General features: G+C 36.6%; 2 protein-coding genes across 5 annotated transcripts; one reads left to right on the forward strand and one right to left on the reverse strand.

Moving 5' to 3' along the window:
- Window positions 1-7531: 7531 nt before the first annotated feature.
- LOC145663975 (uncharacterized) lies at window positions 7532-74636 on the reverse strand. 4 transcript variants are annotated; one of them, XM_081730232.1, is made up of 7 exons: window positions 74164-74281; window positions 66887-67249; window positions 64225-64574; window positions 57404-57534; window positions 51963-52097; window positions 40934-41118; window positions 7532-11126 (listed from the first exon to the last, which is right to left on the reverse strand). In XM_081730232.1, the coding sequence occupies exons 2-7, from the start codon at window positions 67228-67230 to the stop codon at window positions 9542-9544; spliced, it is 2730 nt and encodes a 909-aa protein (XP_081586358.1). In that variant the 5' UTR covers window positions 67231-67249; window positions 74164-74281; the 3' UTR covers window positions 7532-9541. The 4 variants fall into 4 exon arrangements, with proteins under 4 accessions (XP_081586358.1, XP_081586357.1, XP_081586355.1 ...); XM_081730231.1 differs by lacking the exons at window positions 7532-11126; window positions 74164-74281 and adding exons at window positions 30774-32911; window positions 74304-74636; XM_081730229.1 differs by lacking the exon at window positions 7532-11126 and adding an exon at window positions 30774-32911.
- An 11073-nt stretch (window positions 74637-85709) lies between these two features.
- LOC145663976 (uncharacterized) lies at window positions 85710-122945 on the forward strand. Its single transcript, XM_081730233.1, has 6 exons — window positions 85710-85926; window positions 97681-97782; window positions 100801-100991; window positions 105819-105951; window positions 108580-108703; window positions 116869-122945. Exons 1-6 carry the CDS (start codon window positions 85831-85833, stop codon window positions 118623-118625), a joined length of 2403 nt encoding a protein of 800 aa, XP_081586359.1. The 5' UTR covers window positions 85710-85830; the 3' UTR covers window positions 118626-122945.
- The last annotated feature ends 21234 nt before the right edge of the window (window positions 122946-144179 follow it).

The following is a 144179-nucleotide window of genomic DNA, read 5'->3' on the forward strand; positions in this document are numbered from 1 at the left end:
GATATTTTCTATCTACGAAAATTTTGCGCTGCTCTTACACATGGCTCAACAGTTTCAACTACAGAGGAAAGAGTGGATTTAGCAGACTTTCCCATCGACACTTCAAATAGAGAGGGAGGCATCGGTGCTAATTTATATTTGAGATACTCGAATACATTCTCTCTCGAATGAAACACTGCTGCAATTCTATTGCAGAGCTCCAACAGATTGAAACACATAGTTTGCTCTCGAATTTTGATGCTATTGTTTGTAGCAGATATAGGAATAACTTTTCTCTTCTTTTCCAGTTTTACAGTTCCGAAGCATCCACCTACCATCTTGTTTAATGACGTTTCACCAATCTTCTTTGCTTTGATTGGATCAATCTCCAGTGCTATCCGGTGGATGTTTAATAGTACGAATTTGACGTTTTCGATGTATTGTAACGACGACGAGGAACACGACAATTTGTGGCTCTTTCTTCATGAGGCGTACTTATTCCGATACCCTCATGCAATGGAAAGTTGCTTGACCATATACTGTTCTCGTATTGACGGCAGCGTTATGAAATTTGATTCCCTTGGAACTTTTTAAGAGTTTAAAGGACCGCCATTTTGAACATTTTCATCTGATTATTCTGGCTAACGAACTCATTCAAGATATTTCAACAATTAAAGTTTGTGCCAAGTTTGGTCTCAATCCGCTGAAAATTACGGTGGTTATGGCATTCACAAAAAGCGTTATATATATACAGATAGATAGATAGATAGATAGAGAAAAAAAGTGCCTTGCACCCTTCTCGCACCCACGCTGCGTCATACCTAAACCGGGCCTCTTTGCAAAACGTATTGACCAGCCTAACCTAAACATAAGCCTCCCAGTACTCAACGTAGAAATCATAATCGAAAGGTTTAAGAGATGTATTGATTGTATTTTTAATGACCATGAGTGTGGATTCGAACCCTTCCACTTCCTTTTTTTAACCTTTTTGCAGCTACGTCGGAACCTTCAGTTTTTATTCTTTACTAATTGCAAATGGCGTTTACATTCAAAGTAAGAGGAATTTTGATGCCATTTGTTCGGATATTCTTCTCTTTCGAAATGGAGACAAGAATAAAAGCAATACGCAAAGACAAAAAGTATTATCAGTACTAAACATTAGCAATAATAATTGCTACGAAAGACTAAATACGACCTCTTTTACCATCTCTCATGAGCTGTATGCATTATTAACAAAAAATTTAAAAAAACTCCTTGCAGGGGATTCGAACTGACGTCCTTTGCATTTGTAAGACAGCACCTTAACCACTACACCAAGATCATTCCTTGGTAAACGTTTAGTTGTCGGCGTTTGCTTGTATTTGTATTTTATGTTCCCACTTCGACAATTTTTACTCTTTTTTTATCCGTTTAGCAGCTGTTTCTGGCTTTCTCTTTCGGTGTCGTCCTTTATTTACACTATACACTATTCGTATCCACAGCTTGTGCCCCTCTGCAATATCTTGTTCAGATTAGACTTTTCTTCTTGCCCCTCAGTAAATATCTGATTGATTTAATTCTCATATTCTCCATGGATGGAGCGCAGGAATGCCAGACTCAAAAAAACATGTGTACATTTACTTTCCTGACAGACTGTACATACATTATGTTATTTTTCAACATAGGCTCCATATCGGTTGAGGTACTTATCACATCGTGGAATGAGGTTGAACATTCCGTCCTGGTAAAACTCCTGTCTTTGCGTGTTCCGCCACGTTATCACGAAGTGTTTCACCTTCTCGTCTGAAGAGAAGAGATGGCTTCCTGGTTGCTTCTTCAAGTGTGGGAACAGGTGAAAGTCACTTGGAGCGAGGTTCTCCTGTTGTCCTGAATCAGCTTCTCCACGCGAGCTGGGTTCAAATCTGTTGATGCCGTGATGAGTCGGCCATCGGTGACGTTTTCTCTACCAGCCGCAAACTTTCGACACCATTCTGCGACATGCTGACGAGACATTACAGTCTCTCCGTAAACCTCTACCAGCTGCCGGTGAATTTCAGCCGCGGTTACATGTTTCTCCCACAGAAATCGAATAACTGAGCGGACTTCTTCACGAGACCAGTTTTCCAAACGAGTCTCCATTTGTGTTTAAATGCAACTAAGGCCGTATGTGGGGGTGGCTGAAACTGCATGGTTGCCAACTCCATTTAATAAAACTCCATGTCAACTCCACGCACAAGCCTCATTCCTCTATAACAGATGAAATTCCAGAAATACCGGCCTTGTAACCTTAGTTTCTGATCCTCCCTTGTATTTCCGTCTCCTTGGGAGCACCGTAGCTCAGTGGCAGGGCGTTCATCTTTGGTGTGAGGGATCCCTGGGTTCTCTCGTTTCCTCTCAAATTCTTATTCCACTTATTATTTCATAATAATCGACTTTAATTAATCGTCCGTCTCTTTTGGCCTAGAGAACATAAACGTGGAATGTAAAACTAAAATATTCAATTTTGTCACTTCAATTTTCTATGTTCTTTAGAGAGATAACGAAATTCTATTATATTCGTAATCTTTAAAATATACCAACTGTTCTAAATAGTTAACATACCTTACTACCAAGGTTCGTCGACCCTACTGTTCCTTTCCTCTTTTAAGGTCGCGTCATAACTACCCTTCTTTGAAAACCGAAGATGCAGTAAAATCGTGACGTCACGGCGGAAGCAGAAACAGCTTTCGCCCAAGGTGCTTGTCATTCACCCTTGCTTGTTAGTTTGATTTTTGCAGGGAAGTGAATGATTTTTGTTTTCCTACATTGAGAAAAATTAATTATTGTAGTGTTCTTGTTAGTCTATAAGCATGTCGAATTGTACGAAAAGTACTTGTCGCAATCACAGTAAAAAATACTAAGGGTTCCGAAGTTATTTATCAGGTATTTCCCTCGGATCATTAGCGGAAAGTTTGTCAAAAGAAATTGTCGGAAAGACACTTTTAAAGTTGTAAACGCCACCGTCTATTCCGGTAATTTTATTTCCGAAGCTTATAAACGTGATTCAAAATGTGAGCTTCAGCCTCTAAATATTCCACCCAAGTAAAAGTTGAAACGAGATGTTGTGCCTTCACTGAACTTACCACTGTCATACGGAACCGTGTTCCTGTAAATGATGAAAGAAATAAGCTAGGTGTTTAAAGAAAAGAACAAATCAGACATTGGGGTGAAGACAGATTAAATAATTATTCTGACCGGAAAAAAAAAATAACTCTTTGTTTATATCATCTTCCGTTTGTTCTGTGGAGAATGAGGAGCATAAACTAAAGGAAGGGCTTTCCTTTTCACGTAAAGAGAATGAAAAACTGAAATGAAATCTTTAAGTTTTACGTCCCAGGCTTATGCCGGATAGGCTAAATGAGACGGTGTTGGTGAGAAATTAATAAAAATGGCGGAATGAAGAAAGTGGAAGGAAACGGGAGAACCACTAGAAAACCCACCACATGGTGTTTGTCAACCACAAAGTTCACTGAGCTGCCATGGCCCAACGAAAAACTAAAGTCTGTCAGTATGTACAAAGCCAAAATGATAGATTTACGAACGATATTTTAAAAAATTGGAAAGCAAATGTAATAAAGAATTAATTCCAAAGGCTAGTTATAAAATATAATATTATGGTCGTTTCAATAGAGTGATTAATAATCGGGTGGTGGATATATTATGAAAAAGTTTTACACCGGACCAAGTAAATATGGTAATCAATGGCAAGAGAAAACTAAGATGGACTGATTAAGATACAATTCGTGCAGTAACACAAGCCTCAGTGATAAATTATACAATCATCTGTGGTTACAAGTTTGAGTCCCCGTACCCAATGTGTCAACACTTCGACCTATGCAAAAAAAAAAAAAAAAAAAAAAAAAACTTTTCTCCTGGTAGTCTTAACCCAGTTTTGAAAATTTTGACGGAGCAAGGGCGCTGCTTAAAGAGTGTGCATAAATTTTCAGTGCTTATATTTGATGAAATTAATGTTAATGGGCGTGTGTGCTATGACAAAGATGTTTATTTAATTTTGGAACCACATAGAAATGACCAGGTGGCAATAATTCGAGGCTTGATAGATGTGTAGAAACAGCTAGTGTATTACGATTTTGATAAGACTATGAGTAAAGAGTTACTCTTCGAAATCATATCGAAAGTTGAAGTCTCAGGATTAAAGATAGCTGCAATTCTTTCCAAGTTGAATGGTGGCAATATGAGGCAATGTGGTGGTCTCATTTCACCTTCTTCCGGATGGATGTAAGCAATAGAAAAATAAGAAGTTATATTTTGAACATTTATTTATTTATTTATTTATCTCACTCACTCACTCACTCACTCACTCATTCATTCATTCACTCACTCACTCACTCATTCATTCATTCACTCACTCACTCAGTCGGTCAGTCACTCACTCACTCACTCTCTGTCAGTCACTCTCTCTCTCTCTCTCACTCACTCACTCACTCACTCACCTTCACTCATTCACTCACTCACTCACACACACACACAAACAAACTTTGAATTAAAAAAAAAATGTAATTGGCTGACCATTTGATGTTCTAAGAAAGACATTTCTATGTTGAAACTATTCGACAAGGCTAGGACATTCTTCAGAATTTGGTTTTTGAACAGAAAAACATGGGAACTTCGGAAGAGGAATGTTCTTAAGATAGTGAATGCAAAGAAACAGGTTTGAATAAAATTTCGAAGTAAAATATTTGAGAACAAATAAGCACAAGAGTTAACTAATGGTAGGATCATTCCGAGCTTCAAGCGTCAGGAAACGGTACGATATTATGACGGAAAAGAGCTAAGAAACATGGTTACAAAAGAAATATGAAAAATTATGGTAAGAGAAGTATAAAAACAACGACTATTGAAGAAGAAAAAGAAAATGTACAAAAAGTTGAACAGCGAATTAACAAAAGAAACAGGCTAAACCAGGGAGAAATACAACAGACATAAAGGTGCATAATAGGGTAGAGAAATTTGAATAATATATAAGGATGTAAATTGAATGGAAATAGAAAGGAGGTATGGGAGAACTATATTATGGCAACATACGAACTAAGGATGGAAAGACCGTTAATGAAAAATAATTAGGAAGGCAGTTGGAAAGGATAGTTACGAATTTATATGAATATAACAATCAGTTGTGTAGCTTAGAGTTTGAAGATAAAAACTAAGTAAACAAGAATGTTAAAAGATTTCCTATACTGAGAGAGAGTTTTGGCTAATTTTTCACGAGATGAAAACAGAAATAATTAAAACTTTTAGTGCCAAATGACAAGTGTTGCCATGAGACTCTTTAGGAAAAGTTATAACTCCATTAGCTAAGCAATCGAACATGAAAAGATGTGAGGATTATCGAATCACTAGTCTTATATCGTATGCAGCCAAAATTCAGCTTTCCATAAGAAGACGATTACACACATATAGAAGTTGAAAAAGCATTAGAGATGCAGTTAGCTTGCATCGATTAATAGGTAAAACTATTTTATAAGAAAAGTAAAAATAAATAAATAAATGTTTGTAGTGTTAGTTGTTTAATCGAAGGGTGACTTGGATAATTTTGATGGAAGTACTAAAGGAGCACGGGAGGAAATGAAAAGCTCTAAGAATCACGAAACTTAAATATAAAGCAATCTTTAAGGATTTGAATAGAAGCGGAAATGAGGCACAATAATGCCATTCATACAAATGTTAGACAAAAAATATTGCCTCTCCTAATCATTCAATATCTACCTAGAAGAAGGCGATTAAGAGTTTGAATAGCTATTATGCAATCTGAATCGAAAATTAACGTAATATTAGAGAACTCAGGAAAGCTGTGAAAAGAATTGAGATGAAAATAAATACGAAAAAGACGACTGGAATGATAGAAGCTAAATCAGCTATAGAAATCAGAGGAAATAAAGCAGAGAACATGAATCGATATCTAGATAGTATTATATGGGTCGCTGAATAAAGAACTCAAAAATGACTTATCAAATGTTGAGTATTGTGCTGTACAGATCAAAAACGTGAGGTGACGATACTAGAATTCTCGGAAATTTATATGTTAAAGAAGAGCGGGGGAAATTTGCTGGCTGGAACAAAAAGAAAGGAAAAAATATATAGTTGGAGATAATTTAAAACAGGATAGGGCAATACTACAAAAGACATTTAAGTGACATGATAGGAAATGTGGTGGAAAGAAAACAAGCCAGGGAAGAAAGGCTACAATTAATGGACAATATTAAAGCAGATGCTTCCTATGACAAGAAGAAAAGCTTAGCTGAGAACCACAGTGCATGAAAACTTCTTAATTGGTAGCAAGCATGCTACCAAAGTTGGCAAAAAAAGTATGTTTAACTCTATGGTAGAAGTAGAAACTGGGATCCACAATATCACAATGGAATTTCTTCCATTATCTCACGATTTTGTCGTAAATTTAGTTAAGCTTACGAGCACCCTATGCTCTTGTGATCTCCTCAATTTGAACATGTCAGAGCTGCCTATTTTCGGAAGACTTTTTAAAAAAATGTGTAAAATGTGTAATTCTCATGTATAGTGTTGTATATTTGTAAAATTTGAAAAATTTGAAGCAATTATTATGTAAAACCATGACCTTTTAACATCTGTTCTCACTTAAAAAAAAAGTGTGATAAGATCTTCCGATTATACAGAAATGTAGATATCAAGTGCCTAGTTGGTGGAAATACGGATATATATATATATATATGTTTCGGGTCCCGTGATACTTTATATTTCATCTAATATATCCTCACGTTGGAACCGAGCGTTAAATTCCAAACAAACCAACAACCAGGCATCTGATTCATAAAAGCAAAAAGTCTTGCAATGTGGAATCTACTAAAATGATTACGAGTCATAAAATTACAAAAGTAAAATTATATTACACTTTACATGTAACAATACTAATACTTACAAGTTCCTCTACTATTGTGTTGTAAATTTTATGAATCGCACAACACCATAGGAAGTCTGGATATGTCTCATGAGTCTCCTTTATTAATATTATTAAGTATTGTGCCTGTTGGCAGGTTCTGGGTCTAATGAGTTTTTTTTTTTTTTCCTTAAATTCTAGGTTTGGGTCTGGAAATATTTCTTCCACGTTTCTCCTCTTCAGCTTCCTTTTTTAACTCCCAATAATTTCTTCTATTTTCTAATCATCGATCAGTTGTATTCTTTCCCTTCATATTCCTCACTTTCTTTTCATCTTTCCTTCTATAGCGGTATGAAGAAGACAATTCCAAGGCAAGACATGTCCAATCAAATTGGCTTTCCTTCGAAGAATGCTGGCAAAGAGCGTCTTCTTCTCTCCCATCCGTTTTAAAACATCTCCATTCGTTACTCCCTCTGTCTGTTTTACCTTCTCTATCTTCCTCCAATACATTTCGAAGTTATCTAAATATTTCTTCTCTAACATCCGTAGTGTCCAAGTCTCTGAACATACAGTTCAATACTCCATACTAACTGTTTTACAAAATTTAAATTGAGAGTATAGGTCAAATAATAAACTTTAAAAAACAAAAACGAGAATTTTATTTGTATAACAACCAATATCCATTTGTCTTCTATTATTCTTACACTGACTGACAAAAAAAAAAAAAAAAAAAAAGTTAAGCACCTGGAATAAACTGACGTAATCTTGTATACGTGCATACCATCGGCGGATATGTAAACGATTAGAGTTGCTATGATCTGTGGCGGCTAGAACGGCCACCAGGGGCCTACTTCTCAAATTTACTAGTCTTATAATACTATCTTATAATACTAGTGTGAAACTCTTCAAAATCAAACCTTTTACAATTGCATACAGGTATCAGCATTAATATTTGGAAATGATTTTTACTGTTATTCTATTATTGCTGCTTCATGATATTTTACAACTTCTAGAAAATATATTACAAGACTAATAACTTAAAAAAAAAAAAAGGGCATTAGTGTTGTGAACACGTAACCGTATTATTATGCCTGATAGGATATATGAGCGTGTGCAACGTCAGATGGTTAGTGAGCACTGTGCAAGACCATGGAGAATTCCGCGTCCTCGTACGAGAGAACGTTACCAGTACTTGACCGATTTTGAATTTGCATGTGGTGGGCTAGTCGAATCATCCAATATCCAGTCATGCTATGCACTAAGATGAGACACGAACCGATGTTGGACTGAATGGGAACGTAAGGGAAAATCACTCGCGTCGTCAAGTATCCGGTCGATTAAGTCTCACTACACCAAGGGAGAATCCCTATATTGTGCACCAAGCACATCATAGCCCCGTACTATCCCGCACCATGGGTCGGAGACCCAGAGCAGTATGACTACTGAATCGGCGTAAATGTGGAGACTTCTGTTAACACTACACCATATACTGCAGCGTTTGGAGTGGTGCTGTGCCTGGGAAGTATGGATTGCTAACGAATGGCATCACATCGTTTTCAGTGATGAATCTCGGTTCAGCATTACCTCGGACGACCACCATCTGCGAGTATGATGGGCCCAAAGGGAGAGAACACATTCTGCCACACCACTTGTAGTCATTCAGGTAATTCTGATGGAACAACGGTACGTCATGGACATCCGGCGTCCTCGAGTCTTACATCTCATGAGACAGTGTATGGTGCCATCTTTCAACAGGACAACGTTTGTCCACACACGGCACATGTCTCTATGAACTGCCTGCACGATGAGGTACACTCTTGACCAGCAAGATCACCTGATAGAACAAATGTGGGGAACCAGTCGGACATGAACTCCGTCCCATTGCCAATATTCAGTATATAGAGGGCCAGTTGTAGCAGCTGCTAAGCTGTATGATACTCTTACTAACCGAATCAGCACACGCATCCAAGCCCAAGGGGGTGCTGAAATAAAATCACATAATCACGTGGTGAAAACACTAATGCACTCCGGTGGCCGTTCTAGCATCACAGGTTCAGCTCTGATCATTTGTATACCCGACGATGGTATTCACGTGTACGACATTACTTCGACATTGGACCACTCATTTCAGTTACCTTTTCCCCTGTCAGTAAGTATATTTTAAGGAGGAGCAGGAGTGGGTAAGCTAGTATGCATTAACGTATTTCTCGTTTACATACAACTATTGTTCCATTTAAAAAAAAAAAAAAAAAGAGAGAGAGAGAGAGAGAGAGAAAGAGACCTGAAATATTAAATGAAAAATGTTTATGGCCATATTAAATAAACGTTCTTAATCCTGTTCGCTCTTATTAGTTCACTTCGAATGCAGTCGTAATTGCATCTTTGTAGCAGTACCGTACCATGGAAAATCAGCGTCCTCGCACACATGGGTGAGGTCAACAGACCAGCCACAGAGCGCCACTATGGTTGGCGCGAAGCGCAAGTAAAATTTCAAAAACAAACCCTGCTTTTCCTTGATTTTGAGCGCTTTTAATTACTTTTTCCTTCCATTTTATATATATATCTTTTCTTTTTTCCTCCCGAATTTCGCGCCCCCTTACTTCGGCGCCCGGAGCCATTACCCCGCTCCCCCGGAACGACACTACTTTGTAGCACTATGGATCAACGAAAAGCTTAATGGGAGTTCAGATGATATTTCCACGCACATTTTCTCTCAAAAGTAACTCCACATATCTGACAAATTAAAGGATTCGTATCATTGCCCCGATTCATATGTACAAGCATATCAGCTTTCCGTGCAAACGTTTTCGGACAAGAATCACACGCGAACTGTTTGATCTGCGTATGGGTTAACATATGAGGAGTCAAACACTGCTTTCTCCTAAAACTAGCACCACATATTTGACACAAAAACGGCCTTTCACTGGAATGTGTCACTTTATGGCATCGTAAATTAGCACTGGATGCAAATTTGGCGCCACAGAGAGAGCACTCATAGGGACGTTCGCCTCGATGCATACGTTGGTGTACATTATAGTTTACTCTGTACCGGAAACTTTTTCCACAAATTTCACACTGCAGAGGGTCTTTCAATAGCGCATAGTTCACTTTTACTTTATCGATCGGAGATTCTTTGTGCATCTTTCGGTGATGCAATGTCAACGAAACACTTCTGTAGAAACTACTTGAACAAAGATCACATTGATATGGTTTGACGCCGAAATGAATTCTTCGGTGATCTTCTAGACTCGATTCAGTACTGAGTTTTTTCCCGCATATTTCACACATATTTAGATTTTGGTCCCCATTTAGATGGACTATTAACTTGTGACGTAGCATATAAGCTTTTCTTCCAAATCCTCTGTTACATACGTCACACGTATGTGGCCGAACTTGAGCGTGGGTTGTTTTGTGATACTTGAGTGTGGAATGATGGCCAAACATTTTGTCGCATAAGTTGCATTTATACGGGCGATAACCTTTATGGATCCACTTATGTATTTTCAGATATGTCGATGATTTATACATTTTCCCACACACGTCACACATAAATAAACGAGTACCGCTATGCACTAGTTTATGAGCGTTCAACGCTGTAATAGTTTTGCAAATTTTGCCACAAACATCACAGATCACAGGTTGTTTCTCGTGAAAATATTTATGCGATTTTAAACCTTGAGCGGTAACATAACATTTTCCACAGATTTTGCATTTGTACGGCCTCTTTGGATCATGTGTTTCTACATGAGACTTAAACTCTGTTTCAGCTGAGAATCGTGTATCACAAAAGCGACAATGATACGGGAGATCACAGTCGTGAACTGCTTTGTGATTTTCTAAGCTACGAGCATGTTTGTATATCTTTAAACAAAACTCACACTTGAAACTTTTCTGTTTTTTATGTAATAGCTTATGTTTTTTCAATAAATATCTATCACCAAACGTCTTATCACAAATGAAACAAATAAATTTCTGCTTGGTTTGATTATCGGTATATAATGATTGTTCATCCACTTCTTTTACTAGAAAATTCGATTTCATGCTCCCATTTTGGTGATGTCGCTTCCTGTGTATAGCTAATGCCTTTAACCGTAAAAATATTTTCCCACACAGAAGACAACTATAAATTTTCTGAGATCTTTTCACGGTGTAATTCCCAATAGTCAAACCTTCAGATCTTGGTTCTGCTGAGACGGATTTATCAGCACCAGTTTCCTGTGATTTTACTTCTTTATTCTCCACACTTGATGCTATTGGTCTGTAATAGAGAAATACATTGAAATGAGGTAACTATTCTTTGTAGAAATTGATCTAAATGCAGTAAAAGTGACATTCAGCTATATATAAAAGAACCGTGGTTTATGGTTGTTACAATCTCGAGATATGTTTTTTAGAATGTTGGCAGAAAGTGTTTTGGAGTGATGAACATGTCTTGTGAGGAAGATATACAGTGTTATTGTTCAGTAACTGATTTTAATTAGTTGTTGATTTTAAACATACAAGAGAGAATAACTCATATACAGGGTGGCCACAAAGTCCTGTTATACCTAAAAATAAGGAACATAAACTACTAAATGTACGTAAATAACTACACGGAAAGACCTGAATGACATGAACAACAATGCTTTCGAGAAGTTTTATTGAGATAGGAAATATGAAGTGCCCAAAGGATCAGTCTGTAGACCGTCATTCTCATGACAAGGGATAATATGCCGTCAGGTTCTGTGTGACATTTTGCTGGAGCATTGCAGGTGTAACTTGAGTGAAAGCTTGTTTCACAGCTTCTGTCAGTTCGGCAGTGGTATCGTAACGACTTTGTGCAGCGATGCCCTTTATGAACCCCCATAGCACATTATCACAGATGGTGAGGTCTGGGCTTCGTGGTGGCCAGGCAAGTGATGCGGGCAGATCCGGACTACCATGAAGAATCCAACGTCCAGAAAAGACTTATGTAAGATATTAGCGTACGGCGAGGGCATAATGGGCAGGTGCCCCTCATGCTAAAACCAACATGTCTCATTGATTCCGTGCTCCTTCAAGAGAGGAACAAACCAGTTCTGCAACATGTCCAGGTATCGCTGGTGATTTACAACACCATCGGAAAAGAAAGGCCGAAACACGCGTCTGCTGTCCACGCCTGCCCATATCATCACATGCGGAGGATTCTGTTGTGGATTGTTCTTGGACCAAAAGACCACATTTCGTGCACGAGAACTCCTGTAAATTGCACACTATCAAAGGATAACGGACTTTGTGGCCACCCTGTATGAGGTAATTATCAGAAGGAACACGTAGAAAGATGTAATCCGTATATAATATGAGAGAGCTATGACTTAATATTGAAAATCCTTTTTCAATGAGTAATAAATATGTGGAAGTCTAATTCAGTTGGACTGTGTCTTCAGCTTAACTTCACAATCTTTAATGTTTTACGTCCTGTAGGCTAATGGAGACGGATGATTAATGGAAGTGAATGATTATCAAAAGTACTAATGGAATGGGAATATGAGATGAAACGGGAGAATCCTGCGAAAGCCCACGGATACAATGCTTAACATCAAGTATTAAGTGCATCCGTTACCTGAAACGATTTGGGGACTTTGGCTGAAGCCAGTTTGGCTAGGTATACTAATCCCAGCATTAGTGTTTCAATTACTTTCAATTAGTACCTGATAATTAAATATTAACAACAACCCTAACCATTTCTTTACCAATTATTTCAATGCTATAAATGTGAAAAAAACTAATTTGTTAATATTGATACAAATTGGAAGGGTTCTTGAACGTAGTGAAGTACCTAGGTATACACGTAGTGATGTATGGAAAACAGAAAATAATTACAAAACCGGAAAATCTGAATAGCTCTCTGACAAAAAAACGCATTAGAAAGGCTGTGAACTGTGAACAACAATATTTAGTAGAACTTCTGTAGCCAAATTGAAAAACTCAATAAATATTACAAGAACTTATGCTATATACAGATTGAGATTATTAAGTATTATTAAGTATTCTGCTTATTGGCATGTTCTGAGACTAGTGCCCCCCCCCCCCCGTTTAGGTTTGGGCCTGGAAATGTTTCATCCACGTTTCTCGATCTTCAGCTTCTTCTTTCGACTCCCAATATTTTTTTCTATTTTTCAAATCATCGATTAGTTGTGTTCTTCTTCTTCCTATTCCTCGTTTTCCTTCCATTTTCAGCCTATGGCGGTATCAAGAAGACAATTCTTCGCAAGATATATATCCAATCCAATTGTCTTCCTTACGAAGGATGCTGGCTAATAGCTCCCTCTTCTCTCCTACTCGTTTTAATACATCTTCGTATGTACTTTCGAAGCTCTCTAACGTCCGTAATGCCCAAGTCTATGAAGCATACAGTCTAATGCTCCATAAATGCCATTTCACTAGCTTCTTCCTTAGTTCAATATCAAGTCTACTCGTTAAGAGTGATCTCTTCTTGTTGAATGTCTCTTTGGCTACGGCAATTCTTGATCTTATCTGTTTGGTGCAGTAAGCGTCTCTCGTTAAAATACTTCACAGATATTTGAAATGATCTACCTCTTCAAGTGTATCCTTGTCTGACTCGTCTTTCATTTCCACACTATTGCTTTCTCCTTCATTCAAGTGCAACTTTACTCGTTGTCCTATGTATAGGTTGCGAATGAATCGTCGGTCTCTCCAGACGACCCAGATTTCCTTAAGTGTTTTCAGAAGTTTGGTCCAATTGATCCAATCGAAAGCTTTTTGCCAGTCGATAAAGTTCAAACACAACTCTTCTCTTACATCAAAAATTCGTTCTAATATAACTCTCATCAACCCAATAGCATCTCTAGTGCCTTTTTCTTTCCAAAATCCAAGAACTGATCTAGTTCAGTATAGGAATTAAGACTTACGGCTCTGTGATCACGGCACTTCTTTTCTTTTTTTGGGTAATACAACCATTGTAACATCAAGAAAATCCTCTGGTCATTCTTCATATAGGTAGATCTTGTTAATAAGGAAAGTCAGTAGTTTCACTGCACTGTCGCTTAATTCCTCGAGCAAATCTAATGGTATCTCATCGTCTTCAGCGGCCATCTTCCTTGGCATGTATCTGATGACTTGTCTACTTCACTTTTCAATTTAATGGGTCCGTCATTCACCTCTTCGTCTGCTTCGGTCGCAATATCTTAGGGACGGTTCTTCTGCTCACGCAGATCTTTTATGTATTCCTCCCATATTCAAAGGATTCTTTGATAGTCAGTGACTCCACGACCCTGTTGATCTTCAACTCCAAACGTGCATATACTTTTGTTAGCTTTCCCTCCTAATTCTTGTGCTTTCCGATACAGCAGACCGTATCTGCCGCGCCGCTGAATTTCAGTTATTTCCTCACATATCTGTTCCATGTACTTCTCTTTGGCGTTGTCCGTCTCTCTTCTCAATTCATTATTCAGAGGTTTTCGCCCTTCTGCATTCCTCCATCTTCTTGAGCACTGCATCAGTTGACCATGGTGTTTTCGGTACTCTTTCCACCCTGCCAATGTTGTTGTCGAATGTGTCTAATAGAATCTGTTTAACTTTTCCCAGCTATTTACTACGCTGACTACCATATCACCCATTGCACAGATTTTTCCTTCAACATCTTTCGCATAATTGTCCATACTTCTTAGTCGCTGTAAGTTCCATTTTAATTTTTTCCTCCCATTTTTTTTTATTTACTTTAACCAAGTTTCCACTTTCGCTACTAGGATATTGTGATCTAAATCAATTTCCGCTCCCGGTATCGTCTTCACGTGTCGTACACTATTTTTGAAACGATGCTTGATAAGAATGTTATTGATTTAGTAGTGTTTCTTATCTCCTGAACTTTTCCACATGTACAGGTTTCTTTTACCAAGTCTCCACTATATCATATTGCCTACAGAAGTCGATCGGCATCTGGCCCCGTACGTTTCTCTTTCCTAGTCCCAATAATACCACCACCTTATTCGCAGTTCCTTCTTCTACTAGGCTGTTGAAATCTCCCATACTATAGCGTTGACCATACCTCTTCCCTCCTGATACAATATGTCACCAATCTCGCCATGTATTACTTCTACTTCATTAATATCATAGTCGGTTGTGATAATACAAGTGTATATGCCAACAATATCCACTGGTTTTGTAATCTCAAAATGGCAATGTAACATTAATGGATTATAACAATAAACTTTGAAATTGTTCACAAATAAGAGCGTGACAGACTTTTCAAAAACATCATACCTCCTTACCGGACTCTGTACTATTGCCTGAAGAATTACACCACTGTTGTTTAAGATTTTCTGTATTCATAACTTACGTACTTCCTGCACTGAAGTTACAAAATTACAGAGGAATGTAAATAAAAGACAACTGGAAGTGCGTAAGTTATAGATACAGGAAAATGGTAAATAACAAATAGTTTGCAGACAGGGCCTGTGTTGAGGATGGTAATAACTATTTGCCAAAATGTACGCAAGTGTTTAAATAAAAGGGTGTTTTTAAGCACGCAAAAAACTTTAAATAAAACTTGTCTTTCTTTATGAAGTTTATAGTACGATTATGTGACACAAATTATTACTGCTTGTGTGAAGAAGTAAGTATCCAACCCTTTCACGTAAACAATTCTTTGTAATAGCTTAATATTATTTAACTTTCTTATATCTTTTTGGAAAAAAAAATAGAGATAATAAAGAGCTAGCGAGAGAGAGAGGGAGGGAAGGAAGGTGAGAATAGCTTGTAACGTTGTTTGTTTGTGAGACGGAACTTTAGTTACTAGATAAACATACAACTTGTCTCTTTTCCATTCGTCACAAGCGTTTACTACGTGTTCATGTATTTAAGAATTCAACTTGCACTTGAGAGAAAACTAGTCTCAAAAGAAACACAAATTATGCTTTTTTTACTTTCTTTCTTTTTTGCACAGGGTAGTACTATCTTGCGATTGTTTGATATACGTAAGAAAGGAAAGAAAAAGCTAAGAAAAGTCTACGTACGATATCAGCTACTCTCGCAAACAGAAAGAACGAAATCAATTGTAGTATGATCATGAGGAAAGGTTTTCACTCACTATGTACATGTTCCTTTGTGTCGAACTCGGAAAGAAGGAAGAAAAAATAATGTTTTTCTTTTGTGTAGAAAGAACATAATCCGCTGTAAGCTATCAAAAACCACACTCAAACTGATCCTTTTCTGAGGTCGAATTATTTACCAAAGAACATGTATAGAGGTTTTGTATTGTGGTTAATTGGATTGGATGCCATGTCGCACAGCTTCCATCTCAAGTAGAAGATGGCGATGGAAACTGCCGCCAAACCTGGTTTTCCAAAATATCCACAGGTGCTCAATAATGATGGGACTAGGAAGTGAGCAGGCCAGGAAAGGATTTGAACTTCGTCGCTGTATGTTCTGTAAACCACGCTTGAAGACCAGCGGATATGGATAGAGGCATTGGTATTCTGTACTGTAGCACTCCATCTGAAAGTAACATCTTCACCATTGGGTATACGTGGTTATCTATGATGCTCGATACACTTCTTCCATGACTCGACCGTGTCATGTAAAGGAGACTGCTACACACCATACTAGAACCACCTCTATGCTTGGCAGTCGGGCAAGGATAGTCTAGATCGTATGCTTGACGCAGTGTTCATCACACAAATACGCGTCCAGTGATGAAGAAGAGAGTAAAGGTTACCTTTTCCAACCAAATCATGAGTTTCCAGTCCTCAGTTATGTGTCCTTGCATCACGCATTTCGTCTTTGGGCATTCTGTTATGTTGCTAGTGGCTTGACAATTTGGCAATCAATTACATGAACTTTCAGCCTGAGTGTTTCATTGACACTGAAATGTTTAGGAGATAATTTCCTTCTGCAGTCACTTCTCCTACATCAACACGCAGCGGTTTCTATTCTGAAGGTTAGTTTTTCTGTTACTATTGTACTTAGTAGATTCTATTTAACCCTGCATTGTGTGTATGCTGTCATACTGTTCTGTACCGTATCTCGTGTTACATCGAATTACTCGCTGTTTTGGTCATAGATCCTCCAGATAGATGAGCAATAACATTTAAAAATCTTTGTACTTCAATAAGGTCTAACATACTGCTTTGTCTCTCGAGGCCATTAGTTCACAGTCCCTATTAGTTAGTTATTCTTAAGACATTCGTTAGTTATTACTCTGTACTTTGGCCACCTGTCTATCTTGGAAGTTGGCTGCATTGAAGCAATATTTACCCTATGATGATAATGATAAATCTACCTGCGTATCTTGGCCATGCAAAATACCGTTTCGTTATTTTTCTTAACTTTTTCGTATTCCCATATGACAAGCTGATATTTGGGGGCTTGTCTGGCAAAGAAGCATAGATTCTTACGATTCGTTCTTGGAGGTCAATGGCCGGAACACTACCCTGATAAAAGGGTGATGAAGGAAGATGTGAATAAGAAGCAGCACGTACAGGAATTCAGGAAACAGTTGTACGTATTTGTTTACGTTGTCTGTTTTGGTAAAACCATTAGTTATATCGGCTCCTTTCATCAGTGGGGAGCTTTAGTAAATCCGGAAAATTCTTAAGGTTAAAGATCTCAATTGTCAACTTGGCACCTGACGGCTTCTCGAATGGTAGCGGAGGTTTTGAGATATGAATTCCCTTAAGACTTTCCCATAACATCTTTTCTCCGAGGGAAACACATGTAGTTCATTAACAAGAGGTAAACGATACTATACAGGAACTACAAAATTAGAATGTGCATATATGCCAAAAAGAATAAAAAGAAATACATCTAGAATGAACCACCATAAAATATTTCTCACTGTTTAATCAGTTCAGATGAAAGTTCCTTACTCTACAGACAGTAAAAGAAAGATTTCCGGTTTCTTTGCGTGTGTGTGTGTTACTCTATATACATTATTTAAAAGTATTTGTCGTGCCACTGCTTACTAACATTTTACAAACAAGTAACACTCGAAATCCTACTCTAAAACTACACCAATCACACTTATTTTCTGTAAGTTGGCCACACTTCAATGGAACCGATGGTGGTCAACATAGACAAGTTTCACTGTATTTACTAAACCGTATAACATCTTGTAGAACACATGTAATCAAAGAAAATTTGTAAACAAAACATTTTATGATCACCACATCATTAGATTCTTGGAAATAATCTTTTAGTAATGTATAAATAGCTAGTATATATTATCAAAATATCTTCTATTATAGGCATACCCATTTATTTCTATATACTTACGGAATAATTATGTTTTTACATTTTTCAATAACATTATTTTATATCTTTAGGAGACTGTTTCCAAGAAATTCATGATTTAGCAATCATAAAAAAAAATTCATTTAACATTTTATCTTCTCATTACAAGTCTTTCACAAGATGTGTTATACGCATTTAGAGAAACGTAAATACTGTAGAGGCGTTATTCTGTTAAATTTAATAATAATAATTAAAAAAAAGTTTTCCGAAATATTCAGAAACTAAAATTCACATCACTGGATTATCAGAAACATGGAAGTAATTAAGTTTAATTTAAATAAATATTCTTTTTTTCTTTAATAATTATTTCTATACCGGTACCTTATCTGTTTTTTTGCTATAAAACCAACAAAGCAAGACCATTTTCACGATCTTCTCTTTAACAACCTCGCACTCTAGAGGAAGAACTACTCTGTCCCCCAAGAACGTAATAGGAACATAATCAACATTACTATCACAATCAAATGACGACAAACTAGGGAATTCATTATCAGCAGTCTCATTAACATCAGAATTTTCGATTGTATCACCGGTTTCATGGCTCTGCATATGCTCCTTCCACGGGTATTTTCGGTAAAACTTTTTACCACAAATATTGCACATGAAGGGACAATTTCACGTGTGACGGTGCTTATGAATAACCAAGTCACCTTTTCGAGCAAACTTTTGAAAATATTCCCAAGAGAAGGGTTTCTCACCCGTATGTCTTCGCATGTGTGGAATTAAATGTTTTTTTTTCGAAATTACATCTCCAGAAACTCGACACAAGAATGGTTTGACATCTTTGATCACAAGTGTTACACTGAAATGGACGCTCTCCCCTATGTTTATTATAACGATAATATGTGTATATTACTATGGACAACGGTGCATAACGTATATCATTTTTCTTCGAAGGACAGACCTGCCTATTTATGTTATTTATTTTGGGCCAGACATGAATATCTAGGGTTTTTACAGTTAATTTAGAACATCAAAGGTGCGTCATTGTTAATGTGTGTATATTTGTTTATAAAGAAGATATTTTGTAAAACTTGAAACGTAAATGTTCAAGAACTGTATCTTCGAAAAATTCATAAATTCGAATATATCGATTCCGTGTTATATTATTTTGAACAGTTAGTTAGTGAATTACGTTTAAGTAATTCTTTATTACATCAGAAATGAACTTAGGGCAAATATATAACGAAGTGTGAACTGAAATGAACGAATGATAAATTTAACGTTATAATATGCTGATTAATCACGTAATTTGCTTTATATTTTACCGCACAATGAACATACGAGAGGAATTTTTTAAGCTGTTTACCTTTTCTTCCCTAAAAGGCATCGAGTCATATCCAACGTTAATACAGTTTTCATATGAAATAATCTGTCACACATTTTAGAAGAAAAGGGTGTCTCGCCTATACGCAGTCTCTGATACCCTAGTAAAGCTCTTCTTAACAATTTTCTACTGCACACAATACACTAATGTACTTCCTTCTTATCCTGGTCCATATTGCAGGCAATTATTTCATTATTTTCATTTTATGTATCTTCTGATGATTTTGCATATGAGAAATCCCTTTCAAGCCAGCACCACACTATTTACATAAGAACTATCTAGTTGTAAAATGAATAGTTGTATAAGATCTGAACGATGTAAAATCACGAAACTTTTTTCCACAAATGTAACAAGTGCACGATTTCAGTACCAGAAGTTCCTATTTGTGAACATTGATATACGATTTGGTCTTGCAAGTTAGTCCACATACTTAAAACATATACCCCCATCTCTCAGAATGTACATTTTGATAGTATTTTTAACACGCTTAAGAATTTGAAAATTTTCCTACACATTTCACACACATAAAGTCCTTTTGAAGCTATTGTCCTTGCCTCTCGTAATTCCTTGCTTTGATTACTAATGCCATCACTCCAGGAACTGTTAACATTATTGACATATAAAATGCTGACACCATGGGAAGTTTCATTTAGGGATGGCCAGAACCTGGTTCCTGGTGGAACCGGTTTTCGGGTCTGAACGGATCCGGTTCTAGAAGATCCGTTCCGGAACCGGTTTTTCGGATCCGTCTGGAACCGGTCCCTAAGATCCGGTTCTGGAACCGGTTTTTCGGATCCAGGTCCGGAACCGGTTCTGAAAACCGGATCTCCGAGAACCGGTTCCTCGTTGGGCCGGTTCCGCCGGAATCGGAACTTTGTGGCCATCCCTAGTTTCATTTCGATTCAGATTTCTCAAATTGCTGAAAGTATCCTTAACATTTACAACATTCTGAAAGGGTTCTACAGAAGTCAGCATGCTGCAACACGCTCTCACTAGAAGAAATATTTTCTGATATAGTTCACATAGTGTTTACATGAAGTTTCATTATTAAAACCAAGATTTTTTGACTTACGAATGATCTAGAATCAACATTACATTCGGTAGTTGTATCCAAGTAACGAGACGTCGAATGGTTTTGCAGATGTTAGAAGACAAATGACTCTTCACACGAGTTACACTGGAAGTTTTTTTATCTTTCTAATCCCACACTGAAATCTTAATTCCTATTTTGTATTAAATCTTGTTTCCGAAGGTTTTCCATTCCATCTTTGGCACTATGGATTTTTTTCGTGTGTAAGCAACAACACTTACAGCTAAAATAGATCTTTCGTTTATGATTTAACGACGCGCCACGTATTTCATTTCTTTTCTCATCTAATTCTGCACATTTTGGCACATTTTCCTGAAAACTGTTTATAGTTGAAGGGTTGTGAAAACTTTCAAAATTATCATCACATGAACATATTGGTAGCTTAAATGACTCAGACCTGAAACAAGATTATAATCACACTTAGCTACCAATCCAAATGTAACACAGAAAATACAAAAATTGCGCTACCATTCACTTGAAATACTCTTTACTTGCGTTTATGCAGGGTTCCTACTGATCTGGAGAAATCTATTTCCCTGACCTTTGGGAGGAAATTCCCTGACTTTCATGACAGGTGCTAGATGACGTTGACATATAAATAAGGAATAAATAACAGCGAATATTTATACTTGAGAACATTTATTCTACAGAGACAAATAATAATCAATTGCTCATACGTACATTCCACTTATCTCTCCATAAAAATCTGAGTAACGTCCCCTACTGTGATCATTAATATCTACCTACAAACGTCTGACAATCATTTACTCTGAAGATACGATACTTCTTATACATTCATTTAGCTAATAATGGTTGGCTAAACTGAAATTGGCGTGCAATTAATGTTAGAAAAAATATATTTTATAAAATTTCCCTGACGGTCTCTGATTTCCAGTCTTTTTTCCTGAGTTTTCCCTGACTTCGCTGAGCAGTATAAACCCTGTTATGAACATTATCGAAATAGTTCCTTTCCTTTATGCCTAATATCACTCACTGCAAAATATTTCAGAATTATTAATTTCTAATTAAAGAATTTTTCTCTGCGAACTACCTATTGCATTCAGTAAAATATACGTACTTTATATACTTGCAAATAAAATTACAACGTACGCTTGGTTAGTCCTCTTTACGCCACTTTTATGGCTACAAAAATGTCAAAAAATTATATTGACATAAGTAATACTTTATATTTGGCGGGAAAATTGAATAAGCTTGTGGCGTGAATTTTGAATGGTGTGGTTAACGTTTGCTATGATAGACTGTGCAGGGTGTCTACTAAAATTTCAAAATAAAATTTCGTGACTTTTTCGCGACCTTTTCTTTCCCAAACCATAAAATTTAGTAACATTCTCAAGAGAGAATGAGAATCGCGAATTGGGCCTAATTTTCATGCATGCGATGGAAGCGTACTTTGCTTGCGATTTGGTAGCGTCTGAAGCCGACCATAGACATTTTTGGTGGTGAATTTTGACGTTTTATAGAACAAAATTTTCCAGTCTATACTTATGTTTGTACAGATTTAAAAAATCGTGACCCAAAAGCTAAATTTCGTGACTTTCTTGACTTTCATGACAGTTTTCTGATTTCGTGGCTTTTTCATGACTTTCGTGACTTTTGTGACCGATAGACATCCTGTTGTATCATATGATTATATGCATAAATACAAGGTTCCATTGTCTTTCATTGAATGTGAGTACATGGAGACATTCATCTTAATTTTCGGGAATACATTTGGCCCACCCTTAAATTCTGAAAAAAAAATCGTAAATTTCTCTAGGACTCGGGTAAATTTGGATGGTCTAACTCGTGTCCTTTCATCGATAAAAAAAAATTGCCAAAACTCGAATTTCACGATGCTGACCTAATATATCATCTACACCAGGGTTTCTCAATCTGGGGATCGCGAAGATAAGCGGAGGAGATAAATATAATTAGAATCTAATATCGGAAAATATGTTTAAATATTATTTTGAATTTTGTTCTGATAGGTATATTTTTATTTTTATATATATTGTTAAGAAAAAAAGGTCTACTAAACATTTTCAACAGGTGCAGAGTTGTTTAAAAATCAATTTAGATGACAGAGGTACGTTATGAAACCAATCAGTATTGGATATTGAAATACCAGAAAAATACAAATGCAAAAAAAAAAAAAAAAAAAAAAAAAAAACCCTACATATTGAAATACAATTAAAATTGAAAGCTAATGAGATACCTGAGCATGGAGTGATTTCACTAGTACGGTAATGTCCGGTTCAATCTTCGTGAGACACATTAGCTAGTCATTTAAAATACTCAATAACTTTTTTTTAACAACTGTCCAAGTTTTTCAATCAAAATTAGAAATCACTTTATTTTATGTTATTTTTTTAAATCATATGACCGAAAATTAAGGGATTTATGAAGTTTTAAAATTTTCAAATGGTCCCAATTTTGAAACAGTATGACCGATCGGATTCGATATTTGTAATATGAATGAACTGACCAAATTTGGGTTTAATCCATTCGCTTTTAGGGAAGTTACTGTATCCACTAATATACAAGAAATGGAATTTACTATTATAGAAATAGATGGCTATCATGAGATCTCTGCAGTAGGTTATCAAAAATCCCACACAAGCTTATTACAAACCAGAAATTACGAGGGGATCGCTGGGAAGAGGATGTGATCAAATGAGGGTCGTGATAGGAATTAGCTTGAGATCCACTGATCTACACACTTTGAAACTTAGGGTAGAAACATGCCGAAGAGATTTCGCGATCGAGGTCGAGGTTTAAGTCGCGGTCGCACCCTTAATACTGGCACAAACATATGGATTCAAATGGGTAAGCACATGCCGAAGATGTACGCTACAGCGCGACCTAGAGGTCGACCGCGAGGGTGAATTAGTGGTCGCGATGATAAACAACTGAGTTTGTTTTTACATCGATGTTGAGCGGAAGCATCGCTGTGGCTCGTGTGCTCATTGGTTCTCCCTGAACCGCTGCATGGAATAAAGTCTTCATTTGTCTCGAATTTCGACTGCAGAGGATTGTGTGTGTCTATGCTCGAGAGGTTTTACTGCACTATTAAATTTGATTATGAAAGACATATTAATAGAATTAGTGAGGAATGTTCCAGCAATATGGGATAACAAACACAAACATCATAATAGGCACGTTTTAAATAGAGAATGGAAGAAAATAGCAACTGAAATGGAAACGTCAGATAAGTTATTCATATTTATTTAAGAATTATAATGTAGCTTATTATTATATAAGGCAGTGGCGGTTACAGCGAGGGGACTTTCGGGCTGAAGTCCGTAAATTGTGGAACTTCTAAAGAAAAACAGAAGCTACTGTTAATCATATATAGGCTATGCTTAAAAACTCCACGCTTCCCCCTCCCCCAATTCCGAGATTAATAAAATGGGGTTTCTTCTAAATTCGTTACTGATATAAGGTAAAGAAATATCTATAAAGAAAGGCACGTATCCATAGGGAGAAAACGTCGACGAAACTTCATTTGCTGAAGTTAATACCCCCTCCACCTCGAAACTTGAAGACATACCTTATTTTTTTAAATTTTACTGGGAAATGATTTCTTGCCTGAGTGCTGAAAGAGGGCGTTTCTTTACAGAAAATTTGATTTATTGATAGAAATGGACAAGAGATGAGACCCAAATATTTTTGTGAAACAAGAGACGAGACTTTAGCATTTCTCATGTCTCGTCTCGCGTCCATCCCTATTTATAAACTGTTTAGTTCTTTCAATTTCAAAATGTCATTTTCCAGTGATTTTTATGCAATAATTTCACACGCGTCACAGTAATGTTTCTTCTCAAACTGAGAACCCACAGCGAGGGTGCGACCTCCTCGCTATGTGCACCCTTCATCCATCTAGGCCTAGACATCGAGGTAGCGACCGCGACTTAAACCTCGACCTCAATCGCGAGGTCTCTTCGGTATGTCTTTACCCTTAAGAACAATCTCATAGTCTAATGTCATTGGCGTAAAAATTTCGGGCTTGGAACCTGATTGGTAATTATTGATTTTTATGTTATGAAATAACAATTTAAAACATTGAACTTTAGCTGCATAGTCTTGAGGTCCTTCGTACAAAGTTACTTTTGATAAAAATCTGACTGGTTGATCATTTTTACATACGTACATCTTTGTTCCCAAATATATACTATCGAGGGCTGCAGTAGCTCAGTGGTAGAGCGTTCACCTTTGGTGCATGGGGTCCTTGGTTTGACCCCAGTTCGCGCCAAGTGAGCATTGTGGTGGACAAACACCGTGCGAGTGGGTTTTCTCGGGGTTCTCCCGTTTCCTCCTACTTTCTTAATTCCACTATTTCATTCATTCCTCATCATCACCGTCTCCTTTAGCCTAGCCGGCATAAACGTGGAACGTAAAACTTAGATTTCATTTCATTTTCAATATATACTATTATAAATTTAGGTGGTCCATCACGTTCTCTTTTATGGATATAAAATTGCCAAAAATTCAAAATTTGAAAATTTTTGATCTACTGTACAGTAGAGTCCCGAAAACTCGGCACTCGATAACCCGGCAGTATGGGTAACTCGGCAACACCCTGGCAGGGCCAAAAAAAATCCCGCACGCAGATCCCTTCAAGGTCATTGCCGGGTATTTTTCTGAGGTCTGTCTTAACAGGTAATTTTACGGTAAAGTGTGTATTCATTAACTTTCATTTTCATGTATAGTAAAGGCTCTATGCCTTCATAAATTACGGCTCAGTAGTAAAGCGTTCACCTCTGGTGCTTGGGGTCCCGGATTCGATCCCAGCCCCCGCCAAGTGAACTTTGTGGTGGACAAACACCGTGTGCGTGAGTTTTCCCGTTTCCTCCCACTTTCTTCATTCCACCTTTTCATTCATTACTCATCATCACCGTCTCCTTTAGCCTAACCGGCATAATCGTGGGACGTAAAACTAAGGATTTCATTTATTTCCTTCATAAATTACGTACTTTTCCTTTGTTTAAGAGTAATTGGAGTAGTTTATTCTCTGTTGTATTCTCAAGCAAGTAATACATACAAGTACAGTACCCGTATTTCCTGAAGAACCCCATTCCCGATAACCCGGCATTCTCACAAACTCGGCCACCCTTTGGTTCACATTAGGCCGAGTTTTCGTGACTTTACTGTATCATCTTTGATGAGATTTTAATGTATTATATCCTTGTATAGATGACAGGGGCGTAAATAAGGGCCCCGCAGACCCCTCATTGCGGAGGGCCTCAAGCCATCAGGGGGCCCGAGATCATGAAGTGGGACGTAGAGAAGGGACCCCACTCCACGCTGTTTGCGGGGAAGCCCCCAAGTCTTTAGTTACGCCACTGATAGATGAGTACTGGATTCAATTTTCTTTCATAAGACATGGCTACAAAGATGTTTCCATTAAAAATTTGGGACGGGGTACATACGACCACACATTAATTGTGGGAACTGTAAAAAAATAAATTTGCTAAATGTTCTCTAAGACACGAACATGTAACTCTGTAAATTAGGGTGGTCTGCTTATCCTTTCTATGGGGGGGAAAAATCAAATATTAGTAGTGCCATCTCTTCGTCACGTAATCAGTAATTGAACTAGTTCACCTACACCTAGTTCAAAGTTACAAGGAATTGAAACTTTGACAATCTACTTAATCTAAACAGTTTTTCAAACAGTCTTTATTTTGAAAAACTGTTCAGATTAAGTACCTCATCCAATTGCACAAATAGTTTTCAAAAAGATACAAAGATCGTAATGTCGTTTACAGCAATTTCACATCTCAAACCGTTCTGGAGATAAAAAAAATTCTAAAGTTTGTAACACTGCGTAAAACCATGTAATACCGAGAACCTGTTGGAATTACACTTATTAAACAGTATTGTTGTAATGTTATAGAAACAAAGAATATTAACACTAGTGTTACGGAATGGTTTGAGATATAGAGATACTGTGAACACCATTATGATCTTTAAATGTGTTAAAAAGCATCTACGTAAATGGATATGATACTAAACTCAGAACTTTTTTTCAAAATAAAGTCCTTTGAAAAAAAAAAAAAAAAAAAAAAAGGACAAAATTTCAATTCCTTGTAACTCTGTTTCTATTTGTACGAATTACGTCATATTCGATGAAGACTGCAGTATTCGACGCTACTGTACTTTGGATGTGCATTGCCCCGTCCATCTCACTTGTGTTATTACTGTTGTAGAAGTCTCGAAAATTAGTTTCTCTTTCGATAGATTGTGGTATTATAACGTCCTTGGTTTGCAACAATGAGTAACAAGTATGAACAGCCATACTTTTCGTTTTCGCTTAACATGTGGGTTTGAAATATATAACCACCTGGTGTAGTGCTATTAAAAAAAAAAAAAAAAAAAAAAAAAACCTTTAAACTTCATGTTCTGACTGGCAACACTGTCAATCTGGTTGTATTGTGGAATATGTCAATGTCACCTTTTCGATATTCGCATGGTAGGAACTTTCAGCATTTTGTATGTAATATTTTTTAGTTTCGGTTCTGACTGACTGACTGAGAGAGAGAGAGAGAGAATGAATGAATGAATTCAACACCCCAAGAGTAGGTTCCGCCTATATCCCTAAACTGAAACCGGAAGTGACATATATTACTTTCAATTTCACTATTGGATCCCTATGACTTAGGAGGCGACCATTGTTTCACAACAGGACACGAAACCCACTTATTTTTGTTGCTTTCTTTGATTGTCTTATCTTTGAAATCCGCTCTAAAGCAAACTTGGAAACTAGTTAGAACTTATTTTGTCTACGATACCATAAAAATAAAAATACCAAAAGCTACAAACTTTTACATCAATTCAGCGATAAGAGTGAAATCAAAGAAATAAATTAAAGTATACAATGTAATCTATAATTATAAAATAAATTAAATAAACATATAATAAAGCCCACATCATACGAGTAAACTCAAACTGAAATAATAATAATAATGTGCTGATTGAAACGATATTTATTTTAATTTCTGCAGAGCCTGTAGTACATACAGGGTACCGATGGAATAGATTCTTGAACATACATAAAATTAACAATAACAAAACATGTATTTAATGGCACAATAACAAACAAAATTTCGTTTCAAATTGATTGCGCTATCGTTTCTCCACTCCCATACACATATGTATCATTTATCACAAAAGAACTACATACGCCCGATGAAAACCCATGTTGTTCGGATAAACATTAAATTATTTTATATATATATATAATGAAAGACTGAGATATAAAATTTTAAAAAAGCTGTTCAGTATCAAGTCAAGATGCTGCATTTCTAAATGGGATCACGGTGGCTCAATCGTAGAGCGCTCACCTATGCTGCTAGAGGTCCCTGGTTAGATCCCAGCTCATGTGTTTGTAGTGGACAACTTCGTGTCAGTGGGTTTTCAGGGATACTCCCGGATTTAATGATCATTCACTTTATAATCACACGTCTCGTTTAGCCTAAAGGGCATAACATGAGGCATTAGGTGAAAGATTTCACTTCATTTCACGTTCAATTTCTGAATATGATTTTCAAAGTATATATACTTTTCTTACTTGACTGTGACTATATTTTATGTAGCCTTTGAGCTAGGGAAGAAAATTGAACTCCAAACAAACAAAACTATATAACTGACATTTAAGTAACAAATTCAAAATGAATAATCTCAAAAAACCCATACACGGGACTGTTAAGGTACATGACTGAGAGCCTTGACTGCTTGCTGATAGTGCGAAGTGATCCCTTTAATTCCAGTTCTACTGAAATTTTTCTACCTGCAGCTGATGCACAATGTCTTTACAATCTGAATCTGGAAATGTGTCTGTAAATAAAGTAGCAAACGCCCCACGTATTACTATAAACAATATTTTGCTTTCGTCCTTATGTGTCTTCATATTGAATTCGTTTGAACTCAAAGTCTCGCATGAAATTCAAACATCTGGTGAGCCACTCCAACCCATTTTCTTCCCTTCCTATGGGCATCTTAATGAACCACCCAACCCTTTTTCTAACCTTCATATGGGCATCTTAGTTAACCACCGCAACTCTTTTTCTTCCCTTCGTATGGGCATCTTAATGAATTATCCCAACCCTTTCAAGTCTCTAACTTTAAGGGATTCAGAGATATGAACATTTTGTTATAATAATTATACACCCCACCCCTTGTTATTCTCACCTCTTTTTCTCTTCTAAGGCCAAATATCAAAAAACGATCAAACATATATTTTATTTTAAATAAGAGCTCAAAATACCAAATTACACGTCTCTAACGTTAAGGGATTCCGAGATATTACTAACTTATCATAATAATTGGTGACAATATTTATTCTTTCCTCTTGAAACATTGTATTTAAAAGCATAATTAAAGTTTAGAAACCAATTACAAAATTATTGTAAATCGTACCTACACCTTCATTTTCGATATACCTGAAGTTTCCACATACTTGACATTATATGGATTTTACAGCAGTGATAAAATACTAATAATTTTAACTTTCAAAATCTTAAATTGAACTAATTTACTTTCATGTTCCTGATAGTCTAATGGTTTAAAATTTCAGTTATTGAATATTTCGGAAGTCTCTTTATTTGACAGAACAATGTCTCTACTTTATCTTCTATCGGTAATATTTACATCTTTTTAAATAACATCTTGTGGGACACATCTAATCCAAGAAAATTTAAAAATGAAAGATTTTATGATAATTAAATCACGAGTTCCTAGGAAATAACCTATTAGTAATGCTAACAGTTAGCGTATATTTTTCAAAACATTTTCTATTACAGGCGCACCTATTTAATTTTACGAGGCGCGTTCGGAAAGTAGCCTCCGATTGGTCACTGTGGGTGAAGTAGTGGGGGCAGCGTTATCATCTTTGCCCAGCCGTGCGCGGTAGATCAATCTGCATCCAGCCGTGGTAGAGTAAAGGTTGTCTGATCATTAGTTACACTTTTGTAGCGTCTCAGAATGTGCTACAATAGAAAACCCCGCCAAGTGCGAAGTGTGAGCTGTTATACGTTTTCTTAAGGCAAAACAATGTTCGGCAGCAGCTATTCATCGGGAACTTTGTGCCGTGTATGGACCAAATGTGATGAATGAAGGAGTTGTTCGTAAATGGGTTCGTTTATTTAAAAGTGGACGAACAAACATTCATGACGAAGAGAGGAGTGGCAGACCATCAGAGGTCACTGATGAGCTCGTTCAGAAAATTGATGGAAAATTTCGTGAAAATTAACATTTCACAATCTCTGAGCTTTCCGATGAATTTCCACAAATTTTTAGGACTGTGTTATATGAGGTCGTGAAAGATGCGGTCACAGGCTGGCTCAAGGCACAGGCGGGAGATTTTTAAGCTGATGGAATTTCTAAGTTAGAACAGAGATATGATAAGTGCTTCAATGTTTATGGAAACTATGTTCAAAAATAAATAAGTAGTTTTCAGATGTATATAATAAATTTTTCTTATTTATTTTGGTGTTCTTAGTAATGACATGAAGTGCGAACGTGAAATAAAAGCAAGGATAGGAATGGCGAAAGAAGCCTTTAGGAGGAAGAAAAGTCTGTTTTGTGGGACCTTGAATAAAGAGTTGAGAAAAAGACTCATAAAATGCTTCGTGTGGAGTGTTGTACTGTATGGGGCGGAAACGTGGACATTACGTAAAGGTGACGAAAATCGACTGGAAGCCTTCGAAATGTGGGTGTGGAGAAGAATGGAAAGAATTAGTTGAGTAAAGCTAAAAACGAATGAGAGAGTGTTAGAAATGGTGGGTGAGTAAAGAACACTTTTAGATATTATTAGGAAGAGGAACTGGTTGGGACATTGCCTAAGAAGAGATTGTATCATGAGGGACGTCCTAGAGGGTATGGTGGCGGGAAAGAGAGGGAGGGGGCGAAGGAGACTACAATTAATGGAAGATATTAAAACATAAAGATCATACGCGAAGACGAAAAGGTTAGCGGAGGACCATGGAGCATGGAAGCTTCTCAGCTGCGGCAAGTGACCTGCCAATAAAGGCAGAATACCTATGATGATGATGATGATGACTTTGGTGTTTCTCTTTTACCCAATCGAACGTTATTTTCCGAATGGCCTTCGTATATCACGGAACAATTGTTTTTAAATCTTGCAAGTAACCTTATTTTTTATCTTCAAGAGTTTATTTCAAAAAAAAAAAAAAAAATCATGATTTAGCAATCATAAATACTTTCTTTACTTTTTTTTCTGATTACCTGTCTTCCACAAGATGTTATACACATTTACAGAATTATAAGTATTACCAACACAAAATAATGTAGACACATTCTTCTGTTGAACAAAAGAAAAAGTTAAGTTTTCTGAAATATTCAGAAACTAAAATCCACATCAATGAATTACCAGAAACATGGCAGTACGGAAGGTTAGTTTAAATAAGAACTCTTCATTTTCATTAATAATTATTTCTATACTTTGTCTGTTTTGCTGTAAAATTAACAAAGCAAGGCCATATTCACTATCTTCTCACTGACAACCTCACAGTCTAGAGGAAGAACTACTCTGTCCCCCATGAACGTAATAGGAACATCATCAACATTACTATCACAACCAAAAGACGACAAACTGGGGAATTCATTATCAGCAGTAACACTAGTAACATTCTCATTAGTAACATCAGAATTTTCGATTGTATCACCGGTTTCATGGCTCTGCATATGCTCCTTCCACGGGTATTTTCGGTAAAACTTTTTACCACAAATATTGCACACGAAGGGACAATCTCCCGTATGACGGCGCTTATGAACAGCCAAGTCGCCTTTTCGAGCAAACTTCTGAGAACAATATTCACAAGAGAAGGGTTTCTCACCCGTATGTCTTCGCATGTGCGGAATTAAATGCTGTTTTCGTCGAAATTTATCTCCACAAACTTGACAAGAGAATGGTTTGACATCTTTATGGGTAGCTTCATGGCCTCGCAAATTGCCACGTGATGTAAATCCTTGGCCACAAGTCTTACATTGAAATGGACGTTCTCCACTATGCATACGCTGATGAGTCACGTAGTTTTCCTTATATCGGAATGTTTTACCGCACAATGAGCAAACGATAGGAACTTTTAAAGCTGCATTCCTTTTCTGCCCAAAGTGATAGTGATTCCTGTGTAACGTTAATACATTCTTCGTATGGAATGATCTGTCACACATATCACAAGAAAAGGGTGTCTCGCCTGTATGAAGTCTCTGATGCCCTAGTAAAGCTTTTCTTGTTGACAGTTTTCTACCACACTCAGCACACTGATGCACTTTCTTGGTACCCTGTTTCACATTGCAGGCTACGGTTGCATTATTTTTATGCTTCTTCTGATGCCTTCGCATCTTAGAAATGTGTTTGTAACTAGCACCACACTGTTCACATAAGAACGGTCTCGTCGTAAAATGAGTAGTTTTATGATATTCAAACGATGAAAATTCACCGAACTTTTTTTCACAAATGTAACAAGTGTATGGTTTGAGTCCCAGATGTTTCCGCTTGTGACTACTGAAATATGATCTGGACTTGAAAGTTAGTCCACACACTTCACACATATATGATCTTCTATCAGAATGCACATTTTGATGGGATTTTAACATGCTTATGAATTTAAAAAATTTCCCACATACTTTACACACATAAAGCTCTTTTGGACCTATTGTGTTTTTTTCCCTTAATTCATTGTTTTGATTTTTAATGATGTTACTCGAGGAACTCTTGATATTATCAGTCGATAAAATGCCGACATTATGTGAAGTTTCATGTTTATTCAGATCTCTCAAATCAATGAAAGTTTGCTTACATTTACAGCATTGCGAAAGGGTTCTATATGATTCAACGTGTTGCAACATGCTCTCACTGGAACGAAATACTTTCTGACATACTTCACACACGCACTCACTTAAAATTTCGTTATTTAAACTAAGATTTTCTTGATTTACGGATGATTTAGAATCAACGTTACGTTCGTCAGTTGTATCCAAGTGACAAGTCGTCAAATGACTTTGCAGAAGATATTCGAACAGAAATGATTTTTCACCCAAGTTACACTGAAACTTTTTTACGTTCCTACTCCCACTGCAATCTTGCAGACCTTGTTTCCTACAGTTTTCCATTCCATCTTCAGCACTATGGATGCTTTCCATATGTAAACAACAACATTCACGGCAAAAATACATCTTTTCTTTACGATTTAACGACGCGCCACGTACTTCATTTCTTTTCTCGTCTGATTCTGCAAATTTTGGCACATTTTCCTGAAAATTATTTATGGTTGAAGGGTTGTGAGAACTTTGAAAATTACCATCAGGTGAACTTATTGGTAGCATTGATTCATACCTGAAACAAAATTGTAATTACATTTAGCTACCAATTCGAATGCAACACAAAAAAATGAAAGCAAGTGATACCAGTCACTTGAAATATACTCTTTACTTGCGCTCATGGACACTATCGAAGTTCCTTTCGTTTATCGTTATTAACCACTCACTGGAAAAATATATTAGTATTATTAATTTGTAATTAAACTATTTCTCTCTTCAAACCACATTTTACATTCAGTAAAAAACAAATACATTTTATGTGCTTACGAATAAGGCCACAACACACGCAAATTACTGTAAATCTCTCACACACACATTTTGCAGTAATTGTAACCAAATTTTGTGATGAAATAAAAAGGTTCACAGAATTCACTAATTACATTGAATTCTTTATTTCAAATTAATGAAGTGAAGAAGATAGACCAGAAACTCCCATTTTACGTTAATATGGATTCACCTTCAATCCTCAGTTATCGGATTTTATTTTTATAACCAAAATTATAGCCAGTTAATAAGTAATTAACTAATGCATTATCACAGTGCTTACTAGATAATGTAATTAAATTTCCTGACTTTCCCTGATCCTTTTCCATGACTAAATCATAATTTTCCTGACTTTCTCGCTATTACTTAGTACAATTTACGAAAAACAACGTGTATTTTAAATGTATTGTTAAGTTTTCATCATTGTTTATATGGTTACGCACTATGCTGTAAATATATGAACGAATCAACTTATTTATCTCTAATATAAATGACCTACTACAAAGTCATCAAGAACATTCCCGAATACAAAAGCCCTGAGTAAACATTTTTCCCTAACGCATAATGAAATTTCGTGACATCGCCCTTGACCATACAAATTCCGTGCTTTCTTTGACCGGTAGACATTCTGATCATGGACGTTCGGACTACTAATTAAAAATATTTACACTGCTACTCTGAAGTACTTTAGAAAATAAAATATTGCCTATTTTTCAGTAGTATTTTTTTAGACTTCTAAACTGAACTGTGTATAAATAATGGGAAGTCTTCTACAGCGACTGTGTCTGACTGTCGACAGGTACTAAAGCAAAAATGGTAAGAGGTAATGAGAAATGTTCTCTTAATTGATTAAGCTTCGCAAGAATAGATTTAGTAACATTATACTGAAAACGAAAATTGCAAAATTCTGCCACTTCTGGTCGCAAATTGATCCACAAAGAGGAGAAACAATAAAACATAGCAAGAATTTAATATATATATATATATATATATATATATATATATATATATATATATATATATATATATATATATATATATAGGTTCAGCGTCCCAAGAAGAGGTTCCACCTCCATCAAAACCGAAATTGGAGGATATTTACCAATTTTAGTTTCAATGTTAATTCATATAGAGCAAAAATGATAAGAAACAACGCAGAATGCTTTTTTCTCTCTCCATATATATAGCGCCCCAAGAATAGATTCTATGTCGGCCCTTATCCTACTATTGAGATAAGTATGGAAGGGATCTGCTATTCTGGTTTTTCAATATTGTGTAGCCAGTAGCCACTGTTGAGTGAAAAAGTTGCGTGAGAGCACGGAAACGGTCTGGATTCCCCCCCTTCTTCCCCTCGGGATGTAAGATAGGTACGCGGGCGGGTGGATTCGAAAGTTCGTGGCCTCACTAAGGAAGGGAGCAATTACTTTATATTTGTATACATTAGTTATATAGCTATATCCGTTGGTAGTCACTGTATAAAATTTCATTTCTCTATTCTTGCGGGTAAAGAGTTTATAAGGCGCTAAGTCGACGGAAGTGAAGGAAATTTGTGACATGAAGAAAATCGAGCATGGAGCCGTCGTTAAGTATTTGCATAAAATGGATTTAACAGAACAGGAAATTCATATGGACATGGTAGAGTAGGAATTTATTGGCAGATTTGTGATTATGGACGAGACATGGTATACCATCATACACCTGAATCAAAACAACAATCGAAACAATGGGAACGACCTGGATCTCCTGTCCCAAAGAAAGCCAAACAAGTTTTGAGGCAAACAAGGTTTTGGCATCAACTTTTTGGGATGCTAGGGGCATTATCCTGACTGATTTCATGGAAAAGGTAAAGATTGTCAATTCTGAATACTACTGCACCTTTCTACGACGTTTGCGTGAGGAGATCAGAATTAAAAGGCCACGAATGCTGCAAAGAAAGGTATTGTTTCTCCAGAACAATGTGCGTGTTCACACGTCCCTTGCATAACGAACAGATCTGAGTTCGAACTGTTCGCCCCTTCACCCGCACCCGCCCTATTCGCCTGATCTGACTTGGATTTTCACTTGTTTAGAAACTGAAAGTTTTTTTTTTGGGGGGGGGGGGGAAGCAACTTCCTTCAAATGTACAGGTGAAAAGTGTCATACTAGGATATTTTTCAGGGCTCAAGGAATCATTTTTAAAAAGTGGTACAGAAACGTTACCGGAAAGGTGGCATAAATATATCTAGATCAAGGGGGATACTGTGGAAAAATAAAACATAATTCATCTAAATGTTTTCTAATTTAGCAGGTCAGGACAGCAACTTTCCAACTTACCCTCACATAATTATTCCTAAGTTAGATAATGATAATTGCAATTACAAGTGTTGGGTTTTATATAATTTTAGTAACTTTCTTGTTTGATTAGTTTACTTCAACACAGCACCTGGTAACATTGAAAAGAAAGAAGTAAAAGTGTGAGAGGCTTTGATGGTGCAATGGAAAGCCGGGGTTACGGACTACGGTGGCAACAAGTTGTGATCACATGTAATCAAAGCAGTAGTAAAACTATATTTAACATATAAAGGAACCAAGAAAGTTCTGTCGCTTTTTCACCCACCACCTTCGAACATCGATATGTCACCTAAGACGTACCTAGAAGATCAAAAATAGTCCCCATTAGCATCGACGACCCTCTGTCAACGTTCAGGAAGGTCATGGATTCCAGCGGTAGAACATGGTGGGCCGTAAAAGCGAACAAGGTATCAAGTGTATTTTGCGCCTGTACTAGGGATTTGAACTGGCATCTTCTAAGTAATTGTCCAAGGAATAGAATAGGTGATAATCGGACGGTGCAGTCCGGAGAATATGGCGAATGCAATAGTATTTCCCATCCAAGGCGTAGAATGGTGTCCCAGGTCATTCTAGCCACGTGGAGCTTAGCGTTGTCCTATAACAGGAGGACCCCGATTCAGAAGTGCTAGTTCCAGAGTTTTGAGTTTTTCTTGAACACGGCTCAACGGCTTGAACACGAATTTACAAAACAGTTTTCCTCATATGTACAGAAAATTAAAGATCCGAATATTGACAATGACATTAATACTATTTTATTATTTCTTATAACAGAAAACAGGCAATTTAACATAATCACCTGTTTATGTTAAATGATAATAATTATAAAGGTAACCAAGAAAGTTTTGTCGCTTTTCACCCACCACCTTCGAACATCAATAGGTTACCTAAGACATACCTGGAAGATCAAAAATAGTTCCCATCATCATCGACGACCTTCTGCCAACGTTCTGGAAGGTCATGGATTCCATCGCAATAGAACTTGGTGAGCCGTGAAGCGAAAAAGGTATCAAGTGCATTTTGCCTCTACTAGGGATTTGAACTGACGTCCTCTAAGGTAATTGTCCAAGGAATGGAACAGGTGATAATCGGACGGTGCAATCTCTGGGGAGTATGGCGGATGCAATACCGTTTCCCATCCAAGGCGTAGAATAGTCCTAGCCACGTGCGGCTTAGTATTATCCTGATTATCCTGTAACAAGAGGACCCTTTGGGATTCAGAATTGCTGGCTCTAGAGTTTTGAGGGTTATATATATATATATATATATATATATATATATATATATATATATATATATATATATATATATATATATATATATATAACATGGCTCAACTGCTGACAGTACAGTTGCATTGATGCTTTGACCAGCTGATAGTTCCCGATTGAAGCATAATTGAAAAAAAAAAAAAGGATATGATTCAGTATATAGATGGAAAAATTGATGAGCATTGCTTATACAGATTATAGTGTTGCCAAACTTACGTTGTTTGAACTGACCTATCGAACCTTGTAATTAGACAAGGTAATGTGATGAGTTAACACCTACTGTGATTGTGTGATATAAATTGTTTCTGTTTTGTGTCGTGAAGATGAAACAGTGAAAAATATAAATTAAGTGGTTTGAATAAGGAACCGGGATTAGTTCCTAGTGTGTGATTAGTATTCACTGTTTTCTAACTTTTAACCTTTTTTGTTTTCTTATGTGATTTGGATTGGACATTGTGGTGAGTATTGGTCAACCACTTGGAAATGACCCTGATTCCTACTGTATTTGATGTGATTTGATTTGTAGTATTTGGTTTTGTAATCTAATTCGAATTAACTTATTGATTCTAAATTTGAACTATAAATTTGCTCTAAATTATCAAAGCAATGAGAAATGAAAAATGCTGTGCTTTCACTTTCCGACATTCAAACCGTGAATGAATTGGACAATTTCAAAAAGGAATCGGTTCGTTAGTTATCGTTATATATACATATGTTATGTGTTTAGTTATTTGTTGTAATAAAATTATATATCTGTTTAAACTGATTCCTTCCAATTTACAAATTCAAAAACCCTTTCACCTAAGTCTGACTCCGTAACCACTCGGAAATGCAGTGTACTTGTCGTTCCTTTGACTAAGATTGCTGCATGATGTACGATGTCGCGAACCACCAAACACACAGAAGGACCTTCTAGTGCAGTGCTAGTTTCGGCTGTTTTGGAACCGGCTCATGGGATAATAACCAATGATGACGGCGCCGTGGAGCTTCGTACAGGACCCACTTCTCATCACATGTTAGCATCCTGTCCAGATATGGCTCCTTCCTCAGACGAGACAGCAAAGAAACACAGATGTCTGCTCGCGTTGACTTCTGGCCCGGAGTCAAATCATGTGATACCCATCGACTCAACTTGTAGTGCTTCCCAAGTTGAATGGAGGTGCTGCCGAATAGTTTCTCCACTCACACTGAATTGTAGTCACATTTCCTTACATATCTGGCCACTGTTCGCGTCAATTGCTGCCTGAAGATCTTCATTTTGTACATGTGTTAGTCTTCCGGTACATGGTGCGTCTTCGAGTGTTTTGTCACCGTCCTTAAGCTTGTTAAACCACCGCTGCACTGTCCGCGTGGTCACGATACCTGTACCAAAGGCCTGGCATATCTTCCGCCACGCTGCAGTGGCGTTTGACCCCAGTTTGAACTCGTACAGCATACACGTCCTTATGACGCTTTGTGGAGGTCCCATGTTCACTCTGTCCTTACGCAAGTTCACGGTGTAACTGAACTGCTACAACTAGGTAGTATGTTGGATATACCCACAACAACAACTGGCCTTCATCTTATCTCAATTTACATTCAACTCACGGTGTGAGGGTCAACTGAACACAGACCTCCAAAAAAGGCGACAGAACTTTCTTGGTGATCTTTATAGTTATAATCCATATTTTATATATAATGACTTGTGTCATTAATAACCTAAACCAGAGAGATACAAGCCAAGTAAGAAGTACATAAAAAAAAGAACTGAAAAATCAATATGTACAGAGCATACAAAACTATCGTTTTTTTTTTCCCTAATGTTCTATCATTATCATCTATTTGAACGAAAATGGGAAAATGACAAAGGTCAATTTTATTTCTGAGTTTTACATCCGATGATATCCCTTTAGAATTAATAATAATAATAATAATAATAATAATAATAATAATAATAATAATAATAATAATAATAATAATAATAATAATAATAATAATAATAATAAGACGATGGTAAATGAATGGCATAAAATGGATTGAAAGGGAAAAGAAAACACATGACACCCATGCCCTAAGCGGAAGTCGTATGCGTAACAGGCAGAATTATCAGCAAATTGCTTAGGCTAAGAACATGCTGGAGAATTGAATCTCACCGTTCACCTGAGAATTCACCTTGCGGAGTACGCGCCAGCCGGTCGCACTTCTTTTCACTCTGCCACGTGGTTTTCAATCATTTCGACGCATAATTGACATCGTGATGTTCATGTTATTTTACCTGAGACAAGTTGGAAGAAGATGCCATTCAACTTTCGTAGGTCGTGCTCATCTGTAAGTAGACCAGTTCCTAGTTTTACTACGAGGGTTGATCGAAAAACATTATGTTATTCATTGTAACTTAATGAAAATTTATTTGTAGATTAATAACATGTCTGTGTTGGTTCAGGTTTGAAGACTTCGAATTCTGATCATGTATACTCGAGAAGCGGACATTAAAAATTATCGGAAAATTGGTCGAGAGTAGAAATGAGATCAGTGGTGCGGTTTCTGTAGTCCAAATACACTACACTTGCTGACATTCATTGGCAGATTGTAGAAGTGTACGGGGAGAGCTAAAGTTCAAAGCAACATTTAGGGAAGTGGTATCGTGTCTTTAAAGAAAGATGGACCAATATTGTCAATGACAACTCTGGACACAGCGCTAGACCCAGTACTTCAACCACTGACGTTATGCTTAGAACGACTAGAGCATCCCTTGTACAGGCCTGACCTAGCCCCAGTGACTTTCACCTTTTCCCTGTTCTAAAGCAAAAAATGGCTGCCCACCATTATCTGGCACGTGATTATGTCAAAACCACTGTCTCACGGTGGCTACGAGAACTTGACGCGGATTTCTATGCAAATGGCACAGAAAACTTTATCTGCCGTTGTGATAAGCAGTTGAACAACAACTGTGATTACAACGAGAACTAGTGTTGAGTGTCTTCTATCATGAGGTGTGTTGATCTCTCAGTTGTCTCACACTAGCCATAGTAGGTTTTGTAACCTTATTTTTCGATCATCCCTCGTATATTTTTATTCTAAGATATTGGAAGATACTCAATGAGCCAATCAGAGCTTGAGAGTAGCGAGGTGATTGGTGAAAACAATCAAGCAAATTTGAATGTAGTAAAATTGCAAAGACTGTTGCGAGGTGCTACAGTCTTATATGTTATACCATATACCTATATGTGCTGAAATTATTAAGAATCATCAAAGGTGAATTGAAAAGTGAACGCCAAGGTGAACTGATCTCAGTATGTTTTCAAACTTACAAGGGAAGTATCAATAAACTCATATCAAAACCTACCGTAAAATTTCACTCAGAGGAAGGAAGTCCCACAGAAAGACCACACACAAAAAAAGCAGCTGCGTTTTTGAAGTGGAAATAACCAAAATGGCAGACTGGAATGTCGCGTATCCATGTCGACAATTGCACAATACGTTCAGTACTGCCCCTTGTAAACTGCCTGTTAATAAGGAAAAGTCAATAACAACAATGTGGGTACATACTATACCTAAGGGGAAGTCGTACGGTAAGGTGAACTTTGACGGCAGCCATCTAGAAATCCGCCATCTTGAATGCAGGTCAAGTTTTGTAAATAGGAATAGGGCAATATGATACATGATTTTGGGCTAGAATTTAAGCAGAAAAACAATGGTAGCAATAGTTTTTCGTGTGTGGTCTTTCTGTGGGACCTCCTTCCTCTGAGTGAAATTTTACGGTAGGTTTCGATATGAGCTCATTGATACTTCCCTTGTTAGACCGACCTTGCTAGCCAACAACGAAGTTCAAGAATTATTGACTATTCAGAGCTTGTATTACAGATGGAAGATATTTCAGTATTGTCATTGTACTGTAGAATAACCATGTAATGAAAGTGGAAATAAAATATCGGGGTGAAAATGTCCTAAAAATGTGAAAATCGTCTTATTTACTGTTCGATTTAAAATTTGGTAAGATCGGGTCAAGACAAAAACTAAATAGTACTTTTTCTTTACAAGAGTTAGAATACCAATGAAACAATGATTTCTAATGAACGGATGTTGATTATTTCGATACTACATATTAAGGGTATACTCTCTGAAATATCTCTAAAATAACAGATAACGCACACTCATTCTATTCATCTCTACAAGCTCTAGCATACGAAACTCACCTTTTGTTATTATCCAAGGTATCAGCATTATTCTGACAGATGCTTTCAGCCTCAGCATTAGCATGACCTGAAGTATTTGACAGAACCTCGTGGAAGTATTCTTCTTTCTTAAGAGAATAAGAAGCGCTTTCGTTTTCCAAATTTATCACATCTGTGAGTGCTTTTTCACGTAGCGTTTCTTCATGCTAACAAATAAATAAATACGCAAACGATAGCTTATAGTATGTAAAGATCACAATATACATAAAATAAAATTAAACTCGCCTTGTAATGTTTAATGTTATTGTCTTTAGTTAACAATATCGACAACTATCATAGGATGAAGTTTCTAAAGCTGTTTGCAAGGAGAGAATGAGGAAATAAAGATACAAGTAAAGTAATCCAGATGAGAGATGTTCGCTCAAGACAGCAGATAAAACTTTAAGGAAGACTCACCAAATTTTTGTCTTTATCTTTTAAAAAATATAATAATAATTTGGCGTAACAGCCCAATTGTGGGCCTTAGTCTGCTCTACCGCCATCTATCAACGGCCGGCTGAACTAGGTCCAGCCTAACGACGAACACATGGTAAGCGCACTGCGTCACCCTGTCACTAACCGGCGAACCGGAGGCTTTTCTAGACCGACTCCCCAGTTCACCTCACGACACTGGGTTGACGCCGAAAATTGGGAAGCACCGACCGGGAATCGAATCCGGACCACACTCTAAGACTACGGTGTTCCCTTCTGTCTTCACCTATTAACAGGATAATGGGAACGATAATAGAAACGATTAATTGACACAAGTTGTTCATGTATTGGCACGAAATCAAATCCTGATCTCTCATTAATCAGATGAATTAATGAGATTTCATGCCAGTCATTAGTCGGGAACCTTCTGGAAAATTAGAGAAATTTGGGAATGCCAAATGTTACTGAAAATTCATTTTCTCTATTCGCATCTGAACCTCTTCCCAGAAAACTTGGGTGACGTCAGTGATGAGCAACGAGAGACATTTCAGAACATTCGAGTGATGGCAGAACACTCCCAAGGAAGATGGGATCCAGGGACGATGGAATGCTATTGTTGGCTTTTGCAGAAAGAATACCTTACAACACAGAAATGAAAGAATTAAAACCTCAAGAAGACACTTTGGTAACTTTTCACTGTGTTCCAATTATACTACATATAAACTTATTATATTATATACGTAAACTTTATTATATATTATATATTAAACTTATTGTATTATATACGTATTATTTTATATGTAAACTTCTAAATTTATAATTATACTTAATATTGTGTTGAACTATGTTCGCATATTTTTTTACAACTCTAGATGTAGAAGGCAAAGAAAACAATGTAAAATCATTACTCAACGGTCTTTGTAATAAGTCAAATCTGTATGTAAATTATATGGCAATGAGAAAAAATACAGTTATCATAACAAAAAAAAAAAAAAAAAAACGTGTGTGTGTGTTTTCCTAGTTCAATATCAGAAATCAGAATCTTAAAATTAGTATAAAATAATACTTGCTTTTCATGTTATCGAAAATTGTTTAAAATTTGTTGATCAGTGTTATGAGAAAAATTCCGACAGAAAACAAATATTTTAACATTAGAAAAGCTTGCACATCCGATAGTTTTGAAAAATTCAATAAAATCATGGGTAAAATTTACGAAATTCTAGAATACCAATAAAATTCTAGAAATCATACGGAAAATACCAGAAAGTGAGAAAAAATCTAATAAATTGATAGAAGATACGTATATGGAATAAAAAAATACTTGAAAGGGATCTGAGCTAAAAAGACATATATATCCACATGAGATATAAAAAAGAAAAGAGAGCGTATAGGAAAAGAAACAATGGAATATTTATCAGGACACAGACCATTTAAAATAGTACATATAGAAAATAATGATGTAGGTACCTGTGGGGAACCCCAAGATCCAGAACACACGGTATGGAACTGTGATAATTTTATTTAAAAAAAAAATAAAAATAAAACAAGAAAGAAGCAACCTACGAGAATGAATGACCACAAATGGTATACTTTTCGACAGACCGACATTCGACAGATGTGAAAAAGTAGTAAAGTACATAACAGTATGGGAAAACAAGAAAAAATTATAATGCAATTAACTTTAAATTGCCTACAAACAAATTAAGTAAATCAATGAAATACAAGGAATTCCAAGAGCAAACGGTAATAATTCAGATGTTAATCAAGAGTTAATATATATAGTTTACAACTCAAAAAGCACTTTACAACTTTCAAAACTCATATTGATTACTTAGCTTACAGATATGGTTTTGGTATCATTTGATAGAAAAAATACATCACGTTTTGACTCATGTAGTACACTAATTCAGAAACAAGCTACCGCAAGCGCTTGTAGCAGTTGTAGCAAAGGTGGCTGTCTTTACTAGTCCCGAGCATGCTAGCTGTGTGTTTTAGCATGTAGAATCCAAGTCTGCGACAACTGTGCAACATAATTTTCGTACAGAGTATGGTAAAGATCCTCCAGTACCTACTATTTATCAGTAGCAAACGTGTTTTATTGAAACTGGATGTTCGGTAGGACAACAAATCTGCAGGTCGTCCCCGTACGTCTGAAGACGGTGTAGAGCAAGTGAGCAAAGCTTTGTGAACAGTCCTACAAAATCAAACCAGCGTGCTTCTCGACAGATGGGCGTCCCACACATGACAATTTGACGTGTGTTGAGAAAACGGTTGCATCTCAAACCATACAAATTACAAATGGTAAAGGACGTGCCTGACATGCTGCAGCTGGTTTGGCAAGAAATCGACTTCAGATGGGATGTGTGCCACATCACCAATGGAACCCACATAAACCTCTTTAGGTACAGCGGACTCTTTTTAATTCGAACTTGGTTAATTCGAATTATTGGATAATTCGAAAAAAAGTTTATTCCTGTTAAAGACTGTATTTAAAACAATGGTAAAAAAATCGAGGGTAAATCGAACTTTTGAACCTCCTGTCTTGGATAATTCGAAGTATTTACAGTAGAAAAATTGCAGTGTTCAACATATAGCAAACAGAACAATGCAATTTCAACTGGTGTTTGTTTATCTGTTATCTTATCGAGAAGCGATTGTGGGAAACGGAAGCTTTGTTTGCTGGTACTACCTCCGCTTGACTCCCTTCGGCTGTAGAGAATCCACAGAAGGTGGTGGATTCTCTATCCTTCACCCTGTCCTTCACTAGCAAATGACTTGTACGAGACATTTGTGCAATTCTTTGTAACTGAACTAAAAGCAGTGACAAAAATCTAAGCAGATTCGTTTCTGATGTATTGGCGTGCATTATGCACAATGTCAAATCGCGGCGTGTATTCTAATTCCTTACGAAAATGTTGTCCTTTAAAGGTAAGGTTCATTACATGTTAATTAATTTATCACATACAGTACAGTTATTTTTTCCCCTTGATTTTACTTTAAAATTAGTGTTTTTGGTTAATTCGAATTTTCTTCGTGTCCCCTTGGACTTCGAATTAAAGAGACTTCACTGTATAAGGTAAAAAGCTTGATGTGTTTTGCTATGAAATGACACCAAAACCATGTCTATAAGCTACATAAATAAATCAATGAGTTTCCAAAGTTGTAAAGTCCTTTATGATACACCCTGTAATACGTTAACGAATTTACATATATGGGGTTTTGTTAGTGTGTTCAGTGAAATAACGTTCATGATATTACCAAAATTAGCGTAAGTGTTGTGTGTGTAAATCAATAGTACCTAATGAGTAGTGAAAGTTTAGAGGAAAAAACACAATGTACAAATGAACAAAAGGTGAAAAATCAAAGTGAGATTAAACATAATCCATAATTATAATGATGTGTTAGAAATAGTGAAAATAAATAGGAATATTTGCAAATAAAACCAGAAGAAAAACCAAAGTGTAGTGATTAAGTTGAAATAATTATGAGAAATAAGTTGTGAATAATTCTTTCAAAATCAATAAGTAAAAGAAAGCAGCAAACAATAGGTGAAACCTACGTGAAACAAACAATAAATGACGAAGGTGAGAAATCAAAGTTAGTTAAAAAAAAAAAAAAAAACACGAAGGGAAATTATGAAAACATCAAAAAGGAGAGAAACTAAGCAACAGACAGAAAGCACATATACATAAAAGGAGATATCAAAGGAAGAAGAAAGAAGATAAAGAAAAGAAGAGACTAAATACATAGCACGTCCAGAAAGTAAGTTCCGTTTCAATTTATCTCCGCTGCAGCGCTGCGATCGCAGTTCCACACATGCGCGGTAGACGCTCTGTATCAAGGAGAAGAAACGTGCGCCATTTGGAGATCGCTGTCAGTCACGTACGCTTTGTTGTGCTTGTTTGCAATGTCGGTGTTGATTGAAAATCCCGCCGCTTGTGAAATCAGAGCACTGATTCGTTTTCTGAATGCGAGGAAAGTGAAACCAAGTGAAATTTATCGGCAAATTTGCGATGTTTACGGACAAAATGCGATGAGTGATTCAATGGTGAGAAGATGGGTCCGACAATTCAATGAAGGACGTAGTGACGTGCACGATGAAGAACGAAGTGGGCGTCCATCTTTGGTTACAGAAGAACTGGTTCACGCGATTGATGGCAAGATCCAGGAAAACCGCAGGTTTACAATTAGTGCTCTCGGTATTGAATTTCTCAAAATCTCACGATCAACACTTCAACAATGACGACGAGCTGAAAGAAACTGTTTCCAACTGGTTGAAAACACAGGCGGCAAACTTCTATGAAGAAGGTATACAAAACCTTGTGCCACCTATGACAAATGCCTGCAAAATTTCGGCAGTTATGTGGAAAAGTAGTTTAAGAGTTGTAGAATTTTGTGTAATAAATAATTTTTCTGTATCTGTACACAATTTAATTTTATTACCAAACGGAACTTACTTTCTGGACGTGCCTCGTAATTAAGTGAAAAGTAAGACAATAACAAATAATAAACTTAGACCTAGACAGACTTAAGACAAAAAAAAAACAAAAAAAAAAAAAAAAACATTATGATTTAATGTCTTTTGTTTCTTTTATCACGTGGAGAGTTGTAATAAAAAGTAAATACAAGGCTGATTCAGAAAGTAATGTCTCCAAGCCCATTACTTGGTCAATAGTACTGCAAATATTCTGAACTGTTTACCATTAATGCATTGATGTCTAAGCTATAGAATATCACTTGTTTCACCTTCCTATCTCTTCTCGTTCCAGAGTAATTGAGCAATCCATGGCATTCAGTGGTGACGTCCGGTTGAAACAGAGGGCTGTCATTGAATTTCTGACTGCGGAAGGTTGTGCGCCCAGGAACATTTGTCGCCGGTGACGAGTCATGGATACACCATTACGACCCGGAAACGATGCGTCAGTCGATGGAGTACCACCACACGTCCTCTCCTACGCCAAAAATTCAAAGTTGTCCCATCTACTAACAAAGATTTGTTGACATTCTGCCCCATCTTGCCCATACTCCAGACCTTATGCCCTGTGACTTTGGGCTCTTCCCCAAACTTAAGGATCAATTAAAGAGTCAACGCTACAGTTGTGACGCGGAAGTGGAACCAGCAGTTCGGCAACGGTGTCGCCAGCAGCCGCCACAATTCTTCGCCGACGGCATGAAAAACCTTGTTTTGCATTGGCGCAAGTGTGTTGCCAGTAATGGGGACTACCGTAAAATCCCTCTTGTCCCCCCTCGGCTGGTACATCACTCCGGTTGATCCGACCGTGCTCGAGCCGAACTTATCCCGACTCATCGGTGACTCACGAGGCCCATTGTCGTTTACTGACTCACGAGGCCCATTGTCGTTTACTGCCGTCGCGGCATTATTGTTTACTTGCTGTTACAGCATATTCGCTTTAGTGCTCCGTCATTTCTTGTATCGTTTCTTTCGTTGTGTGTGTTTTCTGTATTGTACCATGCAGTTTTTAGTAATTACTGTTCGTCTGTTTTTACTGTAGAGAACAATACAGTGATTCTTGAGTTAAGAGATTGTTTATTATACCATAAATCCATATTTTTTCTGTATTTTCTGATAATTCGATCTTTTTTGCGTTTCGACCATACCCCAAAGGTGATGGATTAGAGGAGTTCTATTGTATGTTGAAAAATAATGCCGACATTGCTGACATTGCAAGCTTTCCAATGATACCTGTATCGGTATTATCTGTCAAACACAAATAAAGGTATCACCTTGGAGGTATTACTTTCTGAATCACCCTCGTACATAAATAATATAAAAAGGTGAGCACATTTTTAAGTTTAAGGTAACGTACTAAGAAGAAAATTCCCCACCTCAGACAAAAGGGGAATAAATCAAACACGAGAGCAGAATAAATAAATAAATAAATAAATAAATAAATAGTGTGTGAGAGAGAGAACAAATAAGCAGTACGTCTGTTCTATAATAAATCATGAAAATAGAGTCAACATTAGGGGGATGTGGAGGCCTAAGAAATATTTTTTTAAAAAAATCTTAAACTGTAGATTCACGTCTCACTTAGCCTCACTCCTGAAAAGGAACGGTAAACTCCAAACAAACAAGCCCAGTTCAGTAAGAAGAAAAAATAAAACCTCTTACACACGCAATCAACGGAATTAGTATTTCCTCGCACCACTTTTACAAACTACGTGGGTCGTCCAAGGAAAACGTTACCCTATGTTGCCAAAATATTATTTCTTAAGGCACAGACAAAAATCAAGTTGCATCAAAGAGCACGATCCTTTCTCACTTTTCAATGTAATCCCAAGGCGACGGCACAATCATTCGTCTCATTGTTGCACGTGCTTTTGAAATCCATTTGCAAAAAAAATTTCGCAGATGTCTGAACCTCGAAATCATTCTGAAAACGTTGGCCGTGCAGTTGGGACTTCAGTTGAGGAAACAAGAGAAAAATCATTCGGGGCTAACTCAGGGCTATAGGGGATGTGGTAACCTTTCCCATTTCATTTCTCGAAGTTTAGCTTGTATTAGCGCTGCCGAATGGGGACGAGCATTGTCATCTAAAAGAATAATACAAGCAGAAAGGAGTCCAGGACAGGACGTATGCGACGAATTGCGTTTTTCACTTTCTCCAGTGTTTGGCAATAACTTGCAGTTTTGACTGTTTCCTCTCTCTTCAAAAACTATGTAAGCATTAATTCCTTGCAATCCTAAAAGACAGTCACAAAAACCTTACCTGCAGATGATTGAGCCTTGAACTTTTTCCTCGACGTCCGCTTGAATTCTGAAGTGTAGTGATGAACGTAGCTCTCATCCGGAGTCATAATACAACAAAGAAAGTTGTTCCCTTCATTGTAATATCGGGTCAGATAATCCAGGCAACACGCCATGCACATGTTGCGATGCTGTTCAGTGAGTTACCGTAGGATACAACGCGATGAAACCTTCACGTATCCCAGTGTTTCTTAGATAATTTTGTGTGCAGTCCCGACAGAAGTATCAAATCAACAGCCGCTTCACGAACCTTGATTCTTCGGTTGGATAACATCAGTGGATTCATTTAGTCAACCAATGTTGCGTCACTGACTAGAGATGGACCACCGGGCCGATCTTAATTGAATATGCTTTTTCATCCTTTAGAAAACAATTTGTACCACATTTGCACCATTTGTATGGGACATTACAGTCTTCATAAACAACAATCAGCTTTCTGTGAATGTCGATAGGAGCAAAGTCATTTGCTTACTCATACTGGGTCACTGAACGAATCTCTTTACTCCACACCGCCAACACGTTACTCCGCCATGACTCCTGATGGTCAGGGAACATTTTTCACTGCATGACTCATTGCTAATCACTCGCCGCGCATGCGTGGGGTAGCCCGCATGAACATTACATTGTATGGTAAAGGCAGAGAAAAACGAAACAACACACTGCTACTTTCATGTCAATTATTAAGCTCGTACTTTCACCAAAACAAAACAGGGAAACTTCTTCCTTGAACGACCCACATATATCACAACGATAGCATTATAATGGCAGTTCGACTACAGTTTAACGGCAGTTCGAGAGTCTACAGATAAGGGTCCTCATTTCTCATACATCTGTCCCTACGTTGAACTCCGCAAAGAAGAAAACTGGGAAATGGTCGAACCACTTTTGCGTAGAGTCACGAACAGCTTGATCGTAGGTAGAACGCTCTTCCCTCAGGCCTTTTCAATAAAGGAAAACATAACAGTTACAAGGAGAGAGATCTCTGATGTAAGACAGATGATCTATAAGAGATTGCGAAAGCACAGTGTTCGTTATGTTATATTTAAAGCGGGATCTCTGACTGTGTACGACGGAACGTGGGGTTCTCGGTTCGATTCTAGCTCTTGCCAAGTGATCTTTGTGGTGTTAATACATTCTACATGGGCTTACTCGGGGTTCTCCAATTTCCTCTCACTTTCTTCATTCCACTATTACCACCCATGTCATTAACCCTTACAGTATGTCATCGCCGTCTCCCTTAGACTCGAAGCATAATCGTGTGAAGCTAAACCAGGGTTTTCCGAAGTGGGCCCAGCCCGATGAAACCCACTCAGGTTTTTGAGCTTTTGTTAGTATAATATTGGTAGAACTAAGGTGATCACATTGAAAGTGATTTTTATCAGATTTTGGACTTTCCTTGGGCGAATTAGATGCTTTCACGTTAAGGTATACAACAACATTGAAAAGAAGATTTTTACAAAATTCTGGACGCGCTGAATGAGTAAAAGTAACTTACCTTAGCTCGAGATAATTATAGAACAAATTAATGTATGGATTACACTTATAATCTATCTGAAGTAAAATATGGAATTTTATATTTTAGAAAATACTTTCCGTAAAAAGTGTGCTCGGCAACGCCGAGGGACGTTATTCCTCATACGTTTGACGAGTTTAGGGCTATAGGTACCAGTACCGTACTATCAGTAAATATATATATATATATATATATATATATATATATATATATATATATATATATATATATATATATATATATATATATATATATATATATATTAGTAAAACTATTAGTATTATTTCTTAAGTTTGATGATAACACAAGTATTCTTCAGTAAAATTTGGTTTTCGAACAACAATAGTTTAGTTCAGTCATTGTTGCTACTTTTCAAATAAGCATTCTGTAGAATCAACCAGCAATAGATTAAAAATTCTTGTCAAATTTAAGAAGCTTAATGCTGGAGTTCCGAAGACTACGTAACGCTTACTATTTCAAGTGCTTAATTTAAACTCCCGTACTAGTGGAAGTTTCGATGTACTGTAAAGAAAGCTGCATTTTCAGGAAAAATCCGTCGTGAAAGAAGTGCTCGGGAAATTCCCGCAACTGAATGCACAAAGCATCGGAAGTGAATACTTGAACAATAAAACTTTATTTTACGCTGGAAGACATTTAATTTCATTTAAGGCATTTTGAAATATTTACTTTATGAAATATGAATTATATCTTTGTTAATTGTTCTAAATTAATTTTCGAGAAAGAACCGTCTTGCAACAAGTGCTCGGGAAATTCTCGTAATCGAAAGGACGAAGTATCGGAAGTAAACTTCAACAATACAACCATTTATTTTACACTGGAATACATTTATTTGATATAAGTCATTTTGAAACCACTTATTTTAAAAAACATGAATTATATCTTTGTTTTAAATTAATATATTTGCTATTCATATTTGGCGAAGGTCATTGAGGTTCCTGGGATGACTCTACCTACATATGTTCATTTTCCTGCCACACATAGTACAGGGTACAAACTTCGGTCTTTTAAGTTTAAATTTTCAGAGTACAAGCACGAGACACACTAAATTTCCTGTATAGATTTTGGCGGCACACCAACGTAAAAATTTCAAACTGGCGGCCATTAAAAAAAAGAATAAAAAAAGCAGGTATTCATTTTATAAAACGTAATTTTCGGATATCCACGCTATAGGGTGAAATTTTCGGACTTTTAAGTTGAAATTTTGAGGGTAGAAGCACGAGACATTCTAAATTTGCTGTAAGATTTTCTCGGCGATCCAATGTAAAATTTCCAAATGACGGCCATTTTTTTTCAAAACAGCAGTGAAAAAATAGAAAATTGTTGCAAGTTGTGACAATAACAATCCTGAAATATAAATCACATTTTAACACTTTTACCCCCAAAGACATTGAAATATTTCGAAAAAAAAACAAACAGTTAAACCCGAAAAAACCCACATGGGCACAGGTGGGTTGTGTTTTTTGAAACTCTGCGCTAAACTGAACAAAAAGTATACGAGGCAAAAAGACCTTCCGGGAATAGTCAAACCCAGGATCCCACGTATAGAAAGCACATGTTAGCCACTATGCTGGAAAGGTGTACACATACACTGTTTTCAAGCTCCTCCTTTACTCTGCGGATGTGTCTCGACTGACCATGTTATGTGCTGTTACTACAAACAGCGAGCCACGTACTGCTGCCACCTTTTGGTTGCCTCTACAACTGTATGCAATGTTGCTAGCTTTCCCTAAATTTCAGTTGAACACCCGTCACATTTTAGGTTAAAATTTATTTATGAATATTAGGACCAACTCTGATAAAACCTTCTTAAAAGTAATTCGCATTTTTAGTTCAACTGAAACATTTGACAAGAATCTGTCTTCACACTTCAATGAGTAAGGAAGAATATCAACTGAAGTAGGCAAATGAATATCAGCTTAATGAAACGTCTCGGTTCGTGATTGTGTGTGTATCCTTTATGCAGCCAACTCCATATTTACATTTTCCCATACGCTCTTTTGAGGCACACGGATAAAGAACTAACCACTCTTCCTCTCCTTAATTGACTTGGTTACATTGCAAGACTACTCTATGTAAATGGTTGAAAACTACTCTCGGGTTTAAGAATTTAAGATATAAAATAAAAAGACAGATACTCATAAGCTGTGATCTTAGTTCATAAATTGCATTTAACATAATTAATAATGAGTATTTAAAAAAAAAAAGAGAGAGAGAGAGAGAGAAAGAAGTACGAAAAAAAAAACAGTTTAACTAATCGTTATCTCGAGAGAACATACCTTTTTCTTTGTCTTGGCATTTTCTCTTAACACTTTATCTGCTTTGACACAAGACTCTACAAAATCATGCCATGAAGCCAATTGATAGAAACAAGTGCTGCAGACCCGTAACGGAAGGTCATCGTTTGCTGCTACCTACAAGACCAAAATTCAAAATATAATGAATTTTGGGAGAGAAAAGGTAATGAAGAATCTGAAATCTTAGAATCAGTTTCGTATTTTGTACTATTTATTGTTATCAACTTTCATTCAAATTTTAATTGATATTTTGTACTTTTAATGGACATTTCCTTCCTTGTAACTTAATGATGCCATCGTGTACAAGTCTTAAATATAACACATACCAAAAATCTCAGAAAAAAAATTCTGAGTTACAGAGATACACAACATCAAACAATGCAAAAATGCACTGCTTACATCACAACAACAAAAACGAGCGTTTTGGTGTGACGTTATATATCGGTTTTCTCCTCTGAGCCGTATGAAAAATTCAGGGAATCCTTAAATCCTAACAGTCACCTACGCAAAATTACCTTCAAGAAAAGAAAAAGCACTTCCTAGGTACGACTCACACATAGTTGTTTTTAAGAGACTTGTAAAAATCTGTCCCCCATTCAAAGAATCTCAGCAGAAATTCTATTCTACAAAAACAAGTTTATTATTATTATTATTATTAGTACCGGGTGTGATTGAAAAGTACCGGAACTTTTCCCGCCGCGCGGCTCCCTGGCGTTCGAAAAATGTGAGGGGTGGGGGGAAATGTGCGCGGGACCTTTCTCTTTCAAGCGGAACTTGGCCCAGTGCGCTGCGAGCAGCGGTTGAGAAAGCACCGCTGTCCGCGCGAACGTCGTTTTGGTCGTCGGTCACGTTTTTTGAGCGCCGAAAATGGAAGATTGACCAACGCTACGCCAAAAGACGTTCACCGAGGGGTCGTACTCGTAGCACCATGTTTCATCACCACTGATCACACTGTCTAATAACTCTTCGCCGGCTTCCACACAATCCAGCACTTCACGACTCATTTTCACTCGCAGTTCTTTTTGCTCCTCGGTCAACACCTTGGGGACCAGTTTGGCGCACACCTTCCGCATGTTCAATTCTTCAGTCACAATTTTTTGCACTGCATAGTATGTCAAATTAAGTTCTTCGCTGATCTCCCGGAGGGTTGTCCGACGGTCCAGGTTCAGGTATTCGCGAACTCGGTCGACGTTTTCATCGGTTTTCGATATCGACGGTCTCCCAGAACGTGGTTCGTCATCGGCGTCCTCCCGGCCTTCCCTGAAGGCTTTGTGCCACTCAAAGATCCGAGTACGGGACATCACATCTTCCCGAAAGGTTTCCTTGAGCAGGTCCTGGGTCTCGGTGAATGTCTTCTTTAGTTTGACACAAAACTTGATGGCGTAGCGTTGGTCAATCTTTGACTCCATTTTCGGCGCTCAAAAAACGTACCGACGACCAAAACGACGTTCGCGCGGACAGCGATGCTTTCTCAACCGCTGCTCGCAGCGCACTGGGCCAAGTTCCGCTTGAAAGAGGAAGGCCCCGCGCACATTTTCCCCCACTCCTCACATTTTTCGAACGCCAGGGAGCCGTGCGGCGGGAAAAGTTTCGGTACTTTTCAATCACACCCTGTATTTCACAAATCATTATTTATCGTGTCCAAAACAAGTTTATTATTATTATTATCATTAGTATTTCACAAATCATTATTTATCGTGTCGAACACGATATCTTAACACTACACTTTACTGATATGCAGCACATGTTACGCTTATACAACCAAACCAGTTGTCGGATTGATCTGATATTGTATTCATTACAATAAAGTTGTATTTACTTGAAACCTTGAAGTTTAATTTCATTCCCTCCATTCCTTCTGGGAGATATATATATATACGTGCTGCATATCAGTAAAGTGCAGTGTTAAGATATTGTGTTCGACACGATAATATATATATATGTAGCTAGCTAGGTAGATATTAAATCTGTATTAGTTTTTAGTAGGCAATTCAGGCTCGAAGTAACACATCTTTAGTAACGAAAACGTCCGAAAAAGTTCTAAAGTCTTCTAAGTTCCTATGAGCAGGGCCGGCTCGTCAGGGCGGAAACATTTAGGGGCGGAATTGCAGGCATTTATTTTTAGGTGCGGTTTATCAACGTTAGCCAAAACATACGTTCCCCAGCGCCCTACATATTTAGGAAAAGGTAGTTAATGAAAAATGGGATCACCTAAGATCGATTACTGTTCACCTATAAGGAGAGGGGGAACATCTATCTGACCATAGTACGTTTCCGTGTTCCCACTGTTCATTCTATGACTATAGAAGCTCTCCTGCTTTATCTGGATATTCAGACTCCGGATGCTCACAGAAACGTTACTGACCTAAAGTTTCTACATAAGGTAGTCAATGGAAACTTCAGGTCTGATGCCCTACTTCAAAAATTATTTCTTCACATTCCTACCCGTGTAGCACCAAATACCCACCCCTCTTCTCCTTTCCGGCCCTAGACTGTCGATTATTCAAAGGTCCTCCTTTCACAGAGCACCGAATTTATCAATCAGATAACAACTGATGTGGACATTTTTTAAGCTATTCACGAATAATTACACAAATTCAAAATAACTAAAAATGAATTAAGAAACTTCATTTTTGCTTTATCTTTTTTATTATTATTTTTATTTTTAATATTGTTAATACATGTTTGTAACGTTTCTCTGTGTAAATGGCACTCGTTATGCTGTATCTGTTAAAATAAATAAATGATATAAAAAACAATTTTTCAGTTTGGCAACTCTGCACTCAAACCCACCTAGACTAACGTGACGTCTTCAACAAGTCAACTGAAAGAAAAATAATTCGATTACAATTCCTTCTCCCCTCTAAAAAATAAAGAAAGACACGGCTATGAATGCAGTCAAAGAAAGATTTTCCCAGTTCAATGATGTATGTGTTATCTTCGAATTTTTGTACAAAATTCATGATCTCAAAAACAAAAACGCAGCAAAGATCAAACTGTTGTATGAAAACTTGGAAAAGGCTTTAACAGTTGAAAATAAAGAAGGTGTGAAAGAATGTGATATTGATGCTCTAGGACTTGTTCTGAGCTCAGAGGAATTTATCATCATCTTAATGACTCAGTATCAACCCCTGAAGAAGTCCCAAGCTACATTTACCACCATGGTCTTGAAAATGGATTTCTGAACTGTTCACGTTGGAAGTGTCCGTGGCTAGTGTAGAACGAAGGATATTATTATTATTATTATTATTTTCAAATTAAAACTCATTAAAACATTATCTTCGTTCTACAATGTGCTAGGAAAGACTAATAGGTGTAGCCACAATTTCTACTGAAAGTGAGTTAGCAAGATAAGTAAACCCGACAGTCCTAGTGGAAGAGTTTGCAAATATAAAAGCAAGGAAGGTATTGTTAAAGTTACAAATGCTGTTGCTCAATTTATCTCAAACAGTGAGTGAGAGACTTTTGAAAAATATTAAAATGTACTATCACAACATTACTTTTTTTTTTTTTTTTTTTTTTTTTTTACACTGGTGCAAACACAACTGATTTTTCTGTGATATTTGTTGAATGTAGAAAAAAATTACTTCAGTCAAAAATTATATGTAAGTATAAACTTTCTATTACTAGTTTAGACTAATTATTGACGTATAAATTGTTCAAAACACAAAGCTGTTTATAGTATACCTCTTAACTTTTGTTTCTTAAACAGACAAACATTAAATTTTCGGACACGTTCTCCATGGAATTTTTTATAAAGAATTACAACCATATTATATATATATATATATAGGGTTTTCATAAAGTCTGGACGGATTTAATTTGCTTATAATTTTCATAAAAATGCTCATAATGAAATCAAATAAAGTGCAAACGGTAGCGGAAGGATTAAATTTTTAGTTGGCAACAATGTTAGATAAGTGGCAACTCTGAACACGTTGACAGAGGGAGAGGGAGGGCAAGGGTCAGTTTCATACCAAATTCCATCCATTGTTGTTTTCATTGTTGTTTCAATGTTGACTGTTAAAAGTAAGTTGTAAGCTGTATTGGTGTGTGTGTCTTTTAAAGAAATAAATAAATGAAAAACTCCTCTGAGAAGACTATTTTTTTTTCCGTATCAAAGATGGCGTCGGTGAAAGAGAAAGCGCAATGTGTTCTGTGGTACGCAGAGCTAAAATCACCAATTCTGGTGTGTCGAAAGTTCACCAAAGAGTTCAAAAAGCCGGCACCGACTGAGAGTGCAATCCGAAAGTGGCATGCTAAGTTCTTGGAGATAGGAAGCGTCCTGGACCGTCCTCGAAGTGGGAGGCCGCCAACATCGCCTGCAACAGTGAGCAGGGTAAGGGAAAGCATTATCAACAGCCCACAGAAGTCGATTCCTACGCGAATGTGTGGACGTAAATGGCGCCCAGTTGGAGGTGTGGCGGTGAATGAACTGAGCTGGTGCAGATTACAGGTAAAAATTTAATCCTTCCGCTACCGTTTGCACTTTATTTGATTTCAATATGAGCATTTTTATGTAAATTATAAGCGAATTAAATCCGTCCATACTTTATGAAAACCCTGTACAATGGATATCGACATGGTTTACATTACAATAAAATTTTAACTTCCTGTTACCCCGTGGTTATATTAGTAAAATTTCATTCCAAATCCCACACCAATAAAAATGTTTTTAAAAATAATTGGCTTGTAGATTTGTAGATTACTTATTAATATTATAGAGAGAGGCATTGGAAGTAAGTTTTATTTTATTTAATGCTTAAACAATTGGTAACAATATGATGATGTGGTGAACATGTACGGGGTAACAAAGCTTCACTTTGGTTTGGATTTGGGAGAAAAGGAGATTATAGAGGCGCAGACATGTTTTTCGCCTAGGGTATAAATATCCTAGAGCCGCCCCTGCCTATGAGGAAAGGGAAAACTCGATTTTGGAATCTGAAACATCGTGAAAAACGTTGCCCAAGACGAAACCAAACTGCAGTTTTGTTAGTAGGAAGTTAGTTAGTAATTTCTCATTCTTGTGAAAGTAATATTAATTTCTTGAATAAATAATTAATCTCATTATAGAAATATTTTTGTTTGATTTTCCAATCCTGTACATACTTCATACTGTTACGTGTCTCCCAGAACTCTTGTATGTATGTAATATTTCACTACTTAATTCTGCGTTGAATTATTTAGATTTTCATTATAATTAACTCAATATCTTATATAAATTTGAGATTTAATGCCACAGAATCAAAAGCATAAAAGCGGTGAATTCCGCGTCGTACTAACCCAATCTAATCAAGGGTGTTTCTGGCCCACTTTTGAGAATATTATCAGTTTTCCCATGTTTTAGACACAAATACCAAATAATACTAATAATGTTAATAATAACAAGTTTCCACATCACAGCAAAGAACAAGGTTCCTTACCATAATAGGTAAATATTTCATTATCTTCTCATGCAGTCCTTCATAATCAAAGATAGGAACGCTGTCAGTCGTTGTACATGCACACAGACGACACACTTCGGAGATGATTTTCTCAACTTCTTTCTGCGATTCTGCAATGAAATACACAAAATACAATATATTCATGTGGAGTTCCTAATCTATGTCACCTACTTATATTATAGTTCTTATCAAGATGAAAGAAAAAGTTCCATATTTCTAAACATACAGATAACAAAAACTATCACATATACGAGGAGGAGTCAAATGAAAACCATAATTATTTTTTTTAAATATTATTTACTGGTCACACAGGGTACAGAAGTAAATTACTTTTCAACATAGTCCCCTCCTCGTTCAATGCAAGTCCGCCAGCGCTTCGGAAGAGCCTGAATACCTGCAGAAAAAAAGTCTTTTGGGCGACGGCGCAACCACTCGTGCACCGCGTTGCGTACCTCTTCATCGGAGTGGAACTTCCTGCCGCCCATTGCTTCTTTGAGCGGACCAAACAGATGGAAATCGCTCGGTGCGAGGTCTGTTTGAGGCTGATGGTAATGCACCCATGTTTCGTCACCAGTGACGATTCGTGACAGGAAGGCATTACCGTCACTTCAGCACGCCACAAAAGGTCTTCGCACACATCAACACGTCGCTGTTTCAGTTCAGGCGTCAGTTGTCGGGGCACCCATCTTGCAGACACCTTATGAAACTGGAGAACATCATTCACAATATGATGTGCCGATCTATGACTCATGTGTACAGTACACATGCTGCAATTTCGTCTATTGTCACACGGAGGTTTTCCAAAACGATGGCTTCAACGGCTGCAATGGTCTCTGGAGTCACTACGCGCCGAGCCTGTGCCTTTGCAAATTTCCGGCACCATTCATAGATTTGTGGCTGTGACAAACACGCATCTCCATACTGAACCTTCATTCGCCTAAAAATGTCAATCGGTTTCACACCTTCACTTCGCAAAAACCGAATCACAGAACGCTGCTCCTCGCTGGTGCATGTAGCTAGTGGGGCTGCCATTTTTGAACTGTTGTTGCGCCGGTGTTTGTGCATCTGCCGGCTGCTGCCACCTAGGAGACATCCGGCATACTATCGTAAACAGGCATGCCAACTTACAGCTCACTGGCGCCATATACGGATTTTTATTTCTACTTTTATGGTTTTCAGTTGACTTACCCTCGTAGATGGTTATCAAAATAAAGCAAACAACTACAATTTCCAACATGTAAAATGTGTGAGGTGATAACACTGTGAGTGTGTTTGTAGTACGTCTGATTATGGAAAATGGGAGACTTCCCTGAGCTTCCAAAGAGAGCAAATCGTGGGTGCGCGATTCGTTGGTGCAAATGCATGTAAATGACCAGTTTGTTCCTGGTATCTCGAGGAACAGTGTCCAAGCCACAAAGTAATGACGGCCCTGACAGATCTCATGACAAAACATCGATAAAGACTAACAGTGGACAGGAGAGAAGCCTCAGTGACAGAGATTGCGAGCATTGAATATTGTCATCATGGACCGCGGAGTGAATACGGCAAAAGTGACTGGAACTCAATCAGCACTTGGAACAGCACACTGCGACAATCATAGTTCAATTCGACTTACACAACCTACACATCCGACGTCACTTTGCTATTTCCAAACCGCTGATTACATCAAACCACGCTTTACCGCATCGAAAATGCTGCCATGCACATACAGAATAGATCGCTAATAACTGGAAAAGTGTAATATAGTCCGTTGAGTCTCTTTTCATTTTATTTGTAACAACTGGGCGTGTTTGTGTGTAGCGAAAGGCTTAAAAAAAAGCTTATGCTCCGACCTTTCACTCGTGAAACATGGCATTGGCTCTGTGATACAGCCGCATTGTTGACAGTGATTATATGGACATTCTTGAACAGTTATGGTCAGTTCTGAAACCGAAGCAGACTCCGAAGCAGATATTCACACCATTCTCGCTGATGAAACTGAATGCTCCATTGCATGAGGAATGGTACACTCCTCTGAAACCACTCCTGGCATAAATGCCTCCATTCTAGTAAGAACTGCAACGAGTAAGAACTGTTATGCAGGCTAAGATGATTCCACGCCATACTAATCAAGTAAGCTTAAATTTTCTTCAAGTGTTAACATTATTTTGGGAATTATCTGTATGGAATATAACTTGTAGCTAAGGTTACTACAAGTACACTAAGTTACTACTAGGTACACTAAGGTTAAAGAGGATATTCCTTAAGGATAAACTTATCTGCAGCGTTTTCTCCGCATTCTAAACATTTCTACAAGCTCAATTATTATTGTAAAAGACTGCTATTCTTTTATTAGATTGCATTCAATTCATTCTAATATTTTATGTTGTTGCCTGCTATACACCGCTGTGTATGATACCTCTTATCACATACACGTTCCTTGCCTAGCAGCTAAGGTCATCTCAGTAACAACCAACAACCAATGACAAGCTACCATCCTGCAGTTACGTCATAGTCACGCGAGACTATCGCGGCCAGAGCGACAACGCGGGAAGTGACATACATGCATTACACTCGCGCCTTGTTGAATGTAGGATGAAGATGTTGGAGGTGTCTTCTTTGCAAAATAACTTGGAACTGTGAAACGAGCATGCAATTAGCTACATATATAGATATTTCTCATGGTGAACACTAACATAATTTTAAGCCTTAGTTTTACCCAAACCTAATATGTAAAAATATATGTATAAAACATCTGGTAACATTAAATTTGCTCATATATTTCAGTTGTGATATTGTGATTTCTGAGGTCCTTCCGCGTGTTTTAGAGTGTTAGGCACATGGTTTGCGCCATTCTGATATACGAAATTTAATCGTATTTATGAAGTAAGTATATTTTGGTATAATATTTGTGGTGCTGAGATTGTCAATATTAGATTATTTCGGATGTTGCTTTTTGAATGTCGATTACATATAGTTGGCGAAGGAAGGAGTTAATACGCATGTAATAACTTGTTCAATCCTCAACGCTCGGGTGAGAATACAAGCAGCGGCTACTAAACTATGGTGTTTTCTCTATTCAAGACCTTTTGACCTAATGGAGTAATCATCATATCCTGGCAGATCCACGTACACACTACAGAATACGTTCCCTTTCAGCACCATTCGTACAATACATCCTCGGCACTAGTAAGTTTATTTTATAGATACGATTTTTTTTTTTTTTTTTTTTTTTTTGTTTTAGAAACAACATTCTTCCATTAGAAAACACATAATTATAATTTACAAAATAGTTTTCCTCATACGTACAGAAAATTAAAGATCAGAATATTGAGAATGACATTAATACTATTTTATTATTACTATTGTTTCTTTTAACAGAAAACAGGCGATTTAACATTATCACTTGTTTATGTTAAATAATAATAATTATAAAGGTAACCAAGAAAGTTCTCTCGCTTTTTCACCCATCACCTTCGAACATCAATAGGGCACCTGGAAGATCAAAAATAGTCCCTATGAGCATCGACGACCTTCTGCCAACGTTCTGGAACGTCATGGATTCCATCGCGGTAGAACTTGGGCCGTGAAGCGAAGAAGGTATCAAGTGCATTTTGCACCTCTACTAGGGATTTGAACTGGCGTCCTCTAAGGTAATTGTCCAAGGAATGGAACAGGTGATAATCGGACGGTGCAATCTCTGGGGAGTATGGCGGATGCAATAGTGTTTCCCATCCATGGCGTAGAATGGTGTCCTAGCCACGTGAGGCTTAGCATTGTTCTGTAACAGGAGGACTCCTTTGGGATTCAGAAGTGCTGGCTCCAGTTTTGAGTTTTTCTTGAACACGGTTCAACTGATGACAGTACAGAATTGCATTGATGCTCTAACCAGCTGGTAAGACTTCCCGATGCACGATGCCGCGAGCAGTCCTTCCAACACACAGGAGGACCTTCATGTTGTGGAGTGCTGGTTTCGGCTGTTTTGCAACCGGTTCATGGGATTCTAACCAACGGTGACGGCGCCGTGGAGCTTCATGCAGGACCCATTTCTCATCACGTCAAAACCCTGTAGAGAAATGGCTCCTTCCTCAGATGAGACTGCAAAGAAACATAGATGTCTGCTCGCGCTGCCTTCTGGCTCGGAGTCAAATCATGTGATACCATCGACCCAACATGTAGTGCTTCCTAAGCTTATGGAGGTGCTGCCGAATGGTTTCTCCATTCACACTGAATAGTAGTCCCAGTTCCTCACATGTCTGGCCACCGTTCGCCCCAATTGCTGCTGAAGATCTTCATTTTGTATATGTGTTGGTCTTCCGGCACGTGGTCTTCGAGTGTTTTGTCACCGTCCTTAAGCTTCTTAAACCACCGCTGCACTGTCCGTGTGGTCATATCTTCCGCCACGCTGCAGGCCAATTTGAACTCGTACAGCATACACGCCCTTATGACGCTCTGTGGAGGTCCCACGTTCACTATGTCCTTACGCAAGTTCACGGTGAAACTAAACTGCAACAACCAGGTACTATGTTGGATATATCCACACCAACAACTGGCCTTCGTCTTATCTCCATACGCATTCAACTTACGGTGTGAGGGCCAATTGAACACAGACCTCCACAAAAAGCGACAGAATTTTCTTGGTTAACTTTATACGTACCGTTGTCATGCAACCTGTAGCTAAGTACTCACATGCCAGAAGAGTTCTTGTATGATAAAGCTCACACAACTGTACTTAAGGGGGCATGATGACTCAGTAGTAAAGCGCAAGGGGTCCCTGATTCGATCGCAAGCCATGCGACTTTGCAGTAGATAACATCCGTCCATAGGTTTTCTCGGGTTACTCTCCTTCCCTCGTTACTTTCATTCCGTCAATTCTTTCATCATCAGTCATTTTCATTAATCACCGTCTCCTTTAGCCTGCTAGGAACCATGTAGCGATAAGAATTTAATTTCAAGTGCGTTGAAGTTTAGAAACAGCGTGCAACTGACCTGAAATTCCCCAGTAACGACAGGCATGGTTTGAGCTCTAACTGATATGTGGTAGCATCACGTTCGGACAGGCTACACGAGGGCTGAGCAGTAGTGTATAAATGGTGGCAACACTCGTAACATGCGTCATAGAGGGGCAATCTATCCCAGAACTTGTTGCGACGAACATGGTCTTGAATAATAACTGACAGGGAGTAGCACCAAATGGAACACTAAACGAATGTTGAGCAGTAGCATAAAAATGGCGGCAACACCCGTAACATGCCCAGTAGAGAGTCAATATGTCACAGAATTAAAGCAGTTTCCTCGTAAATCTGACTGCAGTGATAAGAACACATTCTGCTTTTTTTTTCTTTCTTTTTTTTTAATTCTTCTATGAATTTTGAAGGGTTTCATTCCACCTTGCTGATAAAACAACAACAGAATGCTGTTACTCTTGGTGTATTTTACATTACTGTTCCACTTGGTGTTCACATCAGTCAGACACTCTTCAAACGATGCCTATTATTGTCACAAACCTTCAAGTCAATCACATTTCATTTCTAAATTTTATCTCATTTTTCAAAGTTTTCATTTGACTGTCCCTAGCATTTGTATCAGTTGAAATTACGCGCTCCTCCTAGGGTTGCCAACTCTGAAAGAAGAAAAAAAAAACGTAACCAGCTCAAAATTCCCTATGATATAGGTCTAAGTGTGAAGTACGTATCTCTGGACGGACCCATCCATAGGAAGGAAATCTACTATCGTGAACAAAAGTGCATATATTTTTTTCTTTTTTTTAGCTTGTCTTTCTTTTTTTTAAAAAAATAAAGAGTGAGAGAGAAAGTATTTCTTTCTTTTCTTTTTTTAGAGAGGGAGAGGGAGGGCAAGGATCTTATTATTATTATTATTATTATTATTATTATTATTATTATTATTATTATTATTATTATTATTATTATTATTATTATTATTATTATTATTTTGTTCTTTCTTGCCAAAAAAAAAAAAGTTCCGCTCTTCCATCTCTCTCTCTCTGCTTTCTTTCTTCCTTCCATAATAATAATAATAAAAATCTCTTTCTCTCTCTCTCTCTCTCTCTCAGGTCCCAGGCCGCTTCCTTCCTTAACTTTCCCCTCTCTCTCTCTCTCTCTTAAAAAAATCTTTTTTTAAGAGAGAGAGAGAGAGAGAGAGAGAGAGAAAAGAAAAAGGAAAAGAAAAAGAGAGGAAAATAGCACCTGTATTCTGCATATCCTTAGTACTTTTACTAATAAGCTTAATAGATATATTGTGCTATAAATGAGAAACTGAAATCGGCATTGATCATTTTATTGTATTTACCAGTAACTGCCAGTTCTTTAAAATTATCGAAACAGATGAACAAAAGTATCTTAATCTTTACATGACAATTTTGGATTTGGAAAATGAAATTTATTCTTTAAACTTATACTTCAACAACAGGAAATTGCTTTAAGAAGTCCTTTTTCACTCTCAATAAACGTATAAAATTTCTTACAAGTAAATTTCAAAGTTTTCCTGATACAGTCCCTCTCATCTCTTTAAAACTATCTAAACACATGAGCACAACATACTAATCGTTGATACATGGTGAAAGGTGATAGTTTCGGATTTACAGAATAAAAGTTAGTTTATAAAAAAACTATACTTCGAACTAGATGAACTTGCTTTGTAACTAGACATAAATTCGGAAAAGCAGGTCATAAAGGAACTGGTAAAAAGTTTGTACCAGTCACCGGCTTTAATCAAAATAACAGCAATATTTCCCGTCAGGCTGGTGAAAAACCAGCTAGTTGGCAACCCTATCTTCTCCTGATAAGAAGTAAAATGTTTACCTAAGTGAGCTTCGTGAACATCCTGCCAAGTTTCTTCCAACTTTATCTTTATATCACAGATATTCTTTTCTTCTCCATACTCACTACTAGTAGCCACTAACTTTGTTACAATGTTTTTTTTCTTCTCGTCAATAACAGAGTCTGCTGTTTCCTTCAGCGGCAAATCAGAAACTTCCACGACTTCATACAAGTTCTCTAAATCACTTTCACTATTTTCCGAGACTTCGCCTTTTACATCTTCAAAGCTAACAGTCTCAGGGGCGGTACCCGTATCGATCATGAAAGTATGAAAGGCTTCACTTTCACGTTGGCAAAGTGAACAATTGGTCAAGTGACGATGTAGCTTTTGTCTGTAACGAAAATAAAGCTGCAATAAGATTTTACGGGAATCACGTTTACATTTCTTCTTATCTTCCTAATTACATTTCATTACTCAAAAAAACATTTCAACATGCAATAATACAATTCGTTTAAAAACTCATCTCCAAGTTTCGAAAGTTGGTTATACAAGTAATTTGTCAAATTTACCTTGGTGAAATTAGCTTCAAAGAGAGATAAATTCTTTTATATACAGGTATATACACAGAAGGCCGTTTCATCCTTATGTTGGTGAACTGCATCCGCTTGGCCTAAGTTATTAAACCACTTTTCCACCACCGATCATGTTTAATATGATTCTGGCGTCGAACAATTGCACAACTTCGATCGGAACTTCCACTGAAAAAGGCTTCTATTTGGTACACCCTGATTTACTTTAGCCCATTCGTCTTTGCATAATTTCCACAGTCACTTAAGCGTTGTGGTTCGACGTTTTATGATGTTCTGTTTTAATAGGCAAAAGAAACAAAATTCCATGGGTGATGTACCTGCCGAATTACCAGAAATGTGTCCAAATGAGACAGCCTTGAAGCCTGTCTCCTGTTCCATGTAGGGAACCGTTGTTTTGACGGAGTTACTACTGGTCTTGTCTTGGTGGATGTGGACTTTAGCGGTTTTATTACCATACAAAGTAGGAACATGTTGGAAGTAATGGGATTTAAGACATGATGAATATTTTAAGGATTCACACCTTCTAGTGTAAGTTACTTCTACAAACACATTTAACAACTGTAAACACGTATTATTGTTTACCGACACAGTTACAACCAGATGATAGTAGGAGGAAACAGGAAGACACGAAGCCAGTTCGGACGAAACCGAAGATGGACGAACCTCATAGAGGCCACCCATAAAAGAGAACCGCAAGAGGACCAAGATATCAGTTCATAACTGATCATTAACCTAACAACACTTTCTCTTCAGGTCTCTATGAACAAAGGAGAATCCTAACCAAACCTTATCTTTAGAGGCAGCCATGGACAAAAGATATATTCAAATTACAACCCAATCTTCCGAGGCTGCATTGAGCGAAGGAGGTTCCTTATAAACTGTCTCCCGAAGTCGCTGTGGACAGAGGAGACTCCTTAACAACACACCCCAGAGGCTGCAATGAGTGAAGGGATTCCCGTACAAACCTAACTCTAATTAACCTTAATTTTCCGAAGCGATTACTGTGTGCTAAGGATATACTGAACTTGAAAACACTTATATTTTGTATTACAAAAAAACTTTATAAATTGTTTATGGAAACTTATTTTTATAATAAATTGGTGAAAAGCTTATCCCGGACCGTTTTTATTCTATCTTAAACCATTTCAATATAGTAAACAGTGTTTACCTTTACATTACATGCCATTCTATGTATAGGAAGCTTTCCTTAGGTACAGAATCCGGCCACTATCATAAATCTTTCCGGGAAACTTCACTTGCATGTGCGAATCTACTGTGCATCCTTCCTTCCATCAACAGGACGGTAGTAAATAGCATGTATCTGCTTTGATCTGGTCAAATAAACCAACACCACAACTAGTGTGATGACATTTGTCACCCGTTAAATAGCGCTCATGCAGAATTTTGCATGGACTTTTGTGCCTTTGGCCTATCACAAAACGTCATGTCACAAAAGTTGAGGGACTCTGGCAAGTATGCAAGGACAAGTGGGCTACACTGGATTAGACTGTGCTGAAAACAAGCCTCCTTCAATGATAACTCCGATGCCGTGCAACTGTTCATCCCCAGGGACATCATAGTGAACATGAACGGTGTAGAAAACGGGTTTTACAGCCTAGGACAGGCACACCCAAATCACTACCATAATGATTAAATGAATTGTGTATATACAAGATGGACGATTTGCCTTGAAACGTCCTTGGAACTTTTAAATTAATATGCAATTTAAAAAAATGAAATTTTGTATCACGTAAATATAGGCAGGGGACAGTGTTTGGCATACCCTGTGGTACCAAAGTCCAACCAAGCTGCCAACCCAACATAAAGTTGCATTGTTTCAAATGGTACTACGTCAGGTTATTACATATTTCACTACAATTAAACGAAAATTCACAATGTTAAATTTGTTATTCATTGTTGCAAACTACAGACAATACAGTATCACAAACCCAAATTTTGACGGCCTTTATAGCAGTAACAATGCAGGTGACATACACAGAGAAAAAAAATGCAAGACTAGATCGTGAATCGACCCAGGTCTTCAAATTTACCATGAAAATGCGTTAACCACTCAATTATTCAGTCCATTATTATTATTATTTACCAAACCAACCTGTCAGACTCAGGATCTCCAGACATACTTAAAGAAGCTCTAATAAATTTCCGTACTCTCTTGTGAACGATTGTGCCTTCAAAAACAGTAGGAACTGCTGACAGCTTGAGTTTTTTAATCTTGACATCTTCTTTGTAATCCTCAGGCTTAAAATGTAAAGAACACACATATAAATAATCGTATTCGCCCGAAAACCTAAAGCTGCTGTCAATGCTCTGAATAGACGATTCCCACAGCTCTCGCATGTGTAAGTCAGACGGCACCTCATGTACAACGATCGCAGCTCCATTTTCATCTCGATCACGGCATCGGACACAGCAAGAAGGAACGCAGCAAGATTTCATTACTGTGTCACCTGTTGGTCTGAAATCAAAAATTGAATTCATTCAATTACTAATTGGTTGTTGAACATATGGAACTTATAATAATAATTAAAATTAATCTGAATAATGTTTTTTTCGTGTACTTTTTAGCCTATTTCAAGTGCTTCACGCGGGCACTCCTTGTCGGGGCTTAGGCTTAGAACTTTCTTCTATATAAATCTTCACACAGTTTTTGTAGCAACTGTAGTGCATGTATATATATACAATTTATTTTTACATAGGGGAGGCCGAGGTAATAAGAGACAAACGGGATAATAAGAGACAAAAAAAATATTCTTACACTTGCATTGATTTGAGGAACTAGAAAAAAATATGTGTGATTGTACTAAAAAGATGAAACCTGCTGATGTATTAACACATTTTTCCAGTTGCTTTTCCACCAAAAAAAAAAAAATCATGAAAAATTTTGTTAGTCAGTGTCTCTTATTACCCCTAAGGGGCAATAAGAGACAGGGCTCTCAGTACTCATACACATAGAATAGAAAATGAGTAGTGGTTTACGGAAAAATCTTCAGATAATTCTGAACAATTTACTTTTTTCAGATCGGAAATATGTACATATGTTCCCGAAATATCAAGATTTAAAAAATGAAATTCAATAGTTCGTTCGGAAAATTTAGTTGCCTGGGTATTAAATATCAGAAACCATTGAAACAAAGTATAGTTGAGTTTTACGTAATCTAGATACACCACGGGTAAAACACACTACCAAATAAAAAAGAATGCTGACAAGAAATTTTCTGGAGAATGTCGAAAATGAACTTAAAAAGTGAATAAATTCTCAATGAAGAAAAACCACCGCATTTGAAAAATAGCTTTAGCTAACTTAAATGGATTGAAAAAGCTATTAAATTGTAATCATACACGAAGAGAACATTGAAAAATGTTGTAAACCTATTTGTCCAAATTTTATGTAAAATGTAGCCTATGTAAAACTACATTTTCGAAAAATATGCAAGATGAATATTAAACCTTTTACGATGTACAGTCGAACGTTCATATGAAAAATGTACAAAAGAGTTTGGAAATGTCATGCTAACCTATCTAAAATCCAAGTTAACATTTAAAACCTCATAAATGTAATTTAAACTTTAGTGTAACATAATTATAGCAGGTAGGCCTTATTAATTATCTTAGACTGGATCACTTAAACGAACATAGGAAAAATGTATAGGCCAAAAAGAACTGTTGGCATATAAGCATGAGTTAAACAAATATTAAGAATAGTCCTAAAAACATCTAGGCCTACCAATAGAGGAGGAGTCATATTTAATCTTTCTGTTGTGGTTTCAAAAGTCCTTTTTCACTTTGCTATAAACACAACTAATTTTTTGGAGCTATCCTCTGGAAATCTGGAATGGCCCATTTCCATCCAGTTTGATAGGTCCATAAAACACAAATTTGGATGTCACTGTTTGAATGCCATCATAGGCAGGCCAATTGAAACCATTTAGTCCTTTTTTCAACAATTTAACCTTGCACGGTCCTTTATCTGGGAAAGCAATAACCCTCCCAATATACCAGTCAAGATTGTAGTACACGGCGTAATACATTCCCAAGCAAGATTCTGCTCTGGTTGGATCAATTTCTCCTGGCAAACTTTCTCCAGTTTATGATGAAATTAGTTGATCCAAAGCATATTCTCCACTGTCACTATCTATGCACAGACTATGACTGGATTGCCAGAGTAGAAATTTTCCTATTTACTTTCTACAGAATATACAAAAAATAACTAGCAGGTTATACTTGTCACATGCGCTAAATAAACATTACGTTGAACTGGGATAATAAGAGACAGCTGTCTCTTATTACCCCTTCAAAATTTCTAAAAGAGACATGTGACGAGTATAACCTGCTAGTTATTTTTGTATATTGAGATCCACCTGGAATCAAACTGTGGTCTTTCGTAAAAAGGCACCAGGGTAGGCAAAAACCACGGTTTTTATTGAAAAAAAAAACAAAAAACCAGGTTTTTTGGTTTAAGCTCGTTTTTTTTTTTTTTTTTTTGGTTTAAACCAGTTTTTGTTGTTGTTGTTGTTGTTGTTTAAATAATTTACTCTATGTATTTATATTAGATATGAACAGAAATTAGTTTGTTTCGCCTTGGTGGTGTTATGCAACAACAAGGTTATGCTGGAAGTGGTCACATAAGCTTAAAGCGGAATCCAAACCGCTTCTCGACTTACATCCAAGAGAAATTGTCCATTTGGACACGGAACCGGGACTAATTGGTCACAAATGCGATTGCCGACTCACTCACGAAGGACTCCTGATAAAAATACGTTGTACTGATCTTTACATAGGCCTATTTGTTAATATAATTGTCAAGAGTCATTTCAGAAGGACAAAAAGATAAACAGTTACACAAGGAAAAGCATTATGCCAGAATTATTAAATTACAAATTTGGCATGTAGATATCATTCAATAAAATTAAAGTCAAATCCAAATTGATGTTGGTAGCTACGTAGGCAATTCTTAAATTTTGCCAATTTCTATTAATATATTTAAACAACCTTGCTTCTTTATAAAACAATAGGCATTCATTCAATAGAAATATATAATTTGGTTTCATTTCGTATGTTTAGGCTTAACACCCTTATGAAATACCAAGGTTGTCACGGAGAAGACTTTCGTTTAAAGGGACACCTCGAATCGCTACTTGGTTTACACTTGAAAGATGGGATGCGGTTCGACCGAGAATTGAACACGGGACCCCTTGATTAAAAAGTGAAAAGTAGATAAAGGTAATGCGGATGGTTTGATATGTGGAAACGTCACCATGAAGTTCACACGATTTAAAGCTTTTTTCTTTTGTTTGTTTGTTTAAACCATTTTTTTTAACAGCTGGTTTAAACCACCCAACCCTGAAAGGCATTAAAGCTAAGTATTTAGCCACGATTTTTTTTTTTTTTTTTTTTATTAATTATGGCACCATAGTTCTATATTCCGTTAGAGTTCATTTTTATGTTGCTGTTGTTTTTATTGTTAGTAGTTGCTGTAGTAATAGTAGTAGTAATAAAATAATTCTTTAGCTTAAAATTATAAACCTTTTGCAGTACCAGTGTGTCTGCTAATGTTTCGATTTGAAATTTATGTTTTCGTTTATAAGACATTTTTGTGTGTATTCACAAGTATATTGTATTAAATTTAAAATGTTCAACTAATCATGTCATTCTATCTGAAGCGTTTAGTCTTTTCTTTCCTACTTGACGGTTATATTATTTTATAAAATAGTACTATTTTATTTAATTACATTTCCATTATAAATGTCATATAATGAGTTTACAGAGAAAGAAAGAAAAAGAAAAAAATGAGAGTGTAATTGTGAGCTTTTAATTTCCAAATATAGTAGAAAACAACACTCCTTTTCTAATGTTACGTATTAATTAGATAAATTTACACCATCTTGGTGCTCTTTCTGATTTAACATACTTTTAATGTGCAATTAGTAGCTCAATCCAACTACTATCTACGTTATCTACTGCTTCGCTTACAGCCCCTTCATTGTAGTTTACAGTGCTCAAACTGTGGAATGTTCAATGTGATGGTTCTTGATAATTTAAGGCGAGATTGAATAACCGTATGCGTTAACATTTCAAAACTCTTCTATCGGGAATTGAACGTGAGGAGCCTGTGAATCAGAGGAGCGCGCAAGCCATTTAACAAGAGGGGAGGACTGCTATTAATATTAAGAATACTAATAATAGCAGCAGTAGTCAGAATTGTGTAATTTTCTTGCATTACCCTACAAAGCTTTCGCGTTATAAGTGTGTCCTTTATACATAATATTTACTTAGGAGCTCTCTCGTGGCTAAGCGGTTAGTGTACGCGACTTTGGTGTGGAAGACCCGAGTTCAATTCCCGGTTCGGATTCCACGTTAAACTGTAGGTCCATGTCTCATATAACCTCGCTCCTGAAAAGGACGATGAACTCAAATCAAATAAAATTAAAATAATATTTACTTAACATGTATTCTTTCGTTCAGAAGACAGAATACAAGAAGTTATGAAAGTGTGTACGTAATAATTCGAAATAATAAAGTAAAGCATATTTCAATACCTTTCCAACATTACCTTTTACAGAACATACTTTTATTAGTTACATTTTCCACGTGTAAGTTTCATATAATACTCTGTATACTTTCAGCCAAAAAAAAAAAAAAAAAAGAAAGAAAAAAGTTTCTTTACTAAGCAAACATTATGAAGTAAAATTGAGTTATCTTTAGATGGGGGCGGGGAGGGGAAAAATAAGTAAAAACCAGAAGATTTACAGGGGAAATGAGATGATATTGCATAAAGTTAATTGATTCATGTGCAATTTAAGATGTAAATGGAGTAAAAATACAACGTATCGAAAAGGCTGTAGCGACTATTGGTAGTCAGCGGACGTGTACGTAAGGGCGTATGAATACTGTGTTCACATCTAACCTAACCTAACCCGAAGACAACCTAAAATTAGCGTAATTTTAGTGTTTTTTTTTTTTTTCTTCTAGAGAAAGGATGGCGAGATCTCTCGTGGCTAAGAGGTTAGCGTACGCGAACGTGGGAGACCCAAGTTCGATTTCGGCGTGAATTCATGTGGTTCGGATTCCTAGCTCTAGGTCCACGTTCCATATAGTTCAACGAAGCCTCGCTCCTGAAAAAGACGCTAAACTAAAATAAAATGAAATAATAAAAAAAAAGGCTGGCTCCCAAAACTAAAGATAGAGCCTATGCCACAAAGTTATTCCTAAACACGTCTTTTCGTATGTTGTACAGTCACTCATTGTGATTTAGCGCGTTTCTTTTTCGATAATTACCAAATGCTTTGCATGTGATAAAATTAACTTGTAGGTTAGGTGGCATAAATGACCTTGCTCGTGGAACTACTGAAGCAACGCTCACAGCTCAAACCCAGGAACTTGCTCGAAGTGATGGTGTCTGGTCTAAGATATTAATTTCCACTATTGGAGGATTTTTGTACAATGTAGGAAACCAGTATTTTATGTTTACAAGTGTAATGTTACTAGTGACAAATCCGTACAAGGGCTATACCAGGATTAAAATGAGTAAGTGTACATCAAATACGATTATGTAACTACTAATTCCTATTGGTAGAATATTTCTGAATGATGTACGAAACTTGTATTTCATGTTTACAAGTGCAGAGATAGTAGTATGAAACAATTACAAGTGCTCTAATCTCTGTGATTATGTGCGATATGAAGTATATTTTGTACTATCCTAGTCTTCTCTAGCGCATACTCTTCATCGCTGGCACGCCTGCTTCCTACGGACTCACGCCGCCCTCTTGAGCAGGACCCTCTCCTGCGCTCCTGCCGTGACTTCATCATTGTCGCTTTTAGTGCCAACCTAGCACAAGTTGGTTTACTTCTTGCACTTTGTTTACGCGCATATCCTCCGTCGCCGACGCGCCTGTCCCCTACGGACACCCTTGAGTGAGTCTCTCTTCTGAGATCCTGCCCCTGACTCGGTTAGATAGCATTCTCGATTTTAGTGGCCACCTAGCACAAATTGGTTTGTATTTTTGTGTTAAGTTTAGAGTTCCCTCTCCGGTTTTTACAAAAATTAAGAAAATTTACCGGAGAAATAAAGTAAGAAATGATGATTTGGAGTTCTTATGTGATGTTTAGATGTGTAAGTTTGGCAGTAAGATCATGGTCAATACAAGAAAAGATATTTAGAAATGGTACTATTTGCAAGGCGCGAAAGGTTTCGATGATTCAGCAGCATGGTAGTCGTATAGGATGGCGAATCAGTGCGCTTAATGTGATATTAATGAATTGAGTTTTACAGAATTACATAAGAATAATGAAGAGAATCTATTAAATTTTTATGACAACCACGGATTACTGAATTTAGGTGATAACTGAAGCTTCTATAAGAACCGGTTCTAGTACTGTTCTAGGCTTGTGTATAGCCCGCTCCCCCCAGTTCTTTGTCACCGGAACTGGAAGAGTCACTACTACTACTACTGCTACTGCTACCAATACTACTGCTACTGCTACTGCTACTACTACTACTACTACTACTGCTACTACTACTACTACTATTTATATCGAGAACAGAACCCAACCAACCCCTGCGGGGCTTCTAACCCGTTCCTACTACTACTACTACTATTGCTACTAACTACCACTACTACTACTACTATTGCTACTAACTACTACTACTACTACTGCTGCTACTACTACTACTACTACCGCTACTACTACTACTACTACTTTTACTAAAGATTCCTTACCGCAAGATTTACATCTTAAATCTTTATAACATGCGATTCCGATTCATTATGAACTAGTATGAATCGTTAGAATCACTATGATTCGTTAAAAATCACTGGGGGAGCGGGCTATACTCAATCCCTGTTCTAATCTAACTAGTTTTACCGGGTAGCCTTAGTCTAACCTAACAATTTTCAATGTTTTAAATATTTTATAGGTTTGAAACTGGATGGTTATCTCTAAATTTAAGCTGTATTCTGTACGCAGTCGTTTTTATAGCTTACACGAGGACGCGTATTTATACCCGTAAGGGGATTACGTCAATTGTGCATGCATATTAACAATCTGTACCACATAATTTGGGCAGGTGCCAGTGCATAAAGAGTTCAGAACATTCTAAAGAATAATTTCACGCAATATTTCTTTTCTTTTAATTTAACGGACTATTCTGCATCTGTACCTAGTTGGAATTCAAATTTTGGAAGAATTTAGCTGCTTGTGACTTACATAAAAGTCTGAAGGCCTACTGTGTAACTTTTAGGATCGTTGCTTCACTGGTCATTGCACTAAATGAAAAATCCAAAAGATTATAAACATAGCTTATTCAAACAATACGTTAACTTCAAATTTACTTCACTTGTTTATAATTTTCATACATTATTTTCTCACCTTCTAGATCACAATACACAACTGTTGAAGTACATATGATCACTTAATAAATAAACAAACAAGTCTCACATTTCTGAACCTAATGGATATTATGCCTTACATAATATGACCATTTATCATTATGTTCTGTTGTAACTTACATCTACAATTTTGACCTTAGTATCTTGGCGAACTGTACCATAGTTGCATTCTTTCCTCTGGAGAACAAAAAAACGAAAAATTTCATGATTCAACCATCGTCAGATGATAGCGGTGGTTGGAGTAATGAAACCAGTTCGTGTTTTCGCTCTGTTACGTTGTTGAATTTACGGAAATATTTAAAAATAAGTTCAAGAAGCAAAACGTCACCCTACAAAAAACTGTTTACTTATCCACTAGTTTTATTATTGTCAAGCAAAACCGGAGTGCGCAGCTATCTTCAATATTTATGGCCCTTTCTCACTTTACATCTTGAGCTGGGTGAGGGAGAAGAGGAGTGTCAGGGAAGATCTAGTAATATGCCACAAACAAATGCTTTAGTGCTGTATCGGAAGCAGCATGCAAAATGTCAGCCTTTGATAATATATACCGCACCGGTAATTTGCACTTCCTTCTCTTCCCCCTTTCCAATACAGAGAACCGACTCCTTTGCTGAAGAAAGATGTTAAGTGAAAATTGAAATACTTGTGGCTTAAACGTTCTTTGAAGCATGGTGTTTTATCTTTGTGTTTTTTGATTTGTGAGAGCGTTGTTTTCGTATCAGTATGAAGAGATCCCAAGCTAAAACTTCTGAGAGAAAAAGATGCGTGGGGAGTCGAGTTCGAATCCAGATATTTGCACGCAAAAGTATAAAGTGACGTGCAGTGGTGTATTTAGGGGGATGGCTGTCGGGCTCAAGCCCCCCGAAATAGATAATTTTTTATATGGTAGAATAATAACTACCTACGGTAGAATATACCTACATAGACCCAGTATATATATATCCTCTCAGGAGATTGTGCATTAACCAAATTCCAAATTCATCCCGAAACAAAATCCTAAATACGCCACTGGTGACGTGGGAAAATGAGTCAATATTCATGAGATGGTTGCTGCCTATTAAAGATTGTTCTTCAAAAGCATGTTTTATGTGCAAGAAAGAAATGCATGTTAAACGAATTGTGCTCGAGAAACATAGTAAAATTGAAAAACAAAAATAATGTTCGGTTTTAAAAGCTTACTTTGTTTGTTTTCACATGGAAAATCATACTTAATCTTTACGCAATTCTAATTTATGTTAGCTCCGGGGACAATGCTTGTAAGAAAGACTGCTGGAAAACAGATGAAAACATAAAACGGTTTCGTCACCAGTGGCGAATCGTGTCTTAAAAAAATAAGTAGATACTCACGTGTGTCATCCAATAAAATTACGAGGCTTACAAAATTCTAATGGGACCGATTACAGTTCTACAAGTAGTCCATCTATAGGATACCAGAACGTACAGCATGAATAAAAGTATTCCCCTTATTTTCTCCATCAGCGTGGGGTTTCTGACTAGGGAATCGTGGGAAAATGTCTAGGACCGCTGAGCTCAGAAGGAATACAAAAGAAAATGATCAACATTTGAAACAATTTAGTAGTGGAAAATGTATCAGAGGTGGTGGCGGGCAAGGGGACTTCAACCATAAGTTGTTTAGGTAACAAAATACCTAAATTCACAATTGTCCTCCATCTACGTATATATTCAGTGTATTAGTGAGTCACGTCGTCCTTCAATTTATCCTGTAATATCCTTGTAGGTAGATAGATAGAATTGTAAAATTCAAATCGTATTTTCTCTGCAGCCTTACGCAAGCGATACCCTTCTGCCGATTTCGAAAATTATAGAATCCATAATGAAAAATAGATTAATTACGCATTTGGAACGTAACAATGTTTTATCTGACTCGCAACATGGTTTTCTTAAAAATAGATCCACATCTACAGCTGCCCTTCATTTCTTGCAAGAAGTAGTAGACTCAATAGAAAGTAAATCATACCCACTATCTATATTTTGTGACTTAAGTAAAGCTTTCGACTGTGTCAACCATTCGTTACTCTTAAGTAAATTTAATGCATATGGAATAAGGGGTGTTGCTAACCAATGGTTTCAAACTTACCTTACAAATAGACAACAATTTGTAGAGATAAATTTCATTAATGAAGACAACTTGTATATCGAAACTCACAGATCAACACCTTCTATGGTTAACATAGGAGTTCCTCAAGGATCAGTCTTAGGACCAATATTGTTTCTTTTATATGTTAATGATCTACCACTTTATATCACTCATGGTAAGTTATTTCTGTATGCAGATGACACAAATATACTTGTAAAAGGAAGTAATTTAACTGAGCTGCAAAATAATGTAAATATAACAGCAAGAGAGCTCGAAACTTGGTTACACCACAATAACATAATTATTAACACCGAAAAAACAAAATGTTTATATTTTTTCCCAACTAATTCATCACCAATTAAACCTTCGTTTACAATTAATAATAATAATGTGGAATGTGCTTCAAATACTAAATTCTTAGGATTAAACCTAGACGACAAACTTAAATGGAAACATCATATAAACAATTTATGCCAAAATTTATCTTCTATTGTTTATATGGCTTATACACTTTCCTCTGTTCTTAACCTAGACACTTTAATTTCATTATATTATGCGTCATTTTATTCCCGAGTACAGTATGGTATTGCCTTCTGGGGTGTCACCAGGGTGCGAATTACCGGGGGGGATGAGGGGGATTTTCCCCCTCAATCACATTTTGTTCCCCCCCAAAGAAGTCAGCTGAAGTATCCCCACCGGGGATGCTCGCTTTCCCCCTCAAACTATGCTTAGTATAACTCCAAATTTCACTGATTTTTGTTATTTCTTGTAAATTTAATCTTCTAGCTGTATTTCGAAATGATCGATGTAAACTGTTCAGTTTTGATCATTTCTACTTACCACCTAATTACCCACTATTTTCAACGTTGTTTAGTAGAACTATATTATTATGACTAAAGTTGTTACTTGCAACTGTACCTTCGTACCCTTCAGTGCGTCATCGTTTGCGAATTTGAATGTACTAATTGCGTATAACAAAGCCACATATAGCTTTATAAATGTTCTTAGCGGTTGGCCAAGAAGAAGTAAACAAATAGCTTCTTCTACCATACTTGGCGAAGTTCGGATATGTCATATTCATCCTCTATATTTGTATCGATTATCATCTTATTTTAATTTTTGTTATAACATGTTATTTCATTTTCCAGTGTACTCTTTGTTAGCACATGGTCTTCATTCTCTAGTAGGTTGTGTGTATGCAACTCAAAAGTTGCATTTAATTTGTGATAATTAGCATAGTAATCACTGCTTTTACAGTTTACGGAAATGAACTTTTCAAACTGTACTCAAAATCTGAGATATAGGTATTCTCTCGTAAGTATATGTTAACGTACACGCTGGGGGATACGCTACTAGTGAGCAGACATGTTAATGAAGGTGATTTTTAGGTGAATAAGCGAATAATTCAAGATTTGTTTCAGCATTTGTTAATACGACTGGTTCTCCGTGTCATTGTCCGTGTCTGTATAAGCATTTCAACTGGAGCGGGTTTTTTAAAAGTTAACCCTTCATTTTTCCATCTCTTCGCTGTACAGTTTGCTGTCCACGCAATTAATGTTGTCTGAAAAACTTCAGTGAAATGTTTTACTTTATTTGAATAACGTAGCCCATAGTGAATCAACTCATCTTCAACCTAACAGTAAAGTAATTTTTAAGTGTTGACTTTCCGTGCCCATCACGGAATCGATATTTGGAGAGAAAAAAAAAGTCGTGATGAGCACAGCTTTAGCGGGAAGTAGAAGCACAAGCTCGAAATTTGAATTGAGAGATTTTAAATATTTGGGCTTCGATTTGACCTTGATGTGAGAAATCGGGGAGCAACAATCCATTTCTTATTTGATAGGCTAATATCTAGATTTTGTTTAAAAAAAAAAATGTCCGGTTTAACTGATAATTTTACTGGTTTTCACAAGACTGAAGTAGGTTTCTTTTCGCAACCTGTATGTATTAATGCAAAGTGGAAGCTTTCAATATGAGTGGAAAAATTAACATATGCTTTTGATCATGGCTATCGCTCGAGCCAAATTATTAACTAAATAAACCTTAGAGAGCTACGGGGACAAGAGTGAGTACAACATTAAAACACGTTCAGAAAGGTTTAGTGGGGTGTGTGTATGTCAGACAATATATATGTGCATAGTTATTGTCGGTAGATTTATTAAATTAATAAATCTCTTATTTATTACAGATGTCACACACACACACACACATATATATATATATATATATATATATATATATATATATATATATATATATGGGGGGTAAGGCATGTATTGTCTCATTTTGAAATTTGAACCTTCAGACTATGTCCTTTGGCCTAATTTTATCCCCCCCAATATAGATTATCTAATTCGCACACTGGGTGTCACTAATGATTTGTTTACAATATTTAGATTACAAAAGAAAATAATCCGTATCATTACACATTCCCATTTTCGTAGTAGTTGTAGAAGTAAATTTCGTGAACTCAGATTGCTTACGATACCGAGTTTGTATATATATGAGGTATTAAAATTAGTGAGAAAAAACATAGATAACTACTTAACGCATGCCGACGTACATGAATATAAAACTAGAAACTGTGATGAATTTGTAATACCGTCACACAGAACAAGTATGTTTGAAAAAACTACATTTTATAGAGGTGCGGTGCTATATAATAAATTACCAAGAGAATTGAAATACATAAAAGATGATATAAAGTTTTTGAGAGAGGTTAAAAATATGCTAATTTGTAAATCTTATTATTCTGTAGATGAGTATATAGGTGAATAATTCTTTATTATTTCTGAAGGCAATAAAACTTAGTACGTAGATATATTTTAACCATTAGATTAAATAACAAATCTTTATTTTTTCCTTCTTTTATTGTAAAAAAAATTAGTTTTATATCGTATGCTTATAGTTTATTTGTATGTGTTTATTAACTCTGTATTTAACCAATGTATTATTGTGAAATGACATGTTCTATACCATATGTACAAATTTGTGTACTCTGTATGGTCAAATGAACGCAAATAAATCAAATCAAATCAAATTCTGCCAAGGCAAAGTGACGTAAAACCAAAACAATGTTTGCAAGCATCAAAGTTCGCTGAAAATGGTTTTATCATAAGCTATTAAAATCCAGTGACTTGCACACAGTAGTGAAAATAGTTTCTTTAAATTAACTGTTAATCAACATTTTCGAAATAGCTTTTCCCGCTGGCATAGTGGTTAGTGTGTGGACTATTGACGTAGGGGGTTCCGCGTTCGATTTACATTCGGAGAACGTTGCAAGTTCCAGCGCATTGTGGTGGTTCCAATTCCACCTTAATCTGTAGCTACACGTCTTACATAGCCTTGTTGCTAAAGAGATGATAAACTTCAAAGAAATTTTAGAAGCATTTTACGTCAGCAATATCATAATACAGTATAACGTAAAACAAACTCATCCAGTAGGGGAAAAGCGCCCTAATAACCTCATTCTACTCGCCTCTCTCGTGAAATATGCAATAGTCGTAGTGTTACCAATGTAACATCTGAACTTTCCGTTAGGTTTTTTATTATTATTATTATTATTATTAGACACACAAATGAGTAAATAGAAATCATTCTTCAACGGCACAATGTAACAATTTAACATTGAATAGAGGTTCAGAGCGAGCTCGAAAAGTAATTTAAAATAAGTAATCAGAAAGTAGTGGTGTTTCTGGCGCTTACAAATCTAGCTTCAAATAAACTAGACTGTCAACCCTGTAATAGAGGGAGAGCCCAACGTCTTCTGGGACGTTCTACAAAGCGAGTAATTGGCTCTTTAATCGCGCGCGACTCGTACTCCTACGTTTATATTAGTGGTGGGCACAAAAACCGGTTTTTTTGGTTTTCGGTTTTTCACCGAAACTGGTTTCGGTTTTCTCCAAAACCGGTTCGGTTTTTCACCGAAACCGGTTATCGGTTTTCTCCAAAACCGGTTCGGTTTTTTACCTGGTCCGGTTTCGGTTTTCTTCAAAACCGATTCCGGTTTTTTTTTTCAAAATTTGTTCTATTTCTGACCAGAATGGTGTTTCGTTGTTCTCCGGAAACCGAATCCATTTCCACAGAAATAGTTTTATGTATTCTCGAAAGGTTTCACCGAAACCAGTTTCGGTGAAAACCGAACCGGTTTTGGAGGAAACCGAAACCGGTTTCGGTGAAAAACCGAACCGGTTCTGGAGAAAACCGAACCGGTTCTGGAGAAAACCGAACCGGTTTGGGGGGAAACCGAACCGATTTTTGGAGAAAACCGAAATGTCGGTTTTTCGGGTTTCGGTTTTTATAAAAACCGGTTTTCGGTTTTATAAAAACCGGTTTTGCCCATCCCTAGTTTATATATATTGATGCAAGGAATATGGATCTAACACAGGGATAATGTTCAAGATTCCGCTAGACACTGGACGATTGTCTACCTACATGGAAGCAGGGTCTAAATTAGGATCTAGTTTCAACTTTAAAAAAAAAGAAAATAACTTATAGGAAATTTTATGCTCATAAAATTCTAATAGAAAGACACTGTCTACCCGGTCTTCTCTCAAGCCTCGACACTTGTAGTTACCGAAGAATTGGTGCAGAAAGTTGACGAAAACATGAAAGAGAGCAGATGCTTTACGATTTCGTCGTAATCTGATGTTTCCTCAAGTTTCAAGAAGTATTCTCTATAAACTTATGACTCAACGCTTACATTAGAGATGATGATGTCAAAACGGCAATATTGTAATGGTTGTCAAAACAGACTGCAGACTTCTATCTGGATGGTATTCAAAAGTTTGTTGTACGATACGATAAGTGTCTTAACTTCAGGGGCGGATCCAGAACCGACTTCTGGGGGGGGGCGATGGGTTGTCATACTGCTACTTTTAAAGGCTCCAAACTTTGGGATGGGTTTTATTTATATATATATATAAAATAAGAAAGTTTCATCTTCTGGGGAGGGCGATCGCCCCCCTGGATCCGCCCCTGCTTAACATTGGTGGAAACTATGTAGAAAAGTTGATTAACGTACAGGCTTTCGTATAACAATAAAATTGTAACGAAGTGTACTTTTTTTTTTTTTTAATTTCAAATGGAACCTGGTTTGTAGAAAAAACGACATTAGTTTTCTCCAAAACTGGTTCGGTTTATCACCGGTACTGGTTTCAGTTTTTCAAAAACTGTTTCGGTTTTCATCGAAAACATTTTTCGTTTTTTCCAGGAGTTTTTTTTTTTTTTTACTGGAACCAGTGTGATCTTCGCCGAAGTCACACTGGAAGCAAAGAAGCAAAAAATGGTAGAAAACCTAAACCGGTTTCTTGATAGAAACCGAACTGTTTTTATTAAAGATTTCAAGAACCGGTTTAGATTTTCTAAAAACCGAAACACATTCCCCCATGGCTAGTTCCTATGTTTCCTGTATAAGTATGACGATCACAACTATCAAGTTAAAACAGGAAACGATCAGTAAAAATGTTATCTTACTTCCCTTGTCTCTCTTCTCTTATCGCATCACAACGATAAGTTTAGGTAGCGCGTAAATTCCAACCACATGGAAATTTGACAGAATTTTGTTGGTTTCCTAACAAAACTCCCTCACGTTTAGTTCAAAATTCCTCATCTAAACCAATGATTCCTAACCATTTTCGACTGACGGCACACTTTACAAAAACCCCAGACATCGCGACACACTTTTTAAATTTATTATTATTATTATTATTATTATTATTAAGTAATTCTATAAGTTTCTATGAAGAAGTAACTCTATGTAGTACTAAGCACTGTTGTTGCAAAGGAAATAAAATGAAATCTTTGAGTTTTACGTCCCACGATTATGCCGGTTAGGCTAAAGGAGACTGTGATGATGAGAAATGAATTAAATGACGGAATGAAGAAAGTGAGAGGAAACGAAAGTGTTTGTCCACCATAAAGTTCACCTGGCGCGAGCTGGGATCGAACCAGGGACCCTATGCACCAGAGGTGAACGCTCTACCACTGAGCTACCGCGGCCCCCACTGTTGTTGTAGCTGGAGGTGTTGACTGGTACAGTATGTCTCAAAAATAGATTTTAACTAATTATTAAATGCTTCATGAGCTTTAAATTTCGCGACAAACTTTAGGGACTGCGTGACACACTGATTGAGAACCACTGATTTAAACAATAAACGCTGGGTGAGCCTATGACAGAAACCGGGGATTTGCAATATGCAAAATCAAAGTTTGGATTTAAAAAAAAATTTATATTAACGGGAAGAGAAAGATAATAGAAATGAATGAGAAAGTTACAGAAGGTGGAACTTCAGGAACCGTGATCCAGAAATAATTAAACCCTTAAAGTTAATTTACACATAGGGTGCCGTTTCAAAGCCGTAGTCCGTAAGTTCCTTTTCAGAGTGACATTGAAAATTCATTGGCTTGTCTTTCTTAATTCTCACATGACATGCCGTTCCCCTACTGTGCCCCGACATGAAGCCTTGACACCCCGGTCGCGGCCCCTTCACGACCACGATCCATCGATTTTCCGCAGAGTACTCGAAGTGACGCAAAGTTGATCAGGACCAATAAGAATGTCTTCTTTCGTGCAAATCCATCTTTGGAAGTGTTTAAGGTTAATTGACACAAAGTGTGCCGTTCCTGTGCCGTGCCCTGGTTCACGAAATTTCTTTTCAGATTTTGACATTGAAAATTCATTGGGTTGCCTTTTTCTTTTTTAAATTTACACATGATGCGCTGTGTCTATGCCGTTCCCCGACAGGTTGCCTTGAACAAAAACTTCCCTGGTCGCGACTGGATGGCAGCGATGCTTAAGCTTTCCTCGGAGTACTTGAAACCGCACGAAATTGAGCCTCTTTCCAATTCATTTTTGGAAATGGTGTAGAAAACAGTAGCGAGACGGTACGGCGCGGCATGGTATGTATGAATGGTCATGTCCTTGGTATGGACGGAGCATTTCAGGGGAACGGCATGAGGACGGCGCCCAATGTGGTGATTAGCCTTTAACATACTAGACTCAATGACTCTGTGTAACCCAGAGACAAGGAGACATCTTCATACACATGTAGACATGGAGAGCAGGTGCACACTCAGAAACTTTTGTTGGGAGAGGTCCAAAGTTGAGAGAAGTCCAATACTACCAGGTACTACGTTATGTAGTGTTGAGCCAGTGTTATTCTGCATTCGGAAAAATGATAAATAACTAAGTACTTCTCGTATTGCTTCTTATTTCTCAGAAGTAAATTGCTTATAAAAGAAAAGAAAGAGTAAGTATAGATAAAGTGTATGATCAAATATTTATGCTACACCAATCATATCTGCGAAACGAATATAGTTTTATTAAGAATGTGTAAAAGATATGTCGAGTTACGATGTTCCCGGGGAGGTCCGTACCAGTTGGACCCCCCGCATCGTTACTCCCCAACGTAGAGTATGCATAAGACTGCTAATCTAATTGTAACAAGCACGATTCTCTCATCTCTCTCTCTCTCTCTTCTCACTTAATCTATAATTTTCTTTCTATCTTGTCTGAGGGTGGGCCAAAGCGTTGCCCTGAGAGATAACTGCAAGGTCTATCAGAGTTATAAATGAGTGAGAATCACAGGAAAGAAAAAAATGCATGTTTCTCTTATGAGGGGTAGTCAACATTTGATGAAACGAGCCTGTCTAACGTGTAGAATATAAGATATACCGTTGAGGATAAAGATTTAAAGCTTTATTAATTCCTTTTGTGCAGTTCGTGATCAGAACCATTGTATTACGAAAATTTTTCATTGTGTAGAGACGAATAAACATGAAACTAAATAAGTATATTTTAATAGTTGACATATAGTCCCTTTGATTAAGAAATGTCACACCGGAAATCAAACACTGCAATATTCAAGCTTGAGTAGTAGGCATAATTAATTCATTATAGACTTCTAGAATAATGTTGTATACAGCTGATACTTGGCCTGCTTCCAGGTGAGACCGGGTCTGAGAAGCGAGACTGAGACCTAGATGACCCTAACAACAGTTGTGATTTGTAACAGTGTTCTCAACCGTCGTGTCGTGAGTCGTGACACATGGGTGAGTCATGCAGTCCCTTAGGGTACGTTACGAAATTTTAGAATTTAAGAAATCGTGAAGAATTTAATAATAATTAGTTAGAATCAAATTTACCAGTCAGTCAACGTCTCCAGCGGCAGCAACAACCCTCAATACTACACACAGTGATTAGATTATAAAAACTTAAAGGGTTATACTATTAAAATTTATTTTAATAATAATAATAATAATAATAATAATAATAATAATAATAATAATAATAATAATAATAATAATAATAATAATAATAATAATAATAATAATAAGTTAAATATCAAACAACATTCAGTAAAGCGTGCCATCAGTGAAAAAAGCTTGAGAGCCACTGTTCTAGACATCTACCTAAAATGGCAAGACATGTTGCTAACATGGGAAATGTTACGCATGGGGTATATCGAGTCATGAAACCCCAAAATTAGTGACCTTTGTTAAATCAGTGATCTAGAACATGACCTCAATAAACTTGCCATTCAACTGGTATTTACCAGTGGCGGTTTTAGCTGGTAGACCGGGTAGGCACGGGCCTACCCAAAAATTTTGAAAGATATATAAACGCTAAAAGATATAATAAAAAGTAAATATATGTTCCATTATCCATATTAATAGTAGATAATTATTTAACAAATAGTATCAACCACTACTGTAAAAGTAATTTTCTACTGTCATTAATCAATCAAATGTGTATATGTATCCATAAGCGAGGAAGCGGGTCCACCCAAAATTAAAATCCTAAAGACACCCTGGGTATTTACATGTATGTACTTCATTACATTGTAAGTGTGAAGTAAAATAAATAAATAAATAAATAAGGTGGTAAGAGTGTGGGAAGGAGTTCCGGAACATAAATGGTCACAAAACGTAAAATTTGCATAATCAAAATCATCTCGGAAATTCACAAAATGAATGTGTATATATTTATATTACAAATTTTGCGTTAACTGCAATGTTCGTGTAATCCTTTTCACAACAGTTGAGCGTTGTGATCTATCACTGAGACACTGTTACCAAATAAACCTAGGATTTTCTTAACTACTATTATTATTTTTGTACCTCTGTGTTTATATAATGCTATAAACAGCTGTTAATTCGTAAATCAAGCAGAACATTGACTGCAAGAGTGATGGTCAGAATGTTAATTTGAACTTGAACATAGATAGTTTTTTTTTTTTCGTTATGTGTAGAGTTAGTCCCTTTACGTTTTGATTACAGAATGTGTATATAATATTAACTTGTATGTTTTGGGTAAGCAGCTAAATTAATATTATGTTAACATAAGCTAGAAGTTCGCATAATCAATTGAAGGAAGTTTAGCGCCAATTTCTAAAAAAAAACGACAGGTCTGCCCTCTGGCGGTATCCTATTAAAGAAACACAACAAGAAAACCAAGCTTGTAGGCTAGCTTCAACGGTGGTTGGAAGAGAAGAGTAGAGATAGGCAAAGAATGCTATACTGACTTAAAAAGTGGAAGAATATCTCAAAATGACATCGAAAAGATCAGCAGAAATTGATACCCAGAAGACAAACATAATTATAGTCGATATTGAAGGAACCACCACAGCAATCACATTTGTTAAGGTGAGGTTACGTGTTAATGTTATCGGACAAAAGACGGTTATGTGAATTCACTTTGTAGGCTTATTTAGGTAGTTTACTGTCAAATTTACAAGTACTGCTGGTAGGGAAGGCAAACCTAGTGTTTTGGACACAGGTCTAAAGTATTTTTGATATTATTTTCATACATTATAGGTTTTCAATGATTCAAAGCACGTGGAGGACAAGTAACCACCATTACAATTTTATGGTGGCTCCGCGTATAAATTATTTTCGTATATATAATTTCTTTCGCATGTTTTGATAGGTTAAGGTTAGTGATATATTTATGTGTAGTAAATATATACTTCTTGAGTTAGCGATGTTAAATTACCATGTAAAGACCGTAAAAATAATTTTACAGGATGCATTCGGTATCGCTTTGTGTGGAAGTCATTGACTTTTCCGGCAAAATTAAAGTGAACTTGATTTTGGGAACCGGTATGTTGAGTGTACAGTACGGCTGTTTTTTAAGTATCGGTAATTACTTCAGGTCCCGAAAGGGAAAAAAGAATGTATCAATATTAAAAATGTATGAAATATAATATGCATTGTAGAGCTTAGTTATTTGCATATATATTGAGCTTAGTTATTTGCATTTTTCGGAAGCGGCTTGGAGATTAGTATGCAATGAATACTGTTGCCACATATTTAAACAATTCCAGCGATCAATCCGTACGAATGATATTCAGTAATGGTGCTGACTACGGGATTGCTTCTCTGGTATATATAGAATACGTGACGTAACCTTAAAATTTGATAATGCAGGATACGAGGCCGATTGACACTGAATTTTAAATTTATCAATAACAATAGGAAAGGAAATTGGGAAGTACCTATATTTGAAGCACACTCCCCCTTCCCCATTATAAACTACGGAATATAGAATAAACGGTTATAGTTAAGGAGCCGTACTTCCCATTTAGGGAAGGACGAGAAACGCCATACTTTCAGGAATTATTCATTGACTATCTAGGATGTTAAAAAATAGGTAATAGACTGAGTTCTTGCCCTTGTACTTAGGGTGTTTAGGTAGTGCAACAGTAAGATGTATCCTCGTGCACGGGAGATGAGAAGTAGCTGTTCTTAACTATTACCGAATAAACGTTGCCTGAATTATCTTGGCGTTCACTAATGTAGTTTTTGGTATTAGCTTCTGGCAGGGCTCTATAACACTGGTCCCCCTCTATTGAGTTGTAATAAAGATAGAAAGCTTGCCCTGCCCTGCGGAGCTTTTAACCCGGCTTAGGTTTAGAATTGCCCCTCCAGTCTGAAGGTCCCCTTGCACTTTGCAACATACAAAAAACAGTGCTTAAAATATTTTTAAGAAAATGATAATTTCACTTAACTTCAGTGCTCCGTGAGCTTCACAAAAATTTTAAAGATTTTCTTTATTTTTGTACGTTTCTACAAAACTGAGTGCAGAAATATCGCATTCGTTACATCTGTTCGGCAAGGTTCTAGATTACTGGTCCCCCGTCCGTTAAGCTGTAATAAAGACAGAAGACAACGTGCCCTGAGAAGGTCTAACCCGCCTTTTACTCGCTAACGATCGTTCGGCAATACTGTGGGAATTAAATATATGAGCTTGAGTACAGAAAGAAGCCAACCTAGCTACTAACCAACAAGGGGGACCAGTAATCTAGAACCTTCCCCATCTGTTCGCCATATTTTACAACTACCTTGCTGCTGAAACCTTCCGCATCCGGCAAACAGTAGTAACTTCCACGTATCTTTTCTCGTATTAAATATAACTCCCCTGCCCAACATTCCTAAACTTCAAATCATCATTTATTACCTCATTTCTTCTGTAAATTTTCCTAATTTTTATAAAAAGCAGAGGGGTAACTCTTACCTTAACCCCCGTTGTTACTCCCTGCTGTTCGCGCGGCAATACTGGCACAAAGCCGTGGTACAGAAAGGTACCAAACTGGCTACTAACCTATATGGGAGACCTGCATTCTAGAACCTTCCCCAGTTTCTTAGAAAAAACAAATCTTGATGTAAAATAACCACAAGCTATCATACATCATAGTTTGATCATTCACCTTAAATTGAGCGCGATTTGTGCAGTTCGTTTCAGAGGATTGTAAAATTATCATTGATGTAAGCATTCAAAGAAAGAAAGAAAAATTGAAATGACTCAGATGTTCCGAAGAAATAACTGTAATGTATATAAAATTTCGTGTAAGGTTAATGTATGGAATAGAAAACACAGAAGTTGATGCAGTAAGAATATTAAATTAAAACCGCGAAACAGTTCGCAATCGTCATGCTTGAAGTAACACTTCTAAATGCAGGAGATTGCATCTTACACCAAGTAGTTTGACAAAGGTGATCAACACCCTTACAGAAGAGTTACAGTACATTAGTTGGTATCCTGCCAAAATAAAAGGCATTATTCGAGCAGACGGCTCTACCAAATTTTCACATATTTATTGCATTTTCCGGTTTTTTCTTGCAGAGCATGCATTAAATGAGGAGCTAATACATTAACCACAAACCAACTTGTGCTAGATGGCCACTAAAAGCAGGAATGCTTTCTAACCGAGCGAGGGCTCGAGGGGTGCGCCCGTAGGGAACAGGCGTGTTAGCGACGGGGGCATATGCATAAACGAGAATAGTGGAAAAGTACATACCTGCGAATTTCAAAATGCCCAGTCCGCACACACTTCCCTGCAATACGAGCTCCAGTTACTAACAGTTGATTAGGTTGTATCCAGGTTATTTTCTACTATTTCATATGTTAGATATGGGAAAATGCACTAATGTGTTACAGATTCCAATATTTTCTCTACAATTAACTTCGATCCTTCAAAAATAGTACCATTCACAGCTGATAAACGTGTGTTACACTGTCTTCCTTTCTTACTTTTACGACAGTAAAAAAAGTGTATGTAATTCCTCTCTTATGAATTTTTACTTTTCCACACTTTGCACAGTTTATTTTACGTTTCAACATGCTATGACGCTGCAAAAACTATAATATTACGCAATTCTTTGTAATAGAACCGTATACATCGGGACAGCCTTAAAGGGCTCTTTCCCCAACCACTGCTTCTTTTCACCCCCACAACCCTCGGCTAGTCCTCGTGAGCGTGTAAGCTGTCACTGCTCTGTGTTGCCGTACCTCCGATCTACTTATGTAGTTAATAAGGAGAAAGCTTTCCTTCCTATTCTCAGTTAACAACAAAAAATTAAAAAAAAAAAAAAAAAATCAACTAAGAAAAAGGAATTGAGGCAACATTGGTTTTTAGCCAGAATGGATCATAAATCTCTACCACGTGTCGCGGAGACTAGTTAGCGGAAGGTTTAGAGGGGTGGACAGGGTTTTCAGAATTTTTGGAAAAGGAACTCTAAGTATGACCCAAAGTTTATATTAGCATTACATCCATCGCAAACGTCCATTGCTAATACGAACAGAACATTCCCACCGTTTACTCCACTTTCTTCGCTTTTTTGTATTCTTCCGCTTCAGTAAATATTTACACTTAGAATACGTTCACTACCATTCAAAATATATTTCAATATGATATCCACTGACTGAAATTACTTATATTCACACTCCTCTTTTACGACATTGTTTTTTACCTATAAACTTTGTTTTTGGTAGAGCCGTCTGATCGAGTGAACCCAAATAAAATTTTAAACTATTATCTGAATAGTAAAACAGTGATTTAATTATGTTCCTGAAAGAAAATCGCGAAAATTATAAGTAGAAAGAATATAAATTATATATAAAATAGAAAAAAAAAAACACTGTTGTGACTTAATTCTTTCTACTTTCATTAATATTTTTTTCAAAAGTGAAATTAAAGGCAAATGACCATTTTCAACTAATGCGCGTTACGAATAACAGATACATTAGGAAATGATCACAAAATTATAACAATGACCTGTGACAAAAATTTAAAAGAAAAATTACGTGTTAACCGTGACCCGTGTAACTCAATCATCATGGCGGGGGCGCGGTAGTTCAGTGGTAGAGCGTTCACCTCCGGTGCTTGGGGTCCTTGGTTCGATCCCAGCTCGCGCCGTGTGGACTTTGTGGTGGATAAACATCATGCTCGTGGGTTTTCTCGGGGTTCTCCCGTTTCCTCCCACTTTCTTCATTCCACCATTTCACTCATCTCTCATTATCACCGTCTCCTTTAGCCTAACCGGCATAACCGTGAGATGTAAAACTAATCTTTATATTGAATTTCTTTTCGCACGAATAAATTAGCGGGAGACAAACAGCTAAAAGATTACTTCCTGTGTGTGCACTCAACAACAAAACAATCCCGAAGTGGGAGGAGAAAGTAAAACAGTAGATATCAATGACAAGACTGGATAGATAGTAATATCTTAATTCCTTTAACGAATTTTGTGGTTGAAAAGCGTGTGTGTTTTACCTACAGCTAAGTTTTTTGCATTTGCCAGGGTACCATTTTGTTTTAAAAATATCGTTACATTAAACAGCAAAAGAGAAATTGAGTATTTCAGACAGCGAACTTTGAACTGTGTTCAGAATTATTTTTTTTTTTCTTCCTTGTATGACATCTCCACCCATTCGAATGCGTTGTTACCAAACCGACAATTTTAAGGTACTTAGAAAAATTCAGGCTTGCAATTATATTAGGGTTGCCAACTTTTGAAAATGGAAATGCCGGACACTCCTGCAGTACTGAAGGTTGTGACATCATCGCTCGTCAAAACTGTAAACAATCTGTTGTTACTTCGCATAAAATTGAGCGCTTTGGAGTTCGAATTTAATAACCTTAGTTACTTTTGAAGCATTTATTAAACTAACTTATTCCAGTTGTTTCAGTTGAGTCGGAACATGTAATTTTTATTTACCATCAATAAATAATACATCGTATTTAAAACAGAAAGGGAAATATAGTAAGTTCAGTTAATTTTCCTGCCTTCAGCATTTCAGGAAATTCCGCGCACATGTCGATATCAAAGCTCTGCTTTAACCATGTTCATCGAGAAACAGTTCCTTTCGTCATTCCAAAATAATCTGAATAGAATAGAAATAGGACTAGTAAGAGAAAAAATTACCGGAAATTTAACGTCCAGTTTTGAGATCGTACCGGAAAAGGTCAAAGACCAAATTGTACGGTAAATTACCGGACGGTTGACAACCCTAAATTATATTTTGGAGAAATGTGCGTATATTCATCCTTTTTCGGTAATTGTCTGAAAGCGACTTTGTTTCTTTCATATGTGACGGAACATCATATGACTAACGTTATAGATTGAAGTTTAAGGGAACATGTTTAATTTCTCTTTTGTGCAGGAATTTCTGTTAGGAAAGTATTCTGTAAATTAATAATAAGATAAATATTTGTTTTTATATTCATCGTTCTAGTTGATTAGGGGGAAAATATATTACTTGTGTCATTGTCATATTTTCTTGCTTTTGTTTTTTCATGAACATAGTAGTCTACAATTACGTATCAGGGAAAATTTCATCCGTAATTTCTGTCGTTACCCTGAAGGCTGTCCTGTTGATTATTTGTTGTTCTGCAGCTAACTGGCTACTAGAAAGTTACATATACAGTAATCACGATTGGACCGGAAATTGAACTCAGGTCTCAGACTTACTGTACCGATCTGTTAACTGCTACTTTACCCAGTCGTCCTTTAAAACAGTTATACATTTTGTCGCTCTTGAAGTCGGTGTTTAAACACCCAGACCACCATGGAATAAGTTTTCTTCTTTTTGTTGTTGTTGTTGTTGTTGTTGTTGTATAGATACACAGTAAGTTACTTTTATTTAAAGCAACTGTCTGTAGTGACGTATGCCAGCATATACTTCAACCAGTAATCTTCACTCATTGAAACTAAAAGTTCTTTCACTAGTGTTCTTGCATTAAACACTATTTTTTATTTCATTGTCCTTCAGTGCACACTAATGAACATCAATGGGGGGAAAAGATCAGAGGTTTTCAGTGGGTGAACCTTTAGTATAAATGTATGCCGGCATACGTGATGATTGACTTCAGTTTTAAATAACAGTTACTTATTTTGTATTTAGCTTCCTGATAACCTTGTAGGACTCCTCTACATTTATTTTACGAGCGGGAGGATGGAGGTGTGATAGCTTTTGGTAAATAGTTGTGTAATTTCTTAACGGATGGGCCCGTACAAAGGTAAGTCTGAATTGAGTGATATTTCCTCATCCGTGTCAAATTACTAGCGTGATTCCCTAATATGAAGTCTTACCTCTGATACTTACAAGGGAGGGTCACGAAGTTGATCCGCTGAGATCGAATGAGACAATTGTGTTTTCATTTGATATGTTATAACTAGACTAATCCCAAAGTTATACGTGCCGCCGGGCGGATATCGTAAGTTACAACCAATTTTGTAATGTAAAAACTATAAAAATTTACCTGGCAGAATAGTTTGAATCGAGTCATTTGTTCGGAAGCGGTTGGGTAAATGGAAAACTCTGCGAACATGTATCCCATCATTTTCAATGACACGCTTTTTGGGAGGTGTCCTGGGGCAAACTTTATCTCAAAAAGTGTGTCCCTGAAAATGATGGGATACGTGTTCACCAAGCTTTCCATTTACCCAACAGTTTCCGAGCAAATGACCCGGTTCAAACTATTCTGCCAGCTTTGTAGCTTTTGCATTACAAAATATGTTGTAACTCACGACATTCCGCCCTGTGACACAACTTTGGGATTCGTCTAGTTATAATATATTAAATGCAAACACAACTGTCTCGTTCGGATCTCAGCGGAGCCACTTCGTGACCCTCCCGTGTTAGCTTTATTCTCCGTCTCAAGAAGAATTGTAATCAGTCGGTGGAATTGCAACTTATCGTTAATTGGCATAAAGAAAACTATAGTGCGCGCATTTGAAGAAAGGAGAATCGAACTGTTTCTTTTCAAAATATCGAACATTGTTAATTTTGTACACTTCATTCTTACCCAATTTGTCTTTGGAGTTTTATGATTATCTCCTGCAGTTGGGGTCGAAATTTTTACTTGAATATTTATGAATAGGCTAAAATTATTTTTTGTTGGCGCTTCTAAAAGCACTTCAAAAGCGTAATAGATATATCGTATCCTCCCCATATAAAGTATCATTATTGCTTACAAATAATTTACTATACATATCGGGGGGGGGGGGCGGTAGCTCAGTGGTGGAGCACTTTCCTCTGGTGCGTGGGGTCCCTAGTTCGATCCCAGTCCAAGTAAGTTTGTGGTGAACATCATTTTGTTCGTGGGTTTTCTCGGGTACTCCCTTTTCCTCCCAGATTATCATTCCACCATTTATACCATCATTCACTTTCTTTTAATCATTCGTCTCCCTTAACTAAAGGGCATAATTGTGGGGCGTTAAATTGAAAGATTTTCATTCGTACTTAACAGTGTTGAGTACTCCCTCCATCTTAGATTCTTAAGGCCATTGATTTGTTAGAAATTTACGTTAATTTTGAAATTAACTGAAATTTTAGTTGTGTGATTTTACGGATTTCTTTGTCTAGTTAAGTGTCTCACCTTTTATATAAACTTAATATTGCGTGAATGTAATTATATATTAATATTCTGTACTAAAACAGCAAAAAGAAAAAAAAGAAACCTAGTGCTTGTCGTAGGTCTAGTGTAATTTCACTTTTGCCAAGTAGAATTTTCTTGCTGATGCGTATAAAATGTAGCAATCATCAGCTTGTAGTGCAATTATATGTACTTAATGTTCCTAGAACCTCGAGACAGCTTATAGATTATTAATTGATTTTGTACCCAATACATTCAAATGCAGTCCTTAACTTCAATGTATTACAATTTTTCAATTATGTGCCTGAAAATCATTTAAAGAAAATTTTATTAGACAGTACGCAAAAATTTAACTTCGAGGCACTGTTATTCTATGAAAGTACAACATAATTCCATTCTTTATCAACACTGCCCTTATCGAACTACATGGATAATCTCATTTTTTACTAAGTTTTATTTCACTATTTTTAATAATTTTATATTTAACATACTCGTTGTACCTTTTATAAGCTGTATACAACTAGAACTGCCCAAATTGTGTTTCGGTACCCCGGGGTATTAAATATTGAACACAGAAGTTTTCATTTTTTTAACGTGTAATTAGCTTTTTAAAAGCTCGAGAGGAAGTAGCCTTCGTGTGATCCAAAGATTTTCCTACTAAATATATTCATGAGGAAGAGAGATTCTAAGGAATTGATAGAAATTCATAATACTGCTTATATTTTAGAAAGAATATAAAACGGTTTTCGGTATTTGCAGAGGAATCGGAATTGCTAATAGAAGATAGTGTCGTAACTTAATAACATGATAGTATTTTATCTTTACATTCGTGATCCTCTTTTAGTTTGTTGATATTTCCGTTCGCTCTGGAGTCGTGTTCGCAATCATTTATATGTTTATTTATTTTTGCTTACTGGATACAATACCATCGTTGTTCCTGTGAAGAAAATTAAACCCGAATTCCTGCACTCCGCTAATTTCTTTATTCTTATTCATTTGACTGTTTGCAATTATTATCGGTCCACTAACACACGAATACCAAATGTTATTTGTTTATCATTTTTGCCACTATGTACTGGTGTAAAACTATTATTTTGCCCGTATTGTGGATGTGAAATTTGAAAAAGTCAAGGAATCGTTTCCCATAGTTTTTGTCGCACCCTGAAGACTATCCTGTTGACTATTTGTTGATCTTCACAGTAATGGTAGAAAAATGCACAGCTGGACCGGAAATTGAACCCAGGTCCCCAGCTTACTGTATCGATGCATTATTTACTACGTTGTCCAATTCTCCTTTACTGCAAAAAATAGACGAGTAAACAGATTAATTTGTAGTTGCGCAATGTGAAACTTTCCATAGGCATGGGTAATAGAATATCAGACGGGCAATAAAATTGAAATATAGAAGATAGATGGGACCCGTTACTCATGTGAGAAATACATGTTTTATATATGTATTTATATATACACTATTGTTCTAAAGTATTGCCTGGGAAAAATTTGAAATTTTCAAGGGTATCATTTTTAAAGGTGTAAATCATTATTTAAGTAACTCCACAAGTTACATTGAAACCTAATAAATATGAAACTTATAATGAAATGGAATTCTAATATTTCATTCAAGTGGAATTTGATAACAGTATTCATACATTGTATCCTACACAATGACATTCGATTTATGTTATATATTTGCAGGATGGATAGATGTTCAAATATTTGTTTCAGCTGTTATTTTTTTGCTACTTAATTTCTCGTATATAAATGATAATTTTGATACATATTTGTTTCAGTACAAACGTTTAGTACTTTGTTGTACCACCATTGGCTTTAATGGAGCTTTCATTCTTTTTGGCATTGAGTCTGAGATCTCTCACAATATTATTGTCGAGTTCATGATTCCATACATTCACAATCACTTCTGTAAGTTCGCGTTTGGTACCAGGTCCTTTCTTTTCCCCCCATCAGGTTACACAAATTTTCAATCGGATTAAGGTCTGATGAATTACACGGCCATTGTAATACCTCTACACCCAATTCAGACATGCGCAACATATTAAAAATGGAAATAATGAGATTTCTCAAGGAAGATAATACGTTTTTGATGTGTGACATGGTGCTAAGTCCTGCTACAAAATCCACTGACCATCCTGGTAAATATCGCGTGCCGTGTTCATCAGAGAGTGCCTGAGGGCAACTTCATATTGGTCACTTTCATATTCCCATAACAAAATATAGCCGACCAACACCTTGGTAAGTCATTGCTCCCTACACCATAACAGGAGCAGCGCGTTTCACTGTACGTTGAAAGCACTGAGGTTCAATCCTTTGATACAGTTGGCATCTCATCAGCTGCGGTCTGGAGCGATGTGGAGAAATGGGTAGATAACCACTCCTGTGCAAGTTTTACATGTTGCCGATGGTTTTCAGCGTCTTGTGATTGCGGATGGCGGCTGACCTTGAACAGTTAAATCTTTTTTGCAATCTCAGTATCTTTTAGTTCTTCCCTGCTTAATACTTCTATATGTTTCTTGTTCCTCAGTGTTAACCCTTGAGTTTGTACCAATGTTAATACTTTACGTGAACAAAATAAACAGATAAAAGTAAAATGACAACACTTTCAGAACATATCACTGAAATCTCGTCTTTAAACAAACTCCACCACGTGACTCGGATGAGGCAATACTTAGAAAAAAACATATCTCTGAATTGTTCCTAATATTTATTTATAAATTAATCGTACATATTACTGCGTAACAACCATTTTGTTCCGTAAATAATAGAAAAAAAAAAATAATCATCCACGCGTGCAATACTTTAGAACAGTAGTATATATATACAGTGAAACCTCTCTAAAGCGGACAGCCGTGGGGAATCAAAAATTGTCCGCTATAGAGAGGTGTCCGCCTTAGAGAGGTTTCAATATTTTCTTACGTAAATTAATAAACAAGGTAATATGCAAATAGAAAAAAAAATTCATGAATCATGTATTTATGAATATTACCAAAATGTTAGTGTACCTGCATTATTTTGCTCCATCCAATTCGAGGCACAACATGGGAATAAGATGTTATACTTCTCTGCACTTTACACTTATCGCTACTTACTACGTTTTCGGTGTGTTGCTTTGATTTGTTAATTAATTGTAGTCCAAGACAATATGGGTACCCGTGGTCAAATATACCAAACTTGTCTTCTGTTTGGTTAGAGATTCCAGCGGGACAGTAGAATGTGTCATTCCAAACAGTGGGCAACTGTCAATCACTTTTGTTTCTGAAGCAAGTTGGGCGGGAGTAGAATGCAAGCAAAGGATATAAGGGTGTTCTGAAACAGAGACCCTTCCTCTGGGTTGCTGAATAGACAGTTGAGGAGGCAAAATGTTGTTACACCCACATGTTCTTCCTTGGTGACATACGTATGAATTACTAAAGGTGTATTTTTACTGCACTTTCCAACTTGTTTCTAGAGAAAGTGTCCGTAATACGGAGGTAAGTAATATCTATAAAACACAAGAAAGACTGTCCGTGTTCGTACTAGAGTGTGTTCGCTTTAGAGAGGTTTGCCAATATGTTTTTTCCTATTATAGTGTTTGGGGATTACAAAATATGTCCGCTTTATAGAGGTGTCCGTTAGTAGAGGTTTCACTGTATATATATATATATATATATATATATATATATATATATATATAATTGAACGTGTATTTTCCTTCTTCCTTTGTATAATTAGTACTTGGGAAGAATATTAATCACTTTTTGATGTATGTGTCTACTCATAAACAGAAGTATTTTGCGAAAGTTTCTTACCTCTTGCTTTTAGTTATTAAGCTGGTCTCTCGATAATGGTTTTTGTCTTTGTTGTCAAATTAAGGTTTCGAGCTGAGAAGAGTGAAGTCTTCTTGTTACTTACGAAAAGTGTTAGTGTATTTTAATCCATTGTAAACTTTATTTTTTAACAAAATTGTACAGAATACAAAATGTTGGTCCAAACTAACTCTCAAGTTAGAAAGAACTAGAAAATGGGTTTGTATAAAAACCATACTTCTTAGCGTCCATTGCTAACTTGAACTTACTATTGAAAAATTCTTTCTTCAAAGTGCATTTTGTTAAGAATGCGTTTTGGCTCGAAATCTTCATTTTTGATTCAAAAATCAAATTTTGTGTGGCTGGGATGTAAATTTTGCGTTTATTGCGTTGCATTTAAGAATTCTCTGTATTTTATTAGTAACTTGCTTTCTTTCTAGGATGTGTTATTTCCGTATGTCCGATCTAATCTCGCAGACTACGTAGAAAAGCACTGGGAAGAAGCTGAGTTCAAGGAAGTTTTTACTCTTTTAAAGGAGCAAGTGAGTACTACCATTTTTTTTTTTTTTTTTTTTTTTCTCACTGCAGTTGTTTGTTATTATGTATGTCTGGTTACAATAAAGATGGTTATGAGGTTTAAAACGGAGGGGTCCTAATGTGAATGTGGAGATTGAAAGTTATTTAAATGACAGTTACGAGGACAAGAAACTGATGAAGGCTCTTTCATTGAAAGTTTATTGAAAAATCGGTGGTATAAGGTTGCATCAATTTCATTGCAGTATTATTTCAGCGGCGTCCCTTTCGGCACTGAAATTGGGTCAGTGTATGGTAAGAAGCCTAACAATCATAATACATTTTTGTAAGAGGGATCCAACCCGGAGCATGTGATCAAAGTTGCACGCATTAGCCACTAAACCAACTGAGAGAGTTAGAAAGTTAATTTTACGTTAAACGAATTACGAACATTTTTGTATTGATACAATAGTTACAGATAACGTCTAGTTAAATATTGCTCATAGAGATCATGCTGCAAAGTAGATTAACACTTTAAGCTCCATCCACATGTTTTATGCAAACTTCGTCCATTATTGGGAGCCATGTGCATATATGTTACGTACACGTTGGTATTCTTCAGTAGGCCAGTGCTCGCTTCCTGTACCAGAATGAAATATTTTATTTTGGAGCTTGGCGTTTAGTGTTATTGAATGAACCACTTCGACATAGTTTTAAGAAATCGTATATTCCAAATATATTGCACCGGTAAAGCAGATTCTGTACTACTACTACTAAAAGTAATACAAAGCTACAAATCTCGTACCTCAAACATGCGCTAAATTCCAATTTAGTTACAATGCTTAGTGTTCAAATTAGTGTATTACATATATAACACTTGATTGTTAGGACACACTTCAATGTACAGGTACCTCTATTGAAATAAAGCTGGAACTGGAACTCTTTACCAGTTACATTGTCCACTGCCAGTGACGACACGATGCGGCGCAACTATAAAGCTTTTTCTTCCACTAAGATCTATGTCGATGTTCTTTCTTTATCGATTTGTATACATGAGAGTGATTACTAGAACAATAGGAAGCAAAATGCTATGTTACACATGCAGGATATTCTTGAAAGATTGTTGAATAGCCGTATATTTGAAAAATGCAGAATGTAAGAAGCTGGGATAATAATAATAAAGACATAATTTCTAAAAAGTATGTTTTTGCTGTTGGAACTATAGTATTCGCGCCGAGTCGTGAAGCTTGACCTAGATCTACCAATTTCACCACCCAATAGAACGCGAGGGTGCGTTCCATTCGTCAACCCCCACCCATCAAATTTTGTCAGTGTCGTCTCTCGCGCTACACGGAAAACATCTCCCGAGTGTACAGTTGTCGGATTGGCGCCAAGTTCCGTTTTGTGAATTGTCTTTTGTTGCGTTATATTTTCGTTGTTTCTATTCGTGGTATTGTTACCGTTTTAGAATAATAGTTACAGTTGGTTATTGTTGCGCAGTGTTATTATTGGTAATTTTCAAATGCTTTTTTTAATACTCATTTATTATCTTTTCAAAGTTTGGCAACATTGTTGGTTAATTTCAGCTGTTTGACGTTTCCCCAAGTGTGCGCTCGGGAAGCGACTCCACGAATTGTACCGAAGTTTTCCGATATGTCGGAGCTCAAGCAAAATATTAATGTGATTGGTTTAGAGCCCAAGCTTCACGACTGGGCGCGAGTACTATAGTTGGTCTTGAAATTATGAACAATCAGTACTTGACAGGTCGTTTATTAACGGGTTGCTATTCCGTGTTTGGTACCAGAAATCCAGGTTAGATTCTTGGTGGGATTTCTTTGCTGATCTTATTTTGCTATATTGAAGCCGATACGTTTCCATAGGAAGAACTTGCATACGATGACATACGTTAAACTGGGTTTCATAGAGCAGCAAAGCTGTATACCAGGGTTTCTATCGGTCACGAAAGTCATGAAATAAGAAAACCGCCATGAAAGTCAATAAATTTAGCTTTCGGGTCACGATTTTTTTTTTTCTGTACAAATATTGTTCAGAAAAATTTTGTTCTATAAAACATCACAATAGACCACCAAAAATGTATATGGTCGGGTTTAGACACTAGCAAAATGCAAGGAAAGCACGGTTCTATCGCATGCATGACAATTCGGCCTAATTCGCACCCAAATTTCCTCTTGAATGTTATGAAATTTTATGATTTGGTAAAGAAAAGGTCATGAACTTTCATTTTAGAATTTTACTAGATACTCTCTACACACATATTAGTCTCTTAGCTGTTGCATAGCAAAGTGAATGTGTTATAGTGGGTAAAATACTGCCGGGAAGAAAGTTCTTTTGGGAAGTGTACATTATTTTTCATTTATTCATGCAAACTTTATTTTCTGCATAGTACAGCAGTTTCGGAACAATGGCTTTGTCCTGGACGGAACACTATTAGTGTTACACGTTATGCTTAGCAACCTCCTCCACAACCCACATTATTAGCGAAATCTCATCTGTACTAAAACTCTCAAAAGGTAAGTTTGGGATAAAGCACTCGCCTGGAGTGAAACTAAGCATGTCATTTTAAAGACCAATTCATGCTGATTACAACAAGCTAATAAAATTCCTGTACGGTTGAGAACTTCTCGAGAGATTCAACGTTAAATGCACGCTTGCAAAGTTATCGTTTATCGTAATTTCCTGTATTCTGTAGAGCAGTGATCGCCAAACCGCCTATCGCGTGCTACTAGTAGCTCGCGGTTACATTTTCGGTAGATCGCGTAAAGCACCGGTTACACCTAAGCCAATAAACAAATGCAAGTGGTTTTTTTTTTTTTTTTTTTTTTTTTTTTTTTTTTTTAAATATGGTAGTTCGTTTGGTTGGTAGCTCACAGTCGGATTTAAAAACAGTACGTTAGCTCAGAAGTTTCATAAGTTTGGCGACCACTCCTGTAGAGCATAGTCTTTCTGTCAAGATCGTAAAATTTGTTACTGGCGTATCAATGTAAGAAAAATAATATTCCTTGTTTAATCGCTGCGTATTTTCATAGGCGAATCAAGACGCTGAGGATGAACTAGAAGGAATTGTACTAATACCTGATCATTCCGAGGAAGGCGCAAAAGAAGCTCTTATAAAAAATGTAAATTGGCAGATGGATGCTGATAGGAAAACCACTGCTTTAAAGCGTCTTCAGGGACACATTTGGCGTGATGGGTACAAGAAAGGAGAGCTGAAAGGACAGTAAGTAATTTCTTATTTTGTATGTTTCTGTTTATGCAGGACTATTATATCAGATTGCAATGGACATGCTATATTTCGCAGATGTACGCAAATATGTTTCGTTATTTCGTACAATGATTTTAGGCATTCTCCAGAATAACGCTGTGGTAAATTTCCACGAAACTGAGAAAATCTACTAAAAGTAAGCTCCCATTGCTTCGATCAAAGTTTGTAAGCATACTGTGGCCGTACTTTGGGCAGTAGAGAACACTGGTACAACATGACTCCACGGTAACTCAGAAGAGCTCAAAAAATGAACCATACAACGTTATTTTGGGGAATGTTTCGGTTTTTCTAATTTTAATCATTGAGCATTGTTGATAATTTTATTAAGGTTTTCCGTTTGCGATCACGATACATGTTTATTGGCATTTTGTCATACTTTGTGAGAATGTTTTTCACTCTAGGATTTTAGTTGGTGTTGGCACACAAAGCAGGACGTTTCGGCGCAAAGCCGTATCTAAGTAGGTTAATCTACTTAAATGAGTTATAATTTATTTCATAACTAGAACCCGGATGTTTACGCTAGCAAAAACTGTCATAAAAAAATAACTGCAGAACTTAGAAAGGTAAAATTTGACCACAGCTTTCTTAAAAAGGCCATCTTCAGAAACTCTTAAATTTTTTGTGTCCAATGGTAAAGTCACTGAAAATCTCACTTGCATTAAAGGCTTGGTTTAGTTCTAGTAATGTTTTGTATAATGCAGAAAGAAAACAATAAGAGTCTACTTATTTCGTTACTTTTATAATATCGTTAACGTAAAGGAAATAAACATTTTGGACATTCATAACCTCATTGCTATTCATAACATTGTATTGCTGCTTATTACTGTGTATTTACAAGATATATAATTGGAAAGGAAACAGCTAAACAAGAAGTAAACCTTGAAATCTAATATAGTTATTGAATAATTTATTTTGTCTCACGTTCAATTTTCCATGACGGAATTATGGGACAAATCCCGTAAGTATTCTACAATGTCAGCAGTTTCAAAATTCTGTACGGCAAATTCTTTCTTCTGCTTGAATATATTTTTTAGGCGGCGGCTCTTCTCGAAGCATTGCCTCGTACACTGTCCCGCTTTGTGTGTGTGTGGGGGGGGGGGGGATCTGTCTCTCTCTCCCTCCTCCAAAGTGCATCAATAAAGCACCAAATACACAGATGGTCCATTTGAAGCTCCGACTGCAGTCCATGATGAGCTGCTTCGGCGTGGTTATTCGTTCTTGACTGGTTACTGGTTATTGAGAACTGTCCTACAGATTACACATCCTTATTGGAAATAATGTTGTTGTTCTTGTGTCGTTCGTATTCATTCGTCCTGCAGTAAATTAAAAAAGAAAATAATAGGGAACGATACTCTTTCTTTCCAAAATATACATTTTTGTATTGTTCAATTAGTCGCTGAGAGACAGTGTTTGTCCAAGTACGCCCAGCCCGAAAAAACCCGCCGTGTTTTTTCGGGTTGCGCACACCTGAAAAAACTCGCCTAGGTTTTTGAGCTTTTTGTTAGTATATTATTGGTACAACTAAGGTGATCACATTGAAAGTGATTTTTATCAGATTTTGAACTTTCCTTGGGCGAATTAGATTCTTTCAAGTTAAAGTATACAGCAGCATTCAACGTTAGACCTATATAAAGTTTTGAATCCAGTGAATAAATAAAAAGTTACCTTAGCATTTATAAATCAATGAAATAACCGATTTTATATCACACTAAATACCTTTTAATTGAGAATTCATTGATACGCAGAGTGCAAAAATGTATAACTGGACCGAGATTCGATCCCAGTTTTCCGGCTTACCGTGCCGATGCGTTAACCACTATGCTATCCACTCCACTCTCTCAACAGCGTATATTCTATCAGTCTTGAAGTTACTCATCCACTCAGATCATAAAACTTGTGCTTGGACAACCTAGAACTGCTCAGGGAGCTAACTAGGTAGCAAATGCCATGGGCATAAGCTGGAAACCTGGGCTCAAATCCCAATCTAGTTACAGCGGTGTTAAAATTATAGTGCAGAAAATATACCTTCCTTTTCAAGATCTTTATTCGTGCTCGAAAATAGTGTTTTGTGACAGACGTTTGTAAGTCAATTGTTGAAACAAAATAAAAAAAATGCATTTACTTCATTCTGAACTTTCTTCCCACTTTATGAAGTCATATTAGGTAAATGTAGGAAGTGTTTCTAAATCTTCCCGTTTTACGAACGGCATGGGTTTCCTTGAAGGTGAATCTGAAAACTGAATTATTCTGATTTCTGTGATACAGACACGATGATTATATTTCATTTAAGTGTATGGATATATTAACTACAGGAAGTAATCCTCCGCTACATTTCGTTCTCTGGCCTTTTTGAAAACTTCATGTGGAAGTTTTTTTATTTACAGAGCAAAGAAAAGTGGCTAACCTTGTGCCTTAATATTTCCTTCCTCTCTTAGAACGTAATCAGCACAATTTCTCTTTTATTGTATTTGGTCTCTTTAAGGAACAACTAGTGCAAAGTATTTAGTGACTTAATTGCAATTTTTGATTGCCCGTAATAAGTTGTTCCTGTTTCCAGTCAATTCACTGTTTTTATAAACACCCTATTCACATTAATAATTTATATGGAATTCCACAATGTACTTAATTTATGTTCTGTAGTTGTTCTTAAATTTATTTTTGACTGTTCTGAATATTAATTCCACATGCAGATTCAACACTTCGCAAATTTCGTGAATTTGCAGTGTTTGAACACTTTTGCTTGTATAGCTTGTCAATGAAATTCCGTTTGAAAACTAATTCTACATTTTTGTTGGCATCAGGTGTGAATTTGTGAAATAATCTCCAATTGACTAACTCCAAGTGTGGGCAATGTGTCCAGATTCAATTTTTGAAATAATGTAAATATCCTCTGCAAACATTTGTTGAGGTTTCTCAATCTTGTTAACGGTGAAGTTTTGTAAACTGGAACTGATCTGTATCAAAATATAATATAAAGAATATAATACAAGGTGACCATAAAAGTTCTTGCCGTTCTAGAGCAGTGAAAAACAGCAATAAGAGCGAACGGTACGTACTTTTAGGTTTCGAAGTAATCTCCTTCAGAATCCAACGTTCGTGCAGCTGCACAATACCCGGTGATGAAACTGGACGGTTATGGATGCAAAGAAGTCCATAAGTGCGTTCCATAGATCTCACATATTTGCGAAGGATCGCTCACGTAGGTGGTTGTCGAGGAAATATATTATGTGGTAATCTATTGGTGTAATGTCCGTAGAATATAATGCATAGTACAGTCTCCCAGCCAAATTGCTCAAAGGTCTCGTTGGTTCTTTTTGGCACATGTGGTTTGGCATTGTTGTTCATAAACAGCACACTCATGCAATTCACCAATACCAGATTCTGCTGTAATGCGCGGTGCACTCTTTACAGCTGCTGAGTAGAAGTCAGCACTGCTGGCCTGGCCAGGTGAAAGGAGCTCGTAATGAACTAATTGCCGACAATTCTACCATACAAAACATAACTTTTCGTGGCTGCATAGTAGTCTTGAGGTTTGAAGAACAGGGTCACGTGGCGACAACTAATGTCTAGTACACTTGAGAATGTCATAGAGGACACCAGTGAGCAAGCCAAGATGGGGTGTGTTCAGTTCGACGAGTGAGCAAGGAAAAACAGGTTGGCACTCGTTGATCCTTGTTGGATGCCGACAATGTGTGGGGGACCCACTTGCTTAACTTGTATGACTTCCCTATTCCATGCTGGTGCAGTCTGTTTTAGCGGAAACATGGAACCTTTCTGCACATTAGATCCTGTCGTCCTCGATGGCTGCTTTCAGGGTCTCCTCATCCAACATACATGGTCGTCCACTGCGAGGTTTATCCGAAAACTCATCTCTCGAACAGAATTTCTGGAACCAATGCCTGGTATATGCGGCGACTCGATGCGACAGCTAACAGGTCTTTTTTATTACAACACACACGCGAACAAACTGCTTCGATACTTCCATTTCTCTTCGACACTGGACGAGCTATGACTGCTGTATGTGCGCAACGTGCTTGTATTACTGAAGGTCGATAATCATACTAACTCCCGATCGCTTGGCAGGTACGTAAATCATTGTTTCTTCTCTGAGTGCATGATTAATGAGACAAGAACTCTTTTGGTTACCTTGTATAAATCAGTTTTGTTTCACTTGATTATATAAAAAAATATTAAACTAATGAACACGGAGGCTTAAGGTGAGCCACTTTTCTTATGAAAATATGCCCAATAGCTTGTATAAGATAAAACTGAACTGCTTTTATGTACGTGTTTTTTCACAGCTTCTTCGTATGTAGAAAAACAAAACTTCCATTTTAGAGCACAAAGTGTGAATAGTAAATCTGTAAGTTACTGGTTTTCAAGACTTACATGTATTGAGAACAAGATAGCTGTACTATTTTCGATATCTTGCATCGTTACAATTTATAGATTGAGCTCTAAAGTGAAAGTTTTGCTTTCGTATGTCGAAGAAGCAGTCAGAAGGATGTGAATAGAAGCAGCTCAGTGCCAGATGAAGTTCAAAATGTAGTAGAGGATTACAGATTAACAAGACATTACAGGTAATTTGCTATTTTATTAAGTAGTACATAAAATACATTAATATGCAAGCTTTAACCCTTTCGAGACTAGCGTGACATAGACAGTCAAACCGCTAGCATGTCCTTAAAGGATTAATATGGTTAAAGGCTAGTTCTCTCGTCATTTGTTTTCTATAATAGAATATTTTAGTCTTAATCCTTACTAATTCTTTTTTGGTTCTAGTGTTTACCCAGATGTTGTTCCTGCCTTAAAAAATTGGATGGATATAGGCAAATCCATTTACGTGTATTCTTCCGGCAGTGTTGAGGCACAGAAGTTATTGTTTGGTCATTCAGAACAAGGAGATTTGCTCCAAGTAAGTTTGTTTGATTATTGTCTCCCCATTTGTAGAAAAGGAATATATGCAGATTTGCACTGAATCGTGCAGTTTCGTTCCACTCATTTCATGTTAAGCTTTTATTTGTAAAGAAAAGAATTAACCTAATTTTCGGCCTTTTTAAATTTAAAATATTACACTTTTACTAATCTGACACACAACAGATCATGGTAGTGAGGGATTATCGAAATCACCGTATTAGAAGGTTATGAAAGGAAACACGTTTAAACAATACTGTTTATGCTGTTGCAACTATACATTTCTTACAAAATTGCAAATGTAGCAAGAAAGTAACTAGTTTCAAATATGAACATGAGAGAGTAAAAAATAAGTCCAGTTATGGTACGTGGTTTGAAAAATTACCACGATACTCGGAGTTAAAAAACCTTAAGCTTTAAATGACACTTTTGTTCTTGAAGTTTCTTTAATGTGAGACTATCAAAAGCCATTTAATGCAGATAGTGAAGGCATCCATTGTACTCCCGTGGTTCACTGTTTTAACAGCTTCATCTTCCTGTTCTTTGTTTTGCAAGATTTGTAAGTGGTAATCTGTCATAAACTCTTCCTTAATCATAGATTAGCCAAATCCTAACATGGTCTAATGTTACATAGTTTGGTTTAAGTTTTTTCGGCAATCTATTCTTGACTCAATTCCGAGTCTGTGGTTATTTGGTTGCCCATATTTAAGGTTTTATCCTGCCCTGAGGTTTCACCTTTGAATTTTTACAAGCTTCTAGCAATGGAAGATGAGGCTATAAGTTTTCCCATGAGGCACGAGTGTTTAGGTTGGTAATACTGAACCACACTCTCGTCTGAAGATAAAACTTTGTATAGTAGTTTGCTTAGCAGTGCATTTTGATTGTCATTTTGGTCCATAGGCTGTAAAAGTGAAGTAAGTTTTAGGGGCAAGAAAAGCACACCCACAATGCCAGTTCCAGATTTTAAATCATAGCCATCAGGATGCCGTTGGAAATTGTCCGAAATTAAGAGCTTTTTGCGACAGTTGGTCTTTTAGATTTTTTTTTTTTTTTTTTTCACTTAATATACAAATAAAAACAGTAAATCACACTCCGCTTTGGTTTTTGAATACGACAAGATGATTTATTTTTAATTCTAGGATTTTTCCTGTGCCAATCAGTAACAAGTCCAGTTTATGCGTACCACTCGCGTTCGAGCAGTGTTCTGTCCTTAGCCAGTTTTCATCCAGGAGCACTAGCTTCAGCACGGTGAACAAATATTTATTTTGGTAAAAGTCGCCAAACAAATCAGTTTCGTCCACATTATATGACAGTTTTCACTCGTAAAAGATAAACGACCAAAATTTCAAAACATTTCTTGAATCTGGGACTTCTCATGTTTCTCTGGATCTCTAGTTAAGTTTCCTTCTCCATAGGAGTTTTTTTTAACATTGTAATTAGTTTATTCTTTTGAGGCACACTATTCTTTACCGATACGCTGTTTTTTTCGTAGTTTCTCTTCTCATATGCTCGCGTTTGAAAATGGATGTTGCCAATGAACTCGTATAAACTACACTATCTACGCAGTGAAGCGTATTTCAAGTTAATAAATGTTATAAATCCCTTCCTTCCATTACAGACTTCATTGTGAGGAATAATTGCAAGTGTATTTTGATTAAAAGGTAGCGAGCTCCGAGTCCGAAACCTTACATAATATTGGAAGCCGATGTGATGACCACTCATGGGCTAGTTGAACGACTTAGCTTTTTGGAGGTTGTACTCTAGGGAGTTTATGTACTCCTATGCAAACTACTACTACTATACAAAATTGAACTTTTCCGGATTGGTATTTTGTGGTATAATATTCAGAATTCTTATTTTCTAGTTAATTTTTCTGTGCTCCATCATGATTTTGTAGTGTGTTTAAGCATTAATTAGTAAACGTTGTTAGTGTGTTTTACTAAACGTATCTTTTTGTACGACAGTTTTATCGCTCTTGGTTGGCTTTGTATTCGTACAAATCTGCGCAAGTAAAGAAACCAAGAATTTAGTTTTTATGAAATGTTTGTAAGAGAATTTATATTATGTTGAAGATATTAAAAAAACAAGACAGTATCGAACTTGGGAGTTTATGGTGGTCCAGTGCTTAAAAAGTTTGTGTAAAACTAAGTGATTTGTGAACAAGTTTGTTCGTTCTTGCGTGATAAAATAACTTGTTACATAATAAAATATACATTTGATCAAATCGCGCAGTGACAAATTACCACTCACTTTTTCATAATACTTTCTAAGTACTAGACCGGTGTGGAATCCAAGTTCTAATAATTATTTTGTATTACACTTGAAACTTGTGACGTCAAGTGAGCTTTGTGTTTTTTCGCTGTTCTCCCGTTTCCTCCCAATTTCTTCATTTCGGCCATTTCATTCATCATCATCATCACGATTTCCTTTAGCTTAACTGGCATATAACTGTTGGACGTCAAACTTCATTTCATTTTTGAAAATTGTGAAGCAAAGAAAGAAACTGATAGAAACTGCATTTTAATACTACGTTAGTTTCACTCAAGGATGTACTGCATTGGTGTAAATTTGCTTCCATAATGTTGGTAATAGTGTACAAAATATGAACTAACACTTTTTCTTCTTTCAGTATTTTTCAGGTCACTTCGATACAACTGTTGGCTTGAAATGGGAAGCCCAAAGCTATAAAAAGATCGCCGAGAAGATAAAACAAAAGACTGAAGAGTTTCTTTTCCTTACAGACGTTCCTAAAGGTAATGTTTTTCTAAGTATTGGTTTATGTCTTTAAGAGTATGTTCTTGTATATTTGTTACTAGCTTACGTGGTTCCAGGTTTCATATCAGTTGTGCATATAATTTTCTATATTGAAATAGTCATGAGGTAACTGGGGATTCATTTGAATTAAAAGTTAATGGGCTTGTCTTAAAAAAAAATATCAATGGAAGCAAATTACTGACCGTGTTATCCAACAAAAGTAGTCTGTGCTGTAATCAGTTGCTCGTGAGTCGTAACTCGAGGGAGAATAGTTGCAGTCTGTTGAATAGTATAGTTTCGACAATAAGCATAAAGAGATTGATGTACGCAAGTAAATATTCCAAACTATCGAAAATTTTGAGTCCTATTTGTATATAGAAACTATATATAATCTTACCTGGGACACATACAAAATCCTATTAGGATGCACCTGATAACGACTGAGACCAGTCTGTCTTGAGAATCGTGAAGCCTGCCCGGTAGAAACTCCAGGATGTCCGATGCAGTTATCAGCAATTTGAGAGCAGTAAATTGCGTTGCATCTGAGTGCATGGATATCGCCGCTGGAATTTTACCACTCATATTTCAGATCATTTTGATACATCAATTCCTCTTTGGATGCGAATTCAATGTTACATAGTGGAAAAATGCATGACTAAACCGGAATTCGAATCCTGGTGGACCGTTCTGCCGCTCATATGCGTTAACCATTGTGCTGTCCTCTACGGAACTCATCTAACAGTTGTTAATATATCATACAGTTCAATCGTTAGATGTTCTGTAATGTACAAATTGGATTCACCAAGCACAACAGGAGTTGTGGTAGCATATAGTCATTGACTGATAGGATGTATGGTTGTTGAGGGAGTAGACTGGGTGGTATAATGGTTAACACATCGACACGGTAACTCGGAGATTCAGGTTCGAATTTCGATTTTTTTTTTTCCCACTTCGTGCATCATGGTCCCGGATACTTAATACAGTGGACTCTTTTTAATTCGAAGTCCAAGGAGACAGTAAAAAACTTCGAATTATCCAAAATTCGAACTATCCAACAACATTCATTTTCACATATATAACAACAAACAAACAAAAGTACTGTGCATCAAAAACATAGACTTTACCTTTAAAGCAGCTTATTATTTGCGTGATCGAATACCGCCAACTAACAAACGACGAGTACGTGTACAATGGAAAATATATTTACGTACAACACTATAACATACATTGAATAGCCCAAACAATTAAACACCAGTAACAATTCGAATATTCTGTTCTCACTGTTAAGAAGTCGTAAACCTCATTTGCTTAAATGTGATTGTTTTTGTACGGTCAATAAATCTTGAATTTCATGTATTGCGTGGAATACGATATTAATAACATTTAGTTGACTTTATCAATAATTCATCTTGAATTTTGAACCAATGAATCAAGAGATTGGCACACGTTCTCTATTTTACTTCTTCCCCAACTCACCATCTTCATCATTACACAGATTTTCTATTTATCTTTTGTATTACTCTTCCCTATGGCTGCATCTGGATAACTGAAAACACGTTAAAACTATTTCTCTTTACATCTGTCCAACATTAAAAAATTTCAACTGTATTTACTTCGAATTATCCAAAACAGGTTCAAAAGTTCAATTTATCCACGATTTTGTACTATTTTCAATACAGTTTTCAAGAGGAATGGGCTTCTGTTCGAATTAACGAGACTCCACTGTATTTAAATCTCGGTCGTAGTGTTGCCGGATGCTTTCCAAATCGTTCTAACAGCCTGCATGTGTGTCAATGAATAAAGCTTAGTTTTTCAAAAGATGTAAGTGTAGATGTTCATAAACATCTATGTTGGAGCGCTTATTTCATGGTGCGTAGACTTCCTCATACTCCGGCAAGAAGAATGTTTGAATGTATCCCGGTACTATATACTTGCCGCCGCACTTCCCGAAGTAGATAAATTACATTCTTTTATTGAGTATATTGAGTACTAGTTTCCATTTCCACCTTTGCGAGTAAACGAACTACTTTCATTTATTATTTTATTTTTTTAAAATGTATAATTACATCATATTTATACCGAAGAGTCGGGGTTCTCAAAATGAAAAATGAAATTTTTGAGTTTCACGTCTTACGATTATGCCGGTTAGGCTACGGTGATAATGAGAAGTGAATGAAAAAGTGGGAGGAAACGGGAGGACCCAGGAAACCCACGCACACGGTTTGTCCACCAAGTTCACTTGGCGGGAGCAGGGTTTGAACCCGGGACCCCATACACCAGAAGTGATCGATCTTCCACTGAGCCACCGCGGCCCTGTCGGGGTTTTCAGTTTCTCTTCTCTGGTATAACTGCTAGATCCACTAATTCGGATCATTATTGTTTTTAAAGGCTTATCGTACTATATACTCACGTAAATATTGCTTTTATGAACAAAATTAAAACTATTGTGTTATCTTGAAAGTTTCCACCATTTAACCCATAAAACTAGAAATAAAATGTATCACTTAACATTTTTAGTCAAAATAAGAACTATTAAGTTGAACACGCTGTGTCCAACGTCAAATAAGATCAGTTATGTTTTTGGCGTAAAAGTCTGCAGTTTTGAAATCCTGGGAAGTAATTTTCATAGCACCCTCACATTTAAAAGCAATTTTCACCAGATGATTTTTTTTTTTTTTAATTCGAAAGAAAATTGTTAGAGGAAAAGCTCTAGTCATTCTTGTATCATGCGTTATAGCGTCAATAAAAATATCTTACCAAAGCAAACCCTTATTATTACTAATCTGTGTTAGTTTCAGAAATACAATATTGCCTGCATCAGACACTAGATAATGTGACTGATGAGAGCAATGATACTACCGAAATTTGTGTTCGATTTTGTTAATTTTGAGGAAGTAGTTATACGTAGTTCCGGAGCTAGAAAAATCAATACCGTGTTCTAGCGTTGCCCTGTAAAGTGATTTGATCTTTCCGATTGACGAGAGCTAGCCGTAATATTTTTGGTATGCTACAAACCGTTACTATAATAATGCTGTGTTTATGGAAAGGGAGCTAACATGTTTCTTAACGGGTCAGCGTCTAGTTTTTTGCCTAAACAGAATTTAATAAAATCTCAACGTAACGCGTTAATTCTAGATAAATTTTCCTTTATCTTCGGTCATACGTTTCAACTCATGAATTACTGTTTTCCATTGCGAAGAGCATCTTCAAAACTCATGTTGCTAGTTTCAAACTTCGCTTTTTTGTCATGCTTTGCGCTGCCTCAGTTCCACATCTGCTCAATTTAAACTCATAAAGTACTAATTGGTGAAATTTGATAAGTCTAGTTCAGTTTCGAATATCTGAAACATCCCATGAACATTACTTAGAAATAGTGATGTATAGACATCAGTAGAGGTGCGACTACCTTTCAAATGTTGTTCGAGTTCGAGGTCATTTCAGACTACTGTCTTGATTACTGCGTCATTCGAATAAAGTTTTTTTTAATTAACAAAATAAACATTAATAAAGGTAACCACATTTGTTTTGAATTAAATTACATATGCACTTCCATCGCAGTTCCCAAGTCCTTGTAGATTTTGTAGCAGTAAGTATACTTCACTGTTTGCTTTGGCATAATTAATAATACAAATGTGGTTATTAAAGTTAATTGTGTATATTTTATTATTCTAAAGAAGTGGAGTACATCTTGATAGATAAGGCTAGTAAAATTCAACCACGTCGACATGGGATTTTTAACTATCATGTGTTACAAGTTTAATTTTTCATGAGGAGCAAATGATTTGTAATATTATCATCTTAAAACATTTTGTAGACAGACTACGTCTATAGAGATGATGCTGTAATGCTGTAAGTCGTTAAGGGTCCTATTCTAAGTTTCACTTCGGTGCGAGCTTTCCCGGTGGGGATACTCGGTCGAAAAAGTATAAAAGCTTTTTCAGGCCAGCCGTCCTGAATGCGGTTTTCCTGGGTTTTCCTCATTCCTACCAGGCAAATGCCGGGGTTGTGCCTAAGTTAAAGGTCTCAGGCCGCTTCCTTTCTTCCTTCCCCAGTCCTTTCTTTCTTTGCTTTCCCCGAATAATGTGCTCGCTGAGGGACGTTATTCCTCGTACGTGACGGGCTAAATGGTCATAAATGCCGAAAGCCCAGAAATCTAAATTTCATCTTGTAGATACCTAAATGAATACGAAATAAAGGTAATTTAGTATTTTTAAAAATGATAGCTTGGATCTACCTTGTTTATTGATTCTTATTTTCCTGAGCAGATAAATCACGTGTTTTGAAATCTTTATCAGTAGGTAAATTTATTGACGTGTATCGAATCACTTTACGAAAACCTCTTACTCTTCAGGCGCAAAGGTTTCTCAATTTTACAAGTCTTGCATCTAAATAGCAAGATTCTCCATAGTAAATCGATCTTCATGCGAGAGTCTTTCTGTTGAGAAAGATAGCAGAATCTTGCTGTGTGAGTGCAAGGGGTGTAATATTGAGAAACTTTTGCACCTACGGAGCAAAATGTTTTCATAAACTGATTCGATATGCGTGTGAGTAAATTTATCTAAGAAAGATTTCAAATGCCCGCTGAGGAAAATAAGAACCAATAAACAAAGTACATCTAAACCACCACTTTTTAAAATAGTATTCAAAATGCATCAGTTTTTTTTTTTTTTTTTAATAAATTGTAATTTAACATATCCTGCTAGGAGCATTCAATATGTATTTAATATGAGGGATCAATTTGTCGAAACACCAATGGATAGCTTTTTTGTTATTGTTATTATTGATGTGCGTAGTTTCTTTGTCCTAATAACAAACCGCACAGCATGTTTATCATCATGAATGTCCAGTTTCAGATTGGAAATAATACAGGGTCCGCGGTGGCTCAGTGGTAGAGCGTTCACCTCTGGTACATGGGGTCCCGGGTTCAAACCCTGCTCCCGCCAAGTGAACTTTGTGGACAAACACCGTGTGCGTGGGTTTCCTCGGGATTCTCCTGTTTCCTCCCACTTTCTTCATTCTACTATTTAATGCATTTCTCATAATCTCCTTTAGCCTGGCCCTCGTATCCGTGGGACGTAAAACTCAAAAATTTCATTTCATTTTGGAATACAGTTAGATTGCAATTAAATCGTTACAATATATTGCTGTAGAAATTTACATGAATATTAATGCCCAAATTTAAATATAATTGTCGTCTAGTTTTTAAGTTGAAATTGTGACAATTTTAAGTCTTCAAATTGTCTGCATGCTAGTGACTCCTATAGTCTTGATTGTACCACTGTATTAGGAAATAATTCTGCACACAGACTGACAGGTTTTTATACTACAAATGGGAACTGCATGTATGAACCGTCTGCTTGGTAATTGCGGAATGAAATTAATTCTATAGAGCTCTCACTGCTACTCTAATGGCTGGCTTGTTCGTCGTAAATGCACGGGGTCTCTGATTTGATTCACAGTGGGAGGGCTTTGGCATTTGCACGCCTTACAGTGGTTCTGATTCCACCTTAAAAGTGTAGGCCGACGTCTCATGTAACCTCCGTATTAAACTCCAATCGTTCCTATAATTCTATACTTCATATTCTCCTACAAAAGTTTCAAATGTACGTTTAGTAAAACAGATGTCAAGGAAGTGACCACGCTTTCTTTCTCTTTTAGTTTGAATGCTCATAAATTAAGAAATTTACTTGCTATCTTCTGAAGATTGGATTTTAGGCTGATCCATTTTCCATTAATAATTTTGCCCGAGTACGTGTTAGTAATAGCTTCTAGCTTCTGTTACGAATAATCAGTAATAACTGTTGCCCATTTGATAGTGGCTCCACTACTAGTTTCTCGTTAACTAAAATTCACTCGATCGTCAATTTAACGAATAATATGTTAAAATTTTATTATATTACAGAAACTTCAGTCTGTTTAACGGTAATTCCTAATACTACACAGTAAAGCTAATAGATGTCGCTTGATGCCAATAGATGCCGCTAGCATGCAGGCAATTTGCAATTTAGAGCTATTGTGACGATTTACTTGCAACGTAAACGGTTTTATTTCAATGTAATTGTTGGAAAGTAGATGATAATAATAATAATACCGAACATAAGCATGTTTCGCTGTATATAATTAGGACAAACAAAAGAATTAGAGATATTTAATTAAACATAATTTTAATCTATAGATACTTATCAATTTAATGAAAACTCCTAGAGTTGGAAATACGTCTCATATTTAGATTGGCAAGTCGATCGGCGATCACAGCGCTGGATTATTGGTAGAGGACTAAGCAGACGGTGACTATACGTAGTTTGGGTGATTTCTCTGATTTTCAAAGAGACCAAATTGTTGGAGTGTCGCGAGGGATAGTTCCAAGCTGATGACGGCCTAGAAGAACTCACGGTAAAAACCACATCGGCGAAGAGGAATAGTGGTCGAAAAAGGAAAGCTCAGTGATATGTCTAGTCGAAAATTAAAGCAGATCATCACTGAGCCTGCGTCAACAATCACAATCTGAGACGAGTTACATGAATGCACATACGGGGTCGAGTTGCACGGGTGAAGCCTCTAATGAGGAGCCGTAACGCTTTAGCACGACGCCAATGGTGCAGTAAACATACAGCATGGACCGCTGATGATTGGAAATGTGTGATATGGTCGGTTGAGTCACGTTCACCTTATTTTAAATTACGGGCCATGTTTGTGTGGCGGACGCCCAAAGAATGATCGGCAGTGTCAGTCCAACCATGAAGCATGGCGATGGCTCTGTGATGCTGTTAACCTCAATATCCTGATTTGCAGTGGATCCTGTACTGACGCTTACCGGTCCCATTACCCGTGATTATGTCGCAACTTCAGAGGACCATGTGCATGTTACGGCCAGATATTTCCGGGCAATGAGGTCACATTCCAGGATGATGATGCGCCTATTCACACAGCTGGAACACTTGCGGTGTGGTTTTGAGGAATATCTGGATTGAGTTGAACATTTCCCCTGTCCCGCCTATTCCTCGGACCTGAACATAATTGATCTGTTTCGGATATACGAATCCAGCTTCATCCTCTCTCGGAACTGGATGATGCACTGCACGTGGAATGTGTAATATTCCACAAGTGAGTCTATTCCATGTCACATCAGAACTGTACTAAGGGTGAAAGATGGTTCAACAACCCCATATTAATGTAGTAAGTTGCCCATTAAATTGATAAGTATCTGTATAGTATACAGTAGGCAGAAGGTTTGAACGCAACAACTAATTTAATAAAATTATGTAATGTCAAACATCTATAATAGCCTCTATGTGCAATTGGTAGATTATTATTAGAGGCACGAGTTTTTCGCAATGCGCGATAAAACGAAATGCGTCAGAATTAAGTAATTTTCATTGGATTCCGTTGCACGATAAAACGCGAAATCTGCAGTTTTGTACGAAATTTCTCACAATATGCGATATAACGCGAAATTTTAAATACCTTCTCATTACTTGAAAAACGCTAGTTTTCCGCTGACAACGGTAGAACGTGGCATGAACTGTGCATTTTGGGTGATTAGGATACGACTATAGGGAACATGTTGCCCGTTAGCTATCACCATCGCAGCTGGATGGGGAGTTCCGAAGTGATGATTGTTTGAAGTTTGTTGTAAATGCATTTACATATGTGTGGCTTCCAACAAGCAATGTCAACTGTGGGAGACTTTTTTTTTTAAGTATGGACTGATAAGTGACAAACTTACAACAATGGAGGAGAAAAATGTGGAAACATGTAACGTGCTTATGTTTAATACTTAAATGTAACTTGTGCGTGTGTGTTTTCAGCAAAACTTTCCTAGTCATAGTAAGTTTAGTTTTTGATTTTTCTCAGTTTGATTTGAAAAAATATAATTTTCCATAAATGAAATTGACATTGTCAAGTGAAATATTCAGTGTATTTTGGTTTTAGGTAATTAATGGTTTATTTTTATGGTGATCTATGAATAAAAGGAACAATTGCAAAATTGTCAGGGAATTCTTTTCCACAAAAGCTACAAAATGCGAAACTTTATTTGGAAAACGCGACAAAACGTGAAAAATGAAAAATGAAACGTGAAATTTTCAAATTCTTAGTGCGAAAAACTCGTGCCCCTAATTATTATTATTATTATTATTATTGATTTTGATTCTTATCCTTACAGAGGCCAGAGCTGCGTCCGAGGCAGGTATGAAATCTATTCTCGTCGTTCGCGAAGGCAACGCTCCTCTGTCAGAAGACGACACAGCTAAGTTCGAAGTAATTCACTCCTTCGCAGAGATAGTCTTTGAAATCCCCACAAAAAAGAAAAAGGTAGAGGTAAGTCCTACAGAGAAGGAAGAATCCACGGTTAATGAAATAAACGAAAAGCCTGAATCCGCGAAGCCTGTTTCAGAGCCTGAGGCTGCGAAAGAAAACCCCAAAGAGACTGATGTGGAAATGGCCGATGCGAACACTCCCGAAAAGGCCGCAGAGCCTTCGACAGAGGAAGTTAAAAATGAGACTAAACCCGCGGTGAATGATAAGACTGAAGAAAAGACTGAATCTGCTGTACCCGAAAAGACTGAAAAGTCTGAAAATGACAACGAAAAAAAATCAGATCAAATTCCAGAAAAAACTGTTGAAAATTCGAAAGAGGTCAGTGAAGAGAAGAAAACAGTAGATGCTGATAGTGTTAAAGAGTCCAATGCTGAAACGCCCGTCAATAATGTTGAAAAGGAAGCCGTAAATGATAAAGCAGAGGCTAAAGAAAAGGTAGAACCCAGTAACGCGAAAGAAGAGGTGTCACAAGCTCAGAAATCCGAAGAAACTAAATCTCAACCTACTGAGAATTCAGACACAAAATCAGAAGCAGAATCTAAGAAGTCAGAAAGTATACCAGAGTTGAGTAAAGAAAAAGAAAATTTGCCAGCCGAAAATAGTGTTAGTGAAGATGCTAAGTCTACTGATAAGGTTACAGAGGAGAAAGAAGTTAAAGAGGCCACCAAGGAGATGGCAGTAGATGCGAAAGAGGATAAACCCACTGAAGAGCCAGTAAAGGAAAAAGAGCCTGAAAAACCTGCATCTAATAATGTTCCTGAGGAAACTCCTGACCAATCTGAATCGACTGAAAAGAAATCCGAATCTAAGCCTGTTGTAGAAGACTCTAAACCTTCCGCCGCGGAAGAATCTAGTTCTGTCAATAATGATCAAGTAGTAGATGCAGAAATGAAAGAAGAAAAATCTGAGGAGGTCAGTACTAAGGAGACTGAAAATGAAGCTCCAAAATCGGAGGAAATTACCCCTGAGACAAAAAGTGACAAAAAGACTGCTGAGGAGGGGAAAACTGAAACCCCTGCCGAAACTAAGACTGAAGAATCCAATAAGGAAGAAGTCGCAGAAAACTCTGTTCCAGTTCCTGAGAAGAAGAATGAAGAGCCTGTTCCTGAGAAGAAGAGTGAAGAGCTTCCTGCAGAGGAAGAGAAACCGAAAGAAACTAGTGATAGCTCCACGGTTCCTGAAACAAACGATAAAGTTCCCGAACCGAATCAAGAGACTGAGGCAGCTGCGGAGAATTCCAGTGCTGACAAAAAGACTGAAAGCGAAACAAATGATGTTGAAATGGCTGATCTTTCCAATGATAAGACTGAAAAACCCGCAGTCAATCACACAAACGAACAAACCACTAATTGCCAGACAAACCACGTTAATGGATCTGTTGGTGATGAAGAGAAGTCGAATGACGTTCAAATGTCGGAGGCTACGAACGGCGAAACTAACGACGCTTCTATGGAAGATAAGGTGGAAGCAGGGGACATTAAAAAAATCGAAACAAAAGATATCGGGGAAGGAAAAGAGGAAAAATCTTCAGACGCAAAATGTGATGTAGCTTCTAAAGACATATCATCTGTAAATGCTCCGGTTGCTGTTGAGGAATCGTAAACCTTTCATACTCCTGTACTAGTCTAATATTGGGTCTTGGGTTTTTATATATTTTTATATATTATTATTATTAGGCAAAACAAGAGGTAGTTATGTGCTGTTGGAAGCAGGAATTATCACAGTTTGCGTATTATACATGGTCTGTATACGCACACAGAACTTCGAATACTCCATATGTTCTAATGTAATGACAGGAACATATACATGTGTTTTTATTCTTAAGTTGTAATTACACTTACAGTAAACGCATATTTCACGATCGTCCTTAGACGTGGAGAAAAGCAGACGTTTTAGTGGGTGCGTCTATTGATAAAATAATCGCGGAGTGCTGAACTTATTCTGAGTAATTGTTCCATTATACTTCGTATTCAGGTTCTGATTTTTAACAGTTTATCGTAGGGTTAGAAATGCTTATTTCTCAAAACATCGTGGGACAGGGGGTAAATTTTGACTTGTCTAGAAGAGTTTATAAGAGTAATTGTAAAAATTGAAGAAAAGCTCAGTTTAAGTTTCGTCGAGCACAGAAGCTGTTAGTAAATATATAGTTGATAATTTGTCTTCAATTAGAGTGGTATATATATGATGATAAATACAATGTGGTAATTTCGTCTCGCATAGAACTGACGCGTGAAACAGGATCTGAAAATCAAGAAATGTATAAAAGGTTCTAAGATGATCCTAAACATAAAAAAAAAAAAGTAGAATGTAATATGGCAACCACTTTAAGTCCAGTTATATTTAAGTACTTTCCATCGGCATTAAGATGAACATTGCAGATTTTAAATCAGTAAAATTAGGGGTACCATAATCGTTCAATATGAACATCGGAAGTAGTCTTGATATTCACTAATAATAGGAAATGGTTCACTTTTTATTCTAATATCTCTCTAGTTATTAAGTTATCCTAATTTGAGACCAATTTACATTTTTCATAACTTTCTCATTTTCATTTAATCGGCATCAGTCTTATTGCGCAAATAAACCTTTGGGTGCCTTGAATTTATTACATCAATTTAAATTTCCTCGAACCTACAGGTTCGAGGTTTTGTGTGATAACTGTAATTAGGAATCAACTGAAGCATTGCAAACATAATATAATTTATGTACATTGGTATAATAGGAATAAATTGCCATTAACAGTGGAGACTAGATAAGGGAAATGAAAACTAAAAATTCATAATTTCAACTAAAGATGAAGAATATTGCTGGTATGAATGTCACTTGTCTGCACTACTTCAGTTGTAGACTTCCTTGAAATTCAAGTAATAGGTAAACGGTGTACGCTTCAGAACACTACACAGTAGTATATATATTTTTTTCTATAAAGTACATAATTTAGGCCAGTTAAGTTTCCTTGTGATGTGTTTATACTACTACTCTTTGTATCTGTGTCTACATAAAGATTCAAGACGAGTATCGACATCAATACGATCATTTTCTGTGTATAATTGTCAGCTTTTTGTGTTTGTTTCTGCTTCTAATACTACATAAGTACCTTTTCTTCTGCCTTTTATATACATATAAATATAAATTATATATATACTATGCGTGCCAAACAAGGACCGGACATAATACGCACTGATAATTATTTGTGCATTTCCAGTTGTCAGTATTAATGTTATGTTTCTGTAACGAAGCCCAGTGCCTAGTTGTACTGTGCGCTCTGTGCTTGTCCCATAATGTGACTGATACTTAAAAAAAGTGTTGATGTGGATGGTAGTCTTGTGTGTTTGTGACTGGGTAATTGATTTTTATATATATATGAGAGCAGAAAAAAAAAAATACAGTCCTTAAGAAAAAAGTAAGACTGAAAACTTTATTAGTAGTATGAAAAAAAAAAAAGACTGAAGTTTAGAGTTGGGTGTACAACTGTACCCTTGTTCATCGTAAGATTGATCCTAATGTAAAAGAAAGAAGAAAAAAACACCTGATCTGTGTAATAATATTCTTCAAAAGTTTAGTATATTATCGACCGTAATGCAAGAATATCTGTCGGTAAACTTTTTTGATAATGTACACTACTTCAGTATAAGGAAGTAAACACTCTTATCCAGGCGCGGCTCTACAATCTAATCAGTGACGTGTCTTCTTAATCACAAGTGAGGAAAAATGTATCCTTTAAACAAAATTTATTCTTGTATACGTGTAGAGAACAACCAATCATAGATTCGTAATACTAATACAGAGTCTTTAACTCTCGATTTCCTGCACAGGGAACATTTGGCAATAGCGTGTAATCATAATCGATAGATTTAATCACCTTTTTCTTATCCTTTGAATGGTACAATAAAAGTATTGAGAATCCGAGCTAGCTCAACAAGGACATGACGCAAGCAAAAAATTAAGCAATCCTGGCGTTTTTAAGGCACTTACTAATTACACAACTGCTTAACATTTTGAACAATCATTTGAAGACCACACATTGTTTAAAGAATTTTTGAAGAGCCAGAACAATATGGACAAAATTTTGATGTAGGATACCTGTAATATCGGGTGGATGAAACGTTTAGATAAGTTTATGCAAAACAAATCGAGGAAACGATTTTCAGGTTTATTTAAGTAGGAATAAATTTTCATTCAAAAAAATGCATTCCTTATGAGTGGAACAAAGGACGAAGTGCAGGGTTTGATCGAAAGTAGTTACCCAAATGCTTGCTATTCGTAGTCACTATTACGTACATTAAACCAAGCTTCAGAATGCAACTTTCTCAGGATCTGCAGGAGACTGCGTTGTGTGTCAGAAGTCTGTTGCAGGAAAGAAGATTGCACACCATTCAATATAGCAGTATTAACCCCTTTAGTGGGACATGTCTGCTACGTTGATCAAAAGTTCAAAAAATTCACACTATATGGCAAACCATAGAGCTTAAAGATCGCTTCTCTAGATGTACGCCCGCGAGTACAGAGAAACCTTTATTATTATTAGTAGTAGTAGTAGTAGGACTATAAATATACCACATTGACTTGATCCCTAGTCTTTCGTTGCAAGCGCTGCTATCGGCTGAAGGATTTCCACTTGCTTTCTCTCGCTTAGCAACAGCTGAACCCTTATTGGCTCAACGCGTGGGTGTGTGAGGGTGTGAGCTTTAGTTCGCATTTTTGCCACGGCTCAAGACATTTTGGCAGCACAATAGTAGTAGTTGTTGTTATATGCTATTAGACTCTCTCTTTTCGATTGAACGTCGTCTTCTCACATCTGAAGACGCGCTTTTCGTTGAAAAGATTAACACTATTTGAACACAGAATACCTTATTGATCCTGTAAAAGTTACATTCTTTTATTAGGTTTTTTTTTTTTTTTTTTTTTTTCTGATGGAGTAGCTAATATTCCTCATGCCTACAACTACGAAGAAACTTGCACTGAATCTATAAATAAGAGTTCCTATCTTGATTCTAATAATAAATCTGAGAAGACATGAGACACGCTTTTGAATCTCTATCAATACTGAAAAATGATGGCTACTATTTCAGTGTAGCCATGTTCTTCACCGAGAAAAACGAAAGAGAAAATATGCATACAATTCTTGATTTTAACTGTTAAATAGAAGTATGCGATCAAGCGAAGGAAAGAATAGAATTTAATGCAAGAATCAAAACATTAGATATCACTACCTTAAAGCAGCAGCATTTTAATTTGTACCGATGTGACGTCCCTTTTGTAAAATTCAAGGAGGCGCCACTGCTTTAATGCCTTCCAGGGTTTGATGTTTCGGCTCATAATTGTGCTATCTTCCAGAAGTAATAGAGGACAAGACGTCAAAGAAAAGAGGAAAGTGTGGAAATAAAATTAACACTAAGTAAGGCAATGAATTGAAGTCCACCTAAATAGACTCACGTCCATGATAGTGAAATATTTCTGGGGTCATTATAAAGGGGATTCGTCCATGATTATTGTTTCTTTACTTTTCATTTCCTTTCCTTTATTTCCTCTGCCTTTTCTGAAAGATTACTCATGTTATGACAAACATATGACACTAACACATGGAACTTTGAAAGGTATTGAAAATAAAGTTTTTTGTTTCGCTGTTTCTACACCTTTCTGACGCTGTGGTTTAGTATCGTGGAAAAATGCTTGATTTTAATATAGGATGAAAGTACTATTATAACTAATACTTTTTTAAGCTATTCAACTCCATGTTATTTCTTTTTCTGATTAGGATCAGTCTTACGGTGAATAAAGGACAGTTTCCTGGAAACAGTCTCTCTAAGGTGTGTAAACTGAGTATTTCCTTTTTTGTAAAGTCAAAAACTGAGTGTAAAATCTCTTAATGAGTCCCCCGTCGTGTTTGTTTGGACATTATTATATTATTATTATTATAATTATATATATATAAGAAACATATTTATAGCTCAACACGGTCTTCCAACATATCTCTCAGGTTGGTACTCTTCATAGGATATGGATATTCTTTTTTATATATATATGTCCATATTTTATATAATTTTTCTCTGTATGTACATTTTGGAACACCAGTATCTTTGTATTCGTTTTTTCTTTTGATACCCTGTTGTATTTTGATAAAATACAGTTTTATAAAATGCATAATTAAAATCATTTCTCAGTAACAGAAAAACAGATAAATTAGTTCATAATTCGAAATAACCTTTCTGTGTGCGTAACAATGTGAATGAAATCATGTTAGGGAAACAAAGAATAAGAACGTCAATAATTGTGAAATAAAAGAGCTGTCATATTGTGACAATATGAGAGAAAACATAATTACTTGATATTATTCTGTTGTGTAGTTAGTGAAGTACGTATTATAAATGACATTAGACTCACTTTTTCGGGGAAGTCTTTTAGAAGTCATCGCATAATTAATTACATTTTTGGGATGGCGAATATTTGTAGAAACACCAGGACACTTACAATTACGAATGGTTGCTATGGGGTGCATTATTTCTAAACAAAATCTTAGTGTAAGGTAGGATTTTGATTAAAAACACTAACCTGTGTAGCTACTCTGATGGGGTATCAGAGACCCCAACCGTCAAATGTTTCTCTAAATTTAAAGGTACTCAATAGATGGCACTAGTTTGTCTACCCTCATAATTTGATGGAACTATAGTACTCGCGCCGTGTCATGAAGCTTTTGCTCTAAACCAATCATAGAAATACTTTGCTTGAGCTCCGACATATCGGAAAACTTCGGTACAGTTCGTGGAGCCGCTTCCCGAGCGTACACTTGGGGAAACGTCAAACAGCTGAAATTCACCAACAATGTTTCCAAACTTTGAAGACATAGTAAATGAGTATTTAAAAAAAGCATTTAAAATTTACCAATAATAACACTGCACAACAATAACCACTGTAACAATTATTCTAAAACAGTAACAATAACACGAATAGTAACAACGAAAACATAACGCAAGAAAAAACAATTCACAAAACGGAACTTGGCGCCAATCCGACAACACTGTGCTCTAGAGAGATGTCTTCTGTGTAGCTCGAGAGAAGACACTGACAAAATTTGATGGGTGGGGGTTGACGGCCGGAACACACCCTCGCGTTCTATTGGGTGGTGAAATTGGTGGATCTAGGTCAAGCTTCATGACTCGCCGCGAACACTATAACATTGTACTAATAGGGAGGAAAACAAGTGTTGTAACTTTTTGTAGTGAGTTACTGGGGGTCTGAGATACCACAGTAGAGTATGTAAAGTTGGTATTTTTTCATCGAACGTCGATAACGTAAACTCAATTTATCTATATATTCGCTTTTTATAATTTTTGTTTTATACATAAAACTCGAAATGACATGACATATGCTTCTGACCTTAGAGAAAGCGTTACGTTCTCTAGTTAGCCTATTTTCAAATTAAGATTAAGTTATATGACAGTACAAATATCTATTGGGTATATGTGTAGGAGTGCGATTTACGTGAAAACATCAAGACAAGGAATAAATATCAAAACGGATTGCTCAGTCTTGAAAATGGTTTCAAGACGTAACAGATGAAGAAATTGAAAGCGATCTAAGTGAAGATTAATTGAAGTGGTCACTCAACCATTAGTGATGAATCTTGTCTTGAAGAAATACGTAAGTGGCGATGTATATAAAAAGATATGACGTATTTTCACTAATAACTTCTAAGCAGAATTGCGTTGAATCGTCCAGCGAATTCACATAAATTAGTAACTTCCTAATACTAGAGAAATAAAGAATACTGATATAGCCCAGAATTTTAAAAAAGTAATATTTGCGAAAGAAACCTTCGGGGTTTGTCAGATCCACTGGATATGTCTGAGACTTATTTTCACCAGTGTAGTTAAGGGTAAAATATTGGCTTCTTGTATTAGAAGTGTGATCATCCTTTTGGGGCAAATAATTGCACGAACAAAATTGTTTTCGTTGGATTTGCTTTCAAAACCCAATAAAAATATATGCTATAGATATACTACATTGACTTGACACCTAGTCTTCCGTTCCTAGCGCTGCAATCAGCAGAAGGAATTCCACTCCCTTTCGCTAAGACACTCTCGCTTAGCAACAGCTGAACCCTTATTGGCTCAACGCGTGGGTGTGGGAGGGTGTGAGCTTTAGTTCGCATTTTTGCCACGGCTGAAGAAATTTTGGCAGCACTATAGTATATTTTCAGGCGGTTTATTCCCTTTACTTTAGAACCTTTTATCTCATTTCACCTTTGCATTCTGAATAGACATTCGTGAGCAATGAGCAAAGGCCGGCAGTTGTAGCAAAATAAAACCAAAGTGACAGTTGACATTTAAAAAAATATAGTATTTTTGACATTTACCAGAAGCTAACACTAAATGTTAATCTACAGTTCAGTGGTTCCCAACGTAGGGATCGTAAAAAGCTAGAGAGGGCGCAAGCTATGCCAAAAATAAAACTTGAAAGTATGAATAAAACACAGCTTGTAATGATCAGTTACAGTTTTGGCCGTGTGCACCAACGAAGTTCAACTGTTGAACGAGGGTCATAATCAAGCTCGGTGAAAATGTCTGTTGCACCAGCAGCATTCAAGGTTAAGTCTTGGTCAAATGGTGGATAAACTTGGTTTTAGCTTGAACGGCCGAATTTGGGGGTTTTAGACTTCATTGATCCAAGTAATTTGTTTACATTCAATAATGTCTCTATTTTTCCACTAATGAAATTGCAATACATTTCTCGTGTTCGGAAAAAAAGATTTTTGCTCCTAGTTTCATTATTTTTTCCATCACAATTACGATCACTGAAATTAGACTACTCACAACTCTATGCACACAATCTCGAAAGTCGGAAAGACACGCACGCGGTATGCTTTCTTCATTTGTTACTTTGTTAAACTAAGATTAGCGACAAAAAGACTACAATCAACCAGTCGATTTTACAAATTGACCGAAGTTTACTTAAACGAGATGTACAGAACTTCGACTTTCAATGGTGCAGCAAAAGTTCTGAAACACGTTGAAAGTTTAATGTTGAACGCGTTTCAGTGAATGCTCGTTTAAACTTCGTTGGTGCACACGGGTGTATAACAAACTTCAGAGGGCTGCATGTGTGAGATTTTGTCTTTCCTATTCCTATTCAAGATTTCTACTTTATTAAAACTAAATAATTGTACAAATTATTTATTTATTTATTAACAAAATTATCAAAAATGGGTACAAAACTCTCTCAGTGTATATAATGAGTTCAAAACTTGTCTCTTGATATTCGGTGATATGTTCGGCAAAGCACACTTGAGATCACTTTCCGCTTTCAGTCGTTTGCGATACTTTGATTTTTATTGTGGTCAGCGTCCAAAATCCTGATTCATAGAGGGAAATTGTCGAGAACTGATTATTATTTAAAAAAAAAAAAAAAAAAAAACTTGTAGACTTTTTTCGCTACTCTTGGGTAAACAGGCAGAAAACACTCAAAATTCTTCCAAAGACATTAACTGAAGCAGTTCTTTGGCATTTGGATCGTACTTCGGTTACATCCTCCTGACTTTCATGTGGAAGTATATTCACGTCAATAGTGAAAGGTGTTCTTGCTAACTTTCACTGCCATTCTTCACAAATCAGGAAAATATCACTGGAATTAATCATAAGCTGAGTTTGTGAGAGTCTATATTGTTTTTCCACATGGTTAAATCACACTCTTTATTGTCAAGAAGTTCATTTAATCAAGGAAAGGATGAAAAGTTGGACGCAGAAGCTTTCAGACGGTGTTTCCATAATAGGATCTTTTCCATGAGACCTCTTATCGCGCCATAAGCAAGTAATATGTTCCTGTTTTTGAGATTGAGATGATTTAATATTCGAAAATCCAGCAAGATATGAAAGAAAAAATACAAATATTTCATTAGTATAAAAAAAAAATATATATGAAGTTCATCTTTTCCTACACTTAGAAATATTTCCATATCGGACTTACGCTCATACAGCCTACTTAACATATTACCTTTTGATAACCAAGGAGCTTCGGTATGGAAAAGTAGTTCATGTTCAGCATTGAGGTCGTCACACAAAACCTCAAACGGGTTATCAGAGCACTTCACAAAATTAACAACTTTAATAGCCAATGATAATGCCTGCTTAAAGTTTTGTAACGTTGTTGCAGCTAAGACTTGCTTGTAAATTAAGCAGTGCAGTTGTAGGAGTTTTGTCCTTTGCCAGCTTTATAAATCCAGACCCCGAGCCTAACATTGTTGGGCTTACATCAGTACGTACTCTTACAACTCTGTCCCAAGACAAACAATTTTCAATAAAGAATTTCTGATAGCAGGAAAAAAAAAAAAAAAGAATCTTTGGATGATGTCTCGAAACTTTCTGAAATCAATGTTTCTTCCACTTTCATTTACGAACGGACAGTGAACTATAAATGACAACACAGATGTCGGTGGAATCACTACAGTGAAGTGTAAAAAATTTATTTACAAGTACCCGATCTTTTAAATTCAAGGCCATTTCATTAATTCAGCGTTTTACAGTATTGACTGAAAGGGATGTTTTGTCTTTTTTTTTTTTTTTTCGTCTCTCTCTCTCTACTTCCTGGTTGCCTTAAGTGTGCAAGGTTTGATAAGTCTCATCAATAGTATTTTATCTTTGGCTATTAGAAGAGATAGTCCGTATGATACGTCCACCACCACCTCATTGTGCTCGTGAAAGGTTCCAGAGGAGTCAAACTTCATGTGTTTTAGCGAGTTTGTTTTCACAATAATAAAATCTTTATATTTGTCTTTGAAGGCTGGATGTACTGTTGACAAATGTTTCCAATCGGACGAGGTGGAGAGTATTATTACGAAGAACAGCATGACACAACACGTTCTAAATATAGTCTCTTTCAATGACCATAAAACCATACCTGATGTACTCTCTGAACTGGAAGTTGACATTTTACTTCACGGATACAAACGAGAAATTACAAAGTCAATAAGGCATTCACATCACCACAAAATAAACTTCTCAGATCAGAACACCGACCTGAAAATTAATGAAACGAACAGTAGCTTGTAAATGGCTCCAGATGTAGACAAGCACAATAGCAACACACTTGAAACAAGAAAGACCCCGTTATTAATTGATCACTAATTAGCTTCATACTAAATAAAGTAGGCTTTTCGTATGTTAATTGTAACCAACTGCTGCAAATAAATACTAAATAGTGTTCTTCTCTCAACATTCGTAACTCTTAGTTTTTAAAACGGTTTCTTAACAATTACTTTTAAAAAAAAGTCGAAAGGGTTCTCGGTGTATTTGAAAGTAGTAACTTTATATATGTATACTAAATTACGATTTTTCTTATGGTTATGCTACTTACCGTTTCCCTTGGGTGCTGGCTCCCGAAGAACTCCCTAAGAAAACAGCTAATAACAATTCTGGTCCAGGCTCATACCTTCTTCAGGCGCAGACTGACAATGTTGAAATATATATATCAACAAAACACAAAATTTTCACTTTACAGAGCTAAATGCTCAAGCGGGAGAAGTTGCACTGGTGCAATCAAATAGACGAAATAATGAAAAATAAAACACTTAATGCTGTATGATAGGTATGCGCACACTATATAAGAACACTAGAAACATAGCCCTCGTATTGATATCACTTGCACTATAAATTTACTATTCGCACTGAGATGAGACTTTCACTGCGTAATTATGACAAGGGGAATGGGGAGATACTGGAAGCACTAGTCCATTATGAAACTTCTTGACTCCGAAGAAACGATGTATTTTTTTTCGTTCTTCCTAGCTATGAAGACTTCCGTTGACTCCTCACTTCTACTGACGCTTGGGAACAACCCGTTCGCTATGCTTAGGGTTGGTAGTGCATTATACGAAAAAATAAAGAAAGGTTAAAGTTTTCTGCATTCATACACAATGCAAATATAACGACGGTATAATGGAGAACACTGGCAACATTTGCTTCGGTCCCGTGGGAATGAAATTTGGAAGTAATAGTTAAAAAAAATTGTTGCAGTCTGAACTAGTAGATTCTTTCCATGACTATCAGATTTTTATACGCAAAACAGTTCAGTGGAAAGGAGCGAACGTTGGTATTGTGTGAATGAGTCATTTCACCTACGACTCCTGCGAGCCACGAACACTGTTCTCACGGTAGGGAGGATGACGTAATATGAGTATGTGGAAACATGACAATCGACGAAAATTCGTTCACACACAATATCAACTTCGTATCCAAAAATATTCCCAATCTTAATAAATGTTATGAAGAAAATATATATAGAACAGTCATGGTAATGAAAACTATAAGTTGGTAACTATTTTTAGGTAAAGAAAAAAACGAGTTGGCTGCTACGAAGCACTTTGTCCAGACGAATAAGCGTTGTATTGAAAAACAAGTAGTTCTTTGTTCCACCGTGAGAAGCGATAAGAACGACTGAAGAACACTTGCAGACAAGGAAAGAATTGAAGTTCTCACCAAAAGAAAAATAGCTGTTCTTTTCTATGAGTAAAATAATAATTTCGTTGCATGAATAAAAATTAAAGAAAAGAAATACACTGTTCGTCCAAAAACGTAGTTTTGTGGCCGGGCTGACGGTCAGTTATTTAACTGATAAATGTTTTAACAAAGAGGCATTAAGTTAGCCTAAATATCGAACAAACGCAAAATAATTATTAAGAACTGGTCGCATGAAGACAAAATTTGGTAATAATAATAAACTACACTACAATGGTATGCAGAGACCTTGCTGAAAACAAATATAAACTCGTGAGAATAAAATATTATTAAGGATTTAGAATTCAAATCTGTCTGAACCCGCAGAAGAGGTCAACCAAAAAACACGTATGACTAATGAGCACAAAGGACGAGGGAGGGAGGGGCGTGAAGTATGCAAGATTTATGAAGGAGGCACCAGCTAAAAAAAAGATTGGGAACCACTGATCTACATTAAGGTTTGTAAACAGAATTAAGTAGAAATTGTCAGTAACCAGAACACATCAAAACTAAGAGAGAAAGAAAATTACAAATCAGAAATGTTGTAGTATCACAAACGTAAAACTTCAGAGAAAATATGCTAATCAGCACTGAACGAAAAACTACGAAAGTAAGTAAGCCCTACACTGGCACATGATGAAGCAGCTACACCATGCAACATATAGCTCACTTCTGATTGCACCATGTACAATCTTTTTCCTCATGTACCCATGTGTGTTCATTAGAACGCATTTGAGACGTGAACGCTTATTTGAAGCAAGTCACAACGTTGGGATTTATAGCAATAGATATTTGGTGTGCATTGTGCCCTCCATATAATTGACTGGTCAACAGTGATTCATCTTCAATAAACATGTTAAGTTTTCTTTCATACATGTGGTGGTCTACATTTCACGATAACGGCGAACAATGTGACTTGCATTTCTGATAGAAAGGTAGACAAAACTTACGGACCCATTAAATGGCATTTTACCATAACTACCGATCTTTTAGTAATGAGAATGTAAACAGTAGGAAGGACACCTTATAAAAAGCATTGCATTTTCTGGTCCGTCTGATTTGAGTGATTTTTGAATATGTTGTAGCTGAGGATCCCCCTGTCAATTGTTTATATGAGGCCAATTCCCTGAGACCTCCAGAGGTCACCAAAGATCATACAACAGGTTTTGTCCAAACTAGGCATATAAAATACATTAGTGATGCACACAAATCGAAACGTGTTGTGGGAGACGTTAGTCGGAGCGGGTAACTTTGACCACTCTCCCCACGATGCTACAGTATTTTCCATCCCTTGGCCTCCGTGCCAGCAGGTGACTTTCTCCTGCCGGTATATATGTGGAAAGCAAGAAACGATGACTGTTCCCTTGGCATGTTTGTTAACTAGGGCAGCCGATTGCCCCTCCTTGCTATATAACCTCATGCCTTGATGCGGTACAACTAATAGTCAGGTTGTATGTCAAGTTTAAACCAGTTCTGCCAACACCCGTTGTGTGACCTCATGAGGTCACAGGGTTGATCATGGAGAGTTCGCCTCATACAAACAATTGACCGGGGGGTCCTCAGCAACAACATATCCAAAAGTCACCCAAATCGGGCAGAACGAGGAAATGCAACGCTCTTTGTACGGTTTCCTTTACTGTACAGTTGATGCCGTATTACCAATCTGATTATTCTTAAGTAACTGCAAATGTTTTCCCGTGATTTGTCTGCGTGAATTTTACTAACTCAGTTGACTTACAATAGGAAAATATTGCATTTATTATTTAGCTCGAATGTTATTCATATTACACCTTTGGTATGATAGGATTTACAAACTATAGGTATTTACAATTATTGTTAGAAACTATCGTTGAAATGCCACAGAACAAACCTGTATATCTCTGTGGATGAGAATAGAGATCTTGGGGATTAATATTTTATATTTGCCAGACTTCGGTTAATAACTCTTTCGTACGAGGGAAAGTTTAAGGAACTTTTATGTTTATAGGAGCGTTATTTCGTGTGAGGTTGAGGGGGGGGGGGATATTTTCCTATTCAAAGCTAGTAATGCTTTGGAGATATCCGCGACAGAAGAGAGCTCAGTTTTAACGTGCAGCTGAACTAAATTCCGTCAAGTACTGATACAGTTCATGCCCATAGTATAAACTAAAATGGATGCCTGAGAGAGATCCAAATCCTGAACTGTCTTAAGCTTGAATGGCTATTTTCCTTCACTTTGTAGAGGTTTCCGCCAGTCGAAGGTGTTCGGCACCTGGAACGAGGCAAATCTTCAATCACTGGTCGGCGTTTGAATACTTTGTACCATTTGTATGTTTGTGTTTTCGGTAAAACTGACTCTCCAAAGCTACCTGCATTTTTAACGATTCAGCACAAGAGTTTCTTTGGTACTAACTAATAGTAATAGTAGTATGCACTAGATTAGCAGCCATAAATTAGTCCGCACACAAAAATATATTAGCCGATAGTCCCTTCCAGTCACAGTAATTATAGTATAAATCAGCGGAATATGAGTGGAAAGTTACGATTTGGATTGAAGTATAAAATAGCCGAAGATTAATCGTTTTTAATTCCTCTTAAGAACGAGTACAGGATTAAAAAAAAACTAAGTGAAGGAAAAGGTCCAGCTTCAAAACTGCCAAGAAAAGATAATCTTACCGCTGTTTCAACGTTTTCAAAATTCCTATCTTAATCTTACTTAGAGCATTTTAGCACGGTGCTCAGTGCTTAACATGCAGTAAGAAATTCATATTTCTACATCGATAGCATGTCATTTACTAATAATGCCTTCTGAACTAACTTAAATATTTTGTATTTCATAGATTTTCACGAATTTTATACTGGATTTCAGTATCATGATTGTAATTTGTTTTACCATATCGCAGTAAAGGCTTAATGTAAGTGGAACAGTTACAGCAGACACTTCAGTATAACCCATAGTGTGAACGCAGTTTTATATATTCTAGTTGTTGGTTGATGTCTATTAGCTTATATTTTCTATTCAACTGTGTGAAGCCTTTTTATGCCCTCTACAAATCTTTAACATGGAAATTTTATTTCGTTTAAATAATTTCGGAAAGTACATTAAGTCCGATTCATGACAATGAAAACATTCCAATGTTGTGGTGACGTGATAGCTCAATAGTAGACTGCTAACCTCTTGAAGGTTCTTGGTTTATCTCCAACTTTTATTTTCAGGACTTTACCAGAAGTTGAATCATATGCTTGGGACTATTTTTTTAATTCAGACTTCTTTCCTGTTGCAGTTAATTTGTCAGCGTGAAGTGCATGTGTCAACTTTTGTCGATGACTAAACATAGCTCAGTTTGTCACCTCGTTTACTTGCTTTTGTGTTTTGTATGACAAACTAAAGGACGTAAATGCATGTGCTGATCAATGTATCTGTATTGCTAATAACTAACACACCAATTAATTAGGAAGAAATTACTGGACTGGAAGATGACAGGTCTGATTTTTTTTCTTTCTCTTCGTATTAAAGATATCTATTAACGTAGCAGTGTGGGCAGATTTAATGTTTCCACTATATTCTAATATTTTTCCTTATTAAAATAGCATTCCCAAATTTGATTAAAGAAAAAATGGAGGAAATATAAAAACTGACACGAAAGTTAGCAAAAGACAAAAACAAATAACAAAATAATTGATTACTAACAGTGCACATTTGTCTCACGAAAACAAATTTGTGAATTTGAAAGGAAACTTTTAAACATCAGCGATAGATCCCTTGTTTGTTCCATAGTTCTTATGTAAACAAAGTGGGAAAATTAGTAAAGAGTAAAGTGCAGTAGTATTAGAGAGAGAAAAAAAATACCCACTTCTCGTAGAACAGATATTAATTTGCCAAAACTGATGGATATTTGCATACTTTGTCTACGTCTACTTTATTATTTTTGAGTCGTCACAAGATTATGCATTGAGGCTAAGATACGCGGTGATGAGATGGATGATAACGGTGGGAAGGAACGGGAAATTCCGAGAAAACACACGCACACGGTGTTTGTCCACCACTTTTTTTTTTTTCTCAATATTATATCGTTCGTTTGTAAGCAGAATGATCTTTACATGAATCCTGGCCATGGAGGGCAGGTATATTTCGCGTTAAAGCGCTTATTTCAGGTCTGAAGGTCCCTGGTTCGATCTTATGTCGTAAGTCTTTGGTGGACGTTGTCTTCTCGGCTATCTTCTGTTTCCTTTCCCATTTCATCAACTTCTGAATTCCCATTAACTGTGCCTATTTAGATCAAAGGACATAACTGCAGGACATTCAAACATAAACAACAGCCAGTGTCAGTCTCGAGGTAATGAAAATGAGCAAGGAAATCCATGGAATTATTTAAAAGTACAATCTTTTAATAATCTTGGATGGCGCTCTCACAATGCTTTCTAGAGATACCAGACGAGTGCAGTCTATACTGTTTTCACTATTGTCTTAATATATCCTCTTGCTGTACAGTTTCTACCAAGAAATAGTTGCTGTAGAAGCCTTACAAGTAGACGCCTTGTACATTATTTGAAAATGGTTTATCAAATAAAACTAAAAAGCAGTGCTTCCTTGTGGAAAAGAGAAGTTGTTTGAGTTGTTCCAGCCAACTCAACTTTCTCGCTATGTATGATGACTCATTTTATGTGCATCATCAAGAGTGAATCCTCCACATCACCGGCAAGAGTATATTTTGTGAGAAGAGTTAAAGGAGTGGTTTTGAAATTAAAAGAGTATTGGAGTAATTATACATTTCAAAGTTTACTTGAGATGTCTCAATGGCACTCACTCGTGGTGTGATTTTTACGTAGTAGATTAAACCTCTTTTTAAAAAGAATTATCCATTACGAATGAAATAAAACCATCGCCATTTGATTGATAATACCTGACAGGACATATCTTCATTGCTCTTGCTTACTGAATCCACCCCTTTTTACTTCGTTGGTGTATTTATTTCTACTGCGTTATGCTCAGTGAACAAGGATACAGAGGAGACCTGAAAGTTGAAAGTGCAAGTTTTCTTCAGGAATCAAAATTCAAAGCTAGTAAAGTTTATATATATAATATACACTGGTGGATATCGATACGATCAAGGGAGGGACTAAACCATAGTTTGCCGCTTTATCCAGTGTATACCTGAGCGTCAAGGGGGGGAGCTATAGCCCCCTTGGATCCGCGCCTATATATATAATATAAAATCCAATTCGTCAACGAATGCAAAGCTACAGTTTTGCAATTCAAATATCTGAATATAACTTAGTCCATTCGATAAACATAAAGATACGTTCATGCACAAAAAATTAGGTGGACAACAGAGTAACCCCCTGGGGTCCATTAATCCTGTTAGTATAAAGAAGATAGTAGACTCGCAGTGAAATAGATATTACTTCAAAACACGCTTCCAGAGGTGCTATGTGTTATCACCCATAACGTACCTGAACAGGGAAGATCCCTCCCATCAACTTGGGCCTCCCTCTGGAGTAGCCAAGGGTAAAAGCACATACTCTAAATATATCTCGAAAAAAAAAAAAAATACTATAAGGGTTAGGAAATAGATGTACCAAGTTTATATATATATATATATATATATATATATATATATATAGACGGAATAAGTGTGAAGGGAAAGGTATACCAATACGCTCTGTATATACGAAATCAAACCTATGACCTGACCTATAAAGAGAAGATAATAGAAAAAAATATAAACGTAGAAGTATTTATCCTGGGACGGATTTTTGGATGGAATTTTCCCGTCATTCTCCCAAGTTTCCCTGTTCAAGTACATTATGGGCGCCAATATATAGCATCTCTGGAAAGCTTGTTTCATGTTTAGACTGAACTACAAACCATGAATTTTCAATGAACAGTATTGCTACAACATCTATCACTGCGAGTCTTATAATTTTCTTTATATTAACAGGGTTTTGGGGCCCAAGGGACTTACTCCGTTGTCCATGGGACCTAATGTTTTATCGAATGGACTAGGTTTGATTCGGATGTCCGGATGACATTGTCATCTCCTTTTCTTGTTAGTTATAATATAGTAAGTAGAAAAATAAAATGAAGGACGAAGACAGTCACATCGAACTCTTTACTGTTGCATTTTTTTTAAAACACTGTCAATAGAAAAAAAAAAAATGACACGTAAAAGTACGCTGACGAACTAAATAAGGACATACAGATTTTAATACTGTATTATCATGGTGTGGAAAACAGCGAAGAAAATTAATACTGGTAAGAAAAATGCTTATATACCAGTGTTGGTCATATTGAATGTTAACAACAGAAGAATATATGTTCAAGTCAATGTGCACAATATTCAACATGGCTGAAAGTGAAATATGACCGGAATGTTCTCTTGAGTATACTTTTTCCTCATTCTGTTCTCCAATATACACAGCTGATGGGATCTTAAGGCTTGAAAGCTAAGATCCTTTATTTAGTTGCTTAATTATATTTTTGGTCATAACCAGTGTTTCCCACAAGAATTTTCACTCCACGTTCAGAAAGTGGGATGAAATACCCCTAAAATAAAGCTAAGCGAACATATCCCAAACATAAACTACCGAGCAAGTGTAAACTTGAAAGTGTTGAATCAAAGGGACAAAATCTATAATTGCCGAAACCATAATTTTGTAGGAAATTGAGTGGCGCTTATCTTTCTGTTTAGGAACATAAGCATTATAAGTTCAACAGAGTAGGGTATGTTTTGTGCAATATTTTAACTTCAGTAGCTGTAGCTTCATGTATAGAGAGAAATAAGTGAATATGCTAATCTTTGGTTCATGACATCAGCCCTTCAGTTGCTTGTACCTTTACCACATATAGAAGATATCCTGTTATTGAGAATTGTGTATTTAATCAAGCCGCATTTTTTCACTTTCTAATTCCTTAGCGTCCTAAATTTGCTGTGAAATTAAGACATGACCTGGATCTCACTAAGGTATTGGGTAACACTGAATAGCCTTGTAGCCAGGATTTGGAAAAGGAGGGATCTCATAGCTGTTTCCCAGGCCACTAACCAATTAACGGCTTGATAAACCTATATACACTCCTACAAACGTGAGAGTTAAAGTTTTGAAACGTAACTGAAGGACATTGTGAACATCCTATACTTTCAGATGTAAAGGGAGAGCATGCGCAGATGCGTTTCAGTGAAGTAATTAGACCTTTTCTAGAAAAGTTTACGCTCAACAATCCGAAGGAAGATGGTATATATTTACATACGTATATTTATATTTACGTATACAGGGCTTTAAAAATCTTCCTTGCAAGTACTCACCAGCCAAAAAGTACTAACCAAACCATTTTGCAGTCACATTGTTTATACAAATAAACAAAAATCACTTTGCGACACAGTAAACATATCAACACTTTTTTAAAAATTTTATTTTGTTTATTCGCATATTTCGTACAAAAAAAAAAAAAAAAAAAAAAAAAAAAAAGTGGCATCTGCTATTTATCTTGAATTTCTTGTGGATATGTTCAGCTGTACAGTTTGATTTATCGGACTTTGCTCGCCAAATGTAAAAAAGTACCCGTCGCTGGCGAGCACTCGAGTGGAGTTTTCAAGCCCTGCGTATATACCATTATTTAGTATTAAAGGGAAAGTAGAAACTCCACACTTAATGTTGTACGAGTAAGAACAATTCAGGTTTACAACAGAACGTTATTGAAATCCGTGTCCTCAGAATCAACAAAACTAATCTGGGAGATGTATTTGGTCATATCTCTTTGAAGCACAAGTTTAACCTAGATGTAATTTACATGTACTATGCACTTCCTCCTTTTGTACTGACGCTATAGAAAATGAGAAAAAAAAATAAAATAAATAATAACTTGCCTATATATTTTACCTAAGAGGTGGTATATATCTAATACCACCAATGCAACAAAGTGAATTCTTAATCTAACCTAATCTAAAAACAAATGTCTGTGAAAATAAGATACGCAGAGACAAAGAAACACACACAATAACTTTTACACTTTAACTTTACGCGTATAACATACAATTTGGTAGTGTTGCACTTATAAACAAGAATATAAGACATTGCTCAACTTGAAAACCAACCGAAACGATTTACAGTCATTAGGAAAGTAATATAATAATCACGAAGTTCCGGCGCACTGGACCAATAATTTCTGTAAGACGGCTGCTTCTTTATTCCCATCAACAAATTTATGCCTAGGAAGACTCGAATTTCTCCGTCAGTAGTGGGAGTGGATTGCTTTCCGGCCTGTGTAACGTAGAGATTAGTTTGGAAAACAGACAAATCCACTAGTTCATCTGGAAATACTTTGTTTGAAGATGTCAATTGGAGTAGGGTTGTTGATGTCTGTAATGCAGGAACTTTGTCCTGATTTAGTGGTGAAAGGGATTATCGGGATTGGTCGGTGGGTTGTATTGATCACTCCAGGGAATTATTCGGATATTATCTATAGTTGATGTGGTAAGCACGTGTTCTCCATCTGTTCTTGACACACTTCTTCTGATGATTCACATGCTGATGATGATGATTGTGGTTGTGTTTCATAATCTGGACCATCACTTGTGTCCACTTCTGTTTGATGCGGAAGAAGAAGAAGTATCACACAAAATTCTCTCTGTGTCGCTATCTTTCAGTCTTGACATCTTTACAGAATGGTCAGAGAACTTGCACGGTGGTAATGAAAATATACCACCACAGACTTCAAAATAACAGCACAGTGCTAACAAACATATACCACACGCAAAGAACGTCACAGAAACGCTAAATATTAAACGAAGTTGCTAAACGCAGAAAACGTCTTCTAAGCTTCAGACAAAGAAGTGAAGCACAAAGAACATCTTACACTACACACTAAACGTCTACACTGAAAAAACAACTGAATAATTCCTACAAACAATGGCACAGGTGATTTCACTGACAACAATACTGTAAGAATGGTGCCAACTCAAAACAGTGTTGTAGCGCAATATCTCTGTAGCTACGAAAACAACTACTTACCCAGAGGAAACATTGGGGGTTGCCAAGATGGCGTAGAATGTTCTACACAATGGAGCGTCATGCTCTTCAATTATTGCAATTTCAATTTTAACAACAATTTCAATTTTGGACATAATTTAGTGCATTACAATTTTTATAGTGATTTACATATTTTTTTGTATGTTCTACGCTTCTGCCTTCCTTTTTACTTCACAAACTAGTGTGGAAACATAACTATTTGAAACAGGCCAATTCGTCCATTTTGGAACGGGCCATCTTTTACAATTATAATAATAACAAAAATATTTAAAACAATTCTAGTGAAGCAGTCAACTTGGCCTTAGTGCTGTGACTTTTAATTATAAAATCTCCCGCGAGGTAGATGAATAGAATAGAATAGAAACATTGGTAATAAATGTATACCGCCGTGCAATGTCCACAAAAATTATCTAAAAGGTGGTAGAATATTAGTACCACCGTGCTTCAAAGGGATATTCTAGTCTGGATAGGAGACGTCTACTTTCAACCAGACAATAATGATAAAGCCCTCAGAGCTAAATTCCTTGTGGAGACCTAATGTTTTCCTCTTAGTTAGGGCCATGACCAAGATACACCATTCCATTTTGAAAGTCTTGCTCATAACTACCATGTAAACATCTTTCTTTTGATTTTCAGATGTCTACATACACAGATTCCTGTGTTCTAATCATATTGGAAGAAACATATACTTGCCAATTTAATGGAGGAAGAGAAAATTTTCATCAATTGAAACCATATCTTTAGTTTAAAGTTCTATGGTTATTATTATTATTGATGGAATAAGAATATTGCAGGTAATGGGAGAGCCACAAGAAAAGCCACCACGCGCTCAGAAATGGAATACCAAAAGTGACCCCTCTGCCATTGTACCACGTTATCCCTTAGAAATTGGTTCGTAAACACCGATAATTCTTAAACAAGAGAAATCTTTGTTCGCATGTGTGTATGTCGTTACATCATCTAATAACTAACTGTGTTACCATTCAACTGCTTGTCTCAGTAGGGCATGTGTGTATCTTGTGCATGTGTTCTTCCTGCGTATTTGTGGAACTGCTTGTATGTGTGCTTATGACCGTATTTCCAGCACATGTAAGTATTTATTCGCTTTTTCTATTTTATTATAATTATTTATTCTTTATTTTGCTTTAATTTTCTGAAGTTGTAACAGTGAATTAAGATATATGGTTCCTGAATAAATACAGATACAAAATAAGAATCTAATGCAAGATTTCATTTTCTATTATGTTCAGTATACAGCCAAATAGCAAGAAATATTTCACAAATATTGAAATAACATTATTTTGCAGATCGTAAATATTGTAAATAAATTTTAAAAATATTGAAAAAAATTCTAATAAGCTATTTATTATTTATGAACGCTCAATAAATATTAGAATTTAGAAAATATACTATTAAATAATTTGTAAATATTTATGAAATATAAAATCTGTATTTATTTATTAAAAAACATTTTTTATCTTTTGAATATCAAATCGTACATCGAGTATTTGACAATTTATTGCATCCGTGGTGGTACCACACTTGAAAATTTGTACTAAAGTGTATACCATATGCATGGCTGACAAATGCTTTGGTGCATGGAAACATATGATATGATGTAAAAGTTAAAAAGTAGTACGATGTTAATGGTGTACTATTATAAAAATTTCCAAATGTGTAATAGCAAAGTAGAACAATTACACAGTATTAATGAAATAGCAACCTTAAACTCTATATAAGCACCCGTTTTTTATTAATGTAATCGTATATGTTTTCGATGAATTTTTGGCATCATCATCGGTGCGTGACTGTTAAGAATTTCTTACATTGATTCGTGGATTTACATAATGGTGATCTTCAGTCTAGTATTGTTATTCCAATAAAGCACTTGGAAAGTTGATAATCTTCGCCACGTCCGTGACCATCTCTTTGACTAATAGGTACAAATAATTCGTAGCTGAAGAATAAACTTATTTTAATCCTATCCTCATAAATCTAATTACTTAGCTGGGCTGGAATTACGAAAATAACGTGATATGAGAAATTACTACCTGTTTTAAATTTCTCAATCATCAGAGTTCCATTACTTGATGAAATTACACTTTAAAAACGTTTGCATTCCCTTTCAATACAATTATTAAATCTATTTCACTATAAAAACATTTTCATGACTAAATATGCATTCTATCATCAGTTCATTTAGTAATTACAGCACTCGCTATTGCATAAATAACTGCTTTATTGGATATCCGTGTTTCTGACGAAATCAGATTAGCAGATTGCGATTGCGTACAATTCTTTCTCGTGAATGAATTTTACTAAAACAGAATAATACCAGGTAACCAAGAAAGTTCGTGCGGTTTCAATACAAAAAAGAAAAGTTAAACAAAATGCGTTTACCGTATGTTTATTCCGCAAAATATCCACCATCCGCTTCTACAACTTTCTCCCATCGTTTTACAAGCCTGTAGATGCCATTTTTTGAAGAAATCCGTGTGTTGGGACTCAAAAAACTGCGCCACCGCGTTTATAACCTCTTCTCGAGTTTTGAATTGTCGATTGCGCATATGATTGCCTATAGACACACACACAAAAGTAGTCTGATGGAGCGATGTCTGGTGAATACGCTGGATGTGGCAGAAGTTCCTAGACGAGAAAAAATCACCTCCAGGGTCATCTTTGCTGTATGAGGGCTAGCGTTGTATTGGTGGGCAAGAACACACTTCCTATTCACTAGTGCAGTTTTTTAGTTGTTCTGCTACTCTTTGCAATTGTGCTGAGTACACTTCTTTGGTCATGGTTTTACCACTTTCCAAGAACTCATAATGCACAATCCCAGCAGTAGTCCACCAGACACATAGCATCACCTTCCGCTGATGAAGAGCAAGTTTTGCACTGAAAGGCATGGAGTCATTTGACGATAGCCAGTGGTACGAGCGTTTCTTGGAATCGTACATTACCCACTTTTCATCACACGGTCCGAAGTTGGACAGTTGTTCATAGTCAGCAAGGAAGAGCAAATGTTCAGTCGTTGGAGACGGTTCGCAGCAGTCAGCACGTGAGGGACACACTCAGTTTCCACGATTTTCAAAGCTCATGCAAGTGCACACGAATGGTTTCATCGTTTACCCCAAATAGTTGGGCGAGTTCTTGACACGTTTGACTTGAATCCTCTTCATTTGCTGCCTTGAGTTGATCCAAATCGAGAGGTTTTGGTCTGCCCGATTGAGGTTTGTCTTCAAGTGTCTAATTGCCGGTCGAAAAGGTCTGAAATCACTTTTGAGCTGTCCTTTCACTAATTGTACCTTCTCCAAACGATGCAAATATTTTTCTTGCTGCTTCCGTACCTTTTGTACCCAACTTGAACTCATACAGTAAACAAGCCTTGATTACTGCGTTCGACACAGACATGGTTCACTGCGAATACTTGATCTCGAACTGTCAAATGCGACCTGTTAACTAAGTTAGTCGATGTGCCAATGACTCAGCTTTCAGAAAGTGTCACATACAGGTACCCTTGGCGGCAGAAATGATTATTACCCCACGAAAAATAGCGGCAGGTGTTAAAACCACACGAACTTTCTTGATTGCCTGGTAATACTAATAATTTTAGAGTACAGATTCTAAAAACGTTATTTCTTTAGCACTAACAGATCTGTTAGTAGCATTCTTCAATGTCTCACAAACAACCGTGTGTGTGCGTGTGGTATCAAAGTTAATTCTCACAAGCAGAGGGTATGATATTAGGACTCTAGTTGCGCAATAAGAGTTATATATTCTTAATGAGCATCAAGTAGTTAGTTAATTACCAAGTTATTAGCTTCAGTCCGCAAATAGGAAAAAAGTGGTGGGACTTCAAAAGTAACATGGGGATCTAAGGCAGACATAAGAAAGAAAGCATTTCTTCCGTCTCTTCTGTGTGTTTGGGAAGGTAAGATAGTGATTCAAATGAAATGTTCAAGCCACACAGTTGATGTGGAGAGTAGAAAGGATTGAATGATCCAAGCAAAGGCAGTTTGTACAATGTGCACATCTTACAATAACGAACAAAGACAACGAGCTTCCCGACAGATTTGTTCCTGCGAATGTCACACTCACGAAGAAACTGATCCCGGCTGGATGCACAGGACTAGTGCAGCCCCTGGACGTGTACTTTATCCGTCTTTACAAGAATTTTGTCAAGTTCGTTACTGACACAATCGTACTTTCCCATTAAACGAACATCTTGCACCGTGACAAGTTTTCGAATCCCCAATCGTTCATACTGTGTCAGTTTTGTGCTCCCATGTTCCGTAACGTGGTTCGACTTGCTTTCTGCAAAGCGGATACCTGGATATCGAACCGAAAACATAACATATACTCATTCAATATTGCTTCGACTCCCTTACAACTGAATTGTGTTGTCATTGTAAGATGTGCACATTGTACAAACTGCATTTGTTTGGATCATTCAATCCTTTCTATACTCCAGATCAACTGTGTGGCTTGAACGTATCATTTGAATCGCTATCTTACCTTCCCAAATACATAGAAGAGACAGAAGAAATGCTTTTTTTCTTGTGTTTGCCTTAGATCCCCATGTTACCTTTGAAGTCCCATAATTTTTTCCCTATTAGCGGACTGCAGCTAGTAAATATGTAATTAACAAACTACTTGATGCTCATTAAAATTATATAACTCTGATTGCGCAACTTGAGTCCTGATATCGTACCCTTTGCTTATCAATCAATTAATCTTCACTGATGATCCATCTAGTGGCGAATATATATCTCTGGATTCATTCGAACATATATTTTGTTTGGCCTTTTAGTTTTTGTAGGCATAAACTTACCAGCGGCAAGAATAAGGAGATAAATGATAGGGTTAAGTTACAAAGACAATTATGTAGTGAATCACATCACATCTAACTGAAAAATATAATAATATTAAACCTAACTAACCTAATCTGACGTCACGAATAGAAAAGCACAGTTTATTATATGTATTATAATATGTATAGGGTGTTTCAAAACAACACCGACAACGTTTGGGAGGTTATTCCTGACACCAAAATAAGACAAAAACATAGACCAACCTGGGTGCACAAATGCTTCCTTTCGGAGTTATAGGCTGCCGAAAACATGAAAAAATGAACTTCGAAGGTCCATAGCTCCAAAACTATGGGACCTAGTCGAGTCAAGACTTCACTTAGGAATTAGTATGTGTCCTACCAAAAATACATGTTTCAGAATCCTGAGGTATTCACACAACAATTTTTATAGAGGTAGTTGAATAGTACTTCAAATTGTATGCGGGTAGCGAAACTCCCTCTATAAAAATTGCTTCGTGAATACTTCAGGATTCTGTAACATGTATTTTTGGATAGCGCACATATTAGTTCCTAAGTGAAGTCTTGACCCGGTTACGGCAGGTCCCATAGTTTTGGAGCTATGGACACTTAAATTTCATTTTTTCATGTTTTCGGCGGCCTATAACTCTGAAAGGAAGCATTTGTATTGTCTATACTTTTTGTCTTATCTTGGTGTCAAGGATCACCTCCCAAACGTTGTCGGTGTTGTTTTGAAACACTCTGTGTATATATATATATATATATATATATATATATATATATATATATATATATATATATATATATATATATATACTTTTTTGGAAATCTTTG

This window comes from Thermobia domestica, chromosome 11 (genome assembly GCF_964235325.1).
Source record: "Thermobia domestica chromosome 11, izTheDome1.hap1.1, whole genome shotgun sequence".
Taxonomy (NCBI): domain Eukaryota; kingdom Metazoa; phylum Arthropoda; class Insecta; order Zygentoma; family Lepismatidae; genus Thermobia; species Thermobia domestica.

Bases quoted from the DNA above. Each gene is read 5' to 3' on its own strand.
- LOC145663975 (XM_081730231.1), bottom strand. From the start codon at position 67,230: ATGAAATCTTGCTGCGTTCCTTCTTGCTGTGTCCGATGCCGTGATCGA. The intron at 57,535-64,224 runs GTAAACATTTTA...ATTTCATTGCAG, and splicing joins TGTTCACGAAGCTCACTTAG to AATCGCAGAAAGAAGTTGAG. The intron at 41,119-51,962 runs GTATGTTCTCTC...TTTATTTGTTAG, and splicing joins ATGCCAAGACAAAGAAAAAG to CATGAAGAAACGCTACGTGA.
- LOC145663976 (XM_081730233.1), top strand. From the start codon at position 85,831: ATGACATCGAAAAGATCAGCAGAAATTGATACCCAGAAGACAAACATA. The intron at 97,783-100,800 runs GTGAGTACTACC...GTATTTTCATAG, and splicing joins TTACTCTTTTAAAGGAGCAA to GCGAATCAAGACGCTGAGGA. The intron at 108,704-116,868 runs GTAATGTTTTTC...TTATCCTTACAG, and splicing joins CCTTACAGACGTTCCTAAAG to AGGCCAGAGCTGCGTCCGAG.